Source organism: Gracilinanus agilis, chromosome 2, assembly GCF_016433145.1.
Source record: "Gracilinanus agilis isolate LMUSP501 chromosome 2, AgileGrace, whole genome shotgun sequence".
Classification (NCBI taxonomy): Eukaryota; Metazoa; Chordata; class Mammalia; order Didelphimorphia; family Didelphidae; genus Gracilinanus; species Gracilinanus agilis.
The window spans coordinates 254,222,701-254,366,879 of NC_058131.1; the positions used below are offsets into that span (position 1 = coordinate 254,222,701).

The following is a 144,179-nucleotide window of genomic DNA, read 5'->3' on the forward strand; positions in this document are numbered from 1 at the left end:
TCTTCTGGAGAGAGTTTAATTCTGATTGAAGGTTAACAAGTCCTGGCTGAGCCAAGCATTGGAACAATATTTAGTTAGATAGGTTAATATCTTTTCTACCCTTTTTGTACTTTCACTATTTCTACCTCTTTTATAAATAAAAGATTTATAATTTTCATATATTTAGCTAAACAATTAATTTTAACACTTATAGTAGCTTATACATGTACTCTCCATGAATGAAAGGGATCAACCCTATAAATAGAAGGGACCTCAGAAATCATCTACTCTTAGCTTCTTATTTTATAGACAGTTTTCAGGCTTGTATAGTAGATAGCAGAAGGTAGCTGAGTGGCTCAGTGGATAGAATGAGTAGCCCTAGAGTCAGGAAGACCTGAGTTCAAATCTGACCTCAGACACTTAGTAGCTATATGACTGGGTTTCTAGTTTCTGGGCAAGACACAACCTCTGTTTGCCTTAATCTATTGGAGAAAGAAATGGAAAACCACTCAAGTATCTTTGCCAAGAAAACCCCACAGACAATTCAGTCCATGGGATCACAAAGACTAAATGCCTGAACAACGTACAACATAGTAGTCTTTGAATTAGAAAAGACCTAGTTTCACATGTTCCCTCTGATGTTTCATTGTTTGGTGACCACCTAACTTCTTTGCAAATGAGTTTTATCCTCTATAAAACAAAGATTATAATATTCTTCATACTTACCTTGTGAGATTGCTGTGAGGCTCAAATGAAATATTACATGTAAATTGTTTCACAAACATTAAAGTGCTATATAAATGTCAGCTGTTATTATTATGCCATTATTAGACTCCTCACTGAAATTTCCACACTGGCACAGATTAGAGGTTTACATGTTTCTTTCCTTATAATGTCCTTGTGAGGTTGTTAGACCTGGCATTATTATTTCCACTTTATAAGTGAGGAAATTCAGGTTTAGAAAGAGTAGATGACTTTGCCAAAGTCACACAGGCAGATCTTTAAACTCCTAGTACCTTGCATGCTGAACATAATGAACCATAAAGTCATAAATACCTATAGTGAAAAGCAGAGCAGGATGAGGGCAAAAGAAAGGTCCAAAAATTCAAGAGAACATCATTAGAGGGAGAGCTTATTTGAGAGATACAGTGAAGACTAGAGATTATTTTTAGGCAGATGGATTTTTGTTTTCAATCAACAAATATATATTAAGCACATATTCCTTTCAGGCACAATGCTAGACACTAGTGAATATAAGTACAAAGAATAAAACAACACTTACTTATGATGAGCTTACCTTCCTTCTTTATCAGTTATTTTTTTTTAATTAATTTTTCTTTCACTTGACAAAAATCCATTTTCTCTCTTCCATCTTCCCTTCTGCTCAATCGAAAAAAAAAAAAGTCCCAAACAAATCCCTTGAGGGTAATATGTATAGTCAAACAAATTCCCAAAGTGTCCAGGTACAAAAATACATGTCTAATCTGCTATACCCAGACCCCATCACTTCTCCATCAAGAGGTGGGTAACATGGCCTCCTTATGGTCGGTCATTGTGTTGAATTGAGTTCGTGTCTTTTATAGTAGTGCATCTTTACAATGCTGTAATTATGTGAATTATTCCTTAGGAGGAGTGATTGAAGGAAAATTAGGAATATTTCATTTGGAGAAAGAAGATTTAGGTGAGATATGAGGGGCTGTCACGTGGAAAACAGACTGCATTTATTTTAGTTGGGATCAGGAAATAAGATGCATTGAGAAGCACAGTGCATGGAGAGGTAGGTAATAGTTCCCTTATGCTCTGCTTCGGTCAGGCCACAAATGGCCTGACAGTGTTCAGTTCTAAGCACCCCATTTTAAGAAAGATATAGACTTGTGATTGTTGGCATTCAGTTGTCATCAGTCATATCTGACTATTCTTGATCCCCATTTGGAGGTTTTCTTGGCAAAGATACTGGATAGGTTTGCCATTTCCTTCTCCAGCTCATTTTACAGATGAGGAAGCTGAGGCCAACAGGGTGAAGTAACTTGTCCAGCATACCTTGTGTATGATGCAAGGTTTGAAATCACAAAGATGAGCCTTCCTCATTTCAGGCCCAGGACTCTATCTGCCTAGCTGCCCAAGATCTAGACTAGTAATACTATTTCTAGAATGGTGAAAAGAGTATAGAACAATTTAACATGAGAGAATTGGTTGTCGGGATAGTTAATCTGGAGAAGAAGAGGCTTAGGAGAAGTAAGAGAGCTAAAATAATGCATTTAATGGGCCATCACATAGAAGAGGTTAAATTTGTTTTATTTTATCCTAATAGCAAATAGGAATTCACAGACATTTTTTAAGCACAGGAAGTAATGTGGTCAGGCCTGCATGAAAAAAGAGATGGTGGCCATCCCTTTCCCTTCAGGCTTTTAATTCAGAATTGAGAATTAAGTTTGATTATAAAAAGCAATTTATCTGCCTGTGAGTTAGTCTACAGAAATTGAATAGAAAAAAATAATAACAGGATACTGACTTGTCATAGGACCATATCTAACAACAGTTCTACTGAAAAAAATGAGGTGGTGATTATAAAAATAATTGCAGCTTGCATTCATATAGCTTTTAAGAAACTTACAAGGTACTTTGTACATATTATTTCATTTGATCTTCATAATAATTCTGTGAGGTAGCTGTTATTATCCTCATTTTTACAGATGAGGAAATGGAGCAGGCAGAGGTTAAGTGACTTGTCCCAGATCGTGTAGTTGATAAGTGTCAGAAATGGGATTTGAACTCTGATTTTCCTGACTCCATGCCCAAAACTAAAGTTATATGGGTGATATACAGTATTTAAATGGTGTGACCCTTGAAAGAGACTCCCTTCAAGCTACCATCATAAAGAATCCTGCAACAAGTCAACAAGTCAGGTCAATAAAATGTATTGACAACAATCTGACCTCAAATACTTATTTGTCATGTGACCTGTGGGCAAGTCACTTAACCCTGTTTGCCTCAGTTTCCTCATCTGTCAAATGAGTTGGAAAAAGAAATGACAAACCATTCCATTATCTTTGCCAAGAAAACCCCAAATGGAGTCACGAAGAGTCAGATATGACTAAAATGATTGAACATGAACAAAAAAATTTGAAGAGTATGTGCTAAGTGCTAAGGATACACATAGAAGCAAAAATAAGGATAATCCCTGTCCTCAAGGAGCTGATATTCTAAAAGGGGAATACTATCCATAAAAGAAATCAGAAAGGAGGCCAGTCTGGAAGCTGGGAGGTACCTACCAGGAGCATAGAGTAGCCATGCTCAGTGATTTAAGAACTGAAAGAAGAGTAAAAGATGGCTGCTCTGAGTCTTTCCTTAGGATGGAGGCTCAGGTGGGAATTCATCAAAAGAAGGGGGTCACAGGAGAAGAGGGGTGCTCTCAAATGAGAAAGCCCCAGGATTGAGGGATTTTCTAAGATTAATATCCCAAAAGTCCACAAATTACCCTAACAGAAACCTTCCAAATTTAAACCATCCAAATCAGATACCTCTGAAACAGATTTTGTTCTCTCTATAAAGAAAGAAAAGCTCTGTTAGCCCAGGTAACAAATCAAGGTACTATTCATCTTTCTAGGATCTTAGCTTACCTGTGAAGGGCTGAGACTAGGATTCAAGGGTTGGGGAAGAAGATCAAGTTATTCAACGGCAGCTGGACCAGTTGCCCAGGGTTAAAGGCTTGAGCAGTTGGATCAGCGGTCTTATGACCTGGCCATAGCAGCTTTGATGCAAATATAGCATCCAAGGTATGTCAGATCATGTGATTCTGATTGATATATGTTATCATCCTACAGAGGTGCTCCAGGGGACAATGAAGTGTGTCTTGAGTTGGGCATTTAGATTATTAGCTCTCGCATACATGGTAGGTGTCGATATGGTTCAGGAAAGTACTGACATGGTGCAGCAGATAGAACACTGCACCTGGATTCAGGAAGACCTGAGTTCATTTTGAGTCTCAGACATTTACTAGTTTTTTGACCCTGGGTAAATCGCTTAACCTCTACCTGATTTCTTTCCTCATCTGAAAAATGGTTATAATAATCATAGCACCTACCTCTCAGACTTGTTGTAAAGACAAAAATGAGATATTTGTAAAATACTTAAAGCACTAAATAAATATTATTTTTCATGAGAGTACAAGGGTTTCTTTAAAGGGTGGGGTGATGGAGATACCAGAGACTGGTGAAATTGTTGAAAATACTTCAAGATCCTAGTCACAGCATTTTCAGTTCAACAGGAACTGAAATTTCTGGATTATAATAAAATTTCTACTCCCTGTAAATATATCCCTATCAAGCCATCAACCAACAAGCATTATTAGGAAAAGGAGGAATAAACATTTTTATCTAAAATGTGCCAGGCACTGTGCTAAATGCTTTTACAAAAATTTTTGTGGGGATTATTTGATTCTTGGGTAACTGCTATTATTATCTCCATTTTATGAGGATAATGTGGAAACTGAGTCAAATAGAGATCAAGTGACTTGTCCAGGGTCACAAAGCTAGCCACATTTGAACCCAGGTCTTCCTGACTCTAGGACTGGTTCTCTGTCCATCTCACCCTCTGGAGCTTGATACAATGCTAGGCTCTGGGAATATAAAGACAAAAATGAAACAGTCTCTGACCTCAAGGAGTTTCCATTGTACCAGAGAGACTAGTATAAAAATAAGTAGATATAAGACATATACACACATGGGTTTCTATTATTTATAATGTTAATGCAGAGCCTATTAGAGTCCAGTTTCTAATTTCCTAAAAGTTCCAGATTGTTTGCCCAGGAACTGTCTTCTAGCTATGCCTCCCTTATCTTGTATGTGTGATTTCTGAATCCAAGTAGGACTTCAAATTAACCTGTTTACAGTTATATTTACATTTTTCTATAATCATTTCATTATATCAGATTCATACCATTGTGCTAGCCTGTCAAGCATTTTGGGAATCCTGTCACCTGTTATGGCTTCATATCACTCTTGTAGACCAAGACACAAATCACTCTGAGACTGAATTGGAAGGTGCCTTAAACAACATCTAATACAATCCTCTTATTTTTCAGATGAGGAAACAGATTCAGAGAGATCTGACAGGTCACAGTCAGTTATTGACTGGTCACACTGTAAGACCATAGCCAAGTAGACTGGACCCAGTCTGGTAAATGATTAAGAAGCATTGAAGACTTGGAAGAACGGGCAGAAGAGAATAATTTGTTCCAATGGCCATGAAGGCAGCTGAAGCAGGCTCTGTGGAGGGCTGAGAGTTTAGTCAGACATTGAAGAGGCCAAGGTCATCCATTGTATCCTAGTTCACCACCAGTTGTCCTAGCTTTTATCTTGCCACTGGACTTGGATGACTCAGGAAGAGAGAGTGAGGCTGATGACTTTGTGCAATTCTGCCTCACTAAATTCCAGTTTGTGTACAAGTCAAAATATCACTCCTTATGTAGACTCGAAACTACCACACCAATGCAACTATCAACAACTTGGAAATAAGTCTTGATCGATGACACATGTTAAAACCAGTGGAAATGTGCATCAGCTGGGGGTGGTGGTGGTGGAAGAGGTGGGGGTGAGGGGGTGAAGGGGAAAGTAAGAGCATGAATCATGTAACCATGGTAACTTTTCTAAAAAATAAAAAATATTTAAAAAATATCACCCTTTGGTGTCATTGGTCCTCTTTCAAAACGAAGGATGAATAACAACAAATGTTAACAATGAAAATTTAACAGTCGTTTTTCTCATGCCTATTAGGTGCTGATCCAATATCCTCTGAATGGAACCTAGGTCTCCTGAGACACTTCCCACTATACCTACCACCTCCCTATGCATCCATATTCTGGCTCCACACACACAAAACGAAACAAAACAAACTACAGTGATTTGAGAGTGGGGACTATACTGTATTCTCATGTTGCATTTCTCAGTGTGGGGTTTGACACAGTGAATTGAATCAGATTCATTAATTGAATTGAATTAATGCTCACTTTGTTGCTCTTTGGAATTTGATTTTTGATTGTTATTGCTCTGAGTGATAGCAGGATGGACTTGGAAAACTTAGTGAAATGTGATGGCCTGGTCCTCTTTCCATTTTTGACCTCTTGTATTCCTTTTTCCTAAATAATTCAGTGGTGATTTGAAGTCTCTCCAGACTGGTCTTCAGCTTTTTGCTTACAAAAGGGAGGGGCCTAAGGAAAGGGAAAAGAGGGGAGGGTGATCTACTATATTTAGGGTCTCATAAAAATAGGTTTTAATTCATGACATTGAAAATATTCAAATTAATCATGTCTCCTCCATCATGGATTTTAATTTAGGTTAATTATTCCCCCTTCCACTTCATTACAAAAAGTTCATGAAAGCACAGAATTTTATGATGGATATGAATCTATATCTTAATTTTGCCTCAGAGAGGTCAATTTTAGCTGAATAGAAGTGTCCCCAAGAGGAATGGATTACCTTGGGAAAAGGGAGTGAATTCCCCTTTATTTGAAGTCTTTGAGCAATAGTCAAATGCTCATTTTCCAGGGATACTACACAAAGAATTCTTGTATGGGGACAGATTTGACTATAGGCTCTCTAAGTTCTTTGCCATCTTCAAACTTTTGTGTTTCTTAATTTCAGTCTTCTTTGATGAGCTTGAGGTCAAGCATAGTTGAAGTCCTTGCCAAGAGGCAAGATCCAACCCCCAACCCCCTTTGCCCCACCACTGTCTCCTATCCCATTGACTCTGGCCATACTTGATAAATAACTTTAGCAGTAATTACATGGCTACTTTCCACCTCCCCCTCAAAAGGTGAACATGATCTCTTGCTCCTCAAATGTCTCAGAGCACTTTTCTTGGTTTCCCTCCTGTCATATTATTTCCTTCTCTGCCCCTTTTTGATTAATGTGAAGAAATTTTCCCTACCAATGTAGATCAGTAACTGTTCTACAATTTATAGTCTAAGAGAATTGCCCGAGACCCTGAGAGTTTAAATGACTTACCCAGCTTGTGCATGTCAGAAGCAGGATTTGAACTCACATTATCAGTTCTCTGAGTTAGGATTTCTATCCACTAAACCCTAGTTACCTCTCTATCACAGCTCACTTCATCTTTATCAATCATATCTCATTTCCCTTGCCCTCTGACTATAAATCCCTTGAGAGCAGGGACTATATATCATTTAAAATTTTTCTCTTTATGTATCTCTTTATCTATGGATTAATGTCATATAAATGTAAAAATCCTATCCAAGACCAAGCACAGGACTCCAAACATAGTAGGTTTGATAAATGTTTATCAAATTGAATTGAAATGTTACAAGCTAGAAGGGTACTGAAATGGTTCTCTTTCTATGCTAAAGCTTAAATTGCTTCTTGTCTTGGAAATAATCATCTTCTTTATGGTTCATGTTTTTCTGGAAGCTATTAGAACTCTCCACCCAAACCAGATGATAATTACACGTTACTGATTGAGCATCTTAAATTTTTTTTAAAAAGAAAGATATTTTGATTCCAGATTGTGGTGGTGAACCCAAAGGCACTTGGCAAGCTGCCATCTATTTTCAGCTACTCCACAAGAATGTGTATTTAGGGGGTGTCTGGCTGTTCTTGAATTTCAGAGATGGGAAGTTAGGAGCTCGATATGATTAATAATCATGTGCTAGTCTTCCTGGGCAAAGATGACACTCCTGAACCCTGATTAGTTAAGAGATGACTGTGAGCTGTGTCCTGAGGAGTGGGATTGGGGCTGCACGAAACCATTAGAATTCTCAAGAATGAGGTATATACTTTGATGGTGGTACAAGGTCAGACCTGGTACATGTCACATTCCACAATCTGACCCCATCTCTTGAATATATGTGAAATTCTCCTGCCTCTGTAGTTCTCTACATCTCCATCTGTTGGCATTCTATAAATCCTATTTCTCATTGTTCAGTTACATCCAATTCTTCCTGACCCTTTTTAGGCTTTTCTCGGCAAAATACTGAAATAGTTTGCTGTTTTGGCTCATTTTACAGATAAGGAAACTGAGGCAAACAAGGTTAAGTGACTTGCCCAGGGTCTCACAGCTAGAAAGTGTATGAGGCTGAATTTGAACTAAGATCTTCCTTATTCCAGGCCTGGAGCTCTAGCCACTGCTACCTAGCTGCCCTCTGAAAATCCTACAAGGCTCAGTTCAAATATTACCCTCATCCATGACAGCTTTCCTAATTCCCTCAAGTGGAAAAATCCATCACTCATCTGATCTCATGGCATTTTGTACTCAGAGAATCCCAGAATTTCAGAGTTGGAAGAGACATCAGTGGCCATACCTGAAAAAGAATGCCCTCTTCTCCCCTTGAACACAATTTAATTTATTATATTTATTTAGGACTATATCCTGTTATCACTACTAGACCGTAATATTATTGAGGAAAGGGACTATGTGTCACTACTCATCTTCCTTTCCCACACAGAGCCTAGCAGAGCCTTGTGTGTATTTACGGAATGTTTGTTAAATGTATATGTAGCCCCATAGCGACACCTAGGGGCTACATGTGAATGAATGAAGCCCTTCATCACATATTAGGAACACAACCATTTCTGTCGTTTCCTGGGCTTTTAGAGCTGGAAGGGAACCTGGACAATCTAGCCCAACCTCAACATTGTTCAGATGATAAAACGGAAACAAAGGAGTCTAGCTGACTTTAATCATTTAATCAACAAGCATTTATCAAAGGCATGATGGGTTCCATTCTCATCTCTATATAGACAATTCTTAGCTCTACCTTCCATCTCTTCTGTACTTATTTTGTATGTATTGATTTCTAAATCTTGTCTCCCCACTAAACTGTAATCTCTTTGAGGACAACGACTCTTTATGGTTTTTCATTGTATTTCCAGGACTTAGCACAGTATCTTGCATAGAGTAACAAATAATAAAAGCTTATTGATTGATTGTATGTTTGATTGATGCATCAGGCACTGAACTAGGAATTAGAGATATAAAGACAAAAATGAAATAGGCTCTGCCCTTATGGAGCTCTCCTATGCATATGAGGATAGGATGTTGATGGGATAAATCAAGGAAGTAATTCCATCTTATTTAATGTTAGCGATGATACCCCTGATACCTTAATGAAGCGAGAACAAGCATCAATCAATCATTTTCAATCATTTGCTTTAGTTTCAAGCAATCCCAAGTTCTAGACTAAATTTACAAAAAGTCTTTGGAAGTAGAATGAATAATATTTAGATTCTCTGAGGAGTCTGGTCACACCCTTGGAGTAATCAAATATTAAACTAATTTAGAGTTGGGATTATTCCAGAGGTTGAAGCAAATAAGATGTTCCAGTAAAAACCAATGAGGAAAATCTTTTGGGGATAAGAGGAAGGAGATGCCATAGCTTTGACCTTGGCTTAGTTTTCTCTTTTTCCTGCTCCCTTTTTGCTGGAGGAGAACCTTATGAGCTTCAAAGAAGACTGCAGAAAATTTGAGCTGAAGGAGATTATGGACTTTCCATCTTCCTATTAATGTACTATCAGGATCCCCAGATTAGGAAATAGCAGTGTCTGCATTAGGAGCAAAGTCAGATGGAAGGTAGTTTCATGGTACCTTAATAAGCCCAGAAAAGAAACTACACCATGCTTAAAGGGACCTTCAAGACTACCCCACAAAAGGGAGAAAAGGACTTCCAGCAATCAGAAACTGTAATTACCCCCTTTGAAAACTGTCCTCAATAAAGTTAAGTCCACTCTCCCCTGAGCTTTGCATGTTCTTATGGAAGAATGTATCCTAGACTTTTTTTTTTTGTTTGTTTGGTGATGGATGCTTTGCACCATCTAATTTTAATGTACTACTTTAATAAATACGCCTTTGTAAAAGTCATATGTGGTTGTCTGACTAATTGATTCTTAGCATATAATGTTGTAGGGAAACATACTAATGGGGGTTCATGGGCTATAGTACTAGAAAAGACCCCTCCTCCAATTTCTTAAGGGGACAGATGTCAAATACTCAGCCCACAAAACTTTCAGGTACAGTCCAGCCAGACTAAAATATAATTGGGAAATGTTTAACAACATAAATGAAAAAACCCCAATATAAAATAATGTTAGTTTGTAGTTTTCTAAGTCAATATGTGACCCACGGTTTCTATTTGAATTTGGCACTACTGCCCTAGAGTACCAAGGGAACACGGGAAGCCACACTCTAGGAATCTGACTTATCGATGTGAATAGAAGTCAAAGAATATGTTATATATGCATACATATATGTATATACACTCATGCATATATATGCATATATATGAAATAGAAACAAATTAAATACAAGGTAATTTGGTGGGCGGGGAGACACTAGCAGCTGGAGGGATCAGGAAAGGCCTCCTCTAAGAGATGGTATTTATTGTCCAAGGTCATATAGCAAATGAGTAGTAGAAATGGAATTATAAATTAGGTCTTCTAAATCAGCTCAGTACCTTTGCCTGTATATTAAATGAGTTCAGGGTTCCTGGATTTAATACTATTCTATTCTATGTTATCTTTTTATTTGTTATTTTTCAGTCATTTTAGCCATGTCCACCTCTTCATGACCCCATTAAAGTGTTTCTTGGCAAAGATACTTGAGTAATTTGTCATTTTACAAGTCATTTTACAAGTGAGGTAAACAGGATATAGTGACTTGCCCAGGATCATTCATCTAGTAAGTGTCTGAGGCCAGATTTGCCCTCAGGAAGATGAGTCTTCTTGACTTGAGACATCTATCCACTCTATCCACCATGCCACCTAGCTGCCTGAATCTTTTTCCTCCATCACCTGACTAATAAAAGACAGACAAAACCATCATAACATCTATACATAGTCCAACAAAACAAATTCCTATGTAGGCCACTTCAAAAATGTATGTTCTGTTCTTCATTTTAAATTCCTCACTTCTCTGGCAGAGCTTCGTTAGTAAGCTTCATGTTCATTACTCTGGAATCATGTTTTCTCATTGCACTGATCAGAGATCTAAATTCTTTGGTAGTTATTTTTCTTTATAATTTTTTCATATTAATTGTTCTAGATCTGCTCACTTTGCTCAGTATCAGTTCATAGAATTCATTCTAGTTTTCTCTGAAGCCACTCATTGTCTTATGGTAACACAATATTAATTCATCACACTTACGTACAATGATTTGATTTAGCCATTCCCCAAAAGTTGGGCACCCCCTTAATGCCCAAGTTTGGTTAACTACCAAAGAATTAAAATAAATGTTTTTGTGCATATGGGCCATTTTCCTTTATCTTAGATCTCTTTGTGGGAGAGATCTAGTAGTGGTATTATTGGGTCAAAAGGCCTGGATATTATACTGACTTTTAGGGAATAGTTACAAATTGCTTTTTGGCTTTAATTCTAAAATGAAGTAAGAGAGAATAAATAGATCAACACACTTCCAAACTATTACTCACTTATAGGATCATAGAGCTAGAAGGGACATAGTTTACTGAGTTCCAACTCTTCCTTTCATAGATGAAGAAATGGAGGTTCAGAAGACCTACATAGGGTCATACAGGAAGGATGTGAAACAGGATTCAAACTCAAGCCTTCATGGTCCCAATCTGGTGCTCTAACCATTTTCCACTTGGCCACTTCTAGTTCCTTAAGTGTCATTCACATACTCAAACAAAGCTTGGGCACACAGTCTCTGACTTTTGCAGTATAATTATAGTGGGATTAACAGAGGCCACTACAGCAGAAATTTAAATTCACTGGGGTCTGAGGACTGGGAGTTGTTGACCCTGTGGGCTTTTTCTTGGGCCCCATTACTATGGAGGGCATTGTGGTAACAAAGCCCCGCTCAGTCTCAGGTTTTGTTTGCTAGTAGTTGCTGAGATATTGCTGCTAGTTGTTGCTTATTGGCTACTGATTAGAATTCCTCTTCCCATTCAGGATGCCCCTCTTGCTGGCCTTCTTTTCCTTTCTTCCCCCCCTGCCCCATCAAAAGTATACAAAATAATACAATGCTTGCCTAGATAAGCTAGAGTGCTTCTAGCTTAACGTTTTCTGCAACTTCTTCAAAGCCAAAAAACATTATCCCTTTTTGAATTAGAAAAAGAGACAATGTAGATCAATGGAAAGAACACTGAATGATGAGACATGATACCTACTGTAAATTATGAGTCCGTAAGTAAACTTATATCTCCTTTGGCCTCAGTTTCCTCATCTGGAAAACTGGGATAAAAGAGAACCCTGGCTTGCCTTCCTCATTTACTTTTTGGAAGTGTTTTGAAAAAAAAAAAAAGTTTCCAGACTCTACCAGGGATAGGAAAGGACAAGTCATGCCTTTGAAGCACCCTTAGCAAAAGCCTTTACAATTCAAAGTGAGATAGAGGTTAAAACAGGCATGTGGATCATTTCCAGTTATCAGTCTAATAATAACAATCAGGGTAACAACAACTCCTTATGTTTGTAGGAGGTAAAGTACTTTCCCATCTGGTTTCAGCCTCATAGAAACCCTGTGGAATAGATGAAGGCAGGGAATAATTATTATCTGAATTTTATTCAACCAACTAATCAACAAGTATTGAAGCACTCAAGATCTGTGCTGGGTTCTGGGGATACCAAAACAAAAATGGAAAATTTCTTGTCTTCAAGGAGCTTATATCTTGGTGGGGTGGTGGTGGTGGTGGTGGTAGGTTATGACAAATATAAATAAAGATTAGAGAGGGCAGATAGGTGGCTCAGTGGATTGAGAGCCAGACCTAGATATAGGAGGTCCTAGGTTCAAATCTGACCTCAAATGCTTCCTAGCTATGTGACCCTGGGCAAATCATTTAACCCCCATTGCCTAGCCCTTACTGCTCTTCTGCCTTAGAATCAATATGCAATATTGATTCTAAGATGGAAGGTAAGAGTTTTTAAGAAATAAAATAAATAAATATAAAATTAGAATATATACAAAATAAATGCCTCTTCCCAATTAATGTAATCACAGAAGGCCGAAATATGTCAGCTGAATCAATTGATAGTTTAACTAGACATTAAGGAATTTTCCTACAGCCTCAACCTAGTATATGAATAAACTTAATCAAATTGAAAGCCTCATAGTACTTTGACCTTCAAATGAAGGCTAATGGTGCCACATAGGAAAGATTCTGTGTTTTGCTGAAAGAATCAGACACCCCCCTGGGCCATTGTATAAAAATAGCAGTCAGTCTAGGGATGACTCAGTTAAGCCCTCTCCAAATAACCAATGACTTTTGGTGAGGAGTGAAGAGAGTCTCTCTCTGTCTCTCTGTCTCTGTCTTCTCCACCCCATCCCTACCCCCACCCCCTGCTTCTCTCTCCTCTCATCATTCCTTGACCACGTTACTAGAGACTGGACCAATAGCAGACAGTATATTCAAATGGTATCAGAGAGAACAGATCATAAGAGACAACATACCTGGCCAGGAGCATAGTAACTCACTGAAGATGAATGGTTTTGGAAAGTCTTCCAAGGTGGGTGATAGCTTCAAAGAACAAGTCCCCACTACACCAGAGAAGAATGCTGGCTATCGACTTAAAAAGGACTTCCAGACCATAAAGCACCAGGAGTAGTAAGTTACTCAATTTGTCACACATGAGTGCCTCAGAATCATTCTTATCTAAGTTTGAGCCTATTCTTCACATGGACTTCTATGTATTTATAGGATAATATACCCTAGACTTTTAGTGGGGAGTGTTTTATACCAAATATTTTTCCTATACCATCTTGGTAAATACTTTTACTAAAAGCTACTTAAATCAACTGTTGATTGTTAATGGAAAGCACACCAATGGGGGCTCATGAGGAATTATATCAGGAACCCAGACTCTCGGGATTACTGCTAGAATCCTGAGTAGTAGGAATAGCCACCCTATGGAGACCCCAAAGCACAACTGGAAGTACAAGTTGGGGAGTGGCCCCACAGAGTCCACTATATTAAAAAAAACTAGTATGGGGAGGGTATTAGCAACTGGATGGAGCAGGGAAGGCTTCACAAGGAAGGTAGATCTTGAGCTGAATTTTGAAGGAAGCAAGAAAAATCTTTGAGGTTGAGGATAGGAGGGAGTATATTGCTGGCATGGGGGATAGCCAGCTCAAAGACACAGAGATAGGAGTTAGAGAATCAGAGCTGAGGTCAGTTTGGCTGGCCATAAAGTAAAGGAAAAGGAGTAATGTATAATGAAGCTGGAAGGGTAGGTTGGTACGAGATTACAAAGGCTTTGAAAAGCCACATGGAGGACTTTATGTTTTATTTTAGAGGCAATAGGGAGCCACCCACTGGAGTTTGCTGAGTAGGGAAATAACATGCTCAGGCCTGCTTAAGGAAAATCTCTTTAGCATCTTTGTCATCCCATTTCTTGGACTTTTAGAAATATTCTGTCCTATGTACTGTGGAAGATAAAGAATTATTCTATCAATAAATTAGTGTTTATAAAAAAGTGCCTACTATATACAAGGCACTATGTTAAGTGCAGAGAATCTAAAGACTAAATAAAACAGTCCCTGCCCTCTAGGAAGAAGAAGCCAGGGTTCACAGAATTACAGTCTAGAGATTTACAATAGTGGAAGTAGTTGAAAAGAAAGCTTACTTAATAAGTCTTCTAATGTATGGGCTCCCTAATACCTTGAACTTCTTTCCAGAAACACTAAATGCTTCTATCTTCCCTTTTAAAAATGGAAATCTATACCAACACTTGCAAATCATTCTTTCATCATGGTAAGTCATTAACTGGAACCTGCCTAGTAGGGTCCTTCCTCTACAAAAAAGAAGGAGAACAGTTCAATTACAAATCCTATTTCTAGCTTTCTAGCTGTAGGTTGTGAATATTCACTGCAGGTGGAAACTTGGTAGACAGAACTCAGCATGGAAGGAAGTTATTTCTACCAGTTTTGCTAAACAAATAAGTTTTGCCAGCTTTGTGCTTGGTACCTAGGAAACCCAGGAAAGAGGTCTGGCTCTAGGGCTGTGGTTTTTTAATAGGAAGCAGCAAGTAGTAATAAAAATAGCTCCCATTTTAAAGCGCTTTAAGTTTTTTTAAAGTCCTCTGGGTAAAATCTTTCCTCTGAGCCTTATAACAAAATGATGAGCCAGGGAGTAAGGGTATCATCTTCATTTTATAGATGGGGCTCTGAAAGGGAAAATAATGATTGCCCAAGGTCACACAGATAGTAAATGGCAGAGCTAGAATTATAGCCTAAGTCATAAGACCTTAGATTTTGATCCAAAAGTGGCCCTAGAAGCCTTGGAATCCGATCCTTTCCTTTTACTTCCAAAAAACAGACCCAGAAAGGATAAGTGACTCATCCAGGGTCATATATCTAGTGAGTTGGGGCAGCATTTGAAACTCAGGTTTTTCTAACTCCCTGCCCTAACTTCTGCTTTCCTTTGAAGATGGAGCTAGCACATCAATGTCTGGAGACTGCAATAGGTTAGAAGCCAAAAAGGCACTGGGCTGTGAGTTTGAGAAAACTGTGGCCCAGAACAGTTAAGCCTGGTACCAAGACAGATCAGCGATTGTTCTGAAATTTATAGTTTTAGAGAATTGCCAGGAGTATCGATGAGGTTAAGTAATTTGCAAAAGGTTATCCTGCTATTAAGTGCAGAGCTGGAAGTCAAATTCCATGTCTCTGTCCAGTTTAAATGAGGTTGGAAACCTGGTGTAGTGGGAAAGATCCTAGATTTAGGGCTTAAAAATTGGTTCTGCCACATACTGTTTATGTGATTTCGGGCAACTGATTTAATTTTAGACCTTGATTTCCTCATCAGTAAAATGGAGAAGAGGAGATTAGAAGATAGCGTGTAAGGTTTCTCCATTCTATGACCTCAAGATCAAGTCATGATGGAAACCAAAGGCAGCTGAGTTGGAGGAGTAAGCTAAAGTAGGGAGGAAATCGTCAAAGGGCAGCTTGAAGTAAAGAAAGGGGAAAGTTAGCCCTTTCTGATTTATCTAGGTGGGTGAGGGCAATTTATGGACTGATTTGGTGTATTCCTGAGCATAGGAGCTTGGGGGAGAGATGAGAAAGGTCCCAGTTTTGGCAGCCTTGCTGAGTCCCTCCCTAAGTGACTAAGTCACTTCCCGAATCACTGTGGCTGCTGTCCCAGATGTTGTTGTGGGTTACTTGAGCAGCTCGGTGAAGATAATTTCTCAGCATCTCAACTTGACTGGTTGCCTCTGAGGAATCCATGAGACTGAATCCAGGTATCCTGAGCTGTGAGATCTATTTCAGGGCCAGTTTGATACCTGTAATGATGTTAGTAATCTCCCCAACCCACAAAATGAAGTGGTACAGGAGAAATTCAAAACACCTGAGTTACCCTGTCAAATTAATTTTTAAAAATATTTCCCCTATTACATGTAAAAATGATTTTTTTAGTATACAGATGTTTTTTGTTTTAAGTTCCAAATTCTCTCCCTCCTTCTGACCCTCACTCCCCTCATACATTTCCTGTCCTCCCTCCCCAAGATATTAAGTAATCAGATATAGATTCTAAATGTGTGATCATGTAAAACATTTTACCATATTAGTTTTATGTAAGAATTTTCAAATAAAAAAGAATAAAGAAAATGAAATATAGTATGTTTCGGTCTGCATTCAGATTTTAGTTCTTTCTTAGAGGGCAGATGGCATTTTTCATCATGAGTCTCTGGGATTGTCCCCCTGGATTACTGTATTACTGAGAACAAATGGGTCATTCACAGTTGTTCATCAAGAAATATAGCTGTCACTGTATACAATGTTCTTCTGGTTCTACCTACTTCACTTTGCATCAGTTTGGGTAAGTCTTTCCAGATTTTTCTGAAATCATCCTGCTTGTCATTTCTTATAGCCCAATAGTATTCCATCACTATCACTATATATACCACATTTTGTTCACCTATTCCCCAATTGATGGGCAGCCTCTCAATTTCCAATTCTTTGCTACTTCAAAAAGAGCTGCAACAAATATTTTTGTACAAATAGGTCCTTTTCCTCTTTTTTTTTGAACTTTTGAGGATACAGATCTAGTAATAGCATTGATGGATCAAAGGGTATGCATAGTTAAAGAATCTTTTAAAAGTAATTCCAAATTGCTCTCTCCAGAATGGTTGGATCTGATCACAACTCCATTAACACTGTATTAGTGTCCCAATTCTCCCTCACCACTTCTAACATTTGTCATTTTTCTTTGTGGTCATATTAGCCAAACTGATAGGTATGAGGTGGTACCTCAGAATTGTTTTAATTTCAGAGACAGGAGGTGCTAGATTCAAATCTGGCCTCAGACACTTCCTAGCTGTGTGACCCTGGGAAAGTCACTTAACCCTCATTGCCTAGCCCTTACCACTCTTCTGCCTTAGAATCAATACCCAGAATTGATTTTAAGACAGAAGGTAAGGGTTTTAAAAAGAAGTGACAGCATTTTTTTGATGACTAGAGAGTCTTGATTTCTTCATTTGAAAACTGCCTGTTATATCCTCTGATCATTTATCAATTGGAGGATAACTTTTCTTTTTATGTATTTGACTTAGTTCTCCATGTATTTAAGAAATTAATTCCTTATCAGAGCTATTTGCTGCAAAATAATCTGTCAAATTTAAACCAACATAAGGCCAAAAGCTCCTTTCCTGCAAAAGCGTTTGATTATCAGCTAGTAGCCAGTTCCCCAGGAGTTTTTCATGTCCCATTCACTCAACATCAGTCCCTAGGTCAGAGCTCCTTTTCCCCAGTGCCTAGTCCTGCTCAAGACCTAGATAAGAACCCTACAAAGATTTACTTGGTTTAGGGTGCCCAATTCCACTGGGGGCGCTAGCAAACCTGACCTATTTCCATCCTTCCTGACTGCTTTTATTGTGAGTGTGCCCTCTCAATAAAGCTGGTTTCATTTGTAGTCTTGTTTTCTGTGTTTATTCTGAACCTGAACAACACCCATTTGAGACAGTATCATCATGGAGTTCTGGCAGTATGATAAATAAAGCAGCAATAACATTAGAGTGGGAGTTAGGATATCTAGATAGAAAGCCTGGTTCTACTTACTAGGTTTGTGAAGATGGACAAACCATCTTTAAAGCTCTCTAAGCCTCAAGTTTCTTCATCTGTAAAATAAGAATAGCTGGCATTTTATATAATGCTTTCAAGTTTGCAAATCACTTTACATAAGTTAGCTGATTTTGTCCTTACTACAACCCTGGAAGGTCGGGGCTATTGTTATCACTCCCATTTTATGGATGAGGAAACTGAAGCTGGTTAAGTGATTTTTCCCATGTTCATACCAGTAGTTAGTGCCTGAGACAGTATTTGAATTTAGCTCTTTTTTAATTTAGCTTCAGTGCTCAGAGTACTGTTAATAATACACTCCCTATATTGTGATGAGGAAGGTACTTTAAAAACCACAAAGTGTGATAAAAATGTGAGTTACTAATGTTTCCGGTTCTTGTCATCAGTTTCTTCCCTTTCTCCTCCTCTACTCTCCAGGATACTCAGTGGTTCAGTAAGAATACTGGCTCTGGAATCAGAGTATCTCGGCTCAAATTTAGCCTCCAACACTTACTTCCTTTTTGTTTGTTATTCAATCACTTTCAGTCAAATATGATTCTCCGTGACCCCATTTGGGTTTTTTGTGGAAGAGATACTGAAGTAGTTTGCCATTTCGTTCTCCAGTTCATTTTACTGATGAGGAAACTAAGGCAAACAGGGTTAAGTGACTTGCCCAGGATCCCAAAGTTAGAAGGTGCCTGAGGACAGCTTTGAACTGATGAAGATGAGTCTTCCTGATTCCAAGTCCAGGGTTCTATCTACTGTTCCACCTAGCTGCCCATAGGGGCATTGCATGACCATGGACAAGTCATCACTTCCTTGGCCCTCAGTTCTTTCTGTTGTAAAATGAGGGGTGGGACTCGATGATCTCTGTGAACCCAAGATCTAAACTAATAGATTGGGGTGGGGAGGTGGGGGTGAAGAAAGGTCTATTTGGCATAGTATGTTCTCCTAATGGATACATGATGGCCTCCAGGCTCAGTCCTATTCCTCAGCAGAGCTCTGGCTGCTTTAGCCTCATTTCTCTTAGGTTAGTAGAGCCTGCTGGGATGACCTACTTCCCCAATTTAGAGATTCAGAGTAATTTGTCTTCTTCCTGGTAATTTCAAGCAATGTATCACTTCCCTGGCAAGGTGGATTTCCTTCCAAGATGCTTATAGAACAGACAGCCCATTTGTTGGCAAGTCCCAGTGCCCGCCTGGGCATGGGGAAACCATCTCTGGGAGGTGTGTCTTCCCTTAAAGACTGGGTTGGGGAGCCAACTTGTGGGGGTGTGAGGAAATTATCATATAGTTCTGTTTTCAAACCTGTAGCAATTAGAAATTCATGATTGTTAGTGTTTATTCCTACTGCTTTAGATAATGATAGAGAACAGGCACTGGATTTGGGATGTCATTGGTATAAAGAACTCCCAGGTGAGGAGAGCCATCTACCAATGAGGATGAACCTCTCTTCTGCAACTTCTAGTCTTAGAGAGGGGTCGAGCCCCAATAGGTAAAGTGACTTGCCCAGGGTCATGTCATTCTGTGCCTTTCCCCGCTCCCCCAGCAACCTCCGGTGACTTCTTATTGCCTCTAGGGTCAAATACAAAAATGATGTTCGGAATTCAAAATCCTCCATAACCTAGCCTCTTCCTACCTTTCTATGTTCTTATACCTTATTCCCCAACACATATTCTTCAATCTAGTGACACTGGTCTGTGGGATGTTCCTGGAACAAAACTGTATCTTTTGGCCTTAGGCATTTTTCTGTCAGTCCTCCATACCTAGAATGCTCTCCCTCCTTCATTCCGACGACTACTGACCTCCCTGGCTTCCTTTAAATTCCATCTAAAATCTTAACTTCAACAGGAAGCCTTCCCCAATCCCTCTTAAATCTCGCTTTCCTTTTTTAAATTATTTCCTATTTATCTTGTGTTGTTGTGTTGTTGCTTTGTATGCATTTGATGGCATGTTTCTCTCCCCCATTAAATTGCAAGTTCTTTGAGGGCAGGGACTGTCTTTTGCTACTTTTTGTATCCCCAGCACTTAGTAGTACCTGGCACAGGAGTAGGCACATAATAAATGTTGAATGAATTGAATGGATCCACGATGTGCCAGAACCAAGCTCTGAACTTAGGCCTTTAATGATGTCTCAATTAACTGGATAAGTAGCTATGATTTCTGATTCAGTTGATCACCATCTTTGAAAGTCAGTACTATTTGTATCATAAGCTCACAACCAAAGGATGCTTGTGAATCTGGATGAAATAACTAACCCAGAATCATTAGCCTTTTTCAGTTCATTCAAAAAACATTTTGGAAGTGTGTTTTGATGGATAAAGATCTGGCCTTAAGAGTCAGGAAGACCTCATTTCAAATCCTGTCACTGATCCATGCTGGTTGCATAAACCCTAAGCAGCTATGTCTCTGAGTTGCAGAGGTGCTAAATTGCATTTGTAGAGGGAGTTTCCTCTTCTAGAAGTTCTCTATGTTAATAAGATCTCTATATTAATAAGTTCTCTATATTAATAAGATCTCCAGGTGGTTAGTCCTTTAATCCTAATAAACATTTGTTTAAAGCCTTCTGCAAAAGGATTTCCTGCTATAAGAGAAGGAAAAGGGTCCTCAAGTTCTAGTATCTACCAATCTGTTAGCGGAGGGTTAGACATATACAGACCCACAGTATGGGTCCAGAAAAATAAGTTCATCCTTGCTCTGTGCCAAGGATCTCCTCTGGGTTTATTGTAGCCTGTGGTTCCCAGACAATTATCAAAAGCTAGAAAAGACAACAGGGTTAGAATTTGGTTTGAGAATCTCAGAATTTTCGAGTTGGGAGGGACCTCGGTCTCCTTCCAAGATTCTTATAAAACAAACACCTCTTTTGTTGGCAAATCCCAATGCTTGGAAATCAAGGAAGTCTTCTCTGGGAAGTGTGTCTTCTGTTAATGCCTGAGATGGGGAGCCAGCATATGGGGAGTGTTTGGAAATTATCATAGAGCTGTGTTTTCAAATCTATAGTATTTGGCAGTTTTTGTTGTTTAATTTGTCCTCTGGTCCAAACTCTTCTGTATAAAATAATCCCCTCTAAGGTTTATAAATCAAGTAGTTGTCTGGCCTCTGCTTGAATTCTGAGGGAGAACCCAGCATCTCTGGAGCAGCCCATTCCACTTTGGGGCAGTCCTTTCTTTTGTCATCCTGCACATAAATGGGTGTCATGTTGAGAATCTCCTGAAGCTGGTAAGGGGAGAAGAGGAACTCCACGGAGATGAAATGCTCTGTGTAAAGGGGACAGTTTCAACAGGGAGATTTGTTAGAGTGGTATGTTAAAGCTGGAGGCTCCTGAGAGTGGAAGGAATGTAGGCTGAGAGACTGGTTCCCTATGGTCTTGGTTTTAGAGGGTATGACATATTCATGGGTGTTTGTGTTGTGGCCTATTCTGGTTCAGAGCCTGGACAAAACACCTCAGAGTAGGGGGAGGGAGCGCTAATAAAACTTCATTCTTGAGCCTATTGTAGATTTACAGAGTCTCAGGGTTTGAACAGACCTTAGAGTTCACATAAGTTATCTTGTTCCTGAGTAGAAAAGACCTGGACAATGTCCCCTCCAGGTGGTTATTTAGACTCAAATTGAAGACCTTCATGGATGGGGGTTGGACTGTCCCAGCTGAACTTCCTCCATCCACAGAGAAGAGATGACTGGTGACAGGTAGTAGGGTGTGATAGCGGACCTCTACTCTCCCCTCCATTGATCCATTTCCCCAAGTTCCTACAATGAGAGGCTTTTGGATAATAGTCAAAGAATTCTCCAACCAACTCAAGTCACCTCACCTATGGCAGCTACAAGCGCTTAAGGACAAACAAATTATTAAAAGAACTACTTGACTGTGTTGCTTTTTCCAGTCCCCCAGTTAGGGTGGGGAGGGCAAAACAATTTCTTTGGAGGGCTTATACAAGATTGTCACTAGCAGGCTGAGCAGCTGAAGGATATTAAAAAGAGAGCAAAACTCCAGGGAAGAGCTAATCTGCCCCAGGAAATAGTGAAAAGGGAGGAAAGAGAGAGAGAGAAGGAATATAGGAAGAAAAAAAAGAACAGAACACATGAAAAAGAATGGTATTTGGGAGGAGTCGTCGAAGAGACAATTTGCCCCAAAAGGAACATGTTTCCATGGAAGCCTTGAGAAATAAGATTTACTAGATCAGGTGTGGCCAAATTTTGGAAGGCCTTGAATGCCAGGGAATCGTAGAACAAATGGGCCTCTCTGCCTAGGAAAATTGTTCTGAATCTGAGTCACCTCATGTAATTAAGTCCTTTTTGAAACTCAGAAAAAGGAGTGAAGCTACAAAACAAGGATTTTAAAAATTATACCAGACGTTAGGCCAGTCAGAAGCCCCATCTATGCCTGTGATTCTTTTGGTCTGAGGTCTTATGTGCCTAAGAGAGATAGCTAAGCAAGTACATCTTCATCAGTGGTGATGGTTTTTGAGCCCAGAATTCCTGATTCTCTAGGTCTAGGGAGAGGAACCCATTTTTAGACCCTGAGGCAACATGAAAATGCTTCCTTCTAAAATAAAAGAAAAAAGGGGGCAGCTGGGTAGCTCAGTGGATTGAGAACCAGGTCTAGAGATGGGCAGTCCTGGGTTCAAATCTGGCCTCAGACATTTCCGTGCGACCCTGGGCAAGTCACTTGACCTCCATTGTCTAGCCCTTACCACTCTTCTGCCTTAGAGCCAATACGACGGAAGGTAAGGGTTTAAAATAAAAAAAGATAAAAAGGAAAAACAAAACAATTTAATTTTAAAAAGTACCACCCCTCCCAGTAGTACCAGGCAGCATGGAAATCCTTCATTTGCCTGCAGTGGGATATGGTCCATTTTCTCCTGAAACCACCTCCCCTCTAGTTGTATACTTTGGCTTGTCATGTTATCCCATCTGAGAAGCACAGGAAATGGAAATAATAAGTCACAGCTGAGAAAAAGGATTCCTTCGGCAAATTCAAGAAAGCTGTTTGAAATGAACAATTTGCAGTTCTGATCCTGGGCACTACAGAGCTCAACTCACAGGCCTTACTAAATATCAGATTCACAAAGGTAGCAATCATTTGCCCCATTTGCATAGATAGATAAGCTTTGTATAGCTCTGATTATTACATAGGAGTCTCTCAGTTATGCTCTTGAGTAAGAGGGTGGAGTGTCAGGAAAAAAAGTCAACATATAAGAAATAAGTCAGGGCAACCTCTCATGCCTTTATTATCATATATTTGCCTATACTGGAAAACGAAAAGACCTGCCCCTAGGGATAGTCCCAAGAATCGCTGTGGTTCACAGGATGCCCAGGAAGGAGAAACACAGACGCCACATTTTCTTCTGTGGCTGCTTGGGGTACAAAGAGATTGCTCATAGATATAGCTAGCTCTTCCCTTCCTGAACTACTCCCTTAGCCTGGGCTTGAGTCTCACTCTTCAAACAACTGCAGTTACCTACAACCTAGGGGCCCCAAACCCCCAAGGGGCTTTCGTATAGGTTTCAGGGATCCATAAGCATTAAATTTTATCATGTAGTTTGTTGTTCAATTCTGTCCATCATGTCTGACTCTTCATGAACCCATTTGAGGTTTTTCTTGGCAAAGATATGGTAGTGATTCACCATTTCCTTCTCTGGCTCATTTTACATTTGAGGAAACTGAGGCAAACTGGCTTAAGGGATGTGCCAAGTGTTGTACAGCTAGTATCTGAAGTCAGATTTGAACTTGGGTCTTCCTTAGGCTCAGTGCTCTAACTACTGCACCACCTAGCTGTAGCTACATATTACTATACTTCGATATAATTGGTTTCTTTTGTAATTATGTGCATTTTATATTATGCCCTTAAAGACATTATTCTTCTAAGAGGTGTAAAGGGGGTTCACGACACACAAAAAGTTATTTTTTGTTTGTGTGGACAAAACTGGAGGTAATAATTTTGTGGACAATCTTATCTACCTGCAACCAGCAACTACCCTTCCTCACCCTCAAAAATCTTGGCTATCATCACCTCCACATCCTCTAGCCAGCTCAGTTGCTAAAAACGTTTTTTTATGCTCTGCTGGACCCAAATTGGAGTGCTATCAACAAGAAGCATAGAGGGGGGCAGCTAAGAGGCACAGTGGATAGGGCATCGGGCCTAGGGTTCAAATCTGGTCTCAAAGACACTTTCTAGCTGTGTGACCCTGGGCAAGTCACTTAACCCCCATTGCCTAGCTTTTACTGTTCTTGTCTTAGAACTGATACTAAGACAGTAGGTAAGAATTTTTTTTAAAAAAAGGAAAAAAAGAAGCATAGAGATGTTAGCAACAGTCACACAGAGTCAGCAGAGGATCCCAGGACCTCCTTGTACACCTGATCGAATCTCTTATCCCCTCCCGGAATTAGTTTGACATCAACGAGTCTGAGTAAGAGTCAAAAGAAGAGCATCACTCCAAAGAATTGTAAAATTTATTGTATAAGTAGTGCAGTGTTTTTGAATGTCGCCACTGCTGCTATTGATTACTGTTACACAATAAGCGTTTACAACAGATTTTTGTAAATTGGCATCAGAGTACATATTTATACTAAAACAGCAAAATATAGATTAGGTACTGCATTGAATGTGCTGCCAATAGTTTACAGAAGTTTACCTCGAACAGAACTCAGGATACAGGTCTGCCTAGAGCTGAAGCAACATAATTGGAAGTTTCAGAAAATATTAATACAGTGAAATGTGATTATAAGGCAGGCAAATGAGGACTGTAATGTTGTCCTTCTGAGCTCTATAGTACAGCAAAGTCTGAAGCGCGGTTTCTGGAAAACATGGTTTGGTTTGGTTTTTTTAAAATTTTTGTATCTGAGCTGCACGTATAAAAATCTCCGAAATATACAATTCACAGGGAGTAGAAATGAATTCGGTTCTTGCCTAGCACTGTTTACGCTACACATCTGGAGTCTGTCCATTTTAACCCTTTGTGGAAATGGTGGGCATTCAAAAAAAAAAAAAAATATGGTGATTAGTGCAATTTCAATATGTCCATCCAACATAGAAAAAGGGGTTTGCTGAGGAAACCTACCCCTCGCCCTTCCTTCCTTCCACTTCGATGTGACGATGGACGAGGAAGGAAGTTATTTACTGGATTAGGAAAGTGGTCTCCCTGTCCTGGAACTCATCAGGAACCGGGGGGGCTTCACCCATCTCCAATCCCCCCGGGAATGACCCAGACCATCGTCACCTTCCATACCACTAGGCTTGGGTGACACCATCATCCTTATTTGGTCTAAGAGACAGGATCCCTCCCCATTTTCACCTTAGATGAAGGGGAGAGCCTGCTGAGAACCTTTCAAAGAAAGGGCGCCCAAGATCCCAGACGGGGGATATTCGCTCCGTCCTCTGTTGGATGGGGTGGGAACGGGGAGCGCTCTGGAGAGACAGGCTAAAGGAAACAAGGGCTATGACACACTGTGATTTGTGGGTGAAGCACTCTCCCGGGGATAGTGTGATATTGGCTATTAGCATTTTGATTTCAAGTGCCCCACGCATGACTGCCCTGCTGTTTACCAAGGCCAAGAGTAAGTACCAGCAGCATTTGGGTGGTGTCTGTCTTCAGTTCAACTGGGGAGGAGGGAAAGAAAAGAAACTTCCCCTCTGTCATTTCACAAGCCCTACTTCCTGACTGGAGCTTTGTCAGAAGGGCACTGGTGGGCGGGTGGAAGCCAGCTTCCTGGGGGTGCTTCTAGAGACAGGTGCTGGCTTTGGGTCAGTTGTCCTCCTTTCCTATTCACATTTCCCTCCCCCTCCTACTCTTGGCTCCTAGGAGTGGCCAGACCCAATTCAGAATAAATGACCCCTATTTCTGCCGCCAACCTGCAAAGGTAACCATTTTTCTTTCTTTTTATCTCGTGACCAAGAAACTACTTTGACTGCAGAACGAAGCCCCATTAGTCAAGCATTTCAGCTCAAGAGGGCAGTGAATCTCTGTCAGTCTTTTGGTTGGTGTCACAGAGGCAATATCCACCGTGGCTTTTCGGCAGCACCGCACCTGACAGACAGCCCAAGAACGCGGATGACAGAAGGGCGAACCTCACAGGGCCAGGCACATCGCACAGGGGCTAGTGGGTGAAGGGGATGGTTTTAAAGAAGCAGTAGCCCTTGCCATGGAGGAGAACAAACGCCAGTTCCCTTTGGTGCTTGTAACAGGAGTTTTACTTCCTTGCCCCCCTTTGCAACAGAGGGTTACTGTTTCTTTAATAAGGCACTAGATAGACATGTCACATAAAAGGAAAGATACATTTTTTAAAACTTCTACAAATGCGTCCGTGTACCTTTCAGAACAAATCGGATTGGTTTCTCTACGCGATATTTTTTTTTTTTTGGAAGAGAGAAAGAGAGAGAGGGAGGCAGGGAGGGAAGCAAAATTTAGGTGATGGGACTAAAGTCCTGGGGATTTGAGGACACCATAGAGGGGCAGGTTCAAATATTGTAAAGGTAAAGGACTATCGCCAGGCAAACAAGCCAAACGGTGAAACTTCAAGTTTGTCTATTCGTCATCTTCTTAAAATATATATATATATTTTTTAATATATATATGTATATATATAAATAGTGTTCAAATGGTCAGAACTTCAAAACTGTTCTCAAGTTTTTCAAGTAATAGAAAAAAGTTGCTTAAAAACAATAGTTATTGCCTTTTATATCTTTCATTTATGTTATTCTACTAGTTAGCAGAAAATGAAACACACCTCCATGGGAATAGAACTCTTCAACCTTGGAGTTCACCCAGCTAAAACCACCTCCCAGTTCGGGGAAGTCCAGTCCTCAGCAGTCGGGAAAGTGTGGCCAGGTTAGTTATACCTGCCCATCAAACAGCAAGGAGCCAGGGCTCCTCCCTTCCCACTTTCTGGTCTCTCTCTTCTTCTCATCCTCTCCCTCTGGCTCCCNTCCTCATCCTCATCCTCATCCCAACCCCCCCACCCCCACCCCCTGTCCATCTCTTGCTTTTTCTTTTAAGAAGTGCAGAGTGTTTAATTTACTTTTTTTTTCTGTATGTGTGTGTGTGTATTTCCTTCTCTTGGATTTTAAAAGGGGTGTCCTTTTTGCTTCTCTTTCTCTTTGTTCCATGCAATTGTGCTCTCGAGGCTACTGATTTGTGACTGGTGAAGTCTGTTGTTCTCCAGTATGGAGGGCGTCCCATTGTTCTGCTGGTGTTGGTAAAATGTTGACCCAGGATAGTGGCCGATCACTTCGTTGTACGTCGGTGGCGGTCCTTCCATCCTCCCGTTGCTCCCGTAGCACGTGGCACTGATGCCAGAGTTACTGCTTGGAGGGCAGGGCCCCCCGTACATGGAATTGTCTATTAAGTCACTGTCAAATATGGTTCTGTTAGGGGGGGCCCGGACAGACTCACGGTTGAGTTCCATCTGCTGCTCTGGGTCCCGGAGCTGAAGTGTGCATGGGCCCTGGTATGGGGGCGGCTCCTCTCCATCCGAGAGGGAGATGGTGGGTGGGAGGTCGATCTCGTGCTGCAAATAAGGATAGGTGGGCTGAAAGCGGTTGAATCGGTCCCTCTGGAGGAAGGATGGTACCGTCAGGCGGTCTGCTGAGCGTGATGGTGCGTAGATCTGCTGCTAAAGGGAAACAAAGCAATTAGTGAGGCTGCCAGAGAAAGGTCGGACTCGCTGGGGACCGAGGGAAGGACGGGGGGCCGGAAGGGGGGCTGAGCACCCAGGGTTCTGCTCTTACCTCTGTGAGTCCATTGCCTGACACTGTGCTTTCTGAAGGCCACAGACTTCCTTCCTAAACAGAGGGAAACAAAGAGAGAGAGCCATCACTCATGGGGGCTGGTGGCTTTTTTCTGCCACTCCTCCGGAGTCGTAAAGAGCAGATAATCAGGCAGAAGTTTGTCCTGGTGCCCTCAGCCAGCTGTATGACCCTGGGTAAATCACTTTCCCTTTCTAGGTCTCAGTTTTCTCATTTGGAAAATGAGAGGGTTGGCATGAATAAGTTCAAAGGTCCCGGAGAGCCCCGACGGAAGATCATTCGTAGGTTCTGAGGATTTAGAGATGGGATTCTAACAAAGGTCTCTTCTGGTTCTGATAGTCTCTACTCTGTTTTAAAGATCTTTTCGATTCTTACAATCTGTCTAGTGAACAATTACTAAAGTGTATGGGAACCTCTGGGAAACCTTACAGAGGAGCTACCTTCACTGGTCCCCAAAAACCAAGGGAGAGGCAAGCAGCCCCCAGATCACCCTTCCTGCTGGTCGCAAACCCAGTACTGTGAGGCTTTGGGGGCAGAGGGAGGAGAGCAGCTGCCTAGCTTACAGAGGAGATAGTCCCAGCCCACCCCGTGGAGCGTCCAAACCACACAAACCACTCTCACTCAGCACAGCCAAGCAAGGTTGAGACATTCCAAACCAGATTTCATTAGGGCCCCGGGACTGCCAGAAGCAGGCCCACCCAGCCAGGTCTCTGTGGCCTGAGAGGGTGGTGTTCTTTCCTGCAGAGACTCCCCATCTCCGCTGATTCCCCGGGGGAACCAGCCCCCTCGTAAGAGTTAATAAGGAGCAAAACTGTCGCCAATTCTGTATTAATTGCATGTCCCAGCCACCCCCATTCTAGATGAACTAAAGCACATTTTAAACTCTCTTCCACCCCAATCAACTCCCATCTCCAGCCATCAGTTGGTCTCTCTACACAGAATACAAACTCATTTTAATGTCGATCCAACCTCATTAGGCTTTCTTCTCCCAAACCAAATAATACAAGGCATCCTAAGCCAAATAGAAATGGGTTTTGGATCATTTGTTGTTTGGAGGGTGGAAGGAGGTATGAGTTGCATCACTATTTCCCTCTCCTTCCCTCACCTCTTATTCCACTATAATACATATTATTTTAAATAGATTTTATTATTCATTTTTTTTCTCCTTGGGGCCCCTTTCTCTCCCCCTCCCCAAAAGTGAGGCTTTATAATAAAAAAATTCAGAATGCATGTAATTGAGTCACTATAACTGACTGCAAGCATACTCAGCCTGGGAAGTAACATAGGTGTAGGTACAGGCAAAGAAAGGTTATTGGGCCTCTTTGAGTTCTCAGAGGAAAATTATTGCTTTTAGAATCTAGCTTCCAATTCTAGATCTTGTACTTATTCGCCGGCTCACCCAAGGGCAGACCCTTAAATGCTCTGAACCTCACTTCCCAAAATTGTAAAATGAAGAATTTGGACCAAATGATCTTCAAGGGCCTCTCTAGCTCTATGGACTTTGGAAGAACAGGAAAAGTCTCTGGGTGCCAGGGTGATAATCCTTTTAGTAGATTTTTCAAAGCCCTTCCAAATTTGCAATTTCATTTTTTCTCTCACATATACCCACTTTCAAGATGGGTGACTAGCCTGAGGTCAGACAGTTAAGAAGAAGGATTTCCATTTTAGAGATACGGTAACTGAGGGTAACAGAATAACCAGAGACACCAAGGATATAAGTGGCATAAGCAGACCTATAACTTGCAAGTCAGGGGTAGGGGGACCTACCTAAAAATTTCCTAAATTTTTTTTTCTCTAAAAATAGCTTCCTCAACCTGCCCCCTAATACTTTCAATTGTTTCACCTGGTGACAAAGCCTTGAGAGCTGAAACTTGGTATTTGCATTTGCGTTCCCTTAGACCATTACTCCTAAGGATATGAATGATGGATTTCAGAATCCTTCCTAAAACCAGATTTTCATAGAGGGGTTGGAAGTATCAAGGATATAGTGCAAAAATAGCAACAAAGGGAAGCTGGAGGACCCAAGGGAGTAGACTTCACCTTACTTTGTTGTTGTTCAGTCATTTCATGTGTGTCTGATTCTTTGTGACCCATCTGGAGTTTTCTTGGCAAAGATACCAGAGTGGTTTGCCATTTCCTTCTCCAGCTCACTTGATGGATGAGAAAAGCGAGGCACATGGGGTTAAGTAACTTGCCCAGGAATACACAACTTCTAAGTGTCTGAGGCTAGATTTGAACCCAGGAAGATGAGTCTTCCAGACTTTAGGCCCAGCTCTATCCACTGCCCCATCTCGCCACCTACTTCATAGTTCACATTTGCACTGCACTTAAGGGACAAACTGCTTTCCCATGCACTTTTTCTTTTGGTCCATATCAGCTTTAGGAGGAAAGGAGGACATGTGTCATCATCTCCCCTTTGCAAATCACTAAATCAGAAATAAACAGTGCTATTTCAAAGAGTCATATGAATTTTTATTTCGATAAAAAATCATTGAAAAACAAAGACGCAAATGGAGCCATGGGAAAAAATCCTTCTCCGAATAAAATCATTCTTATTTATTTATTTAAAATTAAAATGTAGAATCTCCAGTGAACATGCAAGTTCACTAAATGTGAACAGCTTTGCTTTTCAAATGGTTAAGACCTTCTACCCAAGAGTAGAAGCTTTTCAGGAACCGTGACGTTTCATTATCTCCATCGAGTACGCCAAATTTGACAAATGTGCCAGCGAGGACAATGTCGCTCACCTCTTTTTAAATCTATCTATGATGCATGTTTCACAGTACTCCAGATGACTCTTACTTAATAACATTGGGTAAAGCATTAAACAAAACAAAAAATTGAGAGGATTAATGGCTTGCCCAAAGTCTAGGAAGGCTCATTGCTTGAAGGAGAGGCTCAGAACATAGAAAAAGTGCCTTTGGTTACTCATGGATCGCACATGGTCTTGGGAAGGTCAGCAAACCAGAAAAGCAGAAGCCTAGAAAACTGTTCAAAGGCTGTCCAGACAGATGTCCATTAGCTGTCATTCCCTGCTGACCCACTAGAGGGGACTTTCAGGTCTCCTAATCCAACTTGGGGCAGTCCAGGCTTTGAGCTAAAAGGTAGATAACTGGACCAATCACGGCTCTTTTTCCAAAGGATGCTCAGAGTTTAACCAGGGCACTGGTCCAGCCATCGGTAGCCCTTTGATTGGGTCTACGTGCTGTATGCTACATCCCCTGGCAGCTGGGCTCATAGACATGGAGGTGGAAGGAAAGCAGGAAGTCAGGAGTTCCTGTCCTCAGCTTGCTCCCAGCAAAAAGGAAAGGGGGGAGTTCTTCCTTTCCACAGCATCCTGTGTGATTCCTGAATAGACATTCCTGAGGGATTCCTGGGAATTCAGAATTCCCTCCATCTGGATTCAGCCTTCTGAGCTCCCTCCTGAATCTGAAGAAGAGTCCATTCATTCCTCGCCTCCCAAGGGTCACCACTGGAAATGCATAGCATAGTAGGACTTAGAATCAGAAGCTCTGGGCTCAAATCCTGACTCTCTTATTTTATATCTGTTTGACTTTCGGTCAGTCTAGTTCCTTAACTCTGGGCTTTAGTGTTTCCTGCATAATCAGAGAGCTGGCCTTGCTCATCTCTCTCCAGCTCTTGATTTCATGATCCCAAGCTAACTTGGAATAGAGATTCCTCTTAAAACTGGACAATGTCCTGAGTCTGATATATTAGAAAGTATTGAACTGAGAGTCAGAAGATAGCCCAAGTTAAGCATAAGTCACTTAACCTTGCTGGTCCTCACCTCCCTCATCTTTAAAATGGGACTAATTATAATTAGCCCTCCCCTGTCTGCTTCTGTAGGGTTGCAATGACCAAAGAGAGATGATGGATGTTCAGTTGTTTTGACTCTTGTTGACACCACTTGGGATTTTCTTGACAAAGATACTGGAAAATGGGTTGCCATTTCCTTTTCCAGTTCGTTTTACAGATGAGGAAATTGAGACAAATAGGATAAAGTGACTTGCCCAGGGTCACATAGCTAGTAAGTATCTGAGGCTGGATTTGAACTCACAAACATAAGACTTTCTGTCTCTAGGCCTGGTGTTCCATCCACTGTGCCACCTAGCATGATGGATGGTACAGAGTCACAAAAAGCATTGTGCTTAGAGCAGGAGGCCCTGGGTTTGAATCCTGGTTCTTCTACTTATTAGCTCTGTGACCTCAGGCTAGTCACTGGGACTCAGTTTGCTCATCTCTACAGTGGGAGGATTGGACTAGATGGCCTTTGCAGTCTTTTCCAGATCCTGTGACTTGACATTCAATGAGTGGTCAAGAAAAGGAGGGAAGTGGGATGATCTGACTTCATGTCAGACTAGAAGAATGTAAGCTCCTTGAGGGCAAGAATTCATTTCTATCTTTGTTTCCATCTCCAGTGCCTAAGACAGTCCCTGTCACTTAGTAAGCACATAATATCAATGCTTGTCGAATTGAATGGTTCTTCCTTAATGGATATTATCCTACTCTGCCTCTTATCTATCTGGGAAGGAATATGGGGAGAACACTTCACTCCCCTTGGACTTAAGTCTTCCTATCTGGAAAATGGGAAAAATAATTAGCCTCATGGACAGTTTGAGATTAGAAGGTAAGGGAGTTCACAAACAGAACTGTCCACTGCAGTCCAACTCCACTGGGTGGGACATCTAGAGAGAACAGATGATAGGATTGTAGAATGAGAACTGAAAGGGACTCTAAAATTTAGTCATTTAGCATAATCTCTTCATTTTGCAGTGGAAGAAGGCTTTGGAGAGTTTCGGTGACTTGCCCAGGACCTCACAGACCATGTTAGAGGCAGGATTTGAACTAAAGCCTTCTGACTTCTGAGCCAGGACTTTTAACACACTGCCTCCCTACGACTGTGTGCTAAATAAACTTTTCTTGAAATGATTTTTTTAAAAAAGAGTAAGTGATTTCAGAGACGGGCAATGGCGGTGACAGCTGTCTTGGCTCAGGATGGTGCTCTCTGATTCTGGCTTCTGACTAAAAACCAGTGATGTCAGAGGCCAGAGCTTAACCTCTGGGCCCCAGACTCCCAATACCGACTGACAGGCTGGACCAAAACTTCTGCTTGGAGGCAGAGGGCGGCTTTCTCCCGACTGCACAGGTCTCATCAAAAACACAGTGTATTCTGGGGGAGCCTCTGATGAAGTGGCTATCATCATTCAAGATGCATAAACATTTAGAAAAATAATTAAAGGTTGCATAAGGAGAGGAAATTAAAAATAGGAATGATTTGGCTAAATTGTTTCATGAAAGCAAAGCTCAGAGCCCCAGCAATAGCACCAAAACAAACAGGGGACTTCCCTGGCAGAATATCCCCAAATTGTGCTAGGCTGCCTGGCCTCCTCCCTGGCCCCCACACAAGCCTCATGAATTCTCTACGCTGGACCTTTGCTCAAGCCTGTGAAAAAGGATTCCCACCCCACCCCTTCTTCTCCTTGGCTCCCCTGAATTCTCATCTCCCTTTAAGACCCATCTCGAGTCTCATCTCTTCCATGAAGCCTTCCTCTCTCCCCCCCCCCCCCAATCCCTGAGCCTATACCAGTCACCCTTCTACCTGCTGTGTCTATTTCCCAATTTCCCAATTAATCTTCTGTTTCTTTGGACTATTAGTTGACTATTTCTGGCTGGAGAGGTGCTAGAAAGAAAGGGTGGATCTGTATTCTGGTTCTATTACTTACTAGCTGTGGGTCCTTGGGCAACCCATTTAAACCTCTCTGGGACTCAGTCTCTTCCTCTGTAAAATGGGGGATTGGACTAGATAGCTTCTAAGGTCCCATTTTCCTTTAAAATCTTGTGATCCTTTCTTTGTAGCTTGTATTTTGTCTCTTTACTCCGAGATCCAGACCCTAATTTATAATTGAGTAACAAGTATTTATTTAACATTTGTCATGTTAAAGGAGTATGAGGTAGTGCTTAGAGGTTTGGGTCACCCATCAAGAGGATCAGAGTTTAAATTCCAATGTCTTTTATTAAAAAAAAAAACTTATCTTCTGTTTTAGAATCAATATTAAGTATCAGTTCTAAGGCAGAAGGGCAGTACAGGCTAGGCAATGGGGGTGAGCAGCTAGGAAGTATCAGAGATTTGAACCCAGGTCCTCCCAACTCCAGGCCTAGCTCTGTATCCATTGAACCACCTGCTTAGTCCATGACTATGACTTAATGTCACCATGTCTCAGTTTCCATCTCTTGAAAATGAAATGATTAGACTTGATGGCCTCTAATATCCCTTCCAGTTCTAAATCTATGATTCTATGTAGGTTGTGGGGGAAATAGAATAAGTATAAAAAACCCTCAGAGTTCACAGTCTGACTGACAAAATAAGACAGAATTAGGTGTTAAATTATGTGGCTGAGATTCTAAATAGGTTAGGAGGTGAGCCATTTGAATCGGTCAGTCAATATCCATTGATTAAGTCACTATTCTGTGTCAGGCACTGTGCTCAGTGCTGGGGTGTAAAAAAGAGCCAAAGGTGGTCCCTGCCTTCAGAAAGCTCACAATCGAAAACAAATACATAGGAACAGAAAAAACTGGAAATAATGAACGGAGGAAAGCCCGCCGATTCTGGCAGCATGCAGGCGATTCCTTGGAGAAGGACCCACTAGAAGCGGGGAGAAGAAGCAAGAAGAGACTCCCAAAGACTAGGGAAGTCCAAGTCCTCAGCTCTCTTCAGCTCTGGAATCGATACACAGGACTGATTCTAGGATGGAAGGTAATAAAAAGTAAAAGAAGACTAGAGAGGCAAGGGTAGGAAATGGAGAGAAGGAGGGCAAGAGAGCTATTCTGCAGGGGAATGGACAGGACCTGGTGACTCACTTAGATTTGGAGAAGAGTGAAAGAGGAAGAAAAATGCCTTGGGATTTTGGCTGGTCTGGGTGGCTGGGATAATAACTGCAGTAACCCAAGAAACAAGGGGAGGTGATGAAGGCCAGGCCTCCCTGGGAATCAGACAAAGAAGCAAATGTGAGAGAGGCCACTGACAGGAGGCCCTGGTGACTGACCGGATACCAGGGGTAGAAGAGAAGTCCAGGGCTGTGAGAATCCAGGGCTGCGAGGCTGGGTTCAAGTTGGGATGGAGAAGGAGAGGGACAGGCTCGTCGTTTGGTCTCATCTTACTCTTTATGGCCCCATTTGGGGTTTTCTTGGCAAAAAAATCTGGGAGGGTTTGCCATTTCCTTCTCCAGCTCATTTTACAGATGAGGAAACTGAGGCAAAAGGGGTTAAATGACTCGGTCAGGGTCATACACCTAGTGTCTGAGGCCAGATTTGAACTCAGGAAGTTGAATTTTCCTGATTCCAGGCCCAGCACTCTATCCACTGCACAACCTAACTCCCTGTGGAAGAGGCAAGGAGATACAACGGAAGAATATTGCCTCCAGAGTCGGAGGATCTGGGTTTGAATCCCATCTGACGTTCACTACCTATATGATGATCCAGGACAAGTTCCTTTCATGTCACTGAGCTTCAGTTTCCTCATCTACAAAATGGGGCGGCTGGATTCGATGGCCTCCGAGGAGGCTTCTAGACCCAGACCTATGAACTCTTGAGGAAGATGGCGAGTTCTGTTTGGTGGCTCCGGCACTTGGAGGAGATGGCAGGACATCCAAGCAGACAAGAACACAAGGAGGATAGAGGACTGCATCCTGGGAAGGATGGCAGGATGGCAGACACAGATTTGATTCTCTGGAGTTCATCAGGAGGCAGGACAGCCCCTGACTCCTCCAGGACCAGCCACGGCAGCCCTGTATAACGTGGAAGGTGCACTGCAGGGGCAGCTAGATGGTTCAATGGATAAAGCACCAGGCTTGGAGACAGGAGGTCCTGGGATCAGCTCTGGCTTCAGACACTGCCTAGAAAGTCACTTGACTCCCATTGCCTAGCCCTTAGCACTCTTCTGCCTTGGAACTGATTCTAAGATAGAAGATATGGGTTTAAAAAAAAAAAAGAAAAGGAAAAGAAAAGAGTGCATTTGCCATCACTGGGATGTGTGAGGTGCTAAGTCTACTCCTCTGATATGCTTTCTGGTGGCTACCCCCCTCTTGGGAAGATGCACACTGGATCCTCCCTCCTCCCCAGGCCAGAGAGGCCTGATTTAATGAGGCTTCATATTTACACAACGGTGGCCTTCCCCAGAGACAAGGGGCTGGTTTAGTTTTGGCAGGAACCCTGGCCAAGGGACCCCTAAACTGACTTATAAATAATAATGATAAGGAAGAAGGGAAAGTAGAAGGCACAGGAGAAGTGGGGAGGGGGGGCCCTTCAAGGACTAGTCAGAGGATCACAGAAGGATCTGGAAGGGGAACCTTAGAAATCATCTAGCACAACCCACTTATTTTGCCAATGAGGAAACTGAGACTCAGAAGGAAGAAGTCATTTACTCCAGGTCCTACTTAGTTAGAAAATAGCTCAGCCAAAATTAGAACCAGGTCTTTTGACTCCCGATCTATCATTCCTTGTTTCTTCTTTAAAATATATAAATATATGTGTGTGTGTAATATATATATACATGAACACATTCATTTTCTTTTTTATTGTAAGCTAAAAAATCATCAATATAACATTTAATTTCACAGAGAATAACAAATAGGATTGCAAGTGAGATTGTGAATGGTTTAAATAGTTTGCTTTTTATATTAAATTTACAACATAGTTAACAAGAATGCCCTGTTTGGGTCTCTTTGTGAACTTTGTTTCCATCTGTGCATATTTTTAATGTTTTATCGATGCTTTTCTCTTCCTTCCTTGTTCTGTATGTTTCTCACTAGCCTCTAGTGTTCTTCCTAGCACACCAACCCGCTTCCGGTTTGTTCCTTATCTTCCCACTTATGAACTCTGCCAAGTTAGGGGGAGGCGATACTTTGGGTTTCTCTCCTGGTGGCAGACAGGAGCCAGGCTTGAGTATCTGCAAGTCTTCTTTCTGCATTTGGAAAACCCTGGCCAAATCTCTTACTCTTGCCCTGCCTCAATTCCCTCATCCACTAAATGGGAGGGATCCTTTAAAAAGGGCAGGCCTGTTGGGCTCTCTGAAACGGGGAGTGGGGCTTCCCTTTTCTTCCCCCTCACCAGAATGAGATAAGGCATAATATAAAAGAAAATGGGCTTCATTTTGGTTGGAAAGACGCAGGATACGTAACCAAGAGTGCCAGTTGCAACTTCTCCTGGAAGAATTATCCCATGGTGGGAGGTAAAGGCAAAGGAAAAAAAAAAAAAAAAAACACCCAAAGCTCGGGGACTTCAAAGTAGAATGTGGCTTTTCCCTCAGCAGCATGAAAAGCCGATTCTGAATTCCAGGAGAATGACAGGACCGGAGATTTCAAAGGGTCCTTTGCTCTTCTGACTAGTACGAACTACGCCCATCTCCAGCGAGGGCACCTTCCTCCCTGCCAGTCGAAGCCTGGCCCCTCGGTGCTGACGTGGTAGCCTCCAGGGTCTGGGCGGCTAGAGGTGCCCCAACCTGCCAGGAGAAAGCCTGTTTGCTCAGTGCCCTTTGCCAAATGAACCTTATACCCGTTGCTACCGAGTCCTCTCCTGCCTGGGGCCCCAGCTTGTGCGGACCTCCCCGAGAAGGGGCCTTTTCTTGAAGAATTCCATTTAGAAATGTGTGAGGCCACTCAATCTGAGGGTCCTTTATAGCAAGGTAATATAAAGGCGGCTCTTTCCTCCTCAACTCTTGAATGGGCTGTGTGTGTTTTGGTGGGGGCAGGGGACTAAAGGCTCTGCCTTATTGGACTCTAAGCAACATGAAAGCAAGGCCTGAGTCTTTATCGAAATTCTGCACTTCCCCGGTACAGTGCTCTACACACAGCAGCTGTTCAGTTTGTGGAATATTAATAACTCATAATTATAGGGTGCCTAAAGGTTCATAAAATGTTTTCCTCACACAACCTTGAGAGGAGAGTTATAGAAGTATTATTATCCCCACTTTACAGATAAGGAAACTGAGGTTGGAGAGATTAAGTAATTTGCCTAGGGAGTAAATGTCGGAGTTGAGAATCCCTCCTAATCCCAAGACCCATGTTCCTTCTACCATCCCTCCTGCCAGGCTTTGACTGACTGGATGAATGAATGAAAGAGTGAACGAACGAATGAATGACCTGATGTCAATTTTTGTAATTCCGGCTGGGCTCCTGTATGATTAGCTGCTGAATACCTGGCAGTATGTATTCACCATGATGTTCAGCTCAGGCAAGGACATGGCTCCTGCCCTGAGGACTTACAGCCCTTCTCAATTCTCCTTTGTAATTTCAATTAGACACATTATACGGCAGCACTTCCTGCCTTAAATTATTAAATTATAGATCACAGAGACTTAAGAGGAAAAAGATCTAGGAATTAGTCTGGTCACACCCTCTTTTCTTTCCAGTCTCCCTGCTCCCCACCAAGAACCAACAGGTAGGTGGAGCAAAGACTCAGGGCATGGGATAAAGCAATTGTGACTCTGCTTTTCAAAGAAGCTAATGGCATCCCATCCCACCTTCCAGAAAGTGCTTTCTGAAGAAGTTAAGGGCATCCCACTCTGCCCTGGAGGGAGTGCTGTCTAAAGAGGCTGATATCCCATCCAGCCCTGGAGAAAATGCTTTCTGAAGAAGCTAAGGGCATCCTTTCCTCTCTGGTTGGGGGAAGATTCCTAGCACCAGGTACAAGTTATCCACCCTGCTTTACTTGAGTTCAAATTACTCTGGAGGGCATGTTAAGAAAAGACAAAGAAGGCACAAAAACACTCTGTAAGAATCCCTTATATCTGGATGTCCCTTCATTCCTTCCAACATGCTTTCCTGTTCTCCTTGGGTCCACCCCATGGGGTGGGTAGACAGTCCCATTTTCTGTGAGACCCAGAGAGAGAAAGTGACTTGTGCCCAAAGTCCCAAAGGCTGAGGATCAGGGAAGTCAAATCCATGAAGCATAGAGGAAAGAGATGGATAGAGAGAATGGCTTACCGAAGACAGGTTCTCTTCTCTTCTCCGCCCTTGGCTGTGCCGGTGGATGAAGGAGCGGGCAGAGAGCTTATAATGATTCAACAGGCACGTGATCACCACCACCATCACCATCATAACCACCACGATGATGATTATCTGCACAAACTCCAATTCCGCTGTCAAGACAGAAATAAAAGAGGGTCTGAGACCTCGGGGACACAAAAGATGGCTTGCAACACAGTGGAAAACATTGGGTCTCCATTTGAATCCCGGCATTGACACTTCACTTCCCCCAGGTGACCATCTATAAAGTGAAGAAATTTGACCTAAATGACCTAAAAGGAAACCCTTTTAATTCTTAAGGGAGAGAGAGGGGGGGACAGGTACTGGGTCTCATTCTTCTTGGCAAGCTCTGACAACCGAAGGGCTCAATAAATGGTTTTTGACTTGTTCTTTATTTCCCTAAAGAATGGGAAAACTATTCAGATGACTAATACTACTGAAACAATAAAAAGAATAATAATAACACACAGTGAAGTTGAAAGAATTTTGTGCCAGAGGACTGGGGTTCAGCACTCATCTCTGCTACAAGCTCTGGACAAGTTTCTTCCCCACTTCTAGGACTCATTTTCCTTATCTGTAAAACACATTGGATTAAATAATCTCTAAGGTCTCTAAAACTAGATTCTTATGCTCCAGAACCCAGAATCTAGATATGAAATGATACAAATATGTACACATTTAAATAATGCTTCCTGGTTACAAAATGCTTTGCACATGATCCCATTTAGTCCTCACAACAAAGGGAGGGGGTATTTCAGGTATCTTATAAATAAAGAAAGTCAGATGGGTGAGATGGAGACACGGGACTAAGGCAGGCGGTGATGTAGGGTGCAACAAGCAAAGGCGAGCTATCTGGAGAAGATCAAGGAGTACTTGTGACTGGCAAGCTCAGTATGAGGTAACAGTGTGGTACCACAGCCCCCAAATCTATTGTGATCGTGGGCTTCTTTAGACTTGGGGCAGCTAGGTGGCTCAGTAGATAGAGAGCCAGGCCTGGAATCAGGAGGGTCTACGTTCAAATCTGGCTTCAGATACTTCCTAGCATCTGAGTAAGTCATTTAACTCCTAGTTAAATTGCCTAGTCTTTACTGCTCTTCTGCCTTAGAACCAACACACAGTATTGCTTCTAAGACAGAAGAAGGTAAGGGTTTACTAACTAACAAAACAAACAAACAAACAAAAAAAAATTCAAACAGGTCAAGATTGGGGAGAAGATTTGGCACTGGACTTGGAGTCAAGGAGATCTGTGTTCAAAATTCTGCTGTAAATTCTTTCTGTGTGATGTTAGATAAGTCATTTAACCTCTCTTAGCCTCCGCTTCCTCACATATAAAATGTGTTAGACACGATGGCTTCTGAGGTCTCTTCTAGGCTGATGTCTATGAATCCTCTGACTATGGATGTCAATGCTGGTTCAAGACCACATCTAGACCGCTATGCTAAATGTTACTTTTGAGGAATATCATTACTGAGGCAGAGAGTATCCAAGAGAACAACCAGAATGGTGAAGGGTCAGATAAAGCTTGAATGTAGGTTTGGGGTGGTTCAGAAATCTAGAAATAGAGTCATGCATTAATCTACCTTGCCTTCTAAGGTCATTTCCTCCTCAGGGATTCTAACATTCCTTGACTAACACATCAGGATAGAAGGAGAATTTTTTTAAAAAATCATTATCTTCTGTCTTAGAATCAATACTGTGTATCAGTTCCAACGAGTGGTAAGGGTTAGGCAATTAGGGTGAAGTAACTTGCCTAGAGCCACACAGCTAGAAAGTGCCTTGAGACTAGATTTGAACCCAGACCTCCTGCCTTCAGGCCTGGTCCTCTCTCCACCGAGCCACCTAGTTGTCCCTAAAAGGGCCATTTTTAATTTTTGCCATCAGAGTGGCAAAGGACGAAGTCCCCTGGCCTCATTGATAAATGTGTGTATATATGTTCATGTTTATACTTTTGTGGTTTTTTTCCCTAAGACTCAGGACCCTTAAAAAAGGAACTTGAAAAAAGGGATGAGTCAGCACCATTTTAAATGGACTCAGCTGGATGGATGGGCTGAAGAGTTACTAGAGGGCAGGCAGTGATCCAAATGGGAGAAGACTATTTCCTGGCTGCTACCCAGGCAAACCTGCCTTAATCAGAAAAGCAAGGAGACTATGAAGGAATGAGCCTTATAACCTTGGCCTGAAATGATGGGGTCTGGAAGAGGGGGAGAAAAACGTGATTGTTTGGTATTAAAGAATGGAGCCACCTACTCATAGGCAAATGATGGGGTCACTTTTCCATGTACAATCCCCTGGTCAGCTTAATTCAATAAATGTATACTGAGATAAACCTGTCCTTCAATGCCCACCCCAAGTGGCACCCTCCTATGAGGCCCTTATCCCTGCCCACAGTGATCCCTCATTTCTCAAATCTCTTCTATCATCTCTCTGGTGATACAGAAGCTCCCCAAGGGCTGGAACCATAGTGCACATCTAGAGTATGAGGTGTCCATTACTGAATGTTACATGTTAGAAGGGAAACTAAAAAGTATGAGTATATGCAGAGGAAAGTGATCAGGATGGTGAGATGACACCTAACCATGTCACTAAATTCTCTAAGAGAGTCCGGTGAAGGGAATATTTTTGTTTAGCCTGGAGAAAAGAAGGCTGAGTGAAGATATCATCCTGATCCTCAATAAGATAATACTTATCTGGCACTTTAAAGATGCTTTAGATATGTTAAATCATTTGATCCTCATGATAATTCTGAAAGGTAGAACTTTTATCCTCCCCATTTTATAGATGAGAGAAGTTAAAGAGAACCTGGAGAGAGGATGAGTGATTTCCACAAGGACACCTAGTTAGCATGTATCTCAGGTGGGATTTGAACAGAGATCTACCTGCCTCTAAGCCTAGCACTTTTACCTACCAGACTACCCAGTTATTCCTGGATTTCCTGACTCCCACAGTAGTTTTTCCATTCCATTTTGTAATATTCTGCTTCTTTTTGTGAGCAGTCCCTCTACCTGGAGCCTCAGCCTCGCCTTTGAATCCAGACCCAGAATATTAGTTGTAAGGGACCTCAAAAGTAATTTGGCCTAATGTCTACCTGAATAAGCATCCCTTCTACAAAATACCCAACAAGTAGTCATCTAACCTCTACTTGACCCATCCACCCCTAGCCCCAGCCTCCAAGATGAAAATCCTACCACTCTCAAGGGAGCTCATTTCACATGTGGACAATTGTTAGGAATCTGTTTTCCTTATGTTGAGCCAAAATTTGCCTCTGTAACCCATTATTCCTCATTGTGTCCTCCAAGGCCAAGAAAAACAAATCTAATCCCTCTTCCAGGGGATCACCATTCAAAAGGTTGTCTTTTAAGTCTTCTCCAGGCCAATCATCCCCAGTTCCTTCAACTAGTCTTCCTTCGACAACACTCGTGGTCCTTTACCACTATAGATGCCATCCTTAATAGGGCAGCTCTTTAGCTAGCCAAAATCCTTTCTAAAATGTGATACAGATGTAAATACTATGGATATGATCTACAGAAAGCACTGTAGGATTACTATCCCACTGTGGGATTATTCTCTGCCTCATTCTAGTCCCTCCGAGGCTTTAAATGAAGCCCCCAATTGCATTACCATGTTTGGGTGCCAGGCCATATTTTAAGAATACATAATGATCTTGACCTTGTATTCTACTGAGATCTCAAGGTCACATGATGTAACTGTTTGGCCACCCCTGCCCTAGTTTGTCATTTATTCCTATTAAATTTAATCTTAAATGTGGACCATCATTCTAGACTGTAAAAGCCTGTTTGGATATCTATTTTGCCATCCAGTGAATATGGCTACCCTATCCAAATCTACAAATCTCATATGCATGCCTTTATCTGTCATTGATAAAACATAGATGAAACAGAGCCATGCAGAGATCCTTGGAGCACTTCACTGGAGGCCTCCTACCAAGGTCAATGCAACTCCATTCATTAATCAGCACTCTTTGGAATTGTTCTTCAGGTAAATTTTGAATCTACCTAATAGTATTATTATATGGCCTACACAAGAGTGTGTTGGAACTAGCTCCAACTGGCTCAAAGGGGCTAATTGTTCAATTTTCAAATTTTCATTGTGAACATTTATATCTTAGAAATGGACAAATACTATGAATCAAGCCTTGATTAATCACTTAAGAATGTGATGAGGCAAAAAAATAAATATATTTTTTAAAGAAAGTGATAGGGAAAATATTAATAATGCAGATTAAACTTAAAAGTTGATCATGCTCACTTCTGGGTCATATTAGCAATAATATGAAAGACTAGATTTTTCTCCTTGATCCCTATGACTTTTTGAACCTCCCCAAAACAGAAATTATACACTAAAGATAAAGCATCTTTCAACAATCTTCATGGTCTAATATTGCCAGAATCAAAAAGATTATAAAGATATAAAACCTGAACTGGAAAAAAAAATCCAAACAAGCAGAAAGCATGAACTAATTCCTACCCTGAGCTCATTTAGCACCCCTCCCAAGTTGCTGGCAGCAAGGCTTCACTAACTGATCTAAGAACTTAATACACTAGCTTGTAACAGTACCCAATTCCATATTCTGGAGCCCCTTACAGTGTAGTGGAGACCCTGGCTTCAGACTACAAAAGTCTGCTCCATTCTTTAAGAACAAAATTAATCTGGGAGGCATGACACGTAGCCAGTGCTTTGGTAGACTATCTCCCCAGCCCCATGATATTAGCTCTGCAGTGCTCTGAACTGCCAGTGATAAGATAGGCAATCCACAGCACCAGTCCTGCAAGTCTCTGAACTACTGGTGCCAGCTCAGAGAATTGAGGAACAAAGGGAACATCCAGCTAGGGCCAGTTCTGTCCACTCAAAAGTCACTTGGGGTAGAGACCTAGGCTGATGAATTGCCTAGTGTGGGAGGAGGTTGAGATGCTTTGAGAACCAGCTCCCAAGGAAATCACCATCTGAGAAGACAGTCAGAAAATGAACAATCGTTTCCACAGTAGAGGAATATAAGGGGGAGGAAAAGTCTGAAATTTTGAAAGATCTCAGGAAAAAAAAAAAAAGCTATAAGACCTTGGACATAAGCAGATAAAAGAGGAAGGAGTCAGGCCTAGAGACAGGAGGTCCTAGGTTCAAACCCGGCCTCAGCCACTGCCCAGCTGTGTGACCCTGGGCAAGTCACTTGACCCCCATTGCCCACCCTTACCACTCTTCCACCTATGAGACAATACACCGAAGTTAAGGGTTTAAAAAAAAAAAGCCTATTAAAAAAAAGAGGAAGGAAATCATTAATAACAGAAGGAAATATGGCCTCCAGATCTAATAAATGAATTTAGGCATCTACGAATAAATACTGTAAAGCAAAGGAAAACAATCCAACACTGATAAGAAAAAGGACCCTGTGGAGTGAGAGGAGAGCATGGAACATCAACATACTATTCTTGAGTGGCTCAAAAGAGAAAGAATTATGAAAGAATTTATGGCCTGTACAGCAGAAATAATGGGCAGAATGAAAAAAAAACTGGAATTTATGATGGCAAGTCTCTCCAAAGAAACAAAAGAAAGAACAACAGATTGAGATGCAAATATACAGAAGTGAAGGGTATTTTATATGAGAAGCAAAAATAATAGCATTAAAAGGAAATGTGCACATTATTCAAGCAAAACATACTGATCTCAAATATAGAGGTTTGTAAGGATCATAGATTTTCCAAAAGAATATGACAAGAAAAACCTGAACGTCATAAATGCAAAAAATAATACAACAGAACCGCCTAGAACATAATATAGAAAATTAAATACCAATCAAAATACATAGGTCTCCTCCAGAAAAAAAACCTAAGGCTGCAAATTCCAAGACACATAGTGGTTAAATTGAAAAATTCAATTCAGAAACGAAGTTCTATAAGTAAGCAGGAAAAAGACTTTTCAAATATAAAGGAAAGGAAATTATATCACAAGATTATTCTCCACCCACCAAAAAATGTGAGAGAATAGAATAATATGTTCCAAAGAGCAATGGAGCACAGAATTCAGCCCAGGGTGACCAACCCTGCAAATGTGAGCTTAATCATAAATGGAAAAAAAAATAATAAAGAAACCTTTGAAACATTTTTAGAAAGAAGACCAGAACTGAAAAGATTATTTGATTCTTGAAAAGTGGGTTATGCATGTGTTCTTCTCTCTTCCTGCCCAAAGAGCCGGTTGTTAAATATTTACTAGTATACCACTGAGCCCACAACTCTCTATCTTGCCCGAGTGGGAAGGCTTTGTTGAAAACTAGTTATACTATAGCTCTAGCATTCCCCTGACCTACCAGTCCAGGGACCCCGTTAACAGAAGGAAATGGTACGAGGAAATGAGGTTAGGTGTCTCCAAACATCTGAAGGGTTATGTCATGTGGAAGACAGATTAGATTTGTTTTGCATAACTTCTATTTAGAACTAAGACTAGTGGGTGAGACAGTTGGGAATAGTAGAAAAAGACTACTGATTCTGGAGTCAGAAAACCTGGGTTCAAACACAACTCTATTACTTAATACCTCTGTGGCCTTGGACTTCTTTAGGTCTTGGTTTCCTCATCTGTAAAATGACGGGTGAATGAAAAGCATTTATTAAACAATATTCTAAACACTACGTTATATGCTGGGTATACAAATGGAAAAGCAAGATTGTCCCTATTCTCAAGGATATTCTAACGGGGAGGGGGGGAGGGGAATACACAGAGGAAGGGAGTTTTAGGTCTGGAAGTCACAGGGTGAAGAGAGTGAAAGGCCAGTTGAGGAATAAGCCCTTTCCAGAAGGAATGGCAGTGTCGACACTGCCATTACTGTTGCCAGAACAAGAAGCAGAAGAAGGAAGGAGCGAGATCCATGTCTCAGCAGAGTGGATGGCAGAAAGATGGCAGAAGTTGCCTCCTGGGTGGGATGTAAAGTATTGCCTGGTCTGGGGCTGGCTGGACGTAGCAGGTGGGCTTTATGAATTTGTGCTCACTCACTGCCAAGGAATGAGGTAGAGCATTGAGGGGAGCAAAGAGGAGGGGAGAGGCAAAGGCCAAACTCCTTTGATTGATGAGTAAATAAGCATCAATTCACATAGCCTACCATATCTAACCAGATTTGGACCAGGACATGCTTTGCATCTTACCAAGCCACTGTTTGCCTGTCCAGCTTCTCAGAGGATTCCTTGTATCTCTTCTAGCTCTACAACGATGATTCCTTCCTCTACTCCAGGACCTGGCACTAGGTCTGGCACATGGTAAGCCCTCAATAACGCCTTAGGAACGGAAAGAAGTTTCTTTAAGAAATCCTAGGACCCAGGGTTTATTCAGGATCACTTAAGAACCTGTGCAGGTTTCTGGATCCACAGACATGTCCAATAGGTGCAAAAATATCAAAGGGAAAATCAACCCAGTTAAACATTAGGTTGGCGTCAAAAGACAAATGAGGTGAAGGCTTGTGAGAAATGTGAACTAAACTCCAAGGAAGTGTGTTCCTTCTCCTCTTGCCCAGCTCTGACCACCGCTGGCATGAGATGAATGGAATTTCACACTGGAGACGGCACATCATAGTTTGATAAATATTTCTGCCTGTTCTCCAGGCTCAGGGATGTCTTCAGCATTCAGGAGGAAACTGGAAGCCACCCCTTCTGCCTGGGCTTCCTGTCAGCTGGCCAAGAAACTGCTGTGTAATTTGTCTGTGAGGAGAGGCAGAAAGGCTCTCTCACCTGTCTGGGTAGGACTGAGGAAGGAGGGGGAGCGGGGAGAGAGGAAACAATTCCTTTGTGTGTGAGAGGAGACACTGGTGGAAGGAAAGGGGGGAAGGGCCAGAGGCTGGGGAGATCTGGTGGGGTTTGTGGTGTTGTCTCCGGTTCTGTCAAAAGGGACTCTCAAAAATTGGGAGCCTTCCAAGAGAAAGAAAAAGAGGGAAAAACACACACACACACACACACACACACACACACACACACACACACACACACACACACACGGCAGGTTGGTGATTTATAAGTAACCTGCCTTCCAATGAGGAAGCCACAGAAACCACGTTCAGAGAGGCCGGCTTCTCAAATAACGCAGATGCTGCAATTTCCATTAAAAAAAAAAAAATAGAAAAAAAAAACTATATATCCAGGAGGGGGGAAAAGGAAGAATGTTATTTTGATCCTGCATGAGATGGGGCAGTTTTTGCTGACTAAGTTGGGTTTTCAACAGCGAGATCTCCTGACAGCTGGCAGTTGTTAAGTGCCAGTAAATGCATAAGACGGTTCCGGATGGCAGTTCCTGCCAGTTACCTTGGAGTTAATTCTGCTAAACAGCCACCACCCTGCAAAGACCCAAAGGGGAGACGTCAAGGTCCCTAAAGCTCCATTCTTCGGAGCCAATGTATCAAAAAATAAGGGAAAGCTCTCTACCGGATGTGGCAGAACAATGTGCCCACCCTGTTCTCCCCCAACTGCCAAGGAAGGGGAATGTCTGGTCAAGCTCTCCTGTTTAGATGCTGTGTAAAGGGGTTGGCTCATGTGATCAGGGAGGCATGGGGCTCTGGGACTCCCCAGTGTCACAAGTTCAAGTCCCAGCTCTATTGACTCAGCTCCTCATTCTCCCGAGATGGCTAAACCCAATGAGGAAGCTTTCAGGTAGGAACTTGAAAAGGAATCTTGGTAGAACATGGGTTCATTTAAAAAAAAAAAACAAACAAACTGAAAAAGACCTTGAGAGTTCATCTCAGATGGTTCAAAATTTCTGAAGCAAAATAGCCCTCAAAAGAGACAACTGGCTAGGTTTTTTTTTTTTTTAAAAAAACAAAGTAACACTTTGGACAAATTCTTTTCCTTCCTTAATATGCTGTTCAATTGTTTTCAGTCACATTCACCTCTTTCTGACCTGATTGGAGTCTACTTGGCAAAGATACTGGAGCAGTTTGCCATTTCATTCTCCAGATCATTTTACAGATGAGGAAATTGAGGCAAAGAGGGTTAAGTGACTTTCCCACGGTCACACAGCTAGTATATTTCTGAGGCCAGATTTGAACTTAGGTGTTCCTGACACTAAGCCATGGGGCTCTATCCACTGAATTACCAAGCTGCACTTCTTTCCTTAGACCTCTTTTTTCTCATAAGTAAAATAAAGAGGATAGACTAGATAATCTCTAAGTGAAAGGTCCCTTTCCATTTCTAATTATTCTAATCTCCTCAGAAGACTATACCCTTCTGAAAGTAATATTTTCTATTCTATTAGAATCTTCATTAGGAAGTTCTTCAGAGTGTCTCACCTCAATTCCTACAATGAAACTCTTGCCCTATTAAAAAAAAAATAGAAACCAAGTGCTGGTTCAATATAACAAGGTTAATAATAGTCCCATAAGTGCTTAATAATCTTAAAAGTGACTTTGTATCTCCCCCTCCCACCCCTAATAATCCTATGAAGTAGTCAGGATTTTCTTTATTTTACAGATGAAAAGATTTTCCTCAGAGTTGAAATGAGGACCAAGACTAAGGAGCCCCTGTTATCTATTCTCTAGACAGGGGGTTGGCAACTTTTCTGAGTGGTCAATCATTCATTCCCTTGTGTGTAGGAATCGCCACCATCATCATCATCATCATAGCTCACATTTACAGAGTGCTTCCTATATGTTAGGCACTGTGCTAAGTGCTTGGCAGTTATTATATTCTCACTTGATCTTCAAGACAACCCTGTAAATGGATCCTGTTTAGGTCTAAAACCCTATAAATCTATTTACCAAATCCCCATTTTAGAGATGAGGAAAATGAGGAAAACAGAGGTTTAAGTGACTTGCTCCGGGGTTACACAGCTACTAAGTGTCTGAAGGACAACTTGAATTCAGGTCTTCCTGACTCCAAGCTCAATGATCTATCCCTCTACTCTACTTGACAGCAATATGCCCAATATGAAATTTGCTCATCTAGGTCTAAAGCATGCTTGTGCATAGCCAGAATTACAGCAAGGTAACTCGGGGTGTCAACATTTTTAGAAAGGACATGGAGAGCACTTTCAGTTCTTCAGCAGCGGCACAGAAACAATCAATCTTAAAACCCAGTGAGTGTTAGGCTTGCATACTCATAGGTATAGGGCACTCCCAGCTGAGACAACTCCCTTTACCAATCAGGTTGCCACCTCCTCTCCAAATTATAGTCTTAAGAGAGAGCTGCCTCCAGCGCCAAGAGGTCATGACTTATGGGGAGTCCTGCAGCCCATAAGGATTAGGGATAAGACTGGAGTTTGAGCCACCCTGGCTCCTTCCCTAGATCATGCTGCCTCTGCCAAGAAGAAGGAGTTGGACTCCATTGAGTGGAGGGAATATTTCATGTCATTCACCCCTTGCACAGAAATGTTAAGGGCTCTCCTGATCCCACTGGTCAAGTCATCTGGGGAAGACCATCCCAACCACCCATAAGGCAACAGTTGAGTATTGGCACTTAAACACAATCCATGGCAGACTTTATTTTATCTTGTCTTTTGCCAATCTTTTCCTCTTCTCCGGGAATTAGTCATTACTCCCAAAGGAGAGTCTAAATTTCTTGAGGTCAGGGATCTTTGCATGTTCTGGAAAACTTAGTTGTGGAGTATTAGTGCAAGCAGGAGAGCTTAGGAGATTATTTCATTAACTGCCACATTTTTATAGTGGAGGAAACTGATGCTTGGAAGAGTCAAAATCCTGGGTCTTGGGTCCTGGCTCAGAAATTTATTACCTATATGACTTTGAACAAGCCACTTCTTCCTCTGTAAGACTGTGGATCGACCCTAGAAGATCCCTAAGGTTTTTTCTAGTTCTAAATCCCATGATCTTAAGCTTGAAAATTATCATGCTGGGAGTTAATAGCAGAGCCAGGACTATGAGGGACATCTCTTGATTCCCAATTTGATTATCTTCCCACCAGCCCATGCTGACCCTTTGAGTGATAACATTAATAATGATAATGATGGCTGGCATCCTTTGCTTTATGCACTGTGTTTCACCTGATCTTTACAAGCCTCTGAAGCAAGAGTTACAGGTTTTGTCTCCATTTTATAGATGAGGAAACTGAAGTTAAAAAAAAGTTCAAATGTGGGCAGTTGGGTAGCACAGTGGATAAAACACCAGACCTAGAGGTCCTGGGTTCAAATCAGATCTCAGATACTTCCTAGCTGTATGACCTTGGGCAAGTCACTTAACCCTATTTACCTAGCCCTTGTCACTCTTCGGTCTCAGAACTGATTCTAAGAAAGCGAGGATTAAAAACAAAACAAAACAAAGCAAAAAACAACGTTCAAATGACTTTCCCCAAGGTTATACTTGCAAGAACTAAATGGGGATTCCGGCTAGGCCTCTTCAAACTCCAAGTCTAAAGCTCTTTCCACCGTGCCATGCTCAGCAGTGGGTGTTTCGAAAGCTTTGTGGAACTGAATGGGAGTCAGTAAGATCTAAGGTCCCTTCATCCTTCCCTTCTCTACCAGGGATCCCAGGACCTCAGGCTTGAAACCCTACCTAAATTCCCTCCCTTTTCAACAAATCTTTTCCCCCTTGGGAGTGGGGGTTACTTTAATCAGGGATGGTAAGGGCTTAGAAATGATTAATTGCATTAATGTTCCTGTTATGATTATTCAGGGAGGACTCTGTAAAAAGCCTCCAAGGGAACGACTCCACCCCACTGTAAAACACTATTTATTTTCTTTTGAAACTACCTGGGAAACGGTTCTGGCAAAAGCAGATGCCAAGGATAAAGAGCTTGCTCCTGCAAGGGCCCGAGATCCAGGTCACAGACAAGATACCATCCCTCTGTCCTTATTTAACGAGGGCCTGTGGGGCTCCAGAACTGGGGGTGTCGGCACTGGGACGGGGTATGGCTAAGTTAAATTTCTGGAACTAGACACACTCGATTTGCCCAGCAACAGCAAGGTGGGGGGCTGATTTCTGGCCCCTGGACGACTCTTTTCAAACATCTCAAATAATATACTCCATTCAGTGGGTGTCGTACAGTATGTATATTGTTCCTAACACCCACAGCCTGTGTCTCAGACTGTCTCCGGGGAGGGGGTGCCCTCCCTAAACAGGGGCTTTTAAACCGACTTGGAAAAAAAGGGAGGGGGAGGCGGAGGGAGATGTGGGCGCGGGTGCACTTTTCACCTCAATGAGAAGGGACAGAGGCCCTCAGACATTCACGGCTTCGGCCCTCATTTAAATGGATGCGTGCCTGGGTTTCTCCATTCCTTTTGGGACTCAAAGCTCTTTGTGGAAAGTTTTTTGCTGTGGTGACCAAAAGGATGAGCTTTGAACCCATTGCTAAGGCCTGAGAGTGGAATGGGTGGGCGGGTGGGTCTGTTTTTCTCCTTTTCCCCAGGCCAGGGAGGTTAAAGGTAGCAGGAGCTGGACCACGCTTGGCTGCTTCCCTAGACGGCTTGTTTGGGCCGGGCTAGCGGCTGGGCAGCTGAGGGTGCGGGGCGGAGTTTGGGAGGCCTGGGCATTTGGCAGTCCCCTCACGGACTCCACAAGCCTCAACCTTGGGCTGGGCTGGGGGGAAGCTGGGGGATGAGGGATGAGGGCAGGAATGGAGGCGAGGGAGGGGAGCCAAGAACCCAGGAAGAGAGAGATTTTGCTAGTTGAATTTCCAGCTCGTAATGTGCCCTGGGAGGCCCAGGCCCTCTAGCCTCTTATATGCAGAAAGAATGACTGGATTTCAGTGGGTGTGTGTGTGTGTGAGAGAGAGAGACAGACAGACAGACAGACAGAGAGATAGAAACAGAGAAAGACAGAGAGACAGAGAGATAGAGAGAAACAGAGACAGAGAGACAGAGACAGAGACATAGAGAAAGAGAGACAGAGAGATAGAGAGAAACAGAGAGAGAGAGAGACAGAGAATGGGGGTAGGAGGAAAGGGATGGACAGGCAGACAGTGGTATTGGCCTGAGATCCGAAGCTGGCAAGGCCTTTTGAGATCCTCTCGTTCATCCCACTCATATTCCAGATGAGGAAAGGGCACCTTAAAGAGGTTAAGTGACTTACCCAAAGTCATATAACTAGGAAATAGCAGAGCTGGGATATGAATGGGAGCTAGATGATGGTAAAAGGGATATGAATGTAATGCTTCATAGTGTTACATAAATGTGAGCTATTATTATGATAAAGGATATTATCATATATCTTATTCACTGGGAAACTGACCCCATTAAGAAACCACCCTGAGAAATTCAGATGAGGGGAGACAGGCAGGAGGAGAGAAAGGAAGAGTAAATTAGTAAATCATTGACTAAGTGAATTAGTCCCAATTCTTTCCTGAAAGCGGTTGGATGCTTTTTGCCAGGCTCTCCCAACACACCAATGGTGTGTATGAGAAGTCAGGAGATCTGGGTTCTAGGTCCTAGGGTTGCCTACCTAAGCTGGGTGACCTTAAGCAAAAGTGATTTTTTTTCTCTCTCTTGGCCTCAGTTTCCTCTTCTGTAAAATTAGAGGGTAAAACTAGATGCTCCTTGACAGGTCTAACAACCTCTGTTTTAGCTTTTAATGTTCCTCCTTGTTCCAATGTTCTAGGATCCTCTGAATCCTTTTACGCCCACCATATAATCTCCAGTACAGTTATCCCTTCAAAATCTCTTTCTCTAATTCCATCACCCCCTCTTGTTTGCAATCTAGAAGAAAGCCCTTCCTGTGGCCTAATCCTGAAAGCAGGCCTGAAAAGAGCGGGTCACCCAGGATCCCCGGATGTTACTGTGACATTTACAGCACACGTGGGTAATGTTAAAGGTTGTCCTACTTCTCTGGGTTTGATGGCATCGGCCCAAAAGGGAATTATAGCATTGGAGGCTTAGCCACAGCAAAGCTTTCTCTGCCGGAGGCAGGGTGAGACCCCAACCCGGATTTTACAATACAGTCTGGATTTACTTTCCAAGGTTGCATTGAACTTTCCCTATAGTCCCCCCTTGTCTCCCCTGACTCCTCCCCCTTCCCCAAATACGATTGAGCATAAACAGTTAAGTGTTTATTCTGTAACTAAAACTTGGCATGGGCTGACTAGTGCACTGATGAAGTACATTCCAGTTCTAATTACTCTGCCCTTGTCAAGATGCCCAAATTACTCAATGATTCCATTTTGGCAGATGCAATGAACAGCTCTTTAAAACATGGCGCAGGGATCTCTGTTTTTTTTTTTTTTTTTAAATAATGTCTTTTCTAAAACACATGCACTCAAAATTCCCAGTCCAATCCTTTTAAGTAAGCATTTAAGAAGTACCTACTGTGTGTGTGTGGTACCTCCAAACCCTCATCCTCTGAGACATTATAAAGTAGCATACAACTGGGTTCTGAAAAAGGTCAGTCCTCTGGGGTAATGAACTGACTATGGAGAGAAGGGCAATATCCAAGAAAGTGCGGGACCCTGGTTTCCTCTTCTACCAAATGAGGTGGTTGGGACCAGATGCTCTCTCAGGTTCCTTGTAGCTCTAATTAATATCCTGTGGTCATCTGAGGCACTGAGAGACCCCTACATATCTATGCTAGATGGGAGTGTGGGGAATACAAGAAATGGGAGCCAACCCCGTGTGCCCCCAATTTGCTTAGACTTTATTTGGGGTAGGTAAAACAATCCTAAGTGAAATACAGAACAACATAAGATAGTTTGGCACGAAGGACTACTAGACTCCTTACAGTAGAAGGCCAGAGGGACAAGTGGGTTATGGATACGGATGGAATGACCCCTGCAAGAAAGCTCGAACATGGGTGAAGAAAGGGAAGGACATGATTCTTTCCTTTACCTACATACCATTGGCTCTAAGGAGAAACTTCTCTGTCTAAGAACCTTTAACCCTGCCTAGGAGAGAATCAGGGTTTGAAAAAAGAGAAAAAATATTCATCTAAGAATTCCAAAGTCAATTTTCTTGACCTATCTAGAGGATTGGGTCAAATTCTTTATGTTTCCTATCCTTCAGAGATGGCCATTCTTGAGCACAGGTAACCAGATTCCCTCCAGACTAGTATTTAGGAGACATCGTGATTGAACTTGGATTCAGAATAGAGATCTGGGTTCAAATTCTTAATATTTGTGTGACATTAGGCAGGTCCCTTCACCTTGTTTTCAAGTCTTTAAAACAGGAAAAGAGCAGGTAGGTGGGTCAGTGGATAGAGAGCTAGGTCTGGAGATGGGAGGTCTGGCCTCAGACACTTTTTAGCTGTGTCAGACAAGGAGGCACTTAAGCCTGATTGCCCAGCCTTTACCATTTTTTTTTTCTGCCTTGGAACTGATACTTAGTTTTGATTCCAAGACAGAAGGTAAGGATTTCCAAAAAAAACCCAAAAAACAAGAATAATAATTCCTGTGGAAACCCTCACTCCTATCACCAAGAGCTGTTATAAGGATCACATGAAATCACGTATGTAAAGCACTCTGCAAAACTCAAAAGTGCTAAATAAAAGTCAGATATTATCCTTTGGTAATCTGTGATCTCAACCATGTGGACCATCGCTCCACTAGTCCAGATTGCTATTCATCTCATCCTTTTATTTTCTGTGATTCTTAATCCAAATCTTTCCATGAATTCTCTATAGAGAGGACCTAGACTACTGTGCATGGGAATTACTGCAGCTGATCTAAGCTATTAAATAAGAATAACAAATGCTCTCCTGGAAATAAGCTTCCCTACAATCTTGTTGCTGGCCCGTGTTTTGAGGGAAACGATATGCACTGGGCCAGGCAAGTGTGTCCAAATCAGAACAGCATCCACCAGCCAATAGTGCAAACTATGGAGCTCTCGGTCCCAAGGCCCATCTGTGCAAACAGGAATCTTTTGGAAAATGAAGTTTCATTTTCACATTTGGGTATTTGGCTTCAGATACTTGTCACTTTTAAATTGGGTAGTAAGTGGTGGGCAGGAAGGGGAAAAAAAATCCTCGTTCAATTTTCCCCTAAGGAATTTGGTTTTTATGAGATGGCCAAGCTCCTTTTTCAAAATACAAAGTAAGGTCATACTAATTTAATTTAGTGTCATTTTTACTCATGAATAATTTCAAATTAACAGGTTCACATGTCACATTTGGGTAGTCTAATACCGCCTCCCCACCTCCACTGTTGCATTTTTCTCCTGAAATAAACATTTAGTTCCAGATGTGTTTTCATCTCACTGTTTATTCCCAGGATGCATTTGGAATAGATTCACCAAAGACTGCCCACTGTACTTGTTATCTAATGGCTTGGTGCTATGGAAAGAGGGCTGGATTTGAAGGCAGAGGTTCTGAACTCTATCTAGAGTTACCTCTACCACTTATTATGTGTATGAACTTAGACGAGTCATCTTAAAAGCTCTGGGCCTCAGTTTCCTCATCTGTAAAATGAGAAGCCTGGCTGAGATGATCTCTATGATTTCTGCTAGAACTGAATCTAATGACTCAAAACTACCTGAAGCAGTTTCAGGGACTGGCACTAATTCTGAATTCTTTGTGGATCAAGGAAGGGTTTTAATATGATACCAAAATGAGAGTGGGTTTAATCAGAGATGCTCCAAGCCTTCCCACAGGCCATTTGCTTTCGTCTGGAATACATGTTCACACAAATGCAATCACTTCCTCACTAACAATTTTCTCATCTGTAAAACAAGGCAGGCAGGGGGCTTGGGAGGGGGTGCAGTGGCTGAAATATTCTTTAATGCCCTTTCCATCTCTAAATCAGCTAATGCAGTAAAAACAGATGATTGAGAATGGCCTGTGGAGATAAATGAATTGAAGGCAATTCCCGGTTACCAACCTAGGCAAGGACCAAGGAGTCACCAATGGGCTATTTTTTTTTCACATATAATTTTATTTTTTCAAACCATGCCAAGTGTGTGGCCAAGTTGGCCACTGCCACCTGGCTCTTGTAAACTGATCAAGGCCCGAGGGGGCCCCAGAATTTCCCTCCCAACTCCTTTTGTGTCTCCCTTGTCCAACAGAGCCCAAACTGCAAAACTGGCCTCCCTCAGTGGAAATTAGAGGGAGCCAGAGAGGAGCAAAGTGAGTGCTTTCTGGTTAACAAGCAACACGCACACATTTAGCCTTGTCTGGACCTCAGGCTGCCCACTAAGGTATTAGGAATTGGAACTGTCTGAAATTTATGAAAATCTAATCTTGTTAGCTGCTGTTGGGATGTGACAAGGCAGGGGGAAGACTCATTGTCATTCCAACTAGCCAGGCCCCTTGTGAGTGACTTTCAACTTGCTTGCCATTTCATTTATCTGGATTGGGGAAAGCAGTGGAGCTGCTAGGCCCCTCATTTGAATGAGAACCTGGCTCTTTAGAATTTTAAATCAAATTGAACCAGACGTTAAAGGAATAACTTCTTGATCGCTCCAACAGCAATTTCAAATGCTCTGCCTTTGGAGCATTTATTTCCTTCTGTAAAAACTTGCCAGGGTAAGAAGTTGGTGTGGATGTCCCTCCAGGCTTGTATTTTTTGGGGGGTTGGGGGGCATGCTATTGGGAGGGGGAAGGGTGGTAAGCAAACCCTTGACAGCTTCCCTCCGAGGACATTACCCATTTCAAACAGATGCTACAAGCTTTTCAGCCTGAGAAATCATTCAGCTAGAAAACCTAGGAGCTGGAAAAAAAAATTGCTTAAAGGAGAGCTCCCCCATCTTTACTCTCTAGTAGTCATCAAATAAAGGGGTCTCCATTTGGAGCTTTGGCTTGCTGTCTGCCACCTTGACCCCTTCGTAAATGTAGCCCAGACCTTATAGCTAAGATTCTAGAATTATGAGGACCTCTAAGAGAAGGAAGGAAGGAAGGATGGAAGGAAGGAAGGAAGGAAGGAAGGAAGGAAGGAAGGAAGGAAGGAAGGAAGGAAAAGAGGGGGGAGGGATGGACAGACAACGAACTACATTAAAGAGTTAGTGAACTAGCAAGATTCTTCCCCTATACCATAGCTTCTATGGTATATGTTTTTAGAGGATTCTTCACCTTCTGTACCTTTATTTTGTACAGAGGATACTGGGAAGTAAGCACAACTACTGGTTCAGGAAAGACTACCTTGCCCTGAGATTTATACCTGGAAAGGTGTGTGAAATACTGCCACCTTTTCTCTCTGCCTTGGCCTCATTCTTGAGCAAGTAGTGGGCTGTGGAGAGAGCTTTCAAGGTATGGCTTATGAAATCACTCTTCAGATCATAAGAGCTTAAACCATCCAAAGAGCCCATACCTTGGTTATTGCCAAGGCTTCATTTTTTGTACATTTCCTTACCACATTTCCTTTTCCTTCCCTTTGGTGGCACCCAGAAGCCAAAGGGCCAGGCTGTTCTGTTACTGTCAACTACTGTCTTTAATCATGACCCAGAATGAAATTACATTGATAGAAGAGGAGAAAATGACAGTGGCAAGCAGATTACTCAGAGAGATAATGATGTCATTAGATTTGATTCTACTGTCATTTAGTCCCCAATTGGAAATACAGAGACAGTTTCAGTTGGAGTGTACCAGTACACTAATTTACTGCTATCCTGCAAAGAATGCTGGATTTAGATCAGAGGGACTGAGTTCTAGCCTTGCTCCTCACTTCCTGTATGGCCTACGGATGGGTCCCTTAATTCTCTGTACATCAATTTCTTCATCTATAAAATAAGGGGATTGGAATAGATAATATTCTGTAGCATCCCTTCTAGTTCTATATCCTATGAAGGTGTGTGGGGGGGGGGGAGGGGGGAAATCACACTTCTGATGAGATTAAGAATTATTTATATATACCTTATTTAGGAAGGAAACTAATATAATAATGTTCTGAGTCTGTGGTCTCCCTGATATTTGAATTGAAGACCCTTTGCCATACTGCTTTATCATAAGTTTTCATGTGAGGCAATGGTATATATAGTGGATGGGGAGAAAGGAGATCTGGAATTAGTTTCCTCTTTTACCCATCGTACTTTGGCCTTGGTTAAGTGTGATATATATCATAGAATATTAGAGTTGGAAAGGCTTTACTGATCATTGAACCCAATCATCTTATGTTATGGACCAGAAAATGGATGTCCAAGTACAATGACTCTCCCAAGATGACATAGCGAATAAGCAACAGAGATGGAATTTGAACTCAGGGCTCCTGACTCCAAGTTCAATGCTCTTTCCTACCAAGCCACCTGCTTCTCTGAGTCTCCAAATCTTCATTAATAAACTAGAAATAATAATATTGCTGTACCCCCCATTAACTATTTCCTATAATTCTGTAGATAGCTTATTTGTATAAATTTGTTTCCTTGTTCTCTCTCCTATTAGATTACCTACTCCCCTTTGTCTTTTGGTTCTTTATGTATTCTTAGTATTTAGCACAATTCCTGGCACACAGTAGATGCCTAATAAATGTTTACTGACTGACAAGTGAGGTCATGAATGTAAAAGCACTTCTTAGAAAGCTACACACAAACAAAGGGGTTTTACTAGCATATCACACAATGTTTCTCTTCATGTGCAGTGTCTCATGCCTGGGGATTTACAAAATAATATCTCCACTACCCGGTCCAGGATTTTAAGCTCTTCTGGTGCGTCCACCTGCAGGCTGAACTCATATGACTCCAAAGCAGCTTGGTCTTCCACTAGTTAGTAAAAATACAGTTGGATACCTCTTACAGGGAAAACGTTGATGACATACACAAACTCCAGGGGAAAGCAAAGGGTCGGCATAATTGGGCCAGACTTTAATGATTAAATGTTCCTTCAATAAAGAAAGACAAAGAAGGGGCTTTTATCTTTCCCACTATTATCCAAATGGAGAGGACTAATGGTTTTTTGGCATGTTTTTTTCTTCCCTCTGTCACCAGCAGTGAACATCTTTAAATACACACTGGCGGCAAAATATCAATCTTCACTCAATAGCTATTGGCAGAATGGAGTGAATTCTCCGTATGAAATCAGCTAGCTTGTGGTCAATGGGCAGCTAGACTAGTCACGGGAAATTATTGAAAAGAATAAAATGCATTTTGTTAATTGAGGAAAGTAATAGGCAAGCTAAGTTTGGGGCTTTGATTTTGCTTTATACTAAGACGGTATTGAAAGTTTGACTTTAAAAAGGCAATTTTCATGTGCGCCCCCCCCCCCTTCAATTTCTATAGAAGGAGGCTTTGTGCTCTTTCCCAACAGCTGAGTGACATGTCTTTATGTAAAAGAATTGTTAAGAGGTGATATTTCTTGAGAGAGAATAGAACTGGATCTATCTTGGGGGAATAGCACAAGGTTATATTTCTAAGGCACTGAGAAATCTCTGAAGGTGAGGAAGAGGAGATCTGTATAACAAAAGCAGCACTGAGGTATTTTTCTAGAGTTGTCCAGTCAATTTAGTATTTATCAAATGCCTACTGCTTAGCTACGACCATGTTTGAAGCTTTTAAAAACTCATTGGCTCTTTTCTAAAAAATAAATATTAATAAATGCTTAAATAAATAAATAAGTAGACAGATAAATAAATAAATGAATGAATGAATTGAAAAAAAAACTCATTGGCTGGTGGATAGGTGGTATGGTGGATAGAATGCCACACCTGGAATCTGGAAGACCTGGCCTCAAATCTGGCCTCAGTCTTCCTAATAACTGTGTGACCCTGGGCAAGTCACTTATTCGCATTTGTCTAGCCCTTGCCCTTCTGCCCTAAGAGTTGTTACTAAACCACTAAGTAAAGGTTTAAAAACCAACCAACCAACCAAAAAAAGGGCAGACTTTAAAAGCCCAGGAAGCCCTGATTCAAATTTTCAAACATCAACACATCCTGGCTTGTGTGATCCTTGACAAATCTCTTAACTTCTCAGTTCTCTAATCAACATTCTGAATCTTAATTAGTTGCAGAGAAGGTGTCAATCTGTACTAGTAAAGGGAATTTCCTCACCTGCGAGTTTGTCCTATGTCCTTTGTCCTAGGTTGCCAGGCATCGATTTCCCTTAGATTCCATCCGCACTCAGTCCTAGTAGCCACCACGGTCTTTCTGAATGCCTGATCTAAGACCCAGACACTTAATAGTTATTCTCATAATTGGACTCAAGAGCAAACAAACCAGCAAACCGACCTCTGAACCTGTATTTGCAACCATAACTCCTAATCCCATATTGATTTTTCTCATTCTTCTTTCTGCTTTCTGCTCAGTCGAGCCTCTTACCAAGGATAACTGACCACTAAAGGGAACAGTTGTCTGGGGAAAAAAAGTCAGGCAGAAGTGGTTCTCCCATTTACAAGAAGCACTCGATTTGTTTCAGATCCGGCCTCCAGCCACTGTGTATCTGAATGAATCTGTGTCAAGCAGAAGTGGTTTTGTTCAGGGCACAGGCGATAATCAGGTTTACATATTACTTTGGACCAAATCCTGAAGAACAGGATTGTTATGTATATTAGGTATTTCTTGCTGGGAGTTTGTTTTGTAATCTCTGAAGAAGGGCAATTCGGAATGAAGAACAAGTGACACATTTGCATTTGTCTCCAAAATTGGGCCCCACAAAAAGAGGCTAAGAGGCAGAAGATGTTTAGTCAGGGCAAAGGGGAGGCCCAGGTGGCCTCCTAAAGATGATATCATTACTCTTATTGTCTTGAAGAGCTTCTCAACCCTAAGCTGGTCATGAGAGCTAATTTCTAGCTACTCCTCTGTTCCTGGCAGGGTTCAAACTGGGTCCCATTCATCCTTCCCACCAATGCCAAGATAATCTTCTTTACACACAAGTTCATTCACTCCTCTCCCCCTCCCAATCAAATTCAGTGACTCTGAATTTTCCTGATGTTCAAGGGCCTCTTGTCTTTCTCTCAAGTGTTCCCTCTCTGCATTATAGGCTACAGCCAAAGCAGAGGCCCATGGTAAAGCGAAAAGAATGATGAATTTGGAATCATGGGTTCAAATCCCAGCATTGCTGCTTGCTCCAAGAGGGACCTTGGGTAAGTCACCTAACCTCTCTGTGCCTCAGTTTCCTCATTTGTAATGCCTGGGGGTTGGACCAGAGGTATCCCTTTCAGCCCTAAGCATATTATCTCATGGACTACCCTCTTTCATCCAAATATCCCCTGTAGTTTCATACCTCATAGTGTTCCCTATCTGAGAATATCATCTTTTTCCTTCTTTGCTTATTGACTTTTTTAGCCAGCCATCCTTTGACTCTCTAGCCCAGTGATTCCCAAAGTGGGCACCACCGCCCCCTGGTGGGTGCTACAGCAAACCAGGGAGGCAGTGATGGCCACAGGTGCATTTATCTTTCCTATTAATTGCTATTAAAATTTAAAGAAAATTAATTTCCAGGGGCGCTAAGTAATTTTTTCTGGAAAGGGGAGGTAGGCCAAAAAAGTTTGGGAACCACTGCTCTAACCTAAACATTATGTCTTCTACTTCCACTAGGAAGCCTCCCTTAGCTGTTAATCAATCATTCTACTCATGCCGCCTCTCTCACATAGCACTTTGCCCTCCTCTAGACTTAGAGAACATACTATATCATGGTTATCTGTTGGTGTCTTATTACCCTACAAGATTATAAATTCAGATAAAGCTTGTGCCTTATCTAAACTTCAGCTCTCCTCCGGGGCCTAGAAAAGTATGGGATTAAGATTAAGTTTCTAAATAAATGATCACAGAGTCATAGCTTTAGAGCTGGAGATGACCTTAGAAGTCTGAGACTAATCCCCTCCTTTTACAGTAAGGGGAAACTTAGACTTAAATAGGTTAAGTGACTTGCCCAAGGTCATACAACTAGTAAATGCCAGAGTCAGAATTTGAACCTAGGTCTTCACAACTCTTAAGTCTAGCCCTCTATATAAATGAAGTTGTCAGATTCCAAGGATTTAGCTACCTTCCAAAATGATATCCCCCTAGCCCATCAGTAAGGTTTCTTTTTTTTTTTTTCAGACCTTAATGGATCCAGAAAGAAAAATATCCCTTGGCTTCTATTAACTTCACTTTTATTTCCCAGCATCACCAAGTATTAGGACTTTTAATGAAACTGTAACAGGTACCTACAAGGCACTTCAAAGTTTACAAAGTATTTCATATACTATTGATTCTTTGAAATTGCATTTGATTCTTAAAACAATCTTGTGAAGTAGGTATTATTATCTCTATATTATAGGTGATAAACTGAGGCTCAGAGAGGTTAGCTGACTTGCCAATACAACTAAATCCTGATTAGTACAAATAATGAATTTCCCCTCTCAGAAATTACATTATTAAAATTCACACTGCATATTTCCATTGGGCTGGAATCCATTATCATATTTTACATGATTATAACTTTAAATGATATGAACTTGAATGCATGCAAAGATAGGATTTCAACTTAGTTCTCCTGACTTCAACTCCCAAACTCTTTTCACTACACCTCATGGCCTCAGTCATTTCCTCCTTAAAGTGCTCTATGTTTCAAGATGCTTGATGCCTTTTATTTCATCTGATCTGAGTTAAGAAGGGCAAGCATTGTTGTACCTATATTATATATGATAAAACTGAGTCTTGGTAAAGGTAAAGTGATTTGCCTCAGAACAAACAAAAAGGCAACGATTGGGAACCACCTGTTCTGCCTCCCAAAACAACACCCCATACACATATACATACATACATATATGATTCGATGACTTATTTGTGTGAACTGCTATAAAGGACTGAGAATGTCTTCAAACCCACTTTCTTTATAATTCCTCCAGCTCCCAAAGGACCTAGTTCATTCCTATCAGTCCCTAACATTGACTATTGATTCTTTCTCTTTATGTTTAAACATTAATAGTGATTCTGGGAAGATGGCAGCTTAGACAGAGCAAAACTTCAGACCTCCATACCCTTACACACTGAGATTAAAAAAAAAAAAGTGCTTCGAGAGGAAAGAAAACCAAATCTAACAACAGGACAGAGCTGGGGGAGCCTCCTGCTAGACAACTCAAGAGGAAGTGGAACAAAAAGCAAATGAAATAGAAGATCAAGGAACTCTAGGCAAAATCACAGAAACTCCAGTGAATTAGACACAGGCTTTGGAAGAACTCAAAATACAATTCAAAAAACAATTAAGAGAGGCTGAGGACAATTGGGAAAAGAAAATACATGATCTAAGACAAGAAAATAGTGTTTTGAAAGCCAAAACTGACCAGCTTGAAAATGAGGGAAAGAAGGTAAAAGATGACATACAAAGAAAATCAGATCAGAAGGAGGAGGATGACCAAAAAGCCAGTCTTTAAAAATTAGAATTCAACAACTAGAAGTAAACATTGATAGTGCTTGTGAGACCTGACTTGCTAGGAGTCCCTTTCCGTTGTGCCCAAGGTTATAGTCTCTCTCCTGTGCTGTTTATACCTTCTTCACTATACCTGCCCCTTCAAGCTGGTTCAGTATAAAGTCTACCCAGTGAAAGAGGCGGGGGTATAACTGGGTGGGGAAGAGAGAAAAGAAGCAAAGACTGAGGAGAGGGTAGAAGCAGAGACAACGAGAGAAACAGAGGCACGAAGTCATTGCTTACTCCTCTTCTTCCTGAGATAACCCTTACTGCTTCCAGAAATGCCACCCTAGTTGGGGCTAATCCAAGAGAAGTTTCTTCCTAGGAAAGATTCTTTAGCATGGCTTCATAGCTAGGGAAAGGAAAAGGAGAAGCTAGTGAAGGGGAAAGTCATTCCCTTTCTCTTCTTTCCCTCATTCTCTTTGCATCTACCATCTGGCTATCAACGCCAGCCAAAAAAATTAGTCACTCTTTCTGATATCTTCTTTCATCTTTCATAGCAGCTCACTCTACACACAATTTAGGGTTTGGGTAACTAAATTTTAAACAACCCATTTGGAAAAAAAAGACAATAATCAAATGCCTTCAGGATGGACTCCACTACATTCCCTCCTCTCTTCACCTCCCCACCATTGTCCTACTCAAAGAAAACCAGACACTTTTTTAAAGACAGCTGTACAAGATGAGGACGTACCCGGTTAGACAATTTCCCATCTCCAACCAAAGTGGCAATTCTAAGTCACAGGAAAAGCCAAAGTACTTCAGGGATACCCTTGAACATATAGCTCTCTTCAAACTCAAGAATTCTTGAGTCAAACATCATCTGTTGGAGTCAGACTTTGTCTCCCACATCAATAAGAGCCTTTGGTGATACCATATTCTGCCCCTCCACAGGGTGGAGGTGCTGAGGCAGGCATTTATGCACTAGGTTTTGGAAAGTTTGAAGAGTTTAACAAAACCCTGAAGTCCTTTGGGAGACAATTCTCTTCATTTCCCAATGGACCACATTGCTCTGGACTCAGTTATCATGTCTCTATGGCTAGGTACCTCTTCTCCCCCACCCCACTTTTTAGCTTCCTTTTGTGTGGAGCATTTCTTTATTAAAATATAAGCTTAGGAACTGTCTTTTCCTCTCTCTCTCTCTTCTTCCTTCTCTTGCCTTCTTTTCACTCCTTCCTCCCTCCTTCCTTATCATGCTTAAACTGACTAAATAAACAATAGCTGGTTTCCCAACTGCATAGTGGCAACATAGGCATCTCCTAGCCTGCCAGACACCTGACAGAAGAAGCAGAGTCCAGTGAAAAAACTGCGGGATTTGCCACTGGAAAACTTGGGCTTGAATCCCAGCTGTTATTTATGAGCTGTGTGATCTTGGATAAATCATCAAAATTCTTTAAGTCTCAGTTTCTTCATCTCCACAAAGAGAAGAAAGGAGTAGCTCATTTCTAAGAGTCTTTCTCCCTTCAGATCTATGTTCCTATGAATCACTAGAAGATATCTTAAAATGTCTTTTGTTGGTCATTTATATCATAGTCATGTCTGATTCTTTGTGACCCCATTTGGGGTTTTCTTGTCAAAGATACTGGAGTGGTTTGCCATTTCCATCTCCAGCTCATTTTACTGATGAGGAACTGAGGCAAACAGGGTTAAGTAACTTGTCCAGGGGTCACATAGCTAAGAAGTGGCCAGATTTGAACCCAGATCCTTTTGACTCCAGGCCTCTATCTGACTCTATCCAGTATCCTACCTAACTGCCTCTTTCATTATTTAAAATATTTATAAATAAAATATTATTTAAAACTCAAGTTCACAGATTCCAAGTTAAGAATCCCTAGACTAGATGATCAATAAGTTTTGAGTTAAAGACAAAATATTTTATAAAACTTCCTGGGGATGCCCCACTGAACCGAGCCCAAGGTTGGACTCCCAGGACAAATCTGCTTTGGCCCAGACATGATTTTGAAAATGCTAATGAAAATGAAATTTGGTCTCAAACGGCCAAACATGCAGCCTTATGCTGCCTCGCCGCTTCCCTCTACCACATCTCTCTCATGCATCAATTTGGGCTGGGTCACAGGTCTCCCAGCCAAGTGGTCTTTTTCTCTGTTGGTTACTATGAAACATGACAAGTCCAACCCTCAGGTGTCAACAGTCCAGACAACCAACCAATCAATCTGTCACATCAGACAAAGTCCTCCGGCCAAAAGAGGGAAGTCAGTGGAGAGAAAAGAAATAATAATTAAAAAAAACCTCTCACCATATTCTCAACAGAACAGATCCCCTAAAAACTAGTCCAGGCTACTGCAGTGTCCTTGCTAGCAGTGAGTGAACTAGAACAAGGAGACTTTAAAACAATTGCTGACCCCCAAATCACCTGAAAACACTAAGAGAGTCTGGCTCTTCTTCGGAGCCAACCAGGAGCAGGGAAGGCGTCTACTGCAGCCAGCTATTCTGTCCTGGGCACAGAGTGAAGGAAGGAATGAAAGACCATCTATGAAGTGCTTAGGATGTGCCAGGCACTATGCCAGCGTAAAGGATGTTCCTGCGGGGTGAGCGATCAGAAGACAGAAGAATGTGGAGATACAGTACTTTTCAAGTTTCCAAAATGCTTTTCTGACAACTCCAGGAGGGGAGCACTGTAAATATAAGGAGCTCCATTTTACAGCTTAGGAAATGAAATGACTTGCTCAGGGCCACAGTCAATCAACAATCATTTATTATTAAGCATCTATATAACATATCAATATCAAGGAGCTCACATTTGTCATTGCACAGAGCTTCAAAGTGTCCAAACTGGGGTTAAGATTAAAATGATTCAAGAGCCTAGTTTTGGGGTAAGAATATCAATTGATTGATTAGGCTAGCATATAACCAATAAATTAATAAGTCAATGGTCCCTCTTGATAAGCAAAGACCCTGAAGATCTTTTCTATAGATCTATAAATACAGTATGGGAGCTCATTATTCAGCCCCTCTCCAGAATATCTCAAGACATCTCTGATGGGTGGATAGTTAATAATGAGGCTGTTCATTAAGATTCTCAACTCTTCCCCTACCCTATCCGGCAGGAAGTCAGGAAGAGCCTTTATCAATTAACCAGGGTGTTTTTGTTTGTTTGTTTGGGGGCGGGATATTCCTAGGAAATGCAAAAATCAACAGACTGGTTGGAGTCACTTTAATTCAGAAACCTGACAAAGGAATAACTAAGTATATAAAAAACAAATTCTCACATTGGGACTAGGATCCATATTTCCTATCTCCATGGTAACTTCTTTTCTGATACACTAATCAATCAAGTTTTAATAATCAATCAATACTTGTTTTTTTAATTTTTTGTTTTAAACTCTTACCTTCAGTCTTAGAATCAATACTGGGTATTGGTTCTAAGGCAGAAGAGTGGTAAGGGCTAGGTAATGGGGGTCAAGTGACTTGCCCAGGGTCACACAGCTAGGAAGTGTCCGAAGGCCAGATTTGAACCCAGGACCTCCTGCCTCTGGGCCTGGCTCTCAAGCAACTGAGCCACCCAGCTCCCCCCTCAATCAATACTTGTTAAGCACCTACTATGTGCCAGGCACTGTGCTAAATGCTGGGGATAGACAAAGAGCCCAAAGATAGTTCCCTACTCTCAAGGAGTTTACTATCTATTAAGTAAGAATCTATTTAGAATATCTCAGGAACAAGTAAATTAGGGGGGTGACGATTCATAGCATAAAGAAATTCTTTTCCAAAAAGGATCCCACATGGTCTAGAACTGGAAGAGATCTAAGTCAATCTGTCTGGTTCAACTCTTATTTTATAAAAGGGAAAACTCAACCCCTCAGGGGTTAAATGATTTGCTAGAGGCCACATAAAGAGTAAGTAGCTGAGCCATGTCCCTAGCTAAATTTAGTATTCCTTCTATTGTTACTGTCAGAGTCAACAAAAACCTCCAAAGTCATCAGGGAAACCAAGGAGAAAATATAATTTATCTATAACTTTCACAAAAAATATCTAATTTAGCATCAGGTTCTGGTGAGGAACACTTCCATATTACAACCATTTATTAAGCACCCATTGTATGCGGTACTGGGCTAAACTCAGTCCTCCCTCTCTTGGCTTCAGGCATTTTCACTGACCGTGTTCCAAGCCTAGGATGCCCTCCCCTTTGCATTTCTACCTCTTGGCTTCCCAGGCTTCCTTCACATGCCAAAGCTCAGAGTTCAAATCTCAGCTCTAGAACAAGTTCCTTAACCTTTCTGGGCCACAATTTCCTTATTTATAAATGGAGGGCGTTGGGCTGGATGGACAAAGGTCCCTTCCAGATCAAGATCAGTGATGGTGATCCTATCATTCCCCTAGAGGTTATGTGATCAAGTAAGAGAAACCAATTTAGCTCTCCCCAGTCTCAGTGGCATCCTTGAATTTTTAAGTCAAAAGAAAGGACACAGAAGACTCCCACTTCTGACTAAATACTGGATAAATGATGAAATGAATGAATGTGCCTTCCCCTCACCCCACCCCTCTGCCCCCACCCAAATCTCGATCTCCTAACCTATATATTGGCACTAACAAGGCATGTACAGTGTGTGCCTTATTCCCCCTAACTAGACAGTAAGGCCCCTATGAGAAGGGTCTGGGCTTTATTCGTCTTTGTAGTATATTTCAGCACCTGGCCCCACGTTCAGCTCACAAAAGGCACTTAAAAAAAGTTCATTGAATTGAATGGAATTAAGCAAATACACAACTTCTAGAGGGAGGTCCCCAAAGACTCGGTACAATCCACAACCAGGAAGGTGAAAAACATCTGCTTTTCCTGCCCAGATAATGGGGCAAGGGCTTTGTTTGGCCACAAAGACTTTTTCCGTTTCTATTTTTAAAACAGTCCAGTCTACCCTCCAACAACTCTCCATAAACAAAGCCTCTGTATTCAGAGCCTTTTCCCACCAGCAGAAACCAACTCATGAGAGAAGAAAACATGTTCAACTGAGGAGCTATAAATATTTTTTGCTAAATGCTGTTTTGGAGTTTACTTTCTGCATGAACAGGCCCTGCTGAAAAGAAGGCACTAACCAAATTTGTTTCGAATTATGAAAATAGATGTTGTTGCTGCCCACATCTGCTTTGCCTGACAAATGATCAGCTTTTCGCCTCCTAAATAAGGCAGCACTGAAAAGTAAACTTCTTCAAATTCCAGCTTCTCCAACTTCTCAAGAAAGAAAAAAAAAGGGGGGGAGAAAGGGGAAGAAAAAAAAAGACTCAAAGCAGAGCCAAGATCTGAGGTTTCCAAAAGACTGCTTTTCAGCCTCCTCTCTCAGCTGCCTGACTCTAGAAGCGTTTGTGCTGTGAAGCTCCCTAAGTTGAATTTGGAAAGCTCAGATCACCCCATGTAAGTGAAGACTGTTCACATTATAGGGAACAAAACAAGACAAAACAAAGGTCTCCTGCTGCTACTAAGAAATAAAATTTAAAAAACAAAACAGGAGAAGTCTGATCAATCACAAGCAAAGCAAAAATTTCGGTTCAGGATGATGTCTTGATGTGCTGAAAATTTCCATTTTCTAAGGAAAAGGCAAAGAAGTTACTGATATCACCTCTGTGCACACTGGTCTGGACACCGTATTAATGTAATTATTTTCCTTTAATTACTTCAGTTCAGAGCCAATTACCAGGCAGTCATATCTGCCAACTTGAAAATCCAATGTTTAATAGTCCATCAAGGATTCATCTTAAAGAATATCACCGCTTCATAAGCTGGCAATGTAGTGCTAACCAAAGAGATACACAGATTTCTGGGGCTCAAGTACTAGGAAATTTGGCAAAGTTTCTATCCTCAGAACAAGAAATTTGTTGGTTTTTAATCAACTCTGTTGATGACTACTCATTTCCTTAGGCATATTAATCTTGTTCTACCCTTCCCCAAAACTGTACTGAAACCTTAAGTAGTTCCTGGTTGTTCTATTTCCTGTTCTATTTGGTATCTCTTCCTATAAAGAGGGGCTCACAGTTATTTCAAAGAAAAACCCTCAATTACTGGATCACTTTAAATGTTACAAAATAAATGACCTAACCCCTCCCCCCTCGATCACCATAAAGTCAGAGAATTCCAACTTCTCATAAGACCCCAGGTTCAGTGATCATCTCGCCACTTCTATTATGTTGCCTGCTCATTACTCTCCTTATCTGAAAAAAAATAGGGCTAATTGCATCTGCAGTTACCCACCTACCAAGGCAGCTTTAAGTAAAGCAAGTTGTCAGCTCCTAAGTGCTAGAGAAATGAGTTAGTATTATTATTAAGTGAACAACATCTTGACATTAAAAATGAAAACAGGTCTGTAAACCTGGAGGCAATCTTACAACCATCCTAAACATCCCCAAATTGCTTTCAATCCCAGCAACCCATACAATCCCAACAGCTTTTAAAACCCCGGTAATAAAATATATTTCCATTACAATTGGGAGTAGCAGTTTAACAGGTCAACTCTAGCTAGTAGATTTCGGTGGATGGGTGGGGGGCAGCGGGGTGGGAGGAATCTGCACAGGAAACCTGGAGCTTTCTGCTATATCCATTTCCTTTCTATACTCCAGCAGTTGGAGAAATTTCAAATTACTTAGGGGAAAAAAAAAAAAAAAAAGGAAAGTGGATTTATATTTAGTATCGTCTTCCCTGGCACAATAAGCTATGGGAAGGATTTCAGAAAACCCCAAGAGACATCTGCTGTGTGCCCCCTGCTTTCCCCTTTATCCACCCCCCCATCCAAGGGGATGCTTCCCTCCCCCCATCCCTCCTCAGGTCTCTCACCCCCAGCATGTAAAAACCAGAAGGCAGATTGATGACTGTGCTGAGGTTGAAAATTTATGGCTTTTCAGTAAGGTCAACAGCAGTGACAATAGTTTTAAAAGGAGGGGGGCGTAAGGGGTAGGAATCAGGGGAGAACAGCGGGGAGGGCTAGGCAAAGTCCCTTTCTAGGTTTAGATCCTATTCTCCCCAGAAGAGAGCTAAAGGCTGGCTCTTCACTTCTCACTGGCTTTGAAGAAACCTTACAACCACGGCTTATTTGCAAACTCATTTTTCTAAGTTCACTGGGGTTTTAGGGGGTTGAATACTCGTCCCCCTCCGACTCTCCCCACCCCCAGCCCCCCCAATTCCCCCCCCCTCCCGTCTCCAGTCACACTGCAGCAGAGTCTAGCAAAACCCTGGAAGGCTGAGCCTTCTGCGGAGGGTCATTTTTAGGGCTTTGAGAGTGGGGCAGGGAAATATTTGACTTCACAGTTCACCTCCCAAGGGGGCTGGAAAGGGGGTATGTGGGGGGGGGAGGGGGGCCTGGGGAGATTATCCACAAACACAGCTTGTCCCCTTTTCACTCTGTTTAACAATCACCCAGTAGCTATGGCAACGGGGTTAATTAATGCATCTAATTCGCATAACTAAAAACCCCCGGACCCATTCAAATCAGGGTGATATTTTCATTCTTAAACCCATCCTAAGGTGCAAGTATTAATTTATTCTTATCCCAATAGAAATCGGAGCGGGGTGAGGAAGAGAGAGAATCTCGCTCCCCAGTAGCTTTCCCCCATCCCCCAACAACAACAACAAAAAAGAGGGGGAGGGAGAGAAACCCCCAACGAAGAACTTTGTGTATTTGAGATAAAATCAGCAGCCAAGCAAATGTGTTACAAACACAAAGGCGACAACAACAACAAACAAGCTACACACCTTTATTTTTTATTTTCATTAAAAATATATATATCGAGGGACATTCTGAGGGCAACAGTCAAGACGTACGTGTGTGTGTGTGTGTGTGTGTGTGTGTGTGTGTGAAGGGAGGCTGTGAGGCTGAAACCATTCCATTTACTCTCCTATAACCAGAGGGAAAAGTCATTTCACCACAAACATGCATCTGCAGGATGTCTAGACAGTCGTAAAAGGAGCAGTTAAAGAACTTCGAGCCGCAATAAGCTCTTGTCTCTCCTTTCCCCCACATAAGCAGCTTAAAACGCGGTACCAGCTTGCTCTCCAAGAACTAGGGGGATGGTCCGGGGAGAGAGTAGAAGATAGTTCAGGAGAAAATGACCCCTCCCCCTTCTTCTTCTTCTCCTTTTTTTTTTTTTTTTTTTTTTACAAAGCTGGTAAATGAATTCAACCTTGTCAAATCTCTCCCTTCTACATACCAAATATTCCGCCAGCGTCCTGTCTAGACAGAGATAACAAAGGACTTTTACAGCGCCCAGAGACGCACTGACAAAGTGCCCATTTAAAGATGCAGTATTGCTTTCTCAGTCTAAAACGATTTGTCAGATGGAGTTAAATGAAAATGATAAGTTATCGGTCTGGTTCTTGATTCACAAGGAAGGAGGGAGGTATGGGGGAGGGGGAAGCAGGGGAGGGCCATTTGAAAGAAATATAAAATAGGTAATCGTTCTGATTGGCCTTCGTTCCTGTTAGCTCTTTAAAAAAAAAAAAAAAAAAAAAAAAAAGGAATGCAGATCGCTGTCCAGCAAGAGACCGTCTCCGAGAAGCTCATCACCCATTTTCCTAGCACCTGCCTAAGAACCCTCCAGCTTTCAAGACCATGGCTTCGAGGTCCCTGGATGCCCATTTGTTGTAGTTTTGTTTCGAAAGCCCGATTAAAAGGACTAAAGCCAAAAAGGAAAGGGGCTTCGCGTCACATTCTCACATAACCCCTGAAGGATAAAGCTAAATGAAATGGAGTATCATCTCTAACTTTTTTTTTCCCCTCGTTACCAAGCTTGCCCTGGATAATAACGATCTTTCTCCTTCAGTGAAATGAAAGTTGAAATTTATCAGCCAGCGTCTAGCCCAGACTGGATAACAAAGGGAGTTTCTCTGGGACGTTCACAAGGTGGCTTCAAAGCACAACCAACACCAGAAACAGATTTTTTTTCCCCCTTTACAGCCTGATCAGGTGTTTTAATGGAGATGAAATATTTATAAAGTGGATGTGGAGCGATAGAATCTTGCCTCCTCGAACTTGAGGACTTGAGGACTTAACTGAGGACCAGATGCAAATGAAGGAAATTTAGGTCACACAAATTAAAGGAATGCGGATTTACTCTTCCCCCTCCCCATTTTAAACCACAGAAATTCAAGGCATAAGCTGAAGACATTCAGCACTTTAGTGGAAAGAGTACCATCAGAATAGAAGCAGGAGATCTAGGTTTTAGGTCTAGGTCTAGGTCTAGCACTAATTTGCTCCTCTCCCTCATCCTCACCTCTGGGCTTCAGCTTTCCTTCATATATAAAATAAGGAAAGTTGAACTAGATTACTTCTAAGACTTTCTTTCTTCAACTCTGTTTTTCCTACAGTTCTAGGAAAGCTTTGATGTTTAGGAGAGTGTCAGTTCCCTGAGGACAGGTATGGAGTGGTTTTTCCCCCCTCATCTTTGTATCCCCAAAACAAGCAAGGAGTAAGCACTCAGTTAAGTAAAGAGTTAATGTTTGTTGAGCTGACCTTAATATCAGATGTCCAAACATACAACACAGACACTACCAATTCCGCTGATGGCTCAAATTGCTCACTTATTAGTGGCAAAAGAGTATGTTGATACAACTCTTAGAACTGCCTACACTTCTGATTACACCAGCCTTCCTTTTTATTTTGTTTCCCTCCTTTTTTTTTTCATGATTATTTTAATAACACTGCTCCCAACTTCACTGTTTCATACTGCCATCACCCAGGGGCTACAACTGTTCATTAGACAGAATTTCTGTTTTAATTGCAGTGACACAGATGTATAGGTTATTTGGAAGAAATTGCTAAAATGGGCAATAAAAAAAATAGAGAGTTGAACAATTTTCTCCCTTTATAAAGATTTTAATTTAGGATATATTCTCTGGCTGCAAGAGCAGCAGGCTACAGACTTCTCGGTCAAGTTGTAATGAACCAATACCTGTTTCCTCTGTCAAGCCCAATTCAAGGTCCCTGAGTCCTTTTCAGGGGGAAAAAAAAAAAGTAATGAGCTCTTTGGAGTAAATGGATGATCGAGCAAATGGCCCAAAAGTAATAACAATCACAAAATACCTGAGAAGCAACAGGGAAATCTAGACAATGCCACTACTAACCAAGGTCCTTATCACCTCCAACCCTACCCAAATGTACCATTTCTGCAGACACCACTGGGGGAACTAGACCAGATGACCTCTAAGTTCCTTTCCAGTTATAATTTTATGACTATTGTCTTCACCCTGGAGAAAGCCAGTCTCTATTCCTCCCATCCTTTAAGGGGGAGGGACTGGACTGTGATTTCACTGATACGGTAACTCCCAGGTAAGAACATTCTCTCTACTGAGGCAAGCCAACATCTTCCTTACAACTGGAGAATCTAGAGATTTCCTAGGGCAGCCTTTAGAGCCAGTATGTACCTCTGAGAGGAAGGATGGGAATCCTGTTCTTCCCAGTTTGGAGTCTAGTTCTCAATCCACTATATCCTAGGGCCCCTTCTCCTCCAAGGATCTGTTTAAACCCCATTTCCTGCAGGGAGCATTCATTGACTGTGAGATTTACTTCCTCTCTGAACTCTTTCTTACAGCCCTGTATTTATTTCTTTGTTATGTTAGTTTCCTTTTCATACATTTAAGTCTAATAATGTGGAGGCAGCATGGTATCTTGGATAGGCTGCTTGCTTAGGAATGTGTCAATATACTGGCTGTGTGACTCTGGGCCAATTCCCTTAATCTTTCAGAGCAAAAGCATTAAGACCATCCATCAAAGGCAGGAGAGTTGTAGTTAAGGTCCCTAAAAAGACAAAACTGCAGATCTAGACCTAATAGATCAAATAACAACATATTATATAGATAATATATCTATTATGTCTAATTATCACTAATTAATGTATAATTTTATTACATATACAATTATTTTATTATCTATAATAATTATTATAATACATATCTATTATGTCTAATAATAATAATAACAATAATGCTTCCAGCAGGCCTACAGAAGATGAGCTACCATCCCAACACTTTTATGCAATGGCAAAAAGCAATTATTTTATCCATCCATGACCAACGAATATTAAACCTAAAAGAACACTAGTAGGAGAGCATCTTATCCTATGACATTTTTATCTGAAAACCATCAGCTAAGGTAAGAATTATAATGAAAACAATGATGATGAAGGCTACAACAATGATAGTTGGCACTTATATAATATTTAAAGTTTACATACATTTTCTCCATCTATATTTGTAAATTCCTTGAGAACACAGACTCATCTCTTATAGTTCTTTGTATTCCAATTTTTCCCTACCTTCCCAGCCCTACAGTGGGAACAAATTCAACAATATAACAAGCATTTCGTAATCAAACTACAGTACAGTGGATGGCATTATAAGAGAATATTGGGGGTTGGGAAACCCTATATAATCAAGGAATCCCAGAAATGAAAAATACCTCAGAAGTCATCTAGTCCAATCCTGACTAAAGGCTGATTTAAGACATTCTCAATTAATTAAATAATTAGGGCAATTAAATAATCTCCCAGATTCTATTTAAAGACAGCAATGATGGCGAATTCAAATACCCACTGAAACAACCCATTTCTTCTTTCCTAATTGGAACCTTACACTTAACCAGAAATCTGCTTCTCTATACTTTATCTCAACTGGTCCCATGTGTGCCTTCTGGAGTCAAACAGAAAAATGTTTTTATACTCTTCCACAATCCTTAAAATGCTTCCCCCATCATGTCCCACGTCTACCTGAGTCTTTTCTTCTTCAGGGTAAACATCCTCTGCAACTGACCCTAGTATGGTATGGTTTCTGAGTCTTCCTGCATTCCCCGCTCCATCCTGAGGTTGTCCTCCTCTGGCCATGCTCTACTCTGTCAGTGTGCCAACCAACAGGAGATACCTAGAACTGATTCACCATGCTTCAAAGATAAGCTGGCCAAGGCCATCAGAAAGGTCTGTACCCTGGGCAGCCTAAGGCTGCATGTGCTAAAGTTGTATTCAAGGAACTGATGGATGTAGAGATGTCAGAAATGCAAAAAAAATATATATATAATATAAAATGGAATTCAAAAGTGAAAAAGGGAAGTACAAAGCAAGTGTTACAGACTAAAGGGAGGCAGATAAGGTAGCACAGTGGATAGAGTACCAGACCTGGAGCTGGGAGGAACTGAGTTCAAATCTGTCCTCAGATACTTCCTAGCTATGTCAAGTCACTTAACCTTGATTACCTAGTTCTTGCTACTCTTCTGTCTTAGAATACTGGTACTAAGACAGAAGATAAGGATTTTTTTTTTTTAAATGACAGATTGGAGGCTGAACAAGTCCCTTTCAGCTGGAGGGATCATATGGTAAATGCACAATAAATATTTCTAGATAAGTGAGCTTTTTTTTTTTTTTTTAAACCAAGGAGAAGTTAAACAGCAGAAAACCTCTGGTTTCCTTCTTATATAACTTATTCTAAAAGCTGGCAATTGTGGTATAATTTGGGAAGATAAGATGAAAATCTAAAACATTCAGAGAATACAACAAACAAGTGCTATAGTTAAATAATATATATTATAATTAACCTAGTTAAAAATAACTGACATAATTAAAATATCAGTTAGTCCTTCAGTGAATAAACATTCATGAAGTTCCTAAAGTGTACAGACAATTAATGCTATATGGACTGTAAGAGAAGTGAATTATCAGGGAATATACTACATGGAGGGGCTTTTTAATTCATTCAGTGAATATTTGTTAAGCATCTACTCTGGGAAGAACTTGAATAAATGAACTTCCAAGAAGGCCTTAATGATAGTCATGATTTCTTTTAAATTTAGTCTGCATTAATAGAAGCACAATACCTAGAATGGGGGAAATAACTGTCCCACTGTAATCTGTACTGGTCAGAACACCTTTGCATAATTTTGCTCAGTCCTGGGTGTCACATTATAAGAATCACACTGTTAAGTTGGCAGAAACTCTAAACCACATCTGGTTCTTCCGTGTGTGGAAGAACCCCCCAATGTTTTGACTAGAAAATAAACTTAAAGGACGTAGGACCACTGTCTTCCGACAGTCTGAGAACTGTTCCTTGGAAGAAAGAGAAGCCCTGTTCTTCTTGACCTCACAGCATTAGAACTAATTGTAGGGTTTAACTTGACAATAGATTTTTGGCTCAATATAAAAATTCACTAATAATCATAGCTACTCCACAACAGAGGGTTCTTTGATTACATAGTGAGTTCCTTGTCACTATAGGCAGAGAGACTGGAGAATCATGTGTTAGGGATTCTGTAGAGGGTTTTTCTCTAGAAGTTAGAGGATTGGACTGGACAAGATTGTTTCTATGATCCCTTCCAACCCTGAGGGGTGAGTCTATGATTCGAAGATTCCAAAACCTGAAATTACCAGATTGACAGAGAAGAACCTCAAGGTCAGGGATAAATCTGTCTGTGTCCTACAAGGTATCTAAGCTGGTTATAATGTAGTTGCTGTAGATGATCATGGTAAGGGGATGCCCTAGCTTGACAATGTCCGGGGCTTGGGCCCTGGGTTTTGTTTTTAAAAAGACAGCTGCTTGATTCAACATAGAAAGTATCACCATTTCTGTGGGAGTCTGCCAATGAGTTCCAACTCTTTTTGCCAAGCCCTTCCCACAAAGGAAGCCAGCTGGGTGTATGTATGCCCCAGACCTAAAGTGACGTTGCTGTAGTAACGATCATAGGCTGGGGGGGTGGGGGGGGGAGAGACAGTAGTCAGTCATTTCAGCCCTATTTTCTGCCATGTTAATTTTAGTTTTTTGGGCCCAAGATGGAGGAGGTGACCTGTGTCTAAAGATTTCAGTGGTAGAAATGTGGTGGTAGGAGAGTGCCAACATCAAAGCACTGGAACATGAAGATGTCTTATTTTATTTGTTTTTTTTTTTGGTTAGGAGGAGACACTCATGTTAAAATGGAACCACAGGGGAAACTAGTGGCTCAGAGAGTAAGGTCTGAAACTGGGAGGTCCTGGATTCAAATTTGGACTCAGGTACTTCCTACCTGTATGACCTTGGGCAAGTGATTTAACCTCTACTGCCTGGTCTTTATCACTCTTCTACCTTCAAACTTTGTATCAATTTGAAAGATAGGAGATTAGGGTTTTTTAAAAAATGGAGCCCTGGAGGCTGCAATTGTCAGTCTAGGCTAGAAAATTTTAAAGTAGCTATGTGACACAGATATAAAACTTTTTTACTTGGGAGATATCTCCATGAAGAGCTGTGGCATTTGCTTGCAAAATCTAGGATTTGGGGTATTACCAGCAAATGGAGGAAATGGGCTGATAAGAGTCTGATTCCAGGTAGATCCTCTGTTCTCACTAATCATAGCAGGTTCAAAACTTCTTCTCGTTCCCCCTTTTTAAAATTAAACATCAGGTGTGCTTCCAACTATACTTCTGTTAAGTAACTGATGCAGTATCGGAGGCCACATAATCATTGAGTTTTAAAGGTGGAAGAGACCTTACAATATGGAATGTTAGGGCTGGAGAGTACCTTAGAATACATTAAACCAGACCTGGAAGAGATTTTATAGAGAGCTGGAAGGGATCTTGGACTATAGACTCTGTACATTTTTTACTGGCTATTCTCCATGCCTGGAATGCTTTTCTTCCTCATCTCTGCTTACTGGCTTCCTCCAAGTCTCACTTTCTAAAGAAAACCTTTCTCAACCCCTCTTGATTCTAGTGCCTTCCCTTTACTGATTATTTCCAATTTATCCTGCTTATAGCTTGTTTATACCCAGTTGTTTACATGTTTTCTCCCCCCACGAGACTGTGAGCTCCTGTAGAGCAGGGATAGGTCTTCTGCCCTTCTTTGCATTCTCAGAGATTATCTAATCCAACCCTCTCATTTTTTTCAGTGAGGAAACTGGAGCTTAACTGGGGAGATGGGTTATTATTATCCCTGGTCACCCAGCTGATAAGGGAACCCTAACTGGAATCCAGGCCTATCCTTGACTTTCCAGCCTAGTGTTTTTTTCACTACCTGACAGGATTCCTTAGATTTCCTCTCCAAGTCATTCTGGCAAAGGCTAGAGCTCTGATTGCTTGAGCTATGCGCACAAATACCTGAGACTGGTATTTCTATTTATAATGTTCAGTTGCAGTTTTACAACTGCCTCTTGCCCTCCCGGGGACACACTTCAGCCTGGCATATTGGAATGGTTCTGAATTAAGCGTGGTAGTGGGTCTGGGTTGTCTTTTTGTATGTTTGTTTGTTTGGGGTATTTTATTCTAAAGAGTTATAAGTTTTTTTGTCAGAGAGGGATAACGAATTTACTTTTGACATAGCTTATAGAAGTAATGGCTGGAGATCCTGTTAAAAGCCTAAACCTCAGTGCCCATGCTAAATGACAGTATTTTAAAGCCCCTGAAAGTGTCTGGCACCGGGGTTTGGCGCTAAGTGCCTGCAGAAAGAAGAGAGGACATATTCCAGTTGACTCTGCCAGTGTCTTTTGTTCCTATTACAATCTACAAACTGCTCTTTGTCACAAAAATCTGTAGTTAAAACTCCACTCGAGAGCAGAGAATGTATTCCTTTTGCATCTGCCCGAGAACATTCCTACTCGGCTCCAGCCCTTCTCTTTGCTCCTAAATATTGTGAGTCTCTTCTTGTGGGGAGGCAAAGCCCAGGAGGGAGAAGTATGTCAGTGGTAGCTTTCTACACACCAGTCCTCGGCTCAGCCCTGGCTGGGTTTGGTCTTGTAGCTTGGTCTTGGCTTCTTCTTGGCAGTCGGCTCTAGACTTATTGGCATGGACCGCCAGGGTTTTATTTAGATGCTGTCAGCTGAGCATCTGTGCATGTGAGAACTGGAGTGGGAGTCAACTTGAGTGCGTTTCAAAGGCACAGTACTGTTTGAGAGCTTCCTCGGTCGGCGAGGCTGAATCCAAGCATGTTTAAATAGTGGGGTTACTCACCACGCGGGGAGTGCCCCTCTCATTTTCCAAAGAAAAGGCGCCTCCCCCTTAGCTCCCCACCACCACCTCCGCCTCTCTGGAAAGTCCTTCCTTGCTCAGGCTAACACCCCACAGGCTGGGAACACTTCCCAACCTATGACCCTGGCGAACAAAAGGTAGAAAAAGTGTCTAGACCTTCCGTCTGAACGTGAGAAGACATGCATTGTGTTGCTGAGATGTGAGGGTCGGCTGGCAACAAGGGGAGAGGCCAGGGTGCGTGCTGGGAGGGGCCGCCCAGCAAGCCCAATATTTTGGCAAAGTGAGAAAGGCTGCTGGCTTGGTCTCAATCTGCTCTGTCCTTGTTCCTTCCCCCTTCCCTCCCCCTCTCTGCTGTCTGCACCAGCACTGCTAAGAGGCAGAGAGGGAGGATGACAAAAGCTGTCTGTCACTGGGTAAGTTCATCCTCTTGGTTGGGGCAGGTGCTGCCAGAGCGAGCAACCAGAGGAGAGATGCAGGCCAGAACCCAGGCAGGCAGCCGGGGTAGGAGCTGGGCTGCTGCCAAAGTTGGGAAGCCCCGTCTCGGTGTCTGATGTGAAGATTCACTGTAAAAAGCCTGCCGCCCTACCTGAAATGCGCATCACGGGTTGGGGTACCCCTGGTATGTGTGGGACACACACGCAGCCCTAAAACACGAGAGACATGGAGAAAGGGCAGTGGCAGGGGAGAAGATACTGAACTAAGATCTAGCTGGAGTCATAAAATGTTCCCTGACTCCTGCTTAAGCCCAGTACATTAAATGATCTCCCCTTGAAGATAATTGTCACGAAACAGCAAAAGTATATTGCAATGGGGCATCGAGATAGCATAGGGGATGGGGTATCATCCCTGGCCTGGAATGGGGAGTATCTGGGTTCAAATCTGACCTCTGATGCTTCCTAGCTGTGTGACCCTGGGCACACAGCTATGAAGTCCTTACCACTCTTCTGTCTTAGACTTCCTACTAAGTCAGAAGGTAAGGGTAAAACCAAAAAAACTGAATAAGGAATCCAAAGATCTAGATTCGATCATTACATCTGCTGTTTATATGGAGCTGGGTGACCTTGGATAAATCAGTGGTGCTTCTCTGGCTCTCAGTTTTCTACTCTGTAAAAGAAAAAGGTTGGACAAGATGATTTGATGATCGCTAAGAATACCTCTAACATTCTGTTTTCTGGGAATCTGCTGGTGCCAGTGAGAAAAGACAAACAAACAGAAGTTGGATCTAATAGGCCCAAAGTAGAGTTAAGGATAGGGTGGAGGAATTGAGCTCTCCTTTGGATCAGTTAACATTTACAAAGAGAAAAATTCTGTTTTCTGGAAATGGATTATACGCCTAACCTCTGGAAGATATATGCCAATGATTCCCAGGAAGATATGTAGGAAACATACGAGGTTCTATTCAACCCATGACACTCAATGGGGGAGGGAGGGGAAGGTCAAAGAACATGCATTCCCATTGGTGGGTCTGAGTCTATAAAGAAAGGATAGCTCCTGTCCACACTTCTTCCTGCCTCCCCAACCCCCACTTCCCTCAACTTCACTGTCTGAGGAGTGGGTCCTGGGTACTGGACTGTCACTACTCATCTCCTTCCATCCAGTCTAGCCACAGGGGAATGACCCCCAGGTCCTTCTGCAAGGAGTTAAGGGAGCTCAACATTCTCATTCTGCAGCTGATCTCCAGAGGAAAGAAGGGAAAGGGGTCAGAAATGAAATAGCAACCCAGCAGAAGCCAGAGGATAAAATAATCTCAGGAACTACAATTTCTGTAATACACGGGCACAAGCTGCTGGGGCAGATAGGGGCCCAAGCACAAAAGCCCCAGGGATAGCATCTGATAGGAGGATTTCTGTCTGGCAGGATGCAGCTTTTAAATCCCAGAGAAGTCGTCTCTTTTTTATTTTCTGCTGTCAAATACAGTCTCTTCCTGCACCCCCTACCCCGAACCTCTAACATCAGACAAAACCTATTTAAATACATAGGGAAATTTGAGCAAAGAGCTGCCTCTTGCCTGCAAGTCTGAAAACTCCAAAAAAGAAACCTAATTTTTAATGGTCTGAGCATTTACTCTACCTCAAGAAGGAAGTTGCAATGTCTCCCTGAAGCAAAGAGAGAAAGGAGAGAATTTTCATGAGCCCCTAGTTTCATCTAGTTTTGCCAACAGGAAAGCTGGAAGTCTTATAAACATACTTCTAGGAAGAGGAAGGGAGTGGGCCAAGGAGGAAGCCAGAGAGGAGATGAAGTGCATTTTCTTAACCACAGGAGGAAAATAATGATTATGAGTGTTACAAAATGAAAGAACCACATGTGTCTGCCCTCTCAGTGCCTGGTGTTGACAATATCCCAGGTTCTTCCCCAGGTTTGAACTTCATTCTCCAGGCTACTCAGAAGGCTCTCCGCCTCCCATCCCCACCCCAATCATAGTTAAATCTTTTACCTACAATAAAAACAGGTACCATAGAGAATCTGTCTTAGAACTGATACTAGGTAAGGGCTTAAAAAATTAAAAAATTAAAATAAAGTCCTAATAAAATATTCATCCCCATTTTTTCAATCTCCTTTCTACTACCCCTAGCTCTACCCCCTGCCCTATATACTCTTTGATCTGGTGATACTGGCCTCTTTGCCATTCCACCAACAACACTCCATCTCCCAACTGGAATTTTCATTTTTGCCACTTGTCCTCCATCCCTGAAATTCTCTTCCTTGTGGCTTCCTTCAAGTCCCAGGTAAAATCCCACCTTCCATAGGAGTCTTTCCCAGCCCTTCTCAAAGAGGAAAATCCCTTCCTCTATTTGTTTATAGCTTATTTGTTTCCTTCTTGCCTCCCCCATTAGACCATGACCTCTTTGAGAGCACAGACTGTCTTTTGCCTCTCTTTGTAGCCCCAGCACTTATCACAGTGCCTGGCACATAGAAACTACTTAACAAATGATTGATGACTGACTGATTTTATGGTTTTAAAAGCACTTTTCTCACAATAACCCTGTGAGTTAAACAGGGAAGAAATTTTTTTGAGAGTTTGAGATAAGTTAATTGTGAATGAATGTCAGAGTCAAAACTCAAACCCAGGTCTTCTTGCCCTTAGAGAAGGATGGCTAAGGACCACATGTAGGTGGCTCTCCAAAGGACTTCCCGCTTAGGCATAGCAAGGAATAGTTAGATCAAATCTGTAGCCTAGTTCTCTCCAAGGGTGTGGCCCATCAAGGGCAGAATTGCCCTCTCAGGGCAGGTGAGTAAGAAGTATGCAAGAACATCCAAGAGGGTGGATCTTTGGAGGTTTATCAAGGTATGTGACATGCTGCCGGGCAGTCCAGAAAACTGCTTTCAGGCATCTTGAAGACAAAAACAGGGTCCTTTTCCTCCTAGAGAAAGAGGAAAGGTCAGAGGCAACAGTGTGGCAGAGCCTTGGGCTTGGGAGAAGAAGTGGTGGTTTTGTTACTTACTAACTGCATGTTTATGTATGTTTGGAAATGTCTATGAAAGTTGTTACTTCATCTCTGTGCATCAGACTCCTCATCTAAGAAACAGGCACACCAGTCATTACTAGGTTCTTGTGAAGAGAAGCACTTCATAATCCTCAAAGCACTTAGAACCTTAAGTTGTTGTACCTGCACATTGCTACCCAGCTTTGATCTCTCCATGATTTTTTTTTTAAACTGTTACTTTCTGTCTTAGAATCATGCTGACTTATGTACTCACTGGCCAGTTCCTTTTTCTCCCAACTCCTACATTTATGCCAATTCCCAGACAAGATGTATAATTAACTTATTTATTTAAACCCTTACCTTCCATCTTGGAATCAATACTATGTATTGATTAGGGCTAGGCAATGGGGGTTAAGTGACTTGCCCAAGGTCACACAGGAAATGTCTAAGACCAGATTTAAACCTAGTTCCTCCCAACTCCAGGTCTGGCTTTCCATCCACTGTGCCACCGAGCTGCCCCTGAGGATTACTTTTAAGGTGTCCTATTAGGCAGAAACAACTCAAGCAATGATGCCAAATAAATCTTGAAGTAGGGAAATAATCAGAATTCTCAAGTGTCTGAGCTAGAAAGGATGTTTTAAATGGTCTAGTGCAGGGATGGGCAAACTTTTTAAAGAGGGGGCCAAAGGAAAGGAAATGCAGTCTGTTTCTAAGGCAACTCTTTTGAAGTTTCATTGTATTGTATCCTACTCATTACATTCGTCAGATTAGGAATAATGTCCCATGGCTGGGATAGAACATTTTAGGGGGCCACATCTGACCCGAGGGCCATAGTTTGCCCATCACTGGTCTAGTCCAATCTCCTCTTTCTACAGAGGAGGAAACTAAGACTCAGTGAGAATAAGAGAACTGCCCAAGGTCCTACATAGAGTTAGAGACCAGGTTGGGAAAAGAGCTCTAGTTTCTCGACTTCCAGTTTGGCAGTTTAAAGAAGCAATGATCATTGTACCTTTTTCTTTTTATGGGAGAAGTGAGCAGAAGAAAAGAGTTGATTCTCCCTGTCTCCTGCTCACTTGTGTTCCAGTGATTGAATGTCACTTAAAAATTCACACCATTAATGAATATATCTTGAATACCCTTGGGGTGGACCTTTTAACGAAAGAATCCCATACTACCTTATACTCACTCAAGGTGAACACTCAGCCCATTTCGGGAGGAGGAGAATGGAGGAGCCCTACTGACCTCAGTTTCACAAACTCCCCAATCCAAACAGCTGCACATGGAAGCCAGCATCCCTCATGTCAATAGGCACACCGAGCTTCAGCTCATGGCACTCTGATGATGCAGAATTTGGCTGCAAACAGAGCATGGCATGCTGCCTGCAAACCCTGAACACCGGTGGAGCTGTCTTTATGGCATTATTTGAAGGGTGCCGCCCACAAAAAGGGTTGTCTGCTCCTAAATATATCCCTTGGCCAAGTACCTCCTTTGCTTCCTACCTCAACTAAGGTTCTCACTATTGGGGCCCTCCTTTGGGTCAATCTGAGGGTTATAATTAAAATATACATTTTATGGGGCAGTGAGAAGGCTCAGTGGATAGACAGCCAGGCCTAGAAAGGAGGTCTGGGTTCAAACTGACCTCAGACACTTCTTAGCTGTGAACTCCATTGCCTAGTCCTTACCATGTCTCTGTCTCGGAACCAATACTTATGTGTTAGTTTTAAGATGGAAGGTAAGAGTTTTAAAAAATTTAATAAACAAAATATGGCTTATCTGGGAGTTAGAAGGAAAGGTAAATGATTAAAGTACAACAAAGTCAGCCTGGCATAGTGGGAAAAGCCCTCCATCTGGAATTAAGCAAAGGCCTTGGAAGTCCTTTCCAAAGATCCTTTTGGATCTAGGATTCTTTGACTCCTAAAAATCCCTTCAAGTTCTAAATCTATGATTCTGTGAGAGTTCTATAAGACACAGGAGCTACCATAAGGGGTAGGTACCTAAATTCTTCTTGTTAGAATCCCACCCCTACTGGTGCTCTCTTTCTTTAAAAAAAAAAAAAAAAATTCTTAACCCTTACTTTCTGTCTTAGAATCACACACACACACACACACACACACACACAAAACACAATACAACACCACACAACAAAAAAAAATAAACCCACTGGGCAGTCCTGAAAAGGGAGGGGAGTGGGAGAGCAAGCTTTATCTGTAATCTTCTCTTATTCTTCCTCAAATAAAGAGCTACCATTTCTGTAGTAAGGGCAATTAGGTGGCACAGAGTCCTAGAGTCAGGAAGACTGAGTTTAAATACAACCTCAGATTAGCTGTGTGACCCTGGACAAGTTGCCTCACCCTGTTTGTCTCAGTTTCTTCATCTTTAATATGAGCTGGAGAAGGAAATAGCAAACCATTCTAGTATTTCTGCCAAGAAAACCCCAACTGGGATTGAGAAGAGTCAGATATGTCTGAAATGACCCAACTATGTGAAGCAGTCACCATTTAACGGATGAGCAGTGACTTGTCTAAGGACACACACATCAGGATGATATATGCTCCAGGCATGGGTGGGGGGTAGCAAGGCAAGTCAGGACTACACTTCATAGTGTAGAAGGAGAGTACAACCTGCAGAGGAAGTTGATAGTCAATAATGGCAATCCATGGAGGAGTACTTAGGAGCATGGAGGAGAAAGAAAGAAGGTTAGTCTTTTAGGTGTGGATGGGGACAGAGACAAGCCATGATTCTGACAAAGAATGAATAAGTGGAGCTAAGAGTGAGATTTGGCACTTCCCACATATTTCTGGGCATTATTATCTTTTCATTTATATGTATTCCACATTTCCTTTAAAAATTTAAAGTTCTTTTAAATGCACCTTGAAATTATTTGATGACGGGGATTGTATTTTACATATAGCACTATCTCAAAATGGTGAGGATTCAATAACTCCTAAAGCTAGTCATAGCATCTTAGCACTGAAAGGTGAATCTAGGTCTCAGTTTCCCTACTTATGAAATGAAGGTTAGATGAGGACAGTGGTTCTCAAAATTTTGGGGGTGTGAAGAATGGGGCTCCAGGAAAGTCGGGAGCCTCACATATGTTCTTAGGATTGCCAATCTGATTTCTTAATATAGATATAAATTCCCTTATTTTTGTTGTGGTTTTTCAGTCGTGTCTGATTCTTCATGATCTCATTTGGGGTTTTCTTGGCAAAAATACTGTAGTAGTCTGTCATTTCCTTCTCCAGCTCATTTTTCAGATGAGGAAACTGAGGCAAACAGGGTAAAGTGACTTGCTCAGGGTTGCCCAGCTAGTAAGAATCTGAGGCCAGAATTGAACACAGGAAGATGAGACTTCCTGACTAGGTCCAGCACTCTATATCTACTGTGCCATCCAGTTGCCCCTAAAATACTGAACAAATAAATGAATGAACAATTAGTAAAAATAAATTCCCCAATACTAGGCATTTGGATGATGGGTTTCAGAGTTGTCTAAGTAAGCCAAATTTGGCAATTGTTCATACTTAATTCCAAAGTCAAATCGTGACAAAAAAAAAAAATAATCACATAACTAGCACTATCCTTGGGCAATAGTTTTCAAGTTTTCTAGGGCCAGCCTTGGGCTTTTTCCTCTCAAAGGAAATTAATAAAGAGGTTTTTACCATCAATTGAGAAGGTCCCAATGATACCTCTGGAACATGCACCAAATGTGGACATGTTTGAAGCTGAAATTTACTTATAGCAAATACGGAAAAAAATGAAGCAGAATGGACATACTCTACAGGCTGGTCTTAAAGAAAAGGGGCTTAATCCTGGAGGCACGATCCACAATGGTAGCAGGAAATAGACTAAAGCACACTGCTACTCAGAATAGGGAACAAGTTTGGTTACCAGTTGGATCAGCAAAAATCAAAGTAAACCCACTGAGAGTAAGGTGGTACATTTACTAGTCAAATTGAGGAATAATATTGTGCACACTCCATTGATCCTTGTTAACATGACCTTCAGTAAGTAACTTAACATTCAATAAATCTTATCTCCTCATCTATAAAAGGGGGGGATAATAATATACTATTTACATGTCACAAGGTTGTTGGGGGGGAAAGTGCTTTGTAAACCTTAAAGAGCTACAGAAATACGAATTATCATCATTTTTACAGATCAGTTCCCTTTTTAATTTTGCTGAAAAAGTATTTGTCTAGAAATTTCTTCCTTCCTTCTTACAGTCATTCATTTACTCACTCATTCTTTCAAACACTATGGGATGGTTTATGCTGATTCTGTATCAGGCTGTGACTGAGGAGTAACAAAGGACAGAGAAAAAAGGGTCCATGACCTTAAGGGGCTGGGAAAATCTATACTGGAACTCCATTTTAACATGATCAGTGTCTGAAAAACAAATGGGCCACTTAAACATTTGTCTGTCCTTCCCTCCATTCCCCAGCTCCCATTCCTGGAACACACTTTTTTGGGGAAAAAAAATCTAGCCTTGGATGCTACATGAAGGTTTTTTTTTTTTACTTAAGTGTAAAAAAAAATTAAAGGTAATATCAGATTCTTCAACTGTCTGTGCAAGAGGAATTGAATTCAACAAGTGTTTATTAATTATTATGCCTTGCTTTGCACAAGGCACTGTGGTCTATGTTGGAACAAATAAATATAAAAGGTCACTCCCCTCAAGGACTTGACATTTGACTGACATGTTGCAGGTATATACAGCCTGGATATTATTAAGTATATTATAAGGAAAACTGCAAAAGAAGTAAACACTAACAAAGAGGATCAGAAAAGCCCAATAGAAGAGACAGTATTTAAACTGGGCCTTGAAGGAACTCAAGAATTCTGCAAGATAGAGATGAGAAGCATGTGTTCCAGTTATGGGGAGTAGGGGACAGTTTGTCCAAATGCATAGAAGCAGAGGATGGAAAGTAGAGTTCAGGGAATAGGTAGTCAACCCAGTTTGGCTGGAAAATAGAGCTTAGGAAGGGGAGTAGTGAGAAATAAGGCTAGAAAGACAAGTAGAAGTCTAATGGAGGAAGGACTTAAGATTGATAGACTAAATAAGGAATTAATATTTTATCCTTTAAGCTATGGGAGCTACTGAAGGTTTTAGAGAAAGGAAATGACACAGTCAGAGTAGGAATGAGTATTTATTCTATGTGGCTTCCAGAGTAAAAAAGTAGATTCAATCAATAGAAGCAGGGGTGTGATGTTAAATATTTAACAGCTAAATCTCCAGAAGAAAAAAAATGTACCCACAACATTTTAAAATTTTATCTGCATTATTAACATTTTCTCCATCACTTTCTTAAGTCTAGATAGTCAACAAAGCATTAAATTAAGCCCTAACCTATAATGTTTGCCAGTTTCTGAGGGGCAACTGTTCCCATTAAAATCTTCTCTGTCGAAATCCTGGATAGAAGTTATGAGGTAGATGATTTCAGCTGAAACTATACAAGGGCTTCCTAACAAGAAGGATTGCCCAAAATGAGTAAAGTGGGCAGGCATGGAACTATTAGTTAATTCCCTGATACTAGATTTGGAGGGGGAGACATTCTAGATGGGAATTCCCCTTGAATGGAATGAAATGAAATAGACTGAAATAAAACTGACTAGAGGCAAAGAAGTGAAAACCAAGTAGACTCCTGTTAACTAGGGAATGGCTAAACACACTGTGGCATATGAATGTCATGTTCTAAGAAATGTTGAATATAGAGATGTGTGAGATGACGTCTGTGAACTGATGCAAAGTGAAATGAGCAGAACCAGAAAAACAATGTAGATGGGAAGAACTAGAAGGGAAAAAGGTGGAAAAGTCCCGAGTAATGATAATAACCAAAAAGCAGAGTTGAGAAAATGTACTTCTTTCCCTTTTTTTACTCAGAGGGAGGGATTGTGGGTGTCAGACATCATTGATATATTAGGTTTCCCTAAACTGCCTTTTTACCTTTTGTTAAAAGGCATGGCTCAATTAGTGGGGGAGAAAAAATAGGTATATTTAGAATTAAGGAGAGCAATAAAATTTTGAGAAAGTAAAATGTTCAAATGTAATTATGACATGAAAAACATTTCCAGTGTTAAGGACTTCACTTCCTTAGGGTGGGGCAGCTCCTTCCCATTGTTGGTTATCTCCAATTGTTAAGAGATCCTTCCCTATTTTAGAGGAACTGAAATCAGCCTCCTTTGGACCCGTAAGCAGCCAATCTGTACTTGGGCAATGTTCCTGCCTATGGGTCATTGGTATCCTCCAAGACTTATTATCTGTCTACTCCCATGCTTAGAATTTTCAGCATTCCCATGGATCTAGCAAGGAGTGTATGCAAGTCATAAAAATTCCTAGACAGGTAATCAGGGAAGAGATAGGGGCCGGGGCAGGGCTAGGAGTGGAATGAAGAGGTAGATTGATAGAGATAGGCTGAGAAGAGACAGAGACAGAGAGACAGAGAGACAGAGACAGAAGGAGAAAAGGAGAAAGAAAAGAGAAACTTGGGAGGTAGAGTGGGAGGAAAAGAAACAGTCACAGAAACAGAAAAAAAAGTAGAGAAAAGGAGGAGGGAAGAGAAAAGGAAAGGGAGAGAAAGAGAGATTTAGAGAGGAAGGGAGATGGAAAAAGAGACAGGCTGAGAGCAAGAATTCGAAAGAGAGAGAGAGAATGAGAGATCCAGGAGACCAAGAGTCAGAGGGACCAGTACACATACAGAATCAGAGAAAGAAAGAGTGTGTGGGAGTGACTGAAAGAGAACGTGAGTCAGACAGAGAAGTGAGAAGATAGAGACGGAGAATGACTTTAAGACTTAATAGAAAGCTACTCTGCTCTTACTTGCTTCATCAGCAAAAAAGGATATTTGGATGCTGGCAGGTCGGTTTCCTCCCTCTCCAGCAGATCCCAGTTCACTTGTGACCCAAACACCCATGTGGGCTGATGGCCTGGGGTCCTGGGAACACCCCAGAGCTTTGGTACATGCCTTGATCTCAATGTGACCCCTTCTTCCCATTGTCCCACATTCCCCTCATCTTCTCAGGGCTCATTTCTCTTCTACTTGCCAGAAATTTAACATAGTTAAAGAGCTTTCATTCCCAGCCATAATTACAGAGTCTTCAGAGGAAAAAAAAAAAAAAAAGCTTTTTCTTTTCTTTTTTTTTCCCCTGTCTCCAACAGAACTGGTTTAAAAATAGCAAAAATAAGCATGGCTCTATCCAAAGCCCCGCCAGCCAGCATGCCCGATTGGCCACACAGAATGTATGCCCAATGATTTCTCCTCTTTTACTTTTCCCAGAAATCACCAAATAATGGGGAGCACTGGTCATTGTGAGTTCCTGGCTAGGATGAAGGAGCACAGAAGAGGCCTGGAGAACTGCAGAAACTCCAAATATGGTGTTCCTAGGCACAAACTGACATTTGTGTCTGCTATAATTTTCTAATTGTCCTTATCTTTATAGGGCTAGAAAGCTGCTATTGCTTCATAAAGATCCATTTGAACAAGAGAGGGAAAAGCTTCCATTACTATGGCTAACACGTTTATGAAGTGCTATCTAAGAATATTGGAGAATATTGGGGAGTAGGCAAGGGTGAGGGGAGCAAGTGTTAAATCAGAAGTCTCAGAAAGATCTGAATGATTTGTCTGGAGTCACTTACTCAATATAGAACACTGGTTGGTCTAGGAGTCAGGGGTTTAATTTCCACTCTGACATTTACTAGTGATGCGTGTGACTTTGGACAAATCATTTAACTGTCTTAAGTCTCAGTTTCTTCAAAAGTAAGACAGGAATGATAACACTCACTTGCAATACCTGTCTCAGAGAATTCCCAGTACTTAGCATAGTGCCTGGAACAGTGGTGCTTAATAAATATTTACTGATTTGGCTCAATAGAGCTGTGGCGAGGAAAGCATTTGGCCAACCTTAAAGCATTTATAGAAATCTGAGTAATTACAATTATCAAACCAACTGTTTGAGGTGGGGATTGAATATTTAAATCTTGAAGTTAAAAAAAAAATTAGCTCAATTTACATGAAGATGCTACTAATGTACCAAGAGAAAGACCTGTGTTTTTTCCAGGGAGTAGAGATAGATTGCACCGAACCATCCACACTCTTGGCTAGTCCCAGCTGTGAAAAGCAAATGTAAGGGTCAGACAATTAGCCCTGGGTACAAATCTGTGGGAAAGGGTTTCCTTTTTTCCATTTCTGTGTCCCAGATGAGGCACAAGCTCAAGACCTCGACCTCATTAGCACAGTGCTCACTCTGACCTAAAAAGCCTGGGTGATCTGAGAAGTATAAACTGCTAAATACTTTCTTGAACTCAGCATGAGGGACAGGATCTGTAATTATTTATTAAAGCACACACGCAGAGAAAAGATACTGCATATGCCTGCCTATTTAGGATCCGGGTAGAAAAAGAAATAAACAAGTTAAAAGAAATCAAAGATTAAAAGGGGGATGGTAATCACGAGAATAGTTTATCAGGATTAGGTGATAATGTGTGCTCATTTTCCCAAATACGTATGAACATATTACAAGGAATCCAAGAATGACAAATGATCGAAGCCACAAAGGACTCTGGTTAAGAAATTCTGTAACTGGGGGAGCTGTGAACTTAAAAAAATTTTAATTGGTTTCCTTTATAATTCTATGTATGTTCTTGTTTTATGCATTTAATAACAGCATTCTGAGAAGTCCATAGACTCCCAGAGGGCCAAAAGGTTCCAAAACAGCAAAAAAAAAAAAAAAAAAAAAGGCAAAGAACCTCCAATCTATCCAACCTATCTATCCACTGTCTAGGTAAAACACTTTTGCTTCACAACTCTCCGATGTACTTATCATGTATACTACATGTTATATCCGATAGAGTGTGAGCTCCTGGAGGACAGGGGATCACTTTCTTTTTTGTTTTTGTGTCTCTACTGCCTGGTACCCAAGAGGGGTATGCCAGAGCCAGCTTTACCCAGCTCACTAGAGCTAGTTGTTAAATTTCCATTGTGAGCATTTACAGCTCAGAAATCAGAACCTGTAAATCAGGGCTTGAGTTTATCGTGTTCTTAGTCTACACTTAAGAAAGTAGTGAAGAGAATGTTAATGATAAAGATTAAAGTGAAAAGTGTAAATTTTTTCCATTTTTTGAGAGCTAGTTGTTAAACATTTACCATCACACACCGTAGATGCTTAATAAATGTCTACTGCATCAAATTATAGTTATCTATGCTTGTATCTTAACCTTACGTCAGACCCTGAGTTAGTTAAGGGCAAAGATGGTGTCTCATCTCAATTCTGTGTGTCTCTGTCTCTCTCTCTCTCTCTCTCTGTCTCTCTCTCTCTCTCTCTCTCTCTCTCTCTCATAACCTAGTATATACAGTATACACACAGACCTTAAAAATATTTGCTGAATGAAGGGAAGCTAAAGCCCAGAAAGGAGAAGTTTCTAGAAACGGAGACAATATTAGACCTAAGTCATTTATGCTTTTTTTTTTTTTTTTTTTGCATTGTGCCTCTCAAAGTGTTACGGTATATATGTGTGTGTTGAAGTGACAACTTATGTGGTCTACCAGGAGTCAGAAACTATAGTCACATAGCTGCAGGTCTCTAATGGATTTTGAATATTTTAAGTTTAAGTGAATACCTTAGCGTGGGATTCTGGGCTGTCGATCACAAGGAATGTGCAACACTGAGCTAACTGTTCCTGAATGACTAACTCCATGAGACATTATTCATACCTGTCTGGGATCACCCACATCCTCATCGCCTGTGAAAGAAAGAATGCAGACCAGGTTGAGATGTACAGTGAAACCCAAAAGGGTGAAGCATGAGTAGGCTCCTTGGTGCACTCAGAAATGTCTCAGAAGGTTGGGATCTGGCTAATCTGGAATGTTTGGCTGCAGAGCCAGAAGGGGGAGTAAGTAACATGGGCATGTGTTGGCACTCTTAATGGGTTCAGTGGCTTCCCTGATTCACAGACACCTCTGAGTCCCCAGTTGAAGTTAAGACATAGTCTTGGAACTGTATTTGACTTTGGGAAAAGTTAAGCGTCTTAGGCACAAAGATGATCTCTAGTTTACGGGCAAGTCCTGCTTTTTGGGTAGGCACACTGTGTATCACTACACCATGTTTTGCAGGGCACAGGGAAGGTCCCTTTCCAAAAGTATCTTATTCATATCAAAAATATTTATTGAGCACTTTCTCTTACAAAACTAAATACTAGGTACCAGGGATATGACATAGATCCTTTCCAAGAAAGTTAAAATCCAATATGATAAAAATAACATGAACACAAATAATTGTGATGCAACAAGAAAGAGTTAAGTACAAAGGTGAGATCTGGGAAAATCACTCTTAAGAAATTGGAGAGGGTTGTGCCTTAGTGCAAACTTCACTGTGGTGGCTAAAGTGTTCTCTGAGCTGAATCTTGAGGGAACCAGAGAATTCAAGAGAAGAGATTATGAAAGTCTGTTCTAGCAATAGGGCACGTCATGATCAAGAAGACAGAAACAGATAGAGAAAGGATAAGAATGCCAGATGGATGCTAGTCTAGTCTGATGGGAAAAGGGTAGTGACCTGATATATGGCTAAAAAGGTAGGTTGGAGCCTGACTGGGGAGGATATTGAATGCCAGGATTGCATGGGCAACATGAAACCACTGAAGGGAATTTGAGCAAAGTAAGTGTCTTGATGAGGAGTTCTGCCTTAGGAAGATTATTGAAGGAATAGTATGAAAACACGATCGGGTGGGGACAGAGTGAAGCCCAGAAGATTAGTTTGGAAACTAATATGTTTAGGAGGTCTAAGTGAGAAGCAATGAGGGCTGAAACATTAGATTCAATGGTGACCCAAATTTGACCATTAGAGATTTTTCTGGATTAAGCACTGCTTTCTCTATTCTCTGCTTCAAAATATTAACACACTTCTGATTAAGGAAAAAAACCAAAAATCAAATATGTCAAGCTATTAACAAGAATACATTTGATTCTAGGATAATAGGTACCTTAAGGTTCCAGGGTCTAATGGATGCTGAAATGGTATGGAGGTGGAGGGAAAGGCATTGGAAAAAAAGGCAAAGGGCATTGAGAAAACTTCCTCGACTTTACTATTTTGCCAAGAGCCTGCCCTGTTTAGGAGGTTGAGACATAAAAACTCATTGGTGGCGGCAAGTTCGGGCTGGTTGGTGAAGAGAGAAGACCCTACCTGAGTTAGAGTCTGATCAGAAGAAAGCACAGTGTGAGAAATACCTGGATGCTTTAACCTTAAGCATCCTGGAGAATTCCTAGGAGCTCCTGGGAAGGGAGCCTCAAACAGAGGGAACAGGTCAGTAAGATCTTCCTAGAACCCAGGAAGCTTTGCCCCTCATTCATCTGAAAACTGGGGTTAGCAAGCCAGCATCAACACGCTGGTATACTTTTTTTTTTTTTTTTAACCCTTAACTTCTCTGTATTGGTTCCTTGGTGGAAGAGTGGTAAGGGTGGGCAATGGAGGTCAAGTGACTTGCCCAGGGTCACACAGCTGGGAAGTGTCTGAGGCCAGATTTGAACCTAGGACCTCCCGTCTCTAGGCTTAGCTCTCAATCCACTGAACTACCCAGCTGCCCCCTGGTATACTTTTAATGAACACAGTCAATTGAGAATGCTTGGCTGTGACTCCCCTAGGCAGATCCCCCAGTGCAGGACTGAAATAGTATTCTAAAGAGCCGAAGTTATTTCAGCAAACATACCACTTTAAAAAATAAGTCCCCTACAAGCTACAGAACAAAATAAAAAGGGAAACAGACAAGTGGATGACCAACCTACGAGTAATAAATATCCTGTCTCACAAAAGAGTAGTACTTGTATTGTAGTTTACTGTTACTGGGCAGAAAGTATATTCATTTTAAAAGTGCTTACATGCCAACAACCTGGCACATAGTAGGTGCTTCAAAAAGGCTTACTAACTGAAGGACTAAGAACCAGGGGCTGAGGAAATGAAGTCTTCCTTTATTTTATTATTTATCTTTTTGGACAGCAGAGAAGCCAAGAACTTCTGACAATGTCCCTAACCCCAGCGAGGGCACCCTCTCTAAGGCTGCCTGCCCCGTAGGTGGTGGACGAAAGCAGGGAGAGTCCAGGCCTCTGGATTGGTCTTCCCCAAGCTGGCTCTCATACTGTGACAGAAGAGCCGCAAGTCTTCCCCGGAGAGAGACAAAAGAGTCAGCCACATAGCCACGAAGCTCCAGGGAGTCTGGTTACCTGGGTGGCTTTCCCAGTGTCTCTGTATCTCTGCTCCCCCGTGCCTTGTCAGTCCCTGGCACAAGTCTCATGCTTCGGGCTGCGCTTGGATGTCTGTGGCACAGAGAGCACCCAGGGGGCTGGGCGGTAATGTGAGGCTGTGTCCTAAAAGTCAGTTTACAGCCACATCTCGGACCACACCAGAGGTAGCATGGGGCTGGATGTGGAGTTATGGGACCTAATTCAAATCTTTGCTCTGCTACCTAGGAGAAGCTTGACCTAAAATAAATCATTTCATCTTTCTCAGATTGTTTGCTCATCAGGGAAAAGGAGGGAGATGGGACAGGGGACATGGAGAAGTGGTTCTGAGTGCACGCTGATGAGCCCAATCAATAGCATCTCCTCCATAGAGGTTGCTAGATTGTGAGCTCCTCCAGGGCAAGGACTTTTTTGCCTTTCTCGGTATCCCCAGTCTTAGCCCAGTGCCTGCGAGGCACTTAATAAATATTGTTGCCTGACCCTAATAATACCGGTGATTGTGGTGCCCTGCCAACACAGCCCCTTGTCAATACCTGCAAAATGAGGTAAGGAATGGGGGCTGTGATCCATTTCATTCTGCCCCTAAACAGCTTCACCTGTGACATAAAGGAAATGGAGTGATGTGACTTACCAGACTAATTGCCTCAATAAGCAGCAAAGAGCTGGCCTTGGTATAAACCTTTGACCTGCAAAACTGGCAGAAGCAGAAGCTGGATCCAGCCCACAAAGGAATGTAAATGCTAGCAACTTGTCTGGTTCATTTCTCGATTTGTGACTCCAAATTCCCTCTCAAGAAGGGGAATAAAGGGATGGAATAAATATTTATTAAGCACCTACTATGTGCCAGGGACTGCGCTAAGCACTTTACAATTATCACCTCGTTTGATCCTTACAACAACCCTGGGAGGTGAGTGCTGTTATTATCCCTATTTTACAGTAGAGGAAACTGAGGATGACAGAGATTAAGAGGCCTGCCTGGGGTCATGCAGCTAGTAAATGTTTGAGCCTGATTTTGAACTGAGGTCTTCCTCTTTCTACTTCATCTCTTAGTGATTCCATTAGGATACCAATTTTTAAGCAGGTATCCCCTCTACATCACGACTTTGCCCACTGGGGTTCACCATACGGTGTGTCGGCATAAGAAATTAAATAGGAATTTGGGGGACGTTTTGAGGAAGCTGCAGATGACACATGAAGGCCAGTATTCAATATAGAAAAACTCATTTTTACTTAACATGGATCTACATATGGTCTGTGACCAAATACTTCACTCAAATTTTACAAGTTACTATAAACATTCCAAAAATTAAATAGGAAAAATGCTGCCTTCTCTGGTATGAAGGGAGGGCCAAAAAAATTACTTGTATTTTCCAGATTGCAGGGGGTCCATGGCCCCAACCCCAGTGATGTGAAAGAGGGACCTGTATAGTGCTTTAAGATTTATAAAGTGCTCTGTGTGTGTGATATCTTACTTTATCCTCATAGCAAACTTGTAAGATGGGTTCTATTATCATTATCTACACTTTACAAATTAGGAAACAAACTAAAAGAGATCAAGCGACTTGCCCAGAGTTTCAGAGCTAGTAAATATCCTGGGATAGCATTTGAATTGGGGTCTTCATAATTTCACACTTAATTACTCCACCTAGCTATCTCTTAGAGGACAGTCAAACGGTTTTTACACAGAAAGAACCATGAAGCAGGAATGAAAAGTCCTAGATTTTATTCTGGGCCTTGACATTAATTAGCTGAGCAACCTTAATCAACTCATTTCCATTCTCTGGGCTTCCATTTTCTCATTTAGATGATGAAAAGAAAAGCCTAGAGGATTTCTGAGGTCACTCCTGGCTCTGAAATTCAATATTCTATGTTTTAAGGTTCCTTCCAAGTTTGACATTCTTAGCTTATGTTCTGAAGTTCTTCTGAATTCTGACATTCAATGTCTCATAGTCTGAAGTTCCTCCCAAGTTTGACATTCTGTGTTCTAAAGTTCCTTCCAACATTGACATTTAATGTTCTATGTCCTATGGTTTCTCCCAGTTCTACCATTAACTTTTTTTTTTTTTTTAAACCCTTACCTTCAGTCTTGGAGTTAATACCATGTATTGGCTCCAAGGCAGAAGAGTGGTAAGGGTAGGCAATGGGGGTCAACTGACTTGCCCAGGGTCACACAGTCTACCATTAACTTTATGTTCAGTTTTCCTTACAGATTATCTACTCGACTTTTCTCTTAACCTTATAGTCCTGCTCTCCCGGCCCCCTTAACAAGATCACTTCATGCACAGAGCCTGTCTGCCCACCTATTTTTCTCTTTCATAATAACTGATGTTTGAATCCTGTGATATTCTAAAAATTCCTTCTTCTCCATGATGTGGCCACCAATGCATCTGAAATCCTTCCAGAAGAGTTTTAAACACTGTATAAGGTTTTTTTCTGCCTATTGAAAGATGGTAGCCCTCGTTTTCAGAAATTTCCTTCAGCTTTAAGCTGAATTAGTTATGTTTACAAAGTGCTTTGAGACTTACACAATGCTTACATGTATTAGCTCATTTAATTCTAGGGACACCAGGCGGTAGATGTGACAAGTATTGTCCTCTTCACTTCATCAGATGAGGAAATGGCTTGTTCAGATGATGACTTATTCTAAGGCTGCATGTCTAGGAAGTAACAGAGCTGCAATTTGAACCTGGCTCTTCCCGCTGATTCCAGGGTTCTTTCCATCAGACTACTCTGCCTTTAATAAGGCCAAAGGCACAAGTTGTATCAGCAGAGACTAGAAAGTTAATCAAGGGGTTGGATTCTGTTATTTGGACGATAGGCCTTAGAGTCATTATTAGGTGAGTTTAAACATGGCAAAAAGTTAGGGGCTGGTAAAGTCACCAGGGCCGGTCTGTGGCAAAAGTGTGAAGAGACAGAATTTGGCTTTGGTTTGACACTCGGCTCCCCCCAAGTCTGGACTTTTTCTCTGCCAAAACCAGGACCCTAACGTCTTCTCCTCCACCAGAACCTGCTTTTGTTAAATAATTTCAAACTCACTTGCAGTAAGGAATGCTATCAGCTAAAAGAATTATTCCTTCCAGGGATATTTACCCTTCCAAGCTAAGGGTATGAGGCCATTGTGGCCAAAATTTTAGGCACTGGCCAAGAATTCCTGGAGGGACTTTGAGGGGAGAGGGGATGGCAGGCTTTTTTTCCTGGCTCTAAAACTCATTTTAAGGAAGGGTCCTGTGACAGGCCTGGAAGGTACCTTACAGATTGGCTAGTCCAACTTTAACATTTTACAAATGAGCAAATGGAAGCCTAGATGAGGAAATGATTTACTCAAAGTCCCACAAGTGATGATAAGAGGAGTGGGGAGGTTTGAATTCAGGGCATCTCATTTCAGATTGAGTTCCCTTTCCATTACACAAGGCCCAAAGTCACAGAATAAAGGGACTTGTCATATGAAGATTTGCTATGCCATAAGAAGAGTTATGGGCTCTATCATAGAGCTTTCCAAATCTCTGGAAAAGAGCCAGCACTACTATTATTTCAGAGGGTTTTGCTTTATAAAACATTCTACAGAGTGTTTTCCACACTAACAATTCCTAAATTGAATTAGAACTTGTTGGGTTCTGGTTTGGTTCTGCTAAACCTGACATAAAGTAGAATTGGTGATGACTTAGCAGAGAGGGCCAGGAAGAATGGCCTGCCAGCCAGTCAAAAGGGGCTACCTTCCCTGAAGGGGGACAAGGTAGGACAATGGAAAGACCCCTGGATCTAGAGATAGAAAACACGAATCCTCTGTTCCTCATTAGTGGAGTGACCTTGGGCAAGTCAATTCAACTCTCTGGGCTTCAGTTTCTCCTCATCTCCTTCATCCTCATAAAACAGGGGAGTTGGACTAGATCAGGGATTCTAATGAACTTTTATTTTATGTCATGGACCCCTTTTGGAAGGTTGGTGAAGCCTCTGGACCCCTTTTCAGAATCATGTTTAAAAATGCATAAAATAAAAAACATCCGGTCACAAAGGAAATCAATTACATTGAAATACAGCTATCAAAACTTTTTTTAAGTTCACAGACTTCTGTTCACGAACCCTTGAACTAGACTAAGGTCCTTCCACATCTACAATCCATATTCTAAGTTTCTAACATTCATAGGGATGTATTTCTAGGGGAGGACTGTTTGTGTTTGAAGGGGAAACTCTCATCTACCCTGTTCAAGGGACGGCGCTGTACCAGTGTGCTTGCCTGATGCTGCTTCATCCACACTGTCTAATAGGGGTCAGAAGAGAGGAAGGCAAGGGATGACAGGCTGCAGCTACGTGTACCTTCTGTCTGTGGAATCCAACCAAACCAGCCTGCATGGATAGAAGCTGTCTGCCCTGCTCACTTTCACTAGTTAAAACTCCCAAAGCACCACAGGGTCATATAGTATAGTGGGCAGAATATCAGTTTTGGAGTGAGAGTACTTGGGTTCCAATTCTGGCTCTCCTGTTTACTCTCTTTGTAATTTTATTTCTTTTTTTTTTTCTTCCTTCTGTTTTAGTATAGATACTAAGTACCAGTTTCAAGGCAGAAGAGCAGTAAGGGCTAGGCAATGGGGGGTTAAGTGACTTGCTCAGAGTCACACAGTTAGGAAGTGTCTAAGATCAGATCAAATTTGAACCCAGGACCTCCCATCTCTAGGTCTGGCTCTCAATCTACTGATCCACTGGGCTACCCCCTCTAAATAATTTTCTTGCATTACACTGGCAAATGAGTACTAACTCATTAAATCCTAGTTAAATTCTTAAAGGATTGCAAATCGTCCATCCCAGATAGGCTTCAACACTAACACCCACCCTCTCAAGATACTTAGGGAGTACAATGGGTTTTAATATTAGATTACATGAAATACTAGAGGTAAGGTGACTCTGTAGCAAAGATAATAAATAGATGACATTCCTTAATTTGGTTCAATTTATTTCAACAAATAATTACTAAGCACCTACTATGCAACCACCCGGTGATTGGGCAGGGAATACAAAGTCAGAAATTAAACCATCCCTCCCCTGGAAGGCAGCTGGGGATCAGTGGTTAGAAGCACTGGACCTGGAGTCAGGAAGACAAGAGTTCAAATGCAGACTCGGTTCTTCCTCCCTGTGTGACGTTGGGCAAATCATCTAATCTCTCTATGCCCAGGACACAGCAGCTAGGTGGTTCAGTGGACAGTGCTACTGGGCTTGGAATCAGGAAGACCTGCCTTTGGACCCGGGCACATCTCTTAACTTCTGATTGCCTGACAAAAGGATCCACTGGAGAAGGCAATGGCAAACCCCTCTAGTATCTTTGCTAAGAACACTCCATGGATAGCTACAGTCCACAGAGTCACAAAGAGTCAGGCATGATTGAACAACAACAACCCTAGAAGAAGTTGCCTTGTAATGAATGAGAAATGTCCTGTGGTCAGTGGTGGGTCCGTTGATAAGCATTTTTAAGTACCTACAATGTACCCAGCACTGTGCTAAGGGTCACATTAAAGGTATCAGCTGAAAGTTGACTGAAGTTTTGTGGGTAGCATTAATTGGACCTGGAGTTGGGAGGTCTGGATTCAAAAATTCTATCTTTCTGAGTACTTATGTTGTTTATCCAACTCTTCATGACCCTATTTTGTTTTTTTTTGTTTGTTTTTTGGCAAAGATGCTGGCATTATTTGCCAATTCCTTCCCTAGGTCATTCTGCAAAGAAACTGAGGCACAGAGTAAAAATGACTTGCCCAGGGTTACAAGCTTAGTAAGTGTCTGAGACCAGATTTGAACTCGGGAAGACGAGTCTATCTACTGAGCAACCTCGCCTATGTGATCCTGAGCAAATCATCCCATCTCCTTTGAGTGTCCATTTCTGAGCAGTGAGTATAATGATACTTGCAATCTCTACCCTAAAGAATTGTTAGGAAAGTGCTTTGTAAACTTTAAAATGTCAGAAAAATGTGAATTATTATCAGCATCATCAGTCTTCATCATCGTAACCACCATCGTCATCATCCATCATCACCCTCTCAGGATAAAGAGGAAATCAACTTTTATCCCTCCAAAGCCAAGGAAGTCGGCAGTCAGAGCAGAAACTGACTGTTATAATTAAATTAAATCAGCACCACTATGTGAGTTTATGCTGCTTTGCAGTATTATGCAAATAGCTAATAATTGCCATTGTTAGTGAAATGGGTGGAAAACGAGGAGTCTTTCTTGGAGACAAATGCCTGGGCATGAAAAGTCTTGCAAACCTCACTGCAACTGTTTTCTTCAAGTATCCTCCGGAGATATGCTTGATATGTTTAAAAACAAAAACAAAAAAAAAAAAATGGAAGCTCTTGCCCTCTATCAGTCTGCAGACCTGATTGGCAAAAGGCAACTCTGCACTCGCTTCTAGGTCTTGTGGGGACAACAAGTTCCCCAGAATCATGTCTGGATGATGAAGAAACCACCATCCATAAACACACAGGACTGATACACTAAGCAGATATGAGCGCATTTAGCTGTGATCTATTGGAACGATCGCCAGCAGTGGACAGAAAGCGGTTTTTAAGTGATGGTTAGTGTTACTTAATCGGTTCTATGCACCGATGTAATTGACACCTATTCCATCATCCTTAATACACCCACTTCTTTCTCCCATACCATAAATAGATTAGAAAAGTTTCTGCAGATGGCCGTGACCCCATTTGCTCGTATGCTTAGCCATGTATGAATCACCCTTGGCTTGCCGAGGCACTCTGGAACTACTGAATGATAACTAGGCGGCGCAGACACCAATAAATGAATCATGCTTTCCACAAGACCAAACCTTCCGGGCTTCTACAGACACCAATTACAAAGTAAAAAAGAAAAGAACAAAGAAATTACTCAGGGTGTTTGCGCAAAGTTGATTCATCGGTTTACAGAATTATTACTGACTAAATTGTTTTAGGCGATAGAGTAATGAACCTGCTATGACAGATCAGCCAGCAAGAAGAAAATGAGAGCCAGAAAAAAAAAATGAGGCACAAGATTCTTTCCAATGATTTGAATGGATCATTTAATTTTCTCCATCTTTGGAAAATAGAGTTTTAGAGGCTTTATTTTCCAAGGCCTCGATTACACGGGATAGACGTTGTTAATGAGGTATGCACTTGTGTGTTCTCTGAAAATGGAGAGTAAATATTCACCTAGTGTCAGCCAGTGTCTAAGTAGTTACAAATTCTTATTGAATCAGGAAACATTTCCTCCTCTTACCCCAAACCAACAATTTGAAACCAAGAAAGAAATAACCAGCTCTCCAGCAGAACAGTAACAAAGAAAGATTTTCTTCTGTTCGGGGGATTATGATGCATTAAAAAAAAAAAAAAGTTTCACACAGCCTTTTAACTTCCATCTAGTAGATATATTTGAGATCAAAAAGCTTTCTATCCTATAAAAATTTATGCAAACTCAAAAGTGGTAAGAAATCCTGTATAGAATCCAAAGGGGGGCAAATGTGTCCTCCAAATTAGGCCACTAAGTCTCAGTTGCCCCCCTCCCAGCCTAAGTAAATGCATTTTGAATGTGTGCCACCTGGCTCAGGTGAGGCCCTCAGAGGCATATGGCCCTTAAAGAGTCAATGTTCAGAGCAGTTTCTATTGTACCCGATGTTCTTCCGTTGTCTGTCAGTTGAACCCTTATTATATTAAAAGCATTTGGGGGTGGAGGTGGGGTGTAAAGCCAGGGTTCACCTCGACTATGTTTCCACAGGCCAGGTGATGGGAGAGGGAGGATTATGCAATACACCTGGGAATTTAATCAACTCGCAAGCCATCTTCTTGATCATTTGGGCTGAAAATCCTTCTGCCTAAAGGGCAGACTGGTTTGACAAAATGAGATATGGGGTGGTGAGATGCCCAAACAAAACACTACCACAGCTGTCTTAGCTTGCAAAGATTCCCCCTTTGAGAACCAATTCAAAAAGCCTGTTGGTTCCCAATGTGTAAGAAGGTTCATAGGTTTAGCCTGATTCCTAAGCTGGCACACCTGTCTGAACTGCCACGTCACCGAATATTGATAGTCTTTTCTCAAGGGAGCTCCCAAGCAAGGAGGGTGAGAAAGGTCCCTGGGTGAACTGGGAAGCCTCAGTCAGGACAGGAAGTACAACCATTACTCAGGATACACCCAGACCTTTGCCTAAAGTTGTCACATTCTGGAGTGGCTTTGTAGACGCTGGTAATATTGGCTTTAAGTTTTATTTATTTGTTTTTTATTTTAAATCTTTAACTTCTGTGTATTGGCTCCTAGGCAGAAGAATGGTAAGGGTAGGCAATGGGGGTCAAGTGACTTGCCCAGGGTCACACAGCTGGGAAGTGTCGGAGGTGGCTTTAAGTTTTGAAGATGCACATGGGAAGGTCAGGATTATGCTGGTTAAAGATCTTTTCTTGTCATGCCCACACAACTACTTGAAAATTCTACACCAGAGAGCAAAGAAATGTCATCAATTAAAAGCGAAGCAAACTTTCTAATAATGTCCTAGACAATTAACTCTAACAACAAAAAACCACTTATAGGGACCTATGCTTTAAATGGAAAAACAAATTCTTTTTATACATGGTATCTAGTTCCTTCTGTCCTTCAAGAAACGAAACAAAAATCTTGGTTAGCCCTACCAGGGCCCAGTAGATCTGACTAAGTCTTATGTTATTCAATTTATAAGATAACCTTTTATCTTTTCCTTGATCTATTCAAGGTGTGGTAAAAAAAATTCTGAATAGATCTTATATTATTCAGTTAATAAGATAACCTTTTATCTTTTCCCTGATATATTCAGGGTGTGGTTAAGTAAGGGGTAAAAAGAGTATCTAAAATCAGCAGAGTGAACTTTTATACTTCAGATGCAGACAAAGAGCATTTTAGGAAAGCTATGGAAATCATCCAGGGGGGAGGAAATTTCTGCTCCAACTCTAGGATGGTGTTCGTGTTTGCCATTAAAATCACCAAGAAAAATCTCCACTTGCAATTGTAGGAATGTGCTAATAAAAGGAGAGATGGATTTTAATCCCAGCCTGAAGGGGCGGCAAGAGTAACCAGGAAGGATGTGCAGCAGAGACATTGCATAACACAATTTGTCAAAACCTAAAGGAAATTGAGGCTGGTAAAAATGGAGCCTGCTTGGACAAATATTCAACCTTCCTTATTACTCTGTCCTAGGTGGCCATCCTTGACTTTGGAGAATATGACAATTTGTCCAAAGTATATCTGGTGTAATTCAGCAAAAGAAAGATTTTTCTGGGTTCCATCTAGATAAGGGTAAGGGTTCTTCTAAAGAGAAAAGAATTAGTACCACACTGGCTTGAGGAGGCTTTAAAAAAAAAAAAAAAAAAAGGAACAAAAAATACCACAAAAAACTCTGCTACAGAGAACATGCAAAAAAAAAAAAAAAATCGCAGCACAAAGTTGTCTGTCTGGGGGTTACGCCTGTTACCAATAATTAAAGCCTTTTTTCTTAGTAAAAAGTAGCTCCCCAAGCTCACTGATATATAATAATGATAAATGGTTGCTGCTGAAATATGTCTGGAAAGAAAGTCTTCCTCTTTGAATTACCCAATATGTCTGAAATCTACAGCAGTTCATTTGAAACACTTTGCGGGATTCTAAGCCAACTTCCCCCCCCCCCTACCTCCCCCTTTACCACTCCCTGCCCCCTCCAAAAAAAACCCAAAATCTGCAATTCTTTTAAAGGAGCAAGACACTGAACTTGAACAGACTGATATGTTCCTAAGTCCGCAGGCCCTTCAAATGTGTCGGTTTTAGTCTGGTAACTGTGAAAACAAGCTAAAATTCATTCAAATAATGTGTGTCACACATTAACTCCTTGAAAGCCTCAGGATATTACAGGCTGGAGTGTCCTTTTCAAGTCTGTGTGCTACACCCTAGATACAGAAGAGATAAGATTAATAGAAATGTATCCAAGTTATTTCGAAAAGGAACAACTGTACACAGGGGAGAATTTTCATTTGGTGAAGTCAAAGCCTAGCGTCATATCATCTACATCCTGTTGCTTCTAGCAGGAAGGTAGGTTTTCTTGTCACCATAAATATAGTTTGCAAGTCCAGTGCCAAGAAATTAGCTGTAATGGATTGGTGGGTGGTTGCACATGTAGAGAACTGAAGCCCTTAGTGTCAAAAGGAACAAGAGTTTTCCTGCCGAAAGACCACTTTCGATTGATTTCTGCTACCCAGACGGCCATAAAACAAATGCTAACTTTTCCCAAATACCTAATCCAATGGGGAAAGGAGGAAATGTGCTTGTCCTCATAAGGAATGCTTAATTGGGACCAGAACCACGTAAACTCCAGCCACTGTTCCCCATTCCCATTCCCCACCACCCACAGCTTAATGCCTGATATTGGAAATTTTTCATTAGTTTCATTTTCACATCTCCCCCAACAGTCGCAAATACGAGAACCTACAGATTCAAATCCAGGCTGTACCTGAACAATTAGAGCGACTCAGTCAGTGGAAAGAATACAAGAGATTAAGTGGGAGGACCCTTGAGTTCCAAACCTAGCTTTTCGACTTGCAACCTGAATGCTTTTGCTTCCCTGGGCCTCCGTGTCCTCATTCTAAAGAGGGACTTTGGACTGGTGGGTCTCTAAAATGTCGTGAAGCTCTAAATTCACAAAGGAAATGAAAGGCCAGTTCAAATAGGTTTGTCCACAATCAAGCATTTATTGAGTACCTCATGCATCTAAGGCTCCATACTTTTAATAACTCCCCAAGAAGTTCATTACTTAGACGTACAAAATCAACTTCTGGTTTCTCAAAGAAAATTTTTACCTGGCTGTGGAAATAAGACCCATACATACAACAAGGCAAATGCCAGCTGATTGGAAAGTCTATCAAGAGGACTTTCTCTCCTCTTCCCTCTACCTCTCCCTCCAGATTATATATAGGAATGGATGGAGTCAGAGAACTTAGGTTCCACAGTCATGGCTTCACTACTTATTACTCCTTTCTGAGCCTCAGTTTCCCCATCTATTAAAAAAAGAAGCCTTAGGCTAGATAATCTCCATATTTTGTTTCCTCCCTGCCAACTTTAAATCTGTAATCTAAGTGGCAGGTGGTTTTAGGGTAGAAAAAGAAAGATCAGAAAATGAAGAAGTGTCTAGAAATACCTTTAGAGTAACTGGAAAATCCAGGGGGACTCTACCTCCTAAGAGTAGGAACATCCTCAAATCTTACTTTCAAATACACAGGGGGTTCATTTTCAGCATCACCCCATGATGGCAAACTAACTCCAGCGCTTTCACAATAACCCATGGTAACTTTTCCAAAATAATATATTCTAGCTGGTAACAAACACCTCTGTGCTACAGGCTGATGAGAAATGAGGTGTCAAAAAATCTGCTTATTAATGTCACCTTAACTCCTCACTGAAGGGAAGAGTTAGCTAGAAGCCGTCAAGTGGTTTGCACTGAAAATCATTTCAGGCACTGGCACAGCAATGTAATGTTTTAGTCTCTGAGTCAAGATTTGGGATGCAGTACAGAAAACTACACAGTAGCAATTGTTATGTAGGGGAGGGCGAGCCTAAGTCAGCCGGTAATAATACCTGACATCCACCTAGAGCATTAAGGTTTGCAAAAACCACTTTATGCTCATTGTCCTATTAGAGCCTCGTAACTCTTAGAGTGCTAGATGCTACTGCCAATAGATCTAAACCCCCTTTGACTGATCAGGAAACCAAGGTCCAAGGATAAGTGACCTGGCACACAGTCATGCATCTAGTAAAGTACCAAGGAGAAGATGCAAACCTAGGTCTTCCTGACTCCAAATGCAGCCTTCTATCTTCTATGCCATAGTGTCTGTCAAAAGAAAGCACCAGGGACAATACTCCCAGCTCCCTATCATCCTGGGCATGGAGGTTTGAAAGCTTTCTTCCTTTTTAAGCCAGTGTTGATTGTCAGATGGGACACCTGCTCATTTTCCTGTCATTATCTCTGGCTATCTATGGGGCAAGCCTCGAGTTAGAGGAGTACTGACACTGGAATAAATTGAGCATCAGGAGCTATCCTTCAGCCATGTGTATTTCTACCTGTTTCCAACAACTTTATGGTCAAATTAAGTGAAAAATCCTTAAAAACAAGGATACTGACATCCTCTTTTGAGGGGCTTAGCCAAACATATGCCAAGCAAATTCTCAAGTGTGGATGCTTTGGTTTGTGCCAATTAACTGAACCGGTGAGAGTGTGGTGCTAAGAAAGCTGAAGCCCCCAGAGGAAATGAGTAGCTCTGTTTCCTTCCCTGGCCCCCAATTCTATTTCTAATCACTCATCACCAACAGCTGCAATGACTGGCTACCTGATATGTGTGGGCACTAGACTCACACATATGCGGCTTGTCACAAGGGAGACCAGGTGAGAGTATGATGGGGTCACTGTAGCCCATATCAACTACTGGGGAACCCCCCCATCCTAATTGATGGCAGGTGGAGAGTGTCATCATCATTCACGTGCACAAGTAAGCACAGCAACTGACTTGACAACACTAAAAATGGCCTGTCAATTCAGCCTCATTCTTCCCATGAGAGGCTGGCAAGGGACTGGAATTGAGAAATCTATTTGTAAGAGTGTCTTTCTTTGGCATGACCCTAGACTTGGAGCCATCTGTAAGCTTTTCTTTTCTTTTCTTTTTTTTCAGGAGGATTAAATACTACTGTACCTGAAAAAGGACAGAAATGAAAAACCTCCCTATGCAGAAACCACCCAGGCTGGAGTGAATTCTCTGAGGGCTGAAAATCAGTAACCTTCAACAACAACAATAACAAAAATACTCCAAAGTTTCCATCAGCTGCAAAAGAACACAGGATGTCTTGTTTTCCATCAGTAAAAGAATTTAGAATTATAGATCATTCTAAATGCTTAGGAGTGTTGTTCTGAAAAAGACCCAATATAGCATATTTCATTTTGGTGGCACAGCCAGGGCTCTGGGCTCTGGTAGCCTCCACATTCAGGGCTTAGTCCTCCTCCTAGGTACCCTCCCCTCACTGCTTGGTGGCCCCCTCCCCAAAGCAACTTGGCACAAGAGAAGCCTTACTCCAGGAACAACTTAGCAAGACTCTTTTTCATTTGGAAAAGCTATTGCATAAATTTACACAACTCACCCAGGAGCCATTTGTTGTGAGTTTTTTTTCTTCTCTTCCCTTCATCAAAAAGAGATTTTAACCATTTCCAGAGAACTGGGAAGCTGGCCACCAAAGTAAGAAGTGTGTAGCATGACTATGTTTGTTGAGAGGAATAATTAGTTATTTGGAGACTCAGCAAACATTGAGCAAACCCCTGACCTGTTAACCCTGAACTCTTTAACTGGCTTAACCAGGACATGGTGGTGGGAGGGTATGGTGGCTGGAGAGACTGGTATGGTTACAGAAGATTCATCCCTTGAGTCACTGAGAAAGCCAGACTTGAGCCTGGAATAATTCAACGTTTGCTTTTGTATCCATAAGTCTAATTCCTTCACAGAAACCAATTGCCTTATTTACCCAGAATTGAAAACCATTGGAAAACAAGATGGTCTCAAAATACATGGGCCAATCTCACCTCTCCACAGAATATATTAGCATGTGTATTGGAGGGAGAGATTCATTGGCATGATTTTTTTTTAACTTTAATACTTAAAATCACAGATCCTTTCTTATCAATGTCAGGGCTTCCTCAACCTAGGCAGATGACAAACCCTCCAAGTCTGAGTCAATTTGTGCGTGCACCTGTATGTTTGTCTAAGAATTTGAAGCAGCACTTTAAAGCCCTGTGGTCAATCTTCACCTTTTTAACGAACACCATTACTGAACAAACCAAATCCCAAATTCTCAGTTTCCAGCTTTTTTTTTAATTTTTAAGATAAAAGCACAAATCACTTAATAGGTCTTCCTTTTTCTCCTCTATCCAATCAAGAGAACCCTTTCAAAAAATACTTGGTAATCCATCACCTGGGATAGGAAGATGTGACTTCATCTGAATGTTTTATAAAGGGAATCTTTTACTTTTTTAAACCTTTACCTTCTGTCTTTGTATCAGTTCTCAGACAAGAGCCAGAAGGACTAGGAAACAGGGTTAAGTGACTTGCTCAGGGTCATATAGCTAGGAAATGTCTGAGGCCAGATTTGAACCTAAATCCTTCAGTTCCAGGGCTGACACTCCTTATCTACAGTGCAGCCTCACTGCCTCATATAAAAGGAATCTAACCAGACATTTTTAATGGCAAAATGGAAACTATATACCCTTTATACTCTCAAGAAAAGCAAATGTTTCATTTTATGAGGGTCAGCAAATTATAGTTGACTGGCAAGATTTGGTGCACAAGCCATAGTTTGCCTGGATTAGAGTTAAAAGTCAGCTACAATGGAAAGAGTTCCAGATTTACTGCCAGAACACCTGACTTCAAATTCCAGTTCTTTCACTGAATTTGAAGTCAGAAGCCATGAGCTTAAATTATGGTTTTATTATTTATTTATTACTTATTTTATTTTTATATTTTCTATTATTATTATTATTTATTACTTATTTAATTGTGTGAACCTTGATGACCTCTAAGATCCCTTAAAGTTTTAAATCTATGATTTTATAGAACTATGATCCAACTGAATCACTGACAAGTCATTTAGATCTAGTTTGGAAAGAGAATCCATGATGATAGGATTCTGGCCAGTGGAAAATTTTTTGAAGAATCAGGTTTATATATCTGACATTTATCTAGCAATTCAAATGCAAAGTGAAATGACCTGCATAAGTAGGTAACAGAGCCAAGATTCAAACACCCCAATCTTCTGATTACAAATTTCAAGATTTTTCTGCTACATTCTAGCTGCCTCCCAGTAAACCAAGCTCACATTCAAGAAAGAGCTTAGCTCACATCTATTCTGTGCCTACCAGATGACCAATCCACATAGTAGGTGTCCAAGAAATACTTGTTGAATAAATGGATGTAGATAACAAAATACTCCCTGCTATCCACAGTCCTCAAGTTTTTCTTGGCATCTCTCTAATCAGAAACTTCAATAAAAAGCCAATGGGCTCATTTTCTAGGAGGCACTCAGAAGTCAATCAGAGAGCCCCCCTCACTACCCAATCTGAAACAAAACAAAACAAAAGCTTGCCAGGAGAACAGTTCTTTCCTCAAAAGTAGGCAGTTTAAACATCTGTCCTTTGATCCGAAGTCTATTAGCACTTGGCAGTTTTTAATCCTAGTGACCACCCCCCATTTCCTAAAAAAGAGATGTGTTCCACTGCAATCTGTTTTCAGGGCAGCAAACTATTTATATGAAATTCTGCCTTCTCTGCTTCTCAAACCATCCCCTACTGGCTAGTAAAGTCAAAGGGGACTAATGACCTACCTAGGCCCTTTAGAGTTACATGATCAGGCCAATCCAGTTTAGTTTTTGTATGAAAGGGAGCCAAATGAAATCTGCATATGTTGCAAAGGACATTTTCAAAGCTAAAATAATATGCTTTTTAGTATTCCCTATAAAGGGCCAGTCTGATTTTTCTAAAGTTATGGAAGGTTAACACAGTACAAAGAACCACAGAGTGAACCTCAGGGAATCAGGCTTATGGATCTGGTTCTCTAAGCAGCTTGGGGGAAGGTACCTTACTTCTCTAGGGCTCAGATTCCTCATTTCATTATCTCTAAAGTCCTTTCCAGGTCTAACATTCTGTAATTCTATGATCCCAACTGAAGTATGCCAATAGTACCAGTAGGTCTGAATGTAGCTGGGAGCTCATCTTCAAGGTAAGAGTAAGGCTTGACCCTGTCATGTATGAAGTCAGCTTATTCCTAATGGTGTCAACTCCATAAAGGCAAGATGGTTCACAGATAAGAGTATAAAATCATCTAGAGAGAAGGGACCTAAAAACATTGAATGACTATAGAATGACAGGGCTAGAAGAGATTTTAAAAGATAGATGTTAAAAGGCAGAATTTAAGTTCCTTGAGGTCAGATATTTGTATACCTAGGATTTAACACACTGCTAGATATTCTACTGGATAGTAGATTAATTAATTATTGTTGATTGATTGACTGAAGAGTTCATCTAGCAGCTAGATTCTAACCCAACATTTTTATCTTATAAACAAGGAAATTTAAACCCAGAGTGGGAAAGTAACCTAGCCAAGATCACACAGTCTAGCTAAAATGGCTTGTCTAGTACCTCTGTCTTCCACATTACTTGTAAATATTAACTAAAAATGAAAATTTCAAGCCTGACCCATTTTAAGTGCCTTGTTCTTAAATCCAACAGTAAAGTATTACTTGAAAATATCTTATTGCTTACCATCTCAAGAGAGGGAAGAAGAGGAGAGAATTTGTAACTCAAAAAAAAATTAATGTTAAAATTTGTTTTTACATATAACTGGAGAAAATAAAATATTACAAAAGAAAAATACATTTGAAATAAGTTATTTCTTATATAAAATAGAGGTTTCAGTTCAGACTCTGTCCAAATCATCCTCCCAGCAAGATCTGAACACAGGGCATTTGGATTTACTTAGTTTTAGTAACAGATAAATATTTTCAAGATGTGTCCTTGCCTTTCCAGCCTTCTCTCCTCAAATAATTAAGGGCTGTGTTTAAAAAATATATTGAATGTGGGAACTAATTAGAACACCTAAAAGGCAGGGGAAAGTGTGAGCCATGCTAACCTTGTAGGTCAGCCTCCCCAGAGCCTCACTTCATCAGAAGTGAGAAATGAAGTCTATTTGGAAGAGCAGACAGTTAGGGCAGACAACTAAATTAACAAGACTGTCTCTGTGTCAGCCAAAACATCATTATGACTGATTAGTTGAGAGGAAGGGACAGAAATAAAAATGATGAATTTTTTTTTAAAGTAAGATGCAAGACCCTGAAAGGAATTCAAGGAAAAGGAAGATGATAAAGCTCTGGAGCACAAAAATCACAGGGTTGACATATCATTTAATGCTAACAACAACTTGATGGCCCTCTAGCATAATCTTTTTTGGCAAAATGAAATAAAATGCAGCTAGCCCTTTAAATTTGGTGAGATTTTGTTTCCAAACACATGTGAACATATTTTAATAACATCCATAGGCATTTAATTATGTCTCAGGAGTTTACAAAGGCCCCTTGGAGAACTAAGTGGGATATTTTGCCACTTCAACTGCCCTGACATTGAAAAAAATATTAAAGGCTAAGGGAAGGAAGGACTCTGCCCAGAGCCCTTAGTAAGAGCTTTAATTATTTGGAGGGAATGGAGTGGGACGTCGGGACTCTTGTAACCAAAGCAAACCAACATCTCTGACAGCAGCTCCGCTTTCTCTTCTGTCTGGGAAGGCAGGGCCCCTTGTTATTTTTACCTTTTGCATAGTACTGTACAGTGAGTGAGGTTGCAATCTTGGCCAAGCATTCTGTCTAATATGTAGCAACACCATGTGGCCCTGGCTAATGAATGTGGTACTCCCATGACCCTGCAAGCACCACTTGGATCTGGACACCAAAGCAGGTCCCTGACCTGAGCAAGTAAGCGGGGACACAACGGTAGAGATAAACTTCCACCTACCTTCCCTCAGCTTTTTACACAGCCTTCCCCAAACAAAAATTCAACCTGGAATTAGTGGATACTGATAAGCAAATGAAGGGATAGGAAAGACATTCTGATGTAGTGATAAAAGAGGACAGGATCTGGAGTCAGGAGACCTAGGTTTAGACATCTCCTTGGAATGAGTGGCTCAGCAAGTCATGACCTCTCCCAATCTCCTTTTAAAATGGTGATAATACCAATCCTTTCTACTTCACAACAAGGTAGTTTTGAGGCAAAGAGGAGTTTAGGAGAAACAGAAGAATACATATTGGCAAAAAACCTGGGTTGAAATCTCAGCTTTACTATTTACTATCTTGTCCTTTAGCAAGTTATTTTAAACTCCATGCCTCAGTTTCCTCATTTGTAAAATTAGGGTGTTAGGTGAAATGATCTCTAAGGTTTCTCTCAGCCCTAATTCAATGACATTAAGATGCTATGAAAATGGTAGTTACCATCCTTCGGAGAATCAAATGTGAATATGCTAGTGTGAAATAGTCTTCCCTGGCTAACCTTCAGGAAAAGAAAAAAAAAGTGTGTGTGTGTGTGTGTGTGTGTGTGTGTGTGCATACAACACATGCTCATATGTATTTCAGTACTATAGGCAGGAATTTTGTACAAATAAAGCACCCAGAATATTTATGGGTCTCATAAAAATATAAGTACCTGGGGAAGGGAATGAGATTATCTGCTGGATGTCTAGGGGTTTCCATGAGGGGGAAGGGATTCTTAGTCCCTATTTGATGGATATTTTCCAATTGTCGAGTTCTTTTCTGACATTTCAATTGCAAGTAGAAGCAGACAGAATAGCTTGGCTCCTATCCTTCCCCTAAAGGGCACTACCAGCATTAACAAAAGGTGCCCTAAACTTGGGCTCGTGTAGCCATTGTCCTGGCTAGACATTGCCAATATGCCCAGACCTGGGCTATTTATAGAAGCGCACCGGCAGGGCACACACACGCGCGCGCACGCACACACATACACATACACACACAGTCTCCCTCTCAAACGTCTGTCTGGAAGGACATTTTTACCAGCTAAGTTGATAAGAAGGCCGTTTAATTGCTCCATCGTTATTGCCCCTTAGGGAAGTAAAATGGAAACTTCATTGATTCCCGCTCCCCCCCACCAAGATACACAGAGCTCCCCAGGGCACTCACAGCTGCAGAAGACACCCCCTCACCCAGGCGGCAGGGGTAAGGGGGCGGAGGGTGATGACAAGGGGGAGCCGCGGCGACCCAGACAGTCCCAAGGGACCGGGGAAAGGGGCACTTTTCCAAAATGAAATAAACCCTCCTCCAGGCTGATTCATAAAGTCTCTTAGGCTCAAGGTGCGATACCTGTAGAGGGGAGCTACTGGGGTTAGGGGAGGGGGGTAGTGGCTGACTGCTCACGCTAGGAGCTAGGGCTTTAACTGGCTCTAAGGCCTGACCATCACCGCCCCCCTCCCACTTCTTCTCACACCCCGCTGGGTTCGCTAAGGGACCGTAGGGACAAAGCCGGGAATCGCGCCAGCTGGAGACCTGCGGCGGCGGCGGCGGCAGCGCGCGCCTTCCCGCCGAGCCTCCCTCTCTCCCCAAGGCAGCCCCGGGGGGCCAGAGCTTCCAAAGCCTCGATACCCCAACCCCTCGACGTCCCCATTCCAGGGCCCAGTTGGAGTTGACAATTTCGAGAGAGCTAGGGGATAGAAGCAGCGAGGCCAGACTGGGTGAAAGCTGGCCCCGGGGCTGAAGAACTGGACTGAATGGGGCAGGCGGGTAGCGAGAGACTCAGGGGGCCAGGGACTAGCCCTCTCCACGACTCCCAGTTCCGAAGTGGTTTTGGGGAGGGGAAGCACCAGGGAGAGCAACTCGACCACAGGGGCACCCTCCTACCCCACCACCCCACCTGCCCCATGGCCCTTCTTCCTCCACACCTCCCCAAAAGTCAGAGACTTCGGAGCCTCTAGCCGGAGCTGCAAAGCGAGGAAGCCGGAACAGAAAACACTTTCGAGGTCGGAAAACATCCCAGGCAGACACAGATCTATAGGACAGACAGGCTGAACTGATAGAGAGGTTCCGCACCTCCGGGGGGAAAGAGGAATCTGAAGCGAGAGGAAAGAGGACTGCCGTGAGAGACCTTAGGGAAGAAGAGAGGTGAGAAGAAGTGAGGCAAGAAGAACCGGGAGGTGTGAAGAGGTAAGAAAAGGAGACGTTAGGATATGAGAGTAAAGGTGAGAAGAGAGTAAAACGAGGAGAAAAGTGAGATGAACTGAAAAACGAAGAGAGAAAAGAGAGCAAAGGAAAAAGGTGAGAGGGAATTAGAGAGGCGAGAGAAAAGCGAAGGAGAGAAGAGAGGGAGCGCAGCAGAAGGCTACAAGACAAGGGTCCCTCAGGAAAGGGGCCAGGGAGGCTGCTGTAGAGCCAGGACCGAGGGAAACTCGAGCGAGAAGCGAAGGGAGATAGGATACTCACTGATCTCCATGCTCTGGAACAAAGACCTTTTGCAGTTGCATGTGCAGGACACATTGGGCTGCCCGGCGGCCGCGGTGCTGTTGAGACCCATTAAGTTATACATTTAAAAAGGAGGGAGAGGAAAACGGGGGACTTGGAGAAGAGCGAGGGGGGCTCCGGGAGGCACCACATAAAGGAAGATCCTGCGGCTGCCGCTGCTTCAGCCCGGAGAGGGAAGAGAAGGCAATGCGCTTTTCTCTCTTTAAAAAAAAAAACGATTCTGGAGAAATTAAGTTATAAAACAAAACAAAACCAAAAAAAAGAAAAAACGTGGAATGAAGAAACAGTCAAACTGGGGGGAGGACCTAGCTGCTTTTTCTTCCCTCCCTCCGGCTCCCCTTCTCTCCAGTCTCTCGGTAAGTTTCCCTTGCCCCAGCGCCGGCGGAAAGCGCCTAGCTAGTACTCTGTTTCTGCGCTGGCCGGACGGAGCGACGGACTCCCGGCGGCGGCTTCCCCCGCCACTCCGCCTCCTCCGCCTCCTCCTTCAAGTCCAAGGAGATTGGGTTTCATATGGAGATACGGGACTGAGGCAGGCAGACGGCCTGACGTCAGCGCTAGACGGAACTGCCCTTTTCCACCGCACTGGCGGAGGGGGGGGTAGCGGGGGGAGTCTAGGAAGGAGGAGAGGAGCCCCCCTCTAGCCTTGGCGGCTGCACCAATCCCTACCGAGGTTCCCCCGCACCCCCGCCTTTCTCCCTCCCAGCGCTAGGAAGGGGGCGGGGGGGGGGAATGAATGAGGGGGGTGAAACTGACTCTTAAAGGGACAGAGTGCATTCGCGAATGCAGCAAAGCCACCACCACACGCCACCCGCAGACTTCAGACACACACAGAGAGACACAGGCGTGCACACAGACTAGGAAGGAGGAAAATATATACGGTAGCGGTGGCAGTGGCGGTGGCGGTGGTGGTGACTCTATTAACTTATATAGTAGTTGCTTAATGAATGTCATTCTGAGTTACGGAATTCCCAAGCGTATCTGTCCCTGCCTTTTTGAAGGGGGTGGCGAAGATGGTGGAGAATGGGGAAAGGAGAGTTGATTTTGTCAATGGCAAGCTCTTTCATTTCTGGCACAATCCCCTCAGACTTATCCTATTTGGAAACTTCCTCCGCAGTGGGCTACAGCCTAGGATCCAGGCTCTGGGGGGAGGGAGGTGTGTGTGTGTCTGTGGCTGTCTGTGTGTCTCTCTGTGTCTGTCTGTGTGTTTTGCGGGAGGGGTGTGGGGCGCTGCGTAACTCTGGGCGACCTTAGAGGGCGCAAGGGGAGTGAAAGGAGTGCCCCTCACCCTTTGGGCAGATGTCTCCAGTCCTGGATAGAACTGCATGGGGGGAAACACAGAGGAATAACGCCCCGCCCCAGGACACACACACACACACACTCACACACACACACACACACACACACACACACACACACACACACACACACAAGCATTCCAAGATTCCAAGTACCAATTTGGAATAGAGAAAGCACCTCTTGTCTCTGTCAACCGGTGCTTTTAGCCATTCTCTCAAATCCAACAGACAGTGAAACTCAAATAAATTTTAGCTGCTGGCTTATGGCACCAGCTGACTGACCCCAGGTCAGTGTGAGGTAAAAGGAGGACTTTGTCCTTCACTTGTTCTTTGTAGGGACAAAAGGAATGAAGCCCAAGGAAGCCACATTTTGGAAGACATTATTTTTATTTATGAGGTTAAGCAATTTTATGAGGTGCAGAAACCCTGCAGAAGTCTATTGGCGTGTAAATATGTTTTGGAGACTGTGGCCTGGACCTCCCCTCAGTCTTTCCACTTAAGTTTTATTCAAGAGCTTTAGCCTTGTGTTCCGAGACACAGAGAGAGTAGAGACATTTAAAAAAAAAAAAAAAATTCTGAGACAAGGAAAGATAAGAAACTGATATGGTTTCCAGAAGATGATTGTTCTGTTAGCTCCCTATAGATTATCAAGGCTGTAGATGGATGAATTGGGGGACAGAAAGAGGTGGTTATTGGAGAGAGGAGTAGTGAAGAGATAAGGAAATGGACATTTAGAAAGGGAAAAGTAGGAATTGCTGCTGTAAAGATTCAGGGACAATGAACTTTGTACTCATTTTTAATCAAGTACATTACTATGAATTTATTATAATACCACTCCTAATTTTAGTACAGGAACAGACTTTCCCCCCAAAAGTTATTATTTAAAGAAGGATTTAAATTTGACTCTAATGCAGTTAGTGAACCCCAAAAGATATAAAGCTTGGAGTAGAAAATAAATTTTAAAAATAGCACACTAAGCACATGTATATGTGTAGAAATGATTACTGTCTCTTTAAGAAGGAGAGAAGCCAAGAGGATGACAATTCTAACTGTCATTCTATGAGATTCTTCTCCCTATGGAGTCTGGGAGAGTGTGTGTGTGAGAAATAGTTTAATGTTCATCTGAGATAAACTATAGGGAAAACAGAAAGAAGGTGAGGAGACACTTCTTTCTTGTTAGAACTGTCTTAACTATTATTTTATGAAGAAACATTATAAAGAAAATTTTATTAGGAGTAAATCTGGAGGGAGACTATTAAGAGTGAAAGATTGAAAAAAGATGAGATTATTTTTCAGTAATGACTGGATATAAATTGGAGAAGACAGAAAGGAGAAACAAGACCTTATTTGTTATCCTGAATAAACTAAATGGTGTAGAACTATGTGTTCTCAGAAGTTGAGAAATAATCTTCAGTTACAGTGAGGATTTGAGGTGATAACCATCTGTGGTCTTTTTCCCAGATAAAATAATGTAAAGAATTACCTCTTTTATTTTATTATTTATTTTATTGTTAAACTAAATGCGTAGCAACTTTAATATCTAATCTTGAGAGATTAGTTTTTTATAAATATAGAGATTAGGGTAGCTACTCTTACTAAAGGCAGTTTTTCCAGTTTCTTAAATTAATAAATTGATGAATTGGAGTAGATGTGTGAGCTTCGTTGATTTAGAAACATGCAAGAAATTTATTAACTAATAAGTAAATATATAAACACACTTGGATTATTCTAGAGTTTGAGATGATAAAAATGAATTATGAAAATTAGTCAAGTAGCAGATTGAGGAGTGAGGAATAAATGAAATTGGAGGTAACTAGTAGCTCAGTGAATAGAGTACTGAGCTTAGAATCAGGAAGATCTGAGTTCAAATCCAGTCTCAGACATGTGTGGCCCTGAGCAAGTAACTTAGTTGCTGTTTGCCTCAATTTTCTCAGCTGTAGAATGGTTGTCATGTTCCCAGGTTGTCATGAGGATCAAATGAGATAATATTTGTAAAAAATGCTTAGCACGGTGCCTGGCACAAAATTGACACTATAGAAATGATTATTCCCTTCCCCCTTTCCATGTGACTCAATTTTACTCAGGGAATTGTCCTTCCTAATCCTGTTAAACACACATACATTATATATATGTAAATATATATATATATATGTACCACACATACATACACGAACACACACACAAAGCTTAATACACAACACCAAATTCCTACTTTGAAGTTTATTTTGGCAAGAAAGTGGCAAAGGCAGTACTAGTACAATACAATTTCTGACAAGTACTGTCAAGTGGGAAAGGTTGTAGTACTTACTCAGAAATGGATTATATGCAGGGGTATACTAGAGCCAGCTCCCACGGAACTGATTGTTAAATTGTATGAGCATTTTCGACTGAAAAATTGGCAATCCCTACAAGCCAAGGCTTGATTGTTTTGTTGATTGTCTAGACTTAAGAAAGAAATGGGAGAAAATATTCATAATGAAAATGTTCATAATGCAGATGCAGATTAAACTTAAAATTTGGAGAAATCAACACCAAAGAGACTGGCCAAGAACTCTGTTGCTTGCTTACATTTCTAAATATTTTTTGTTGGTGGTGAGGTAAGAAGTACATTTTACCAACGGGAAATTAGGGCATTTTTGTGATGCCAAAACAACAGGGATAAAGTGTTTTATTATGTCACGAAGCTACAAAGTAACAAAACGGGACCCAAATTTTCTGAAGCTAAATCTGGAGTTCTTTCCATTATAGCAGGTTGAACATGGAGGGAGTTGACTTCTACATTGGTAGAGGGAGCAATGCAATGATTGATCCTTGAAGTATTGTCACTTTTTTCTACATTGGTAGAGGGAGCAATGCAATGATTGATCCTTGAAGTATTGTCACTTTTTTTTTTTTAAACCCTTACCTTCAGTCTTGGAGTCATTACTCTGTATTGGCTCCAAGGCAGAAGAGTGGTAAGGGTAGGCAATGGGGGTCAAGTGACTTGGCTAGGGTCACACAGCTGGGAAGTGTCTGAGGTCAGATTTGAACCTAGGACCTCCTGTCTCTAGGCCTGGCTCTCAATCCACTGAGCTACCCAGCTGCCCCTTGTCCCTTTTTTTTGGAAAGACAACAACCAATAAATAGACAAAGCTCGGTTTTTTAGTTCAGTGTTCCAAACTAGAACAATTTCTTCCTTTCTTTTCTTCTCCTCTCCTCTCTTCTCTCCTTTCCTCTTCTTCTTCTTCCTATCTCCTAAGAAGGTATTGCATTCCTCTCTTATTACTTAGAGTTAAAGGTCTGCATTAGGTCTTTATTTCTTGGTGATGCTACCATGAATACAGAGCTGCTACCCAATTTACTCCTGTGCCTAATATGGAAACAGCTTGTTTGGCCTCAGAGTTATAGTATAGGCAGCTCTGAGCAAGCTAGGAATGCTACTACTTTATCAGTGGTAACTCCAATTCCTTTTGATTCACACTGAGCTATTTGGGGAACAGACTAAATTGAGATGGGGTCTGTGACCTACTCTATGTGATGCCAAAACAACAAATCAACCTAGTAAAGGAAAAAAAAATCATTCTCATTTTTATAGCATTGTAAAGCTTACACGAAAGCTTCATTATTCTTATGAAATGATAGGAAGTGAAGGCTATTGAAGACTTTCAGCTTCAGAGATGATCATTTATTTGTTAATATAAGAATTGGCAAATGTATAGAATCACAGAACTTGAGTTGGAAGGAATCTTTAGAACATGGGATAGTAGAGCTAAGAGATACATTAGAAACCAGAATATAGGATGTCAGAGCTAAAGGAACCTTAGAACACAAAGCATAGGATGTCACACTGGAAGGTACCTTGGAACATAGAATAACAGATTGTTAGAAATGGAAGGGACCATAAAGGCCATCTGATTTGATGTCATTAATTAACAGATGTGAAAACTTCGCAGAGGAATAGACACTTAATATAAAGTGATCTTATAGTTATATGGCCTACTTCATTCAGAAAGGATCTCAGTCACTAGAAAAGCAAGAATTAGATAAAATGCTCTTTTCTTCTAGATATTTAAATAAAACATTTCTGCCAGCATTGACCCTGAAGAATTAAAAGTTCAAATATTCCTTCCTTTACCTTGAAATTAAGAATAGCCCCATATCATTATCCAGTCCTAAGAAGAACTGGGTAAATAATTCACAGATCAAAGATAAATCCTTTAGATTTCCTCACTGAGGCCTTGATAGGGACTTTGAGAATTGTTTCCCAATAGGTTTTCAGCTAGACACAATTGTGAAACTCATTTCTGTCCCAACCCAACAACTTGGTTAGCAAGTGGTTCTCAGAACCTGAGGGCAGAAAACTGAGCTTCAACATTGTGTATGTGTTGTCAGTGGGTATCATCTATAGCAAAGTGATTTTAAAGAGAAAAGGCCCTGTTCAAGCTGACAGGGAAACTGTGCTACCAACTGCACAACTGATTTGATTCAGCCTTGCCAAGCATGGTTTTGACAGCCAGTTTTGAACGCGATGGAAGCCAACGGGGCTTTTGGCTACAGCTGAGTGGCTGCATCATCATCTCTTCTAGTGGGTGCTGAGCCTTGTGGGAAAGACTGGCTGACTATCTATAAGGATGGAATTGTTTGATGAATGGTGGTAGTCTGAAATACTCAGGAAGGCCTACTGTTTGTTTTTTTAATGGCAGTCACTGTAACCTCCTATTATCCCTTCCTATTCCCCCTCCCACTAAAAAAAGTATTGCTGAGCTTTGTTGAAAAAATAAAGTTGACTTTTTTCAATTGCAGGCTCTTACAAGTTTGCACATTTTTATCTACCCACTTCAAATACTGCTATTTGAAAAGTGATTCTACTTAAATAACAACAAAAGTGATATTAGTAGTGAACCAAAGAGCCCTGAATGAAGAATCAGGAGATATAAGTTCTAATTTAGAGCCAATTGCCAATAACTCATTGTGTCAATCTTACCTCCCCTTTGGGAACTCAGAGTCCTCATCTATAGAATCAGAGGCTTTTGGATTAGAGATTATCAACATTCTCTCTAATCTTCAAGATTTTCATTAAAAATATCAGCTATTTCGTGTAGATTTCAGAACTTATTTCAAGACAAAGTTTAATATAATTTCATCTTTTGTCTTTTTATCTAATTGATTAAAATCAATCAAGAAGCATTTAATAAGTACCTACTAAATACCAAGGAGCAGCTAAGTGGTGAAATGGATAGAGCACCCTTCCTGCAATCAGGAAGATCTCAGTTCAAATCAGACCTCAGACACTTACTAGTTATGAGACCCTGGCATGTCATTTAATCCCTATTTGCCTCACTTCTTCATCTTTAAAATGGGACTGCACTAGATTAAGTTTATTTATTTAATTATTTTGGAAAAATTTTCCCTGGTTCCATGATTCATGTTCTTTCCCTCCCTTCTTTCCCCCCTCTCCCCCCTTCTCGTAGCCAATTCCACTGGTGGGACTGCACTAGAGAAGAAAATGGTAAACCTTTTCATTTTTCTTGCCAAGAAAACTCCCATGGACAGGAATAATTGAACACATCTGAACAATAAGTGCTAGGCATTGTGCTAGGTATTGGGGATACAAGAACAGAGTCAAATGATCTATATTTTCTATGGGGATCACAGAATGTTAGAATGAAAAGGAGCCTTAGGACACAGAATAGAGAATGCTGCAGCTGAAAGGGAAATTAAGAGAGAATTCATTTGGACCCCTTCATTTCACAAACTGAAGACTAAGACCCTGATTAGGAAAACTACTTTCTTAATGCCATATAGCAAGTTTCTGGTTGAGTTGGATGAAATTATGAATCCAAAAAACAAGAATAAAGAACTTTATCAGGAATCTTATTTCTTGGTGTTTCTTATACTCTATTCGTTATGCCACATGCTTATTGAGTCTTTATAGATTGGAAGGGAAAGGTAGAAGGAATAATACTTTTAAAAATAGTTCGAATTTTTTAAGGCTAACCAAACACTTTCCTCAAAAGGAGTCCCAGAAGTCTTTATGTATGTATGCATTTTGAAGGGATGGAATCTGGAGGATTCCAGTTATTGTATGGATGCAAGGGCACTCATAGTGAGGCAACTCCCTATATTCATGCATGTCCACACCTACTATTCAACTTGTAGCTGAGTTGCCAGGGGTTCATAGGCTTTAAGAGACTCCCCTCGGGTTATACAGTCAGTATGTACTAAAGGCTTGTTTGAACCCAAGTCTTCCAGTTTGGGAGACTGGCTAACTATCTGCTAAATCAAGCTGCTCCTTGTGCAGGTGTTACTGACTCCAATTTAGAAATGAAGAAACTGGGGTTCAGGGTTGAAGTGTTGTGCCTGTAGCCACACAGCTAGTCTTTTTCAGCTACTACACCTCATCGTATGAATGTGGAAGCGCAGGTCACTTTTATGAGTCTCTCTCTGGCTAACAGCAAATTCCCTTATTTCTTACGCTCGCTGAAATGGCCCAATACTCTCTCTCTTCAAGACCAAGACAGTATGGATTCTTTATCTTGCATCCGAGTGTCTGAGACCTGAATATGCCATATCTGACATTTCTTTCCTCCTTAAGCAGTAGCGACTGCTGCATAATGGCACTAAGCCACATCTAGTTAAAGGTCTATGGAAATGAATTTTAAAACAAGTCCTTGAAGCTGCTGCTTCATCATTGCTAAGCTTCAGCAATAAATCAAACGGGTCCCTTTAAATGTGTCTAGACCAACCCCCGCCTCCAACCCCTACGGGAAGGGGGGGCGTTCCAGACATATGGTACGTCATTGGTATCACATTCCCTCCCACCGCGACTCAGTTTGAAGTGACATGTCAGAGTGACCAATCCTAAGTTAAGACTCTGGAAAAAACAAGTTTGATTGGTTCTCAGTGGTCGCAGCGGAGGCCAATGGCGGCAGAAAGGGTAGGAACTCAGTGCTACATGTGGGTTTTAAATCCACGTGGTGGCGGGAGGGCGGAGCTGGCGGGCGTTGTTGTCTGGAGCCTCAGACAATTCATTACCCGGGCAATTAGGGCCGCGGAGGAAGGGGGTTCACCTCGGCCTGACCCGGGGCTATCACCCAGGCACAAACAGCGTCTCCTCCGCCTGCCGCCAGACGTGTTAAAGGCACAGAGCCCTCCTTGTTACGGTCTCCAGCTGGGCTGAGACAGATGGCAGGGGAAACTGGGCTGGGGGCCGCCGTATCCAGAGCAGCGGAGTCGGCGTCGGCGTCTCCGCGATTGGAGTGAGCAAGCGTGCAAGTCAGGCTCAGCATCCTCTGTTGCTGGGCGTGGGCGGGGGCGGGGGGGAGAGCTGGCGAGACGGTCTACTCTAGCTCAGGTCCCGCAGATGGTGCGAAGTATCCGCCCGGCCATAAGTTCAGCTTGGCTGTTGAGGGACCCTGCGTACCCTCTGCAGTCCAGCTTGGGGACGCTCTGGCGGCGCCACCCGGGAGTCCCAGCGCTCGCCCGCACTGCCAGCCCTGCCGGTTGCGTCCAGATGCAGCCCCAGCAGCGTGCTCTTGCTCCCCGGTTGTCTGCCTCTCCGAACCGTTCTTTAGAAACCATTCACATCCGAGGTCATATCCCTCCTTATCCTCCCAATTCATTCATTCATTCAAATCTTCGACAAACTCTTAAATACCTAAAATATTTACTCGTACGGAGGATTCGAGAAGAGATAGGAACTTAAATAAGATACCGTCCCTACTCACGAACCTAGGTGTTTAGAAGAGAATGACAGGCACACAGGCAAAATTTGCACTGTGATAAGGAAGAGTAAGAGAAGTGCTAGATGAAAAGAACACTGGATTTAAGAGTAAAAAGGCCTGGGCTCGAATTGTATCTGTGACTTAGTACTTGTGCTTTTGGACTAGTCACTCAAAACTCTGGACCTCAGTTTCCCTTTCAGTAAAATGAAACAGTTGAACTAAACGACCTCCTAATAGCATTATGGTTTTGTAGGAAAAAAAAAAACAACAAGCTCTGGATTTGAAGTCGGGAGAAACCTTGACTTAAATCCTGCCTTTGACCATGAGCCAATCACTTTAAGTTTCTTGGAGCCTCAGTTTCCTCATCTGTAAATGGAATAATAACTACTAAAAACCTTATAAGGTTGTTAGGATCACATCAAGGTATCACATCAAAGGATAATGTATGTAAAGTGGTTTGTAAACCTTAAAGCTATGTAAATGTAAGCTATCATTACTCTTTTTCTTTTAAACTTTTAACCTGTGGGTGAAAGAGTATGATACTATCTTCAAATATCTTCAAATCCCTTTGGAAAGGGATTGGATTTGTTCTCCTTGCCTCCAGAGAACAGAATTAGGAATACTAGGTGAAATTAGGAAGTAAGAAGTTAATCTAGACAGCAACAATCAATTGACCCCATCCTCTTTAATCAGGGTGATATAATTACCGATGATAAGGAGCACCTAACAGAGGCAACGAAATGTTGGTGTTCAAAAGAAAAAATATAAAGGGGTTCAGTGGATTAAACTGGAGTACCTGGTTTCAAATTTGATTTCAAGACACTTTCTAGATGTGTGATCCTTGGTAAGTCACAACCCCTGTTGCTTAGCCCTTACCACTCTTCTGCCATATTTTAAGATAGAAGGTAAGGATTTTAAAAAAGAAAATGTAAAGAAGGATTTGTACTTTGTTACAACTTTTATTAGTTGTGGGAAAAATTCTGTGGTAGAATTAGAAAGCAGCCAGTCAATTGAATGGGCAAGGATCAGCAATGCTCTCTTGTTTTCTGCCTATCCAATTCTTCATGACCCCTTTGGGGTCTTACAAAATTCTAGAGTGGTTTGCCACATCCTTCTCCAGCTCATTTTACAGGAAACTGAGGCAAAAAGAGTTAATTAACTGCTCAGGGTCACTTAACTAGTAAATAAATTGGAACTCAGATCTTGATTCCTGCAAATCCTCGCAAAACTTAATTTACACCCAGCACTCTGTATGATTTGCCATCTTATTACTGTCCCTAGCCCTGCCCTTAAAAATTATTCTCTTAAGAGTCAAGACAGAGAAAAGCTATGGAAGAACCCGGGTCTTGAGAGAGATCCTCATACTTGGAGATGTAATAGGGAGGGGTTGTCTCATTTTTCCACTCCTGTTACCCCTCTTGCCTAAAGCATTTGCTGTAGAGCTCTCCCCCAGTAGGAAATACCAAACTTAGCAGGGTGCAGGCTCAGTGAACTGAGGCAGGAGACAGCTCTGAGGAAGGTGATCTCTAGCAGTCAAAAAGACAGCCAGACCTGACTATCAGGATTGAGCTATAAAGAGAGGAACAGACTCGAGGAGCCCAGCTGAGTAATCTTCTCAGCAAAGATGCTAGGAAGCCTACTCTTCTCCCTCCTGTGTAGCTCTGAAAGTGTTTTTATAGAGGGAGGGAGATGTTTTTTTGCTATTGCTCTTGAGATTCCATCCCTGTAATGACTTTGCTTTGAGCTAATTATAATTCTTAAAGACAAACATATCCAAAACTGAACTTATAATCTTTCCCCTTATACCCTCCTCCACTCATAACTTCTCTATTAACTAAAGAGGGCAATGATATCCTCTTAGTTCCTTAGGCTCACAATCTGTCATCCCCAACTCCTTACTATTTCTCACCTCCTATATCCAATCCATTGCCAAGGATTGTCAATTTTACCTTTACAACATCTCTCATATACACCTCCTTTTCTTCTCTGACACTGCTACTGCTATGGTACATACCCTCATCACCTCATGCCTGAGCTATTGAAATAGCCTGTGGTTGACTCCCACTCCAAACTATCTTCCATTCGGCTACCAAAATAATTTTCCTGAAGTGAAAATTGATCAGTAGTCACCCCTCTACTCAGTAATCTCCAGTGACTTTTTATCATCTTCAGAATTAAATGCAAAATTCTGTTTGCCATTCAAAGCCTTCAAAGCCTTTCACAACCTACTTCATTCCTACTTTTCCAGACTACTTTCACTGTACTCCCCAACATATACTCTTCAATCCTTTAACTGTGACTGTTCCATTGACAAGACATTCTATCTCTCAGCTAAGGGCAATTTCTTTGGTTGTGCCTCCATGCCTGGAAAATTCTCCTTCCTCATCTCTGACTCCTGGCTTCTTCAAGTCCCAACCAAAACCTCATCTACAGGAAACTTTCCCCAAACTCTCTAAATTCTAGTGCCTTACCTCTTTAAATTAATTACTATTTATTCTATATTTTGCCTAAACATATTTGTTTATGTGTTGTCTCTCCCATTAGATTATGAGTTCTTTGAGGTCAAGGGCTATCTTTTACCTCTTTTCATGTCCCCAGCACTTAGCACTGTACCTGGAACATAGGAGGTGCTCAAAAAATGTTTACTGTCTGATTGATTGGGGTTCATGCTTTAGGAATAGGAAACCCCAGAGTATCTTGAAATTAGAGACTGAAACAAAAAGTGTAAATGGGATGGGGTGGCACTGGTAGGACTGATACTGAGAAACATATTGAAGCCTGTTTGTTGTAAGGAAAAACTTTTTTTGTAATTGAAGTTATCTAAAAAGGATAAGGCAGTTTAGCAGGTCATGTGTTCCTTTTACCTTTGAGATCTTCAAGTCCCCTACTTATCAAAAATTCTGTCAAGAACATTCCTGCATAGGGACAGAATAGACTAGATAACCTCTGAGAATATGTGATTCTGTGAATTGTGCCTTTAAGGAATGGTAAGATATCCGCCAGCAGAGACTGGAAAAGGGACAGCGTTGTAAACTTAGGGAAGAGCTTGAACAAGAGCACGGAAAATGACAGAAAATGCAGAATATATTTTAAAATTCATCAGTTATCTAAAATATCTAAAATTAGCACAGGTAAAGAAAAGTAATGTAATATAAGAATCATAGAATTTAGTTCAACACCCTCATTTTGTATTGGATAAAACTGTTGACTAGAGAAGGAAAGTGGCTGACCCAGAATAACAACACTGGTAGTCTGCTAGTAGTAGCAGAGCTAGGATTTGAATTCAAGTCTCCCCACAGCAAATACGGTGTTGTTGTTTAATTATATATTACATTAATAATTATAATTAAAAATCATAATCATTATAAATAATAATAATGGCATATTACCTCCAGTTTGGAGTTTTATCGTGGGGTCCTTCAGTACTATGTAGACATTGGGGAAGAATCCTAAATTTTTGAGCAGTACATACAAAATCATCTATTCATAATCAACTGAGTGTAAGGCACTGTGCCAAGGACCAAAGTGATTTGAAAACCTGTTCAGGGACAAAGCTATAAAGGAAGAATCCATGAAGTAGGAATCAGGATGTATAAATTCTCATTTTAGCTCTACCTCTGACTATCTGTGAATTCAAAGGTTCCTAAGCTAAGATCCTTGAACTTGCAAAAAGATATTTTGATAACTGTGGGTCAACATAATTGGTTACCTTTGTAATTCTGTGTAATTTATATATTAAAAGGAGTATTTTAAGAAGGCCTCTAGAGGCTTCACCAGATTACTAAAAAGGCTAATGTCACAAACAAAAACTAAGATCCCCTTTTTTAAATGTAGAGTGGCATTTTGTTGCTAGTCATATTTGCATGTAAATGGCAGGACTTTATAATAAAGGATTTTAGGTAGAGTATATATCTTCATAGCAGCTTCACCTCATCATTTTGGTCTTGCTTTCACTTATCTGTTCATCTACATGGCAGACCTGGAGGATTTCAAGGGTATAAGGAAATAATGGGCCTTTGGATCCATGTAGCCATTTGAAGAGTTTTAGGATAAAGTTCTCTGAGAAATTTTTGGGAAGGGAATAAAGTTGGTAATCAGAAACTGCCTAAAGTTAAAGAAGACTTTCTAGACCTATCTTGAGACAGTATCTTCAATTATGCTAGCAGGAATTAGTTCAAAATGCAGACTTGAGTTAATTGGCTGTGTTCCCAAATAGTTAGTTTCTGGCAGACCTTGGTCTCACAGCTGATAGTTTCCCCTAGTACAATGACTGGGTATGGAAAGGTCTGTCTTTCTTAGTAAAGAACTAAAGCTTAGCTTCTGGTCTACATATTTACAAAAAAAAAAAAAAAAAAAAATAGAGAGATTTGGAAAAGCCAAATCACCCTTTATGGTGAAGAGGTAGCACCTTAGTTAAAGATTATAACTGAGGCTCGGTAGGTGGCAGCAGTGAGAAGAACACAATAGAGAGAGGAGAGAGCCCTGGGTAGCAGCAGAGATGTGATGTAGTACCTGGTGGTGGCAGGCCTAGAGAAACCAACACAATGACGTCATCAGAAGACATGGGCAGTTTGGCTGCATGGAGGCATGGGCTATGCCTGTATGTGTGTATCTATGGTGGGGAAGGGGGGAGATAGGTGTTTCCTACATGTGTGTGCCCTGGTCACACATTTCTTTTTTGTGTGATCCCCAACATGAGATCCTGATGTATAACTGCTCCTCCTACTGAAGTTATGTGTATTTGTGGGAGAGTGTGTCCCTGCCTTATGGAAATTCTATAGATACTTTTCTTACTGTGTTATTGCATTAAATGCTTTTGGGAAGGCTTGTAAGCTTTGGTTTTTGAGGGGACCTACATAATTTATGGAGTGGTTTTTCTAGGTGAGACAGAGGTGTCCTTGGACCTACATAGAGATGGAAAGAAATTAAAGGTCATTTAGTCCAACCTCATCCTTTTAGAAATTAGGTAGTTAAGGTCCCAAGAAGGCAAATGATTTGTCTATAAGGTGTAGAGTTGGAATTAATACCCAGATCTTCCATCTCCAAACATAACATTCCTTCCTCTGTGCCACTGTCTCATCTGTAAAATGACTGGATAACCTCTAAAGCCTCTTCCATGGTAAGAAATCCATAATTATAATAGTGCACACTAATATTGTGCTGTAAAATCTATCCTAAGATTATTATTTTTTTGTTGCAAATATTTACTCAAAAACTAATATGTACAGCAGTGTTTAATAGTTATTTAAAACATTCAACATTCATTAAAACAGAATTTGAGTTCAAAAGATTATTTTTTCTTAAAAAAATTTTCGTTCCATTTTGTATGGATGCAAAAATACTTTGGTTATAGATCTAAAGCTAGAAAAACAATAGGCTATCTAGTTCTAGCAAACCATTTTACAGAATATAATTAATGGGAAAGAGTTTATTGGCTAGAGAGACAACCTGGTATAGCAGATAAGGCACTGGACTTGGAATCAGGGAAATTCACATTACAATTAGTCTTCATAAACTTACTTGCTGGGTGGCCTTTGTCTCATTTTCCCCTCATCTGTAAAATAAGGGTGCTAGACTCAGTAGTCTCCAAGGTCCCTTGTACTTCTAAATCTATTATAGGCTATGGCTATTAGCAGGAGGAAGAATGTGTTATTTAACTTCATTGTTATTTTAAAAAATTTTTATTTTTACAACAACATATTTTTACAATGTATTTCCAAACAAACAGCTGCCCCAGTAACAAAGAAAATATTAAGCAAAACAAATAGATTAAGTGACACCTCTGGCAGTATATACAACGGTTCTCCAACTTTTTCCAATGAAAGGAAGAGGATAATTTACTCATCTCTTTTCTGGTACCAAAATTAGCCATCATAACTATACGGCATTCAGTTAATTATTGTTCTTTTTGTTTACATTTTTCTTGTCATTGTGTGTATTGTTCTCTTGGTAATGCTTCATTTTTCCTCTGTTTACATAGATCTTCCTATGTTTCTCTGAATTCTTCATGATTATAATTTCTTATTTTTTAAAAAAATTTTAATAGCATGACAATACTATTTTCTTTTTTTAGTTTTTAATTATTTATATATATGTTTCACAGTATACACCCCATTCCTATACTTCCCTCTCCTAAGGAGTCATTATTACATAAATAATCAAGAAAAAGGGGGGGAAAGTTTAGCAAAACTAGCAAACACATAAAAAATAATCTAGGGGGCAGCTGGGTAGCTCAGTGGAGTGAGAGTCAGGCCTAGAGACAGGAGGTCCTAGGTTCAAATCTGGCCTCAGACACTTCCCAGCTGTGTGACCTTGGGCAGGTCACTTGACCCCCATTGCTCACCCTTGCCAATCTTCCACCTATGAGACAATACACCGAAGTACAAGGGTTTAAAAAAAAAAATAATCTAACACTATTTTTAGTGTTCCATACCCATAGTCCCTTACTTTCTTTATTATAAATACATTTTTGCTTTCTTCCAGATTACATATCAATACAATTTTTAATATTCATTTTCTGATATTTTGCAGTCTGTTCTCTTTCTCCTATCTTCTCTCCCCATGAAGGAAGGTAATATGATATCAGTTGTACATGTATCAGCATATGATACATATTTCCATGTTCATCATGTTGTAAAACAAGGTACATATTGCTTACATTAAAGAAAAATTCATAGAGGAAATAAAGTAAAGAATGGTAAGTTTCAATTTGCATTCAGAATGTCTCTTCCTTCTATAGTGGTAGATATCCTTTTTTTGTCATGAGTCTCTTGGAATTGTCCTGGCTCTTTGCCTTGTTGATAATAGGTCATTCACAATTGATCATCATACATTTGTTGTTACCATGTAGAATGTTTTCTTGGTTCTGCTCACTTCACTTTGTATCACTCCATATAAGCTTTTTCAGGGTTGTTTAGGGGTTTTTTGTGTATGATCATCTTATTTAACTTGCCTTATAGCACAATAATATTCCATTACAAGCATGTACCACAACTTGTTCAGACATTCTCCAATTAATGGACATTCCTTTACTTTCCAATTCTTTTCTACCACAAAAAGAGTTGCTATACATATTTTTGCACAGATGGGTTTTTTCCTTCTACCTTTAATCTCTTTGGGATACAAACTTAGTAATATTGCCGAGTCGAAGGGTATGCACAATTTTATGGACCTTTGGGCACAGTTCCAGATTGCTTATATCAATTTGTAGTTCTATCAGCAGTGTATTAGTGTCCCAATTTTTCCACCTCTCCTCCAATATTTATTTTCCTTTTTTGTCATATGAGCCAGTATGGTGGTTATGATGTGGTACCTCAGATTATTTTAATTTGTATTTCTCAAATCAGTAGTGATTTGGAGCATTTTTTATGACTAAAGATAGTTTTAATTTTTTCATCTGAGAATTGCTTATTCATATCCTTTCACCATTTGCCAGTTGGGGAATGCTTTGTATTCCTATAATTGTGATTCAGTTCTTTCTATATATGAAGCATTAGTCAGAGACACTTTCTATAAAGATTTTTTCCTAGTTTGTGGTTTACCTCTTAAATTTGGTTGCATTTCTTTTGTTTGTGCAGAAACCTTTTGATTTAATTTAGTCAAAGTTATTTATTTTACATCTTGTAATGTTTTCTTTCTTTTTTTTTTTTAAACCCTTACCTTCTGTCTTGGAGTCAAAACTCTGTATTGGCTCCAAGGCAGAAGAGTGGTAAGGGTAGGCAATGGGGGTCAAGTGACTTGCCCAGGGTCAAACAGCTGGGAAGTGTCTGAGGCCAGATTTGAACCTAGGACCTCCCATCTCTAGGCCTGACTCTCAATCCACTGAGTTACCCAACTTCCCCTCTTGTAATGTTTTCTATGGCTTGTTTTGATCTAAATTCTTCCCTTATCCTTGATTCTGACAGGTAAATTATTTTATGCTCCCCTAATTTGTTTGTGGTATAACCCTTTATTTCTAATTCATATATCTATTTTGACTTTACCTTATTATATAGTGTGAGGTGTTGGTTTATGCCTAATTTCTACTATTCTGCTTTTTAGTTTTCCCAACAGTTTTTGTCAACTAGTGAGTTCTATGAAAATCTTGAAACTTTGAGTTTATCAAACACTAGAATACTATAGTCTTTTACTACTGTGTATTGCATACTTAATTTATTCCACTGATCCATCACTCTATTTGTTAATCAGTACCAGATTGTTTTGATTTTTTTTTTTGGTTTGACATCTGGGACAACTAGGCCACCTTCCTTCACATTTTTTTCATTGTTTTCCTTGATATTCTTGGCCTTTTGTTCTTACAGATTGATTTTTATATTTTTTCTAGCTCTTGAAAATAATTCTTTGATAGTTTGATTAGTATGGTACTAAGTAAGTAAATTAATGTTGAATTGTCGTTTTTATTATATTGATGTGGTCTACCCATGAATAATTAATATTTCTTTAATTGTTTAGATTTGTCTTTATTTGTGTGAAAAGTGTTTTGTAACTGTTTTCATTTAGTCCTTAAGTTTGTCTTGGTAGGTAGACTCCCAAGTATTTATATTGTCTGCAGTTATTTTAAATGGAATATCTCTTTTGTCTCTTCCTGCTGAACTTATAGTAGAAATGCTGATGATTTGTGTGGGTTTATTTTATGTCCTGCAACTTTGCAAAAGTTGTTCATTGTTTCAACTAGTATTTTGGTTGATTCTTTTGGATTCTCTAAGTATTCCATCATATCTTCTGCAAAGAATGAGTTTTGTTTTCCAATTGCCTATTCTAATCCCCTCAATTTCTTATTCTTCTCTGATTGTTATAGCTGGCATTTCTAGTACAGTATTGAATAAAAGTGTTGATAATGGACCTTGTTTCACCTGTAATCTCACTGGGAAGGTTTCTAACTCATCTCCATTACAGATAATGTTTGCTGATGGTTTTCTTAATAGATACTATTTATAATTTTTAAGGAAAGCTCCATTTATTCCAATGCTTTCTAATGTTTTTAATAAGAATGTTGTATTTTGTCAAAAACTTTCTAAATCTGTTGAGATAATCATACAATTTCGATTGCTTTTGTTATCAATATGGTCAATTTTGCTGATGGTTTTCCTAATATTGAACCAGTTCTGCATTCTTGTAGTATCTGAGTTTTGTGATATATAGTTACAATCTCTTTGCTAGTGTTTTATTTTTAAAATTTGCATCAATATTAATCAGGGAAATTGATCTATAATTTTATTTCTCTGTTTTTGTTCTTGCTGGTTTAGGCATTAACACCATTTTTATATTATAAAAGGAGTTTGGGTAGGAATTCTCCTTTGCCTATTTTTAAAAATGCTTTATTTTATATAGTTTTGGAATTAATTGTTCTTTAAATATGTGGTAGAATTTACTTGTGGATCCATCTAGTCTGGGGATTTTTTCTAGGGGAACTCTTGGGGATGATTTGTTCAATTTCTTTTTCTAAGAAAGTATTCTATTTCCTCTTCTGTTAATCTGGGTAATTTATATTTTTGCAAATATTCATCCATTACATTTAGATTATCAGATTTATTAGCATACAATCAGACAAAATAGCTCCTAATAATTGCTTTATGTGAGATAATTTTTCCCATTCTTTCTCTCCCTTACCCTTTTTCCCAATGTATCCCTCTTTCTCACCCCTACCTTTTTTTTGAGATCGTTCCTTCATAGACAACTCACACTCATGACCAATGTCTATGTATATTCCTTTTATCTGTCCTAATAATGATAAAGTTCTTAGGAGTTCCAAGTATCATCTTCCCATGTAGGAATGTAATCATTATAGCTATATTAAGCCCCTTATTATTTCTCTTTCATTGTTACCTTTTTTTATGCTTCTCTTGAGTCTTATGTTTGGATGTCAAATTTTCTACTTAATCTAAACTTTTCATTAGGAATAATTGGAAGTCCTGTGTTTCATTAAATATTCATTTCCTTGAGTCCCCAAAGGATGGTACATAGTTCATTGGGTAGGTTATTTTTCATTATAATCTTAACTCCTTTGCTTTCCAGAAGAATATCATATTATAAGCTCTCTGTTCCATGGAAGCTGCTAAATTTTGTGTGATCCTGACTGTGGCTCCATGATATTTTAATTATTTCTTTCTGGCTTCTTGCAGTGTTTTCTTCTTGACCTGGGAGTTCTAGAATTGGTTATAATAATCCTGAGAGTTTTCATTTGGGGATCTCTTTCTGGAGGTGATGATGAGTTATTTTAATTTCAATTTTACTTCCTGTATTTAATCTATTGCACCAGTTCTCCTTGATAATTTCTTGAAATATGATGTCTAGGCTTTTTTTTAAAATCATGGGTTTCTGGTAGTCCAATAATTTTCAAATTGTCTCTCCTTGTTATATTTTCTAAGGCAGTTGTTTTTCCATTGAGTTACTTCACATTTTATTCTATTTTTCCCCATTCTTTTGACTCTTTTGTTTCTTGTTATCTCAGTGAGTCATTAACTTCCCCTTAACCAATTCCAATTTTCTTTTGTGAATTTTTGTATCTCTTTTTCCACTTGACCAGTTCTTCTTCCTCCTCTTCCATTTTCTCCTCCTCCTCCTCCTCCTCCTCGAAAACCCTAAAAAGGTCACAAAGAATTGGATACAACCAAAACAACTGAACAACTCTTTTTTTTGGAGTTCTTTTCTTCAGTGAAGTTTTTGTACTTCTTTTTTCAACTGACCAGTTCTACTTTATAAGAAGTTCTCTCCTTCAGTGAATTTTTGTGCTTCTTTTACTATTTGACCAATTCTGTTTTCAAGATATTTGTGCCTTTTTTTACCAAGTTGTTAAATCTCTTTTCATAGTTTTCTTGCATTATTCTTATTTATTTTTCTAATTTTTCCCCTATTATTTGATTTTTTAAAAATCCTTTTTTGAGATCTTCCAAAAATTCTTGTTGAGTATGAGTCTGATTCACATTTTTTTTCCCTTTGAGGCTTTGTTTGTATCTGTTTTGATATTGATGTCTTTTTCTGAGTAGGTGTATTCATCTTCCCTGTCACCAAAGTAGATGTTTTTTGATGGAAGCATAGATATTTTTATATTTTATGTGTAACATAACAATAATATAATATTTATGATTGGTTATAAATATGTAGTTAATTATAATAAATATGCCTATGCAAGAGAAACAAATTTTTACATTAGTTATGTTCAGAAATCTGTATCTCATTCTTTATCCCCCCATCCGACTTCTCCCTGAGAAGGCAGGAAATATGAAGAGATTGTACATATATTATCACATAATATATATTTCTCTGTTCATCATGTAAAACGAGACATATTGCTTACATTAGAGAAACATTAATGAAGGAAATAAAGTGAAGAATAATAAGTTTTAAACTGTATTTGGATTCTATCTGTTCCTTCTATGGCTGTGGATAGCCTTTTTTCATCATGAGTCCCTTGGAGATGTCCTGGATTCTTGCCTGGTTGAAAATAGTTAAGTTATTCACAGTTGATCATCATGCATTATTGTTGTTACTGTGTACAATGTTTTCTTGGTTTGGCTCACTTCACTTGGCATCATCTCATATGTCTTTCCAGGTTTTTTTTTTTTATGATCATCTTGTTTGTCATTTCTTATGGCACAATCATATTCCATCACAGTCATATATTACAACTTGTTCAAAGGATCTTTTTATAGTCATGTTCATTTCCTGTTGTTTGCTCATTTTCCTACCCTATTTCTTAACTTTTAACTTCATGTTAAAGTTGGATTCTGCTCCTGAGGTGGAGAGGACACTTTCCCAAGCTTCAGGGCTTTTGTGCTGTTTTTTTTCAGAACTAGTTCTGAATGTTTTCAAGTTTTTGGTGCTTCCAAAGTAGTATGATCCAATATCAAGTGTGATCACTGCTTTCCTGACCTGTGCTCTGGTCTTTACCCAGGGAGAAACTTTTGTTCCTGTATAGTCCTCTTTGCCCTGGAACTGGAACTGGGACTCTTGCTCCGCTGTGATAGACAAGAAACATTCCTCTTTGTCTTGAAACTTCTACCTGGAACTGTGTATGGATAATGCAACAGAGTCCTGTACCCAGTGCAAGCAAAGTGTCCCACATCATCCCTTTATGACCAGTCATCCACTCCCTTTAATCTCTCTGGGTTGAGAACTCTTAAAACTGCCACTGCCACTGTTGAAACTGCCTCCCAGGACTACTGCTGATATTGATACTGCATGCATTCCAGCCTGGCCCCCACCTTGTTATCATAGACCTATAGAGTCTGAAGATGCCCTAAGTTATCTTGGGCAGGAAAAATGTCTCACCCCAACCTATTGCCAGCTCTGCCATCCTAGAATTCAATTTGAGGTATTATTTTAGAGTTTTTTGGAAGGGAACATTGGGAGACTTCCAACAAGTTGCTTCTGGTTTCCCACCATCTTGGCTTTGCCCTGAGATAATCACTTTTAAGAATACTTTCAAAACAGTCACTTTCAAGAATTTTTAAATGGCAGATATAGGATTTGAACCCAAGTCCTCTGACTCCAAAACTCACTAAAGCAGGGTTTCTTACACACTATCAAAAAGGCTTCGTGAATTAAAAAATTTTTTTTGATAGTTTATATACACTTAAATTCAGTAGGACCTTATTTTGCATGAATTCATTACATGCAAATTTAAGTATAGGGGCCAGCTAGGTAGCTCAGTGGATTGAGAGCCAGACCTAGAGACAGGAGGTCCTAGGTTCAAATCTGGCCTCAGACCCTTCCCAGCTGTGTGACCCTGGGCAAGTCACTTGACCCCCTTTGCCTAGCCCTTACCACTCTTCTGCCTTAGAACCAATACACAGTATTGACTCCAAGATGGAAGGTAAGGGTTTAAAAAAAAAATTAAGTATACATGACTGACAACCAAAAACAATAAAGGCAGAAAAATAGGTAAACTATAATTTTTTTTTAAAACCCTTAACTTCTGTATATTGACTTATAGGTGGAAGAGTGGTAAGGGCTAGGCAATGGGGGTCAAGTGACTTGCCCAGGGTCACACAGCTGGGAAGTGTCTGAAGCCAGATTTGAACCCAGGACCTCCCGTCTCTAGGCCTGACTCTCACTCCACTGAGCTACCCAGCTGCCCCTAAACTATAAATTTTTAATCACACAGTAAGTCCACATCATTTTCCCAAGCAGTGTAAGTCTTGCAGGAGTTTTCCCAGTCACACTCATTTCCACTCTGAGAAGCATTAGTGTGTCGTTACATTGTTTTGCACCAAACATTAGTTCATGTATTAGTTTTTGTCTAGAATTTTTGCTTGTAATAATTCATGTCCATATTAGAGCAGTGTTTCTTTTTGCTTCATTAATGTTATTTAGTTATTAATAATGGCTTCAAAGTACAAGAGTAGTGATTGTTGGTAGCTCTGATAAGGCTAAGAAAAGTTGTAAAGTGTCTAGGTATGTTCATATAAGAAATTAAATAATGGAATTTACTATTATGTATAATTTTCAATTTATGTGAATGGTCTTCGAATGTACTAGCCATGTAAAACAATGCTCTATTGTGTATGTATATATTCGAGCCATTATCACTTCATCCAGACAGTTGGAAAGAGGGACAGTCAGAATTCTTTGGGCAGGAGCTGAGTTGGAGCCTCTTCCACCAACCACTATTCTCCTCTTTATATTTCAAAGAAAATCTGGGGTTTGGGAAATGGTTTTGTTGCCATGGGACCCTGTCTCCTCCCCAAATGCCCTGTCTGGAATGTATTATGGGACCTGGGCCTGTGGTGTAACATTGACACTCCATGTTTATAGAGTCATTTCCCTCTCACCCATTTGGTAGCATCTCCAGTTTTAAAGCAAACAGCAGCTGCTGAGATCCATGGGCTGGGGAAGCTATTGCCCATGGTAGTGAGGTTGGGAGCGTCAGCCCCTCTGTCAGGCTAGACGTCTGTGTGAAACTAGCCTTGACTTTTAAAAGAGCATGACTTAAATTCTGGGGTACACGTAGATTCTTGTGTTGCTTTTGGGGTTCTCTGAAATTTAGAGTTAGAAAAAAGTTCTCTCCTTAAGAAATATTGAAGGGGAAGGATTTCCCCTCCTTTTTTTGGTGGGGGAAGAATATTTATGGTATACAATGAGGGAGGCCAAGGTCACTGTTTAGACCCTGACTGTATTCATTAGTTTCCCTCTCCTTTATGGATTTAGGACATCTTTTAAGATTTTCCCCCCAGTGGCTTCTCAGTCTTGATTCAAATCAACAACACTATCTTATAGTGTATAGCATTGGAAAATTTCATAACATTTCCCTATCTTACTCTCTCCATGTCCTTGTTGTAGATGAAAGATCACTGGATTTAAAGTCAGAAGGCTTGGGTTTAACCTTCCTAGTTATGTGACCCTAGACAAGTCATTTAATTTTTTCTGAAGCCCAGGATTCTAATCTACAAAATAAGAGGATCAAACTTGATGAGAGGTTCCAACTCTAAATATTAGGAAGCATGAAAGGTGAAAATACCTCGAGGAGGCGAAATCAGATATATGTAGTGGTAAAGAGATTTCACAGGATTTCACAGGATCATAAACTTAAAGATGGAAGGGACCTTAGAACCTACTTAATTCAACCCTTTGTTTTATGGATGAGAAAATAGAGACTCGGAGAGGGAAGTCATTTGCTCAGGATCACATAACTGGGAAGTACCTCAAGGGAGCTATGTGAACTGATGTCTTCCTGAGTCCAAGTTCAGCCATCTCTGATCCCATATAACTTGATAACATTTCATGCTTTTCAAAATACTGTCACATGTTACGACATTTTATTCTCCCAACAACTCCGTGAAGTTGGCAAGGCATATAATATTGATATTAATTATTGACATTTATTATTTATGATCCCAGGTGCCTTATAATGTCTCATATCATTTAATATTAAACAGGGTTTTGTGGAGATTGAATGAGATGTCTGCTAAAGTGCTTTGAAGATAGTAAAACCTACACATCTTAAGAGATTGTTGGTTAGTTGGTAAGGAAGCTTGGTGGGCAAGGAATCATTTCCCCTTTCTGAGACTCAGTTTTTCTCATCATCATGATAGGACAATAATTTTTATCCCACCTAACTCACATGGTCATCAAATAATATACATAAAGATAATTTTCAAGCTGTCAAAGCTGTATAAATAGGAGGAATTATTAGTATTCTCACTCGACAGATGAAGAAACTGAGCCTTAGACTTGCCTCAGGTTAAATATCTAGTTAGTGGCATAAGATCTCAACTCCCATCTGTCAATTAACTCAATAGATATTTACTAATCACTGGCTGAGGAAAGTTCTTTGTAGATCTTAAAATGTTAGAGAAATGTGAGTCATTATGATTATTATCATAGGACAGTATTGGCAAAGTACTGGCACGTGTATCCAGCCAGCACTCTGGGAGCTGCTCTATTCCCCCTCTTCCCAGCACCCAAGGACATTTTTTGTCTTCCCCTCCTCTCTGTCCAGTTACCCAAAGCAAGCACTTTCTCCCTTCACTTTCTTAGGTAATGTAGGGGGCTCACAGACAACTTGAATTTGCCCCCTGGGCACTCAGACTCAAAAACCTTTGCCAGTGTTATCACAGGACACTGTACTTGGTTCTGAGGGAGATATAGAGTTTAGATAAAACAACACATTTTCACTCTAACATATTGCTCATTGAGTACTCCTGTAATGTCAGACTGTCAGAACTGGAAAAGACTCAAGAGATCACCTAAATCAACCCCCTCATTTTATCTTTTAAAAAAATCCTGGGGGGCAGCTGGGTGGCTCAGTGGATTGAGAGCCAGGTCTAGAGATGAGGGGTCCTGGGTTCAAATCTGGCCTCAGACACTTCCTAGCTATGTGACCCTAGGCAAGTCACTTAACCCCCATTGCCTAGCCCTTACCACTCTTCTGCCTCAGACCAATACACAGTATTGATTCTAACACAGAAGGTAAGGGTTAAAAAAAAAAAGACCTAAGTAAACACAGAATAATATCCAGAATGATATTTAGAGCAGATTGAGAAGGGGGGCCCTAATAACCAGGAAAATCAGGAAAGACCTCATGTAGATAACCCTGGAACTGAGTCTTGAAGGAGTTAAGCATTCCAAGAGGCTGTTGTTCATCCTTCCTTTTGAAGAGGACCAGTGACATCACTAGGTGATGTCTTGACTTTGCTCATGAATTGGATTTAAGTGAGGATGAGTTACATGAAGTTGTCAGCTTCATTCTCTCTTCCAGAGTCATTGAAGTCCAGAGGCAAGACAAAAATCAGGAGGACTGGGGATGGCTCCAGATGTAATAGATGACCGTGGCTTCTTTGATGTCTAACCAAGTTCTAATTACTCCACAGTGCCTGTTTCTCCCAACTTCACGGGCGTTGGAGCAAATTGTTCTTATTTGTCCATTCTGCCAGGAGAAGCCTTCACATATTTGGGGGTCAATATCCCCTTAACTCACCATGGGTTTGAGATGGGGCAGTTACTTTCAACTTCATTTAGCCCATCTGCAGAGAGCATGCTACAGCTTCTTGGAGCCACAGATGAGAGGCGAGTGACAGGTGGGCACCAAAGTTGGATGAACAGCCCTGAAAGAGCTCAACAAGCACCGCACCAGAGGGGCTAGTCCTCCCTGTACATCACATATACACAGCTAAGAGGTAGAGCTGAGGAGGGAGGGAATTCTAGGAATGGGGGCCAGCCTGAGCAAAGGATGAAACCTATAGACTATCAGGCCAGTTTGATCTTAGAGTGAGTAGTATGGAGGGAATAAGGCATACTACGTTTCCAGAGGTAGAGATCGTGAAGGGCTTTCAGTGACAAATAGACGATTTTATATTTTATCCTTCAGATAGTCGGGAGCCACTGAAGTTTCCTTGAGCTGGGGAGTGACCTAGTCCGATTGGTCAGTTTGGTGGCCTACAGAGAAAAGAAACTGGAGGCTGGAAGACCAATTAGGAAGTAGTGCAGTAGTCCAGGTGAGAAGCTCCGAGGGCCTGAATTAGGGTGATCAGCTTGTGAGTAGAGGGGAGGGGATGGAAATGAGCTATGTGGAGGTAGAATGGAAAAAACTTGACAACTAATTGGATATAGGAGGTGAGGAATATGGTCTCTCTGAGCTTGCAAACCTGGGTGCAAATATATCAAGGCTCATGAAGGTCTCTCTGGGCTCTGCTTATTCTGTCTCTCTTCTTTTAGTTCTCTTTTAAGTGACATGATATTGGCCACTTATAAAATGATCAGATTTGGCAAGCTAGCAAAAAGAATACAAAGCAGGGAAAGGAAAAGGAGAAACCTCCTTGTTCCCCAGAGCCTCACATTTTCATAATGACAAGTTACAGCATCAGCTAAGTCCTGCGGCTTCACTTTTGCAAATCTTTTATTTTAGATTTTGTGCCGCTAATACATGGCCAATGTTTCCTAGGTAACCAACATGCCTAGTGCAGGCTGTACCACATCTTAATGTTAAAACAATTAGAAATCTAATTTGGGTCCCTTCACTTTTTTTTTTTTAAAGGTCTTTGTATCATTTTAAACATTTAATTAAAATTGTGATTGGGCTACCCATTTAGGGTATATATGGCGTGTACTGCTTTGTATACATTGGGGAATGGGCACCATCCCCCAGCACATCATTCCTCAATAATAAAAATACATTTCTAAAAGCTCTGTAAGAAACAAGTCATTCAGTTCACAGAGGACATGACAAATCAATTACATCCATGGGTGGGTCCCTAAGGACTTCTAGCCATCTGCTGGTAATGAGCTTAAAACTCAGTGTTAGGTGTGAAGAAAAAAAAAAAAACCAAACAAACAAACAACAAACCGGCTGGGTAGCCAGGCTAAGTTTCTGGGATTCAGAAAAAGGAATGTCTTCAAGACAAGTTAGCTGCTTAATAACATGCTTCACACCTCATGCCCGGCTTTAGGAATTGCTTCCTAACCTGCCTCCTGGTTTCCAGGCTTTTCCCCATCTCGTCTACTTGGTCTGTCTTGACCTAATCATTGCTTTCTGATAGCACACTCTCCTTTCTCAAAACCCTTCAGTGACATAATGTTGCTCACCTTGCCTTATTTGGAGAAAGTTAGAAATCCCAAGTCTTTCCATAATAAAAATATTCTAGCTCATATCTCTGTAGTCCTCTCAATCTTACAAAGTGCTTTCCTTACAACAGTTCTTCCCAGTAACTACTACAAGGATTAGCTTCATTTTCCAAAGGGGGAAGCTGAAGCTCAGAGGTGAATTGACTTGCCTTTGATTCAAACAGCTAATTGAATCCAGGTCTCCTGACTCTAAGACCATTGATTTTTCCATTGTACCATGTAGAGCATCTTGTCCATAGCCAATAAGTGGCAAATGTTGAGATTTTGTTGATATTTGGTCATTTCAGTCATGTCTAACTCTTCATGACCTCATTTGGGACTTTCTTGGCAAAGATACTAAAGTAGTTTGCCATTTACTTCTCCAGCTCATTTTGTAGATGAGGAAACTGAGGCAAACAAGGTTAAATGATTTGCTGAGGATCACAGGGCTAGTGAATGAATATCTGAGGCTGGATTTGAACTCAGGAAGATGAGTCTTCCTGACCCTAAGCCTGGTTCTCTATCCATTACACCAATGATGGACAAACTAGGGCCTGTGGGCCAGATAGTGGCCCCCTGAAATGTTCTATCTGGCCACGAAACATTATTCCTAATCTGAGGAATACAATGAGTAGGATACAATACAGTGAAACTCGGAAAGAGTTGCCTTAGAAACAGCCTGACAGATGAGCATGTCCTTTCCTTTGGCCCCCTCTTTAAAAAGTTTGCCCATCACTGCACTACACCACCACACTGCTGCTATTCCTTCTCTGGCCCTTAGTTTCTTCATTTCATTTTGTGCTCTAAAACTGAGCTCATTGTTCTTGTCCAATTGTGTCTGACTTTTCATGACCCAGTTTGGGGTTTTATTGACAAGGATACTGGAGTGGTTTGCCATTTTCTTTCTATCTGTCCCTATAACTTCTTCCTTCATCCTATCTTTCATATTACGGAGGGCACAACATCTTCCCAGTCATCTAGGCTCACAACTTAGGTATGATCCTCAAGTTTTCACACTTTCTCTCACCCTCCAACCTTTTCTATACACACAAGACCTGTCAATTTTACCCTTCTAACTTGCCATACTTTTGCCAATGTTTCACCCCCTATTATCTTCTTTGACATCGCAAATTCCTTATCACCTCAGACGGAGACTATTGCAGTAGCTCATTGGCTGGTCTCTGTCTCAGGTCTTTCCCCACTCTGGGCATTTCTCTGTTCATCTCTCAAACTGATCTACCTTAAATACAGATTTGATAATGCCACCCCACATCACCATGTTTATTATTCTATAAACTCCAGTGGTTCCCTGTCCCTTCCAGGATCAAATGAAAAATCTACCTGATATTCAAAGTTCCTTTTCACCTGACCCCCCCCCCCCATTTTCTTTTCCAGTCTTCTTATACCTTACTCCCTCCTCATCTCTTCCTTGTCCTTTCCCAGCTGCCCCTTCGCCACAATGCTCTGCCGTCCAATGACACTGGTCTCCTGGCTCTTACTGAAACAGGACTCTCTAACTTTTGACTTTGGGCATTTTCTCTGGCTGTCTTCCATGCCTGAAATGCCCTCTTTTTATATCTCTACTTTTTGGTTTCCTTCAAGTCCCACCTTTTATAAGAAGCCTTTCATGATTCTCTTTAATACCAATGCCTTCTTCTCTGTTGATTATCTCCAGTTTACTCTGTGTAAATTTTGTTTGTATGTAGTCATTTTATATTGTTTCCCTCATTAGAATGTGAGCTCCTTGTGAGAAACTGTCTTCTGTATTTTTTTCTATCCAAAGCTCTAAGCACAGCACCTGGCACAAAGTAGGTATTTAATAATAAATGCTTTTTGACTTGACTTGTTCCTTGAAGGCAGGGACCATTTCTTTCTTTTTTTTCCATCTCTAGAGCCCATCACCGTGCCTGGGATATAGTTGACGTTTAATATATGTTTGCCATTGGGGGCAGCTGGATGGCTCAGTGTATTGAAAGCCAGGTCTAGAGACAGGAGGTCCTAGGTTCAAATCTAGCCTCAGGCACTTCCTAGCTGTGTGACCCTGGGCAAGTCACTTAACCCCCATTGCCTAGCCCTGTAACAAATTAAAATATATATAAATATATATGGATATATAAAGATATTAGGGTTTAAAAAATGAATAAAAAAGAATAAATGTTTGCCATTGATTACTGATTGCCTCTAGTACCTAGTATATAGTAGGTGCTTCACAAATGTTTGAAATTGAATTGAATCAAATCCAGTGTTAAATAAGGAGAATGTATCATTTCCGGGCACTCTCTGATATTCTATTTTTTACAGCCTCTTTTTGCTTTGATATTCTATAAATCTCGGAATCCATGTTCTTCCACAAGCATGTTGAAATGGGTGCCCTTTCCACATGTGACATCAATTTGTATAGGTCCAAAACGGAGAGTTGTCCAAGGTCTGATTCCAGTTTTAGGGGATGAAATAATAAAGGCATAAGAAAGTAACTAGAGAGCAAAATTTATGCTATCCCTGGCTGTGTGCATTTATATGCATGTGTCTATATGTGCATGTATGTGTATCAGTGTGTATGTGAAATGGGTGTTTGCAATTCTGCAATATTTATTTCTGTTTTACTTTCTGGATATTGAAAATCACACTCCT

At 41.1% G+C, this 144,179-nt stretch overlaps 1 protein-coding gene across 2 annotated transcripts; it reads right to left on the reverse strand.

Moving 5' to 3' along the window:
* Positions 1–26,998: 26,998 nt before the first annotated feature.
* Positions 26,999–114,952, reverse strand: PMEPA1 (prostate transmembrane protein, androgen induced 1). Of its 2 annotated transcripts, none has more exons than XM_044663841.1 (4): positions 114,473–114,952; positions 38,710–38,864; positions 27,713–27,766; positions 26,999–27,597 (listed from the first exon to the last, which is right to left on the reverse strand). In XM_044663841.1, exons 1-4 carry the CDS (start codon positions 114,573–114,575, stop codon positions 27,049–27,051), a joined length of 861 nt encoding a protein of 286 aa, XP_044519776.1. In that variant the 5' UTR covers positions 114,576–114,952; the 3' UTR covers positions 26,999–27,048. The 2 variants fall into 2 exon arrangements, with proteins under 2 accessions (XP_044519776.1, XP_044519777.1); XM_044663842.1 differs by having other exon boundaries at positions 26,999–27,594; positions 114,473–114,947.
* Positions 114,953–144,179: the final 29,227 nt, after the last annotated feature.

Coding starts and splice junctions, on each gene's coding strand:
- PMEPA1 (XM_044663841.1), bottom strand. CDS start 114,575: ATGTATAACTTAATGGGTCTCAACAGCACCGCGGCCGCCGGGCAGCCC. Junction 27,767..38,709: donor GAGAAGAGAACCTGTCTTCG/GTAAGCCATTCT, acceptor CCCTCTGTTTAG/GAAGGAAGTCTGTGGCCTTC. Junction 27,598..27,712: donor CAGGCAATGGACTCACAGAG/GTAAGAGCAGAA, acceptor GTTTCCCTTTAG/CAGCAGATCTACGCACCATC.